At 34.6% G+C, this 121,896-nt stretch overlaps 1 protein-coding gene and 2 pseudogenes across 3 annotated transcripts; all 3 read left to right on the top strand.

Annotated features, from left to right (window-relative positions):
• Positions 1 to 1,503: 1,503 nt before the first annotated feature.
• Positions 1,504 to 86,589, top strand: LOC123684120 (soluble guanylate cyclase 88E). Of its 3 annotated transcripts, none has more exons than XR_006748108.1 (14): positions 1,504 to 1,746; positions 31,378 to 31,556; positions 34,899 to 35,180; positions 46,797 to 47,002; positions 54,346 to 54,469; positions 54,528 to 54,666; positions 54,736 to 54,862; positions 60,179 to 60,383; positions 63,513 to 63,659; positions 68,613 to 68,745; positions 71,330 to 71,557; positions 72,777 to 73,010; positions 83,846 to 85,215; positions 85,422 to 86,589. XR_006748108.1 is itself a non-coding variant. In XM_045623252.1 (14 exons), the coding sequence occupies exons 2-13, from the start codon at positions 31,389 to 31,391 to the stop codon at positions 84,604 to 84,606; spliced, it is 2,754 nt and encodes a 917-aa protein (XP_045479208.1). In that variant the 5' UTR covers positions 1,504 to 1,746; positions 31,378 to 31,388; the 3' UTR covers positions 84,607 to 84,632; positions 84,753 to 86,589. The 3 variants fall into 3 exon arrangements, 2 of the variants coding, with proteins under 2 accessions (XP_045479208.1, XP_045479207.1); XM_045623252.1 differs by having other exon boundaries at positions 83,846 to 84,632; positions 84,753 to 86,589; XM_045623251.1 differs by having other exon boundaries at positions 83,846 to 86,588.
• Positions 86,590 to 97,041: 10,452 nt separating this feature from the next.
• Positions 97,042 to 102,722, top strand: LOC123684427 (annotated as a pseudogene).
• LOC123684428 lies at positions 100,156 to 102,722 on the top strand (annotated as a pseudogene).
• Positions 102,723 to 121,896: the final 19,174 nt, after the last annotated feature.

Here is a 121,896-nt window from a genome sequence, read left to right as displayed (position 1 = left end):
ACCCCCCAAAAAATTTCCAAATATAAAATTCCAGGAATCTCGCAAAGTCGAAGGACGAAAATTTCTCCAATAATAATCATTTTACTTTCCTTGAAATCTACACTTCAGAAAAAAATCGGACCCCTTTAAGGTTTATGAGTTTATTATCGCTTTCAAGATGAGTACTTCTATTGCACTACGAGCTCGTCTTTGGTCTTTGTCCGAGGTTTATTATTTTCTTTTATCTATCCGCTTTCTCCACATCGCCCCTTATTTGCCATCTGTGATTTTTCATCATTCGTCATCGGTATACAATAACCCGTTGTTTTCGTATTTTTGTATCATTCTCGTCACAAAATTTCAATACTGTAGTTATCAAAGAACTGAACTGAGTAATTCGCATCGAAACATTATCTAGGCTGTGTTGTACAATTTATTGCGTTTCATTCAAATTGCAATTTATTTATGAAGACATCAGTTTTGAATTAACTATATCTACAGGGTGTTCCTAAATTGGAGGTACAAATGAAAATGACAGGACAGGAAAAAAAGTCCTATAACATGAGTCCGCAAACGAGCTTTGTTTTTGAGATACAGGTGTTAAAGTTCAAGTTTTTCTGTAATAGTACTTTCCCTTCACAAGATATTCAACTTGAATTGGCATAGATATATTCCAATTTGAAGTTTTCATCATGTGTTTTTACTAATTTTGAATGCAAATCTACAGGGTGAATTTTTTCTGGAAGGTTGCCCGCTTCTTTCCTCCAGAATTATTTTTTTGTGAACCACTGGTAGTTAAGAAAAATTTGAAAGGAAACTCCGCTTCAGCACTAAGCTCTTTTTTGTTTGTTGAAGTTTTGTCGTATCTGCAATCGATTTCGAGAAAAAAATTCAAACAGCTCTCTATAGTAATTATCAGAAAAATCCAAAATATTATAAGGATCCAGTTAGGTAGCTGTGATGAATAAATAAATTATAAGTTTTGGTACTTATTTACCAACTCCGTAAGCGAATAATAATAAAGATTCGATAAACTGGTGAAGCATCACAAAAAAGTAGGACTACAAGAAACACCCTGTATCTCGAAAATAAAACGTTTGTGGGCCATTTTATTCTTGAAATTATCCAGGAAATCTCTCATTTTCCTCTGGAACTCCAATTCGGGAACACCCAGAATAGATAAGAACAATCCAATTGTTAATAAAAAAAAATATTTCGAGTAATTTGGTTCAAACTTCGTTATCAAACTCTTTTTCTCACATTATAGATATGAGTAAACAATGTCGTCAATAATTTTTTTTCGATTAAACCCCCCCTGAGAAAAAAAAAGATCTATGCCCTTGTTTCCTCGAATGATTCCAAACGTTCGTCATCCTAAAAAAAAACGAGATCGTTTTGACCTCCCCATTTCATGCAATACACCGGAGTCGGTTACAAATTTCGTTTCCCGGAAAGAAAAACTAACACGCCTGCGTGATCCCGCCGTTTTCCACGCGTTTCTCTTCGCATCTGTCGTTGCTCTTCAGTTTCGAAAATCCGCCTGTCCCGAATCAACTGGTGGGACCGCTTGTCGCAGCTTTTATCGAAGCATGCTGTGGCTAAGCTTGTCGGCACGTTGGAAAATTTTCGGTGCTAGTTTTTGAGGCCCCGTTTTTTCATTCGAGAAAGAGGGCAGGTGCATCGCGAAAAATGACCCTGATGACTCTGCCAGGACTGTATTGTGCAGATTTTTTGTAGACATTTTCGGATTGAGGGGTTGTAAAAAAAGTGAGTTGAATTGTGGATGAATGAGAGATTTTGAGGTAGATTTTCCTTTTTATATGAGAGGAGAATTGATTGATTTGTCAAGGGTGGTATAATAAACAAACGAACCTATAAAATTTCAAGAAAGTTTGAACAAGTTTTCTTTCATGAATGAAGTTATTTTTAAGAATATGATTAAAATATTGACGAAGTCATTCTACTTACCATGTTGTCCAAATAATTCAAGCTATTCTGATTTCAAAAAAGGAAAATTTTACTTGCCTACTAAGACCAAATTCTTTCATTGGGCTTTAGAATAGTTATTTATAAATAAATTTTTGGAATCAGCTCAGCTAGAGTAATCAGAAAATTGAGACAAAATGGGGGTGTTCCATTTAAAAAAAATGACGGAGCCGTCATTACTCGAAAGTAATTCACCCTGTATATTAGATTATTATTTTAAAATACGGTAAATTAAAATAAAAATCGACGTGTTTCAGATTTATTTCTTAAAATGGTATGTTTAGCTGAAAATGAATTTGTTCCATAATTTACGGACACAGTGTATAACAATTTGGATTTGGATTACTAGAGAATTGTTTGCAATTTTTTCTCTGAATCGGTTTCAGATACTACATAACTACAAGAAAGCAAGAATTGTAGTACTGGACCAAAGTATCTTTTCACATTTTTCTAAACTATCAGTGGTCCAATAAAAAAAAGTCTGGAAGAAAGAAGCAGGTACTGTTCCAGAAAAAAAAATATCACCCTGTAGATTTGCTTTCAAATTTAGCAAATCACATGATGAAACCTTCAAATTGGAACATCTATGCCTGAGTTGAGTTGAATATCTAGTGAAGGGGAAGTGCTATGAGAAAAAAATTGAAAAAAAATCAAACTTTAACATTCTGTACCTCAAAAACAAAGCGTTTGTGGCCTCATGTTTATAAGGAATTTTTTTATGATCCAAGGAATCTGTCATTTTCGTTTGTACTTCCAATATAGTAACACCTTGTATTACATGATATGGTATGAAACTTTCCTGCTTTTATTGCCAGAGATATTACTTTTCGGAAACTGAGAAAAAATAAATGAATTTTGTCGACAATTTTTTAAACTATTATGTGAAATTCCTAAGATAGAGTTATTAAAACATGGAGTTATAAGATCTGCAAGCAACAGGTTTTTCTCTTGATACTTCGCGAGCTTTCGCAGTCTCGGTTCGTAAAATCCAATAGTAATAAGTTCTTGATATAGTTGCAGGTATTAAAAAACGATCTGAAGTTCATTCTCTGACTGATTTTGGTTTATTGTTTGCAATAATAAATCTTTTGTATCAGTTCGAAAAAAATATTATTTAGTATCAGTGTGTTGGATCCACAAATTCCCGAAAACAATTATGGAGTAAGGTTATTTCCTTTCTTAAACGAAGTTAAATCCAAGACATATATCACAAGCTTACTTTGCATGAACTGTACATTCGCTATACGAAATTCAGCCAGAGTGTAAATTAGCCACATGCAATTTAATGAAACTATTTTGATCTCAATTAAATGAACGAACCAATAATTCAACATAATGGCTTAAAGAACATCAACAGATGCAGAAGATTTCTTTTCAATAATCATTTTGTGACAATCACTTCAGTGAAGAATTCAGTGGTGAATGGAATTCCAAATTGACAACATTTATTTGATTCTCAAATTATATTCCTATACAGAGTGGAGTTTTGAGTATGGGATGCCTTAACAATTTTTATAGATTTCGGTGTTCCAGTGGAATGACCGGTATTATGGTGGTATTTACATTGTTGTCAGATTTTTCCTTTTCCCGGAATAATAATGGATTTTGCTTTTCAAAAAGAATGAAGGATCGCCCTGTATATTTTTTGCTTTTCGAAATCGCATTTGAATACTCCACCACATTTCCACATTTGACTACCTACCTTATAGAAATTAGGAAGCCATGCGATGTTTAAAGTTTTTACTTTTTATTGCAGCAATAATATGTATTATTTCAACTTCGGCGTTTGACACCGTTGATTACGGGATGCTTTTCAATAGATTGCATGATCATGGTGTACGTGGTCCAACTTCTCACACATAGAACACAGAGGGTCAGGATTAACAGATTAACAGCAATGGAGGGCAAATAGGGAATACTACAGGGAACGGTGTTGGGGCCATTTTTATTTTTTATTTATATCAATAATATTGCTTCATTAACGGGTTTGGGAGTCATCTTATCTCATTTGCAGACGATACAGCACTTGTTCTCACGGGTAACAGTGGAAGGGTGGCTTATGAAAAACCAGAAAAAAGACTGAGATGAATACAGATATGGCTTAATTATAACCTACTGAATGTAAAAAAGACTAAATTTATCACTTTCACCCTATTACAGAATAAACAACCGTGGCAAAACACTATCCACATCAACGAGAAAGACTGTGTTGACTCAATGAATTGCAACTGTCCTGCTATCGAGAAGACGGAAATGATCAGGTATCTTGGGGTAATTGTGGATCAGCATATGAGATGGCATGAACATGTGGCTTATGAGGTGAAGCTACTCAGGCTATTGATCAGGAAAATCTACGAATTGAGAAAGATCCTCGAGAACAAAAATCTGACCACCATATACCACTCTCTTGCGGAGAAGTGGGGTGGTACCTTCAATAATTCCCTTAACGTCCTCCAAGTGACTCAGAACACATTATTGAAAATTTTATTTAGAAAACTGAGATAGATAGATGTATAGAGAAACTCAGTTACTGAAGATAAGAGATCACTTTATAAACCACTGTTTAGTTTGGGTATTCAAGAACAAATCTGTTCTCCGAAAAGAAAAGGAAAAGTTCACAAGATTCGTGACAAATTCATGCTCAAAGGTCGATTCATATTCGATCCATATTATCCGATACGTATCGCTTCAGACACCAAGCGAATCGTTTACGACATATCCTTTGATGCGTTTCATATGAAGTAATTCACATTGTCCGTCTCCGATCATGTCATTCGCCATCCATTCCGTTCAGTATTTTTCGAGAGAATATTTTGTCTGATGTCGTATATGCGGAGTCTGTATGAACGTGTCGGTACGTGTCTGAACGGATAATGTGAATTAGCAGACAGTTGCGATTAGTTCTAAAATACGTAATTTTCGTTGGTAATGGATTCCGAAAAATTCTTTATAATCTAAATTCTAAATCACAGATTGTATCATGATACTAATGAAAAAAAAATTTGGAGGACAATTGCCGACAAATTGAAACAAGATGGTTCTGTTTTTGAATATTGGGTGTACACTAAATCTGACTTTTCTCTTGTTTCAAAATCTGACTTTTCTCTTGTTTCATCTTCATTCAGTGATAATGCAATAGCACATAGTTTTTGACGTGAAAGATTTAACATTTTTTCGCACCTAAATTTATCCACTGCCTGAATCAAATTGAAATGCTCCTTGAATGAGTATATGAACGCGCTCTCCGTTCCGACAATCGATTCGCTTGGTGTCTGAAACGATACGTGTCGGATAATATGAATCGACCTTAACTCTTCCATCCTTCAAAAAGAGTCCGACACAGAGAATTGCAGATTGTATGAATGAAATTATTTTATCGAAGGAATTATTTTATTCAAAGGAATAAAACTTGATTTGATCACCATTTAACCAGATCTTTGCATACCAAAATATATAAAAACCGTACAATCCGTTAATTGAGACGTTCTATACTTAAAAATAACCCTTTCATATTATTTTTTGATTTCCAATTTTATGTACATTCAGTTGAAATCACAAATTCATTGAATTCTGATACAAACGACTTGTCTAAATACTAAAATTTCATATTATGATTAAAATTTTCATCTTCTTTCGAATGAAGAATAGCCTCGAGAATAACAATTTTGTCCAATTCTTGTCCATATTCCATTAACTCTGAGAAATTACCTATCCTAACTTCAACTGTCAGATAATATTACGGTACCCAGGTCGGCAATTTTTGGAGATAAATTCTTCTTCCAATGAAGGCAAATCCAAAAAATGAAACGTTAAGATCTTTCATTTGTTGATAATGATGGAGATAAAAGGTGCAACTATCCCTACTTTGATATACAGTATTGACAAAATTATCTTAAATTCACATTTTTTTCTTCAAAATTGCCACTTTGACATTTACCACAATAAGTTGGACCAGCCTGTATTTCGCATTCCTACTACCCAGACTCAATTCATCTTAAATGCATCAATCTTTTATTTCGTAGAAGCCATATCTTATCGATCTATTTTGCTACCCCTAGCAACAGGTTGAAATGGGGGTTTGCAATTTTCAAATCTCTATTATACCGGAAATGCTTTGTTGAGATTTGTTGGGGAATAGCAGATCATGTTGAAACGAATTATACCGGACCGAACAGTGAATTTTCATTGGTTTTAATTGAAAGGTATCATTCGGACTGATGTTACATTTGTATTCGTTAATTATTGAGCTGTAATTTGGATTGGTTCGATTTTAACATTTTGTGTATGAAAAATTTGTGCACTACTGACTTCATCCGCTGAACTATTTTGTATTTTGTGTATGAGATGAGATTTATTATGATGTCATCGTTGTAAGTTAGCTCATCTAAATGGCAGTTTTAATACGGCCCTTCTGAAATTATTATTAAGAATTCATTGAATTCAGGCCTTTTTTCTTCATATCCCTAGCTTGAATCTTCTTCTTCTTCTTCCACATATCATAGGCCTTAGGCCTGTGTTTTCCAACTCTCAGCTCTCTTGAGATATTGATGACCACGAATCCATCCATCTCTTTGGGGGTCTTCCCAAGGGGCGTCGTGTCCGTGGTATACCATCCCTAGCGATTTTTGCCAGTCTTCCCGTAGTCATCCTGTCCACGTGATCATTCCAGGCTCTTCTTCGCTTACGTCCCCACCTGACAATGTCTTCTACTTGACATTCGTGCCTTATGTCAGTGTTTCTTTTCCTATCTCTTAGTGTGTATCCTGAGATGTTTCTTAGTATTTTCATTTCAGTTGTTCGAATGATATTTTTAGTTTTTTGGTTGTCAGCTCTTGTTTCTGTAGCGTATGTCAATACCGGTCTAACACAAGTTTTGTATATCCTAACTTTAGCCTTTTTATTCATAAATGTGTTACTCCAGATGATGTCCCGTAGTGCACCTGATATTCGGCTGGCTTTATTCGCTTGTCCATTCACTTCATTTGTTCTATTTTGGCTTGAAGTAATTTGTATGCCTAGGTAGTCGAATGACATAACTTGTTCGATGATTTTATTTTCCAGAGAAAGTTTGCATCTCACTGGCTCTTTGGAAACGACGAGGGTTTTTGTTTTTGTGATGGATATTTGCATGTTGAGACTTTTAGCTTTTACATAGAATGCGTTCAGGAGCCGTTGTAAATCGTCTTCGTTCTCTGCTATAATCAGGGCGTCATCGGCAAAACAGACAATCTTGATTATGCCCGTTGTAAGCGCATATCCTCCTTTTGTACTTTTGACTTGTTTTATTATTTCGTCCATTATTTGATTAAAAAGCTGGGGGCTTAAGGAATCTCCTTGTCGAATTCCTGTTGGTGTTTTTATTTCCTCTGTTAGGTTTTGATTAACTAATATGTGGGTAGATGTATTGTGATTAAGTTGTCTTATGATATCTATTATTGTTTTCGGCACCTGTTTCTTTCCAAGGATATCCACTACGTCACTTAGTCTTACCCTATCGAACGCTTTGGTGAGGTCTATAAAGCACATGTATGCGGGCTTTCCGTATTCTATAGCCTTTTCCACCACTTGCCTGACTACGAAAATAGCATCTATAGTCGACCGATTTTTCCTGAACCCTTGTTGTTCTTCTGATATGTTCACATGCTCGCTTATTATTGCTTCTATGATCTTTGTGAAAAGTTTCATTACTGAGCTAAGTAGGGTTATGCCTCTATAGTTTTCTGGTGATTTCTTGTCCCCTTTTTTGAATATAGGAATGGTTATGCTCTTTTTCCATTCTTTAGGGACTTTTTTGGATGTTAATATTTTGTTGAAGAGCTTTGTAAGTTCCACGATCAATTTTGGACCTCCGTATTTCAGCAGCTCATTCGGTATATTATCGAGCCCTGGCGATTTTCTGTTCTTAATCTTTTTTGCCATTTCTGTAGTCATTTCCTCGGATATTACGGGACATTCTTCGCTTTCTCCACTTCCTTCTTCACTGTGTTCCTTATCCTCCTCTTCGGGGTTATCTGTGTACAGTTGTTCAAAATAGGTTTTCCAGCGGGACTCATCAATTTGTTGTGTCTGTGCATATTCCACGATGTCCAGTTTCCTTCTCTTCAACATTCCCCACACCTTCCTTTGAGCTCCATACAAGTCATGCTCCATGTCGCAGGTAAACTTTTCCCAGTAGTTACGTTTTATGTTTCTGATTTCTGCGTTGACCCTGTTTCTTGTTTGAATGTAATGATATTTTTCTTCTGGTATTTGGTTATTTCTATATCTCAAGTATGCTTCGCGTTTTTCTCTAGCCAGAGCTTTTACTTCTGGTGTATACCATTGCTTGATTTTACAATTTTTATTAGCTCCAACCTTTCTCAGACCCAGAGCCTCAAAAGCTGCGTCGGTAATGTTTGTTTTTATCCTTTCCCAGCACCTTTCTGTGTCGTCCTGTTCCGTGATGGTGTTTGATTCTATTTTTTGGGATAGTCGGGCTTGGTATAGTGACTCAGTTGTTGGGTCTCTGATGGACTCTATGTTTATTTTCTCCTTTTTTGTTGAATCTGGTATCTTCTTCTTCTGAATGGTCATCCTCAGCTTACAAATGACCAAAAAGTGGTCGGATCCTATATTAGCTGATGTCAGGCTTTTTGTGTCCAATATTTGGGTTGGATGTATGGCCCTGTTCGATATTATATAGTCTATGGTTGAGTTTTGGCCTCTAGTGTTCTGCCATGTAATTTTGTGTTGGGGCTTGTGTTTAAAAAAGGTGTTGTTAATTCTCATGTTATAACGTGCACACAAATCTATTAACGCTTCCCCGTTCTCGTTGATGTAGTCCTCGTTAAATTTGTATTTTACTCCAGGTAGTACACTATTCCCGATTCTGGCATTTAGATCACCCATAATCAGTAGTTTTTCATTTGTCGGTATGTTTCTTAACTCGGTTTCCAGATTTTCGTAAAATGTCTCCGTTTCTTCTTTGCTCTTACCAATGTCTGGGGCATACACACTGATAAGGTTAAGATTTTCTGTTCCTATCATCAGTGATACTCTAAGGATTCTTTCATTTACGTAGTGTATGTCTTGTATTAGGTGTTCGTATTTTTCGGCTATAAGTAGCCCCACTCCGGCTGTGGCTCTTTTGTGTTTATCGACACCGCTGTATATTAACACGTAGTTTGGTGTTCTAATGGTTCCCTTACCTTTGCGCTTGGTTTCTGACAAAGCACATATATCTATTTTGTGCTGTTCCATCTCTAAAAGTATTTCGCTACCTTTGGTATTCCACGACATTATGTTCCAGCAAGCTGTTCGAACTATGTTTTTCCTCCATCTCCGCTTCTTGTTTAGTTTGTTTTCCGTACTCGTATTCCAGTTTCTAGCAGTATTCGTTATCGTTGCATCCGTCCTGTTCCGAGGCTCATTGTTGGATCTGTGAGCATGTATTAGTTTTTACGTCCGGCAGGTTGCTAGCCTCACCTGACAACCCTCCTCCTTTATCCGGGCTTGGGACCGGCAACAGTGTTCGCTGGACTACTCAATCCGCCCAGCTCTCACTGCAGGCGGAGTTCCTAGCTTGAATGTCCATCGCAATAGTTTGAAACCTCAAAAAGCTGCAAACTTTACCAGAAAGAAGATAATCTAGTTTCAAAATTCTTTCAACCAACGAGTTTTTGAAAATGGTCAACGGTTGGGATGAAGATAAGTCAGATGTTTTACAAAAAAAATATTTCCTTATTTATATTTCTGCTCTTTCGAATTTGTTTGACGTGGCAATCAGCCAGTTTAATACTCAATTCATTCCTCCGAAAAAAGTGAGTTTCTGGAGAACTTCACTGAGCGAGTAAAACATAACTGAATATTTTCCAAAATTTCTCAAGATGGTTCGAATAACTTATCGAATAATAAATGGTTAGGGAAAAAGAAAATGATGGTTTATATCTCGTTTGCTAGTAGCCTAAACTCATGGAAAAGATGGACGAATCCCAATATTTGTTTATTGTAATAAAGAATGTAAATCATCAACATAATTTGATACATATAATGTACCATCAATATAATTAAATTTCATTCTTTAATGTATGCCATACCTCAATTTATTGATATTATGAATCTCTATTCATCAATATCAGTATTCTGAAATTGTATAGAGTCGTACATAACTGCTTCGGACAGTTTCAATGAACAGTAATACATTATAGATACATAGTTCAACTGCTCGAATAATGAACCGAACATTTTACATAATAATGAACTTTTCATTGATTTAATGCGAGTTGTTTCTTGATACAATGAAAAAATTCATCATTATGATGAACGATGTTTCATTGTACACTAGTGGAATGAATTAAAGGATCAAAATAAAATTAGCAATTTTTCAAATGACTGTATTTTCGATAACAATGGTCGTATCTCATTTGAAAAAAAAATTTTGAAGTTTGAAGGTTATGTTAAGAGATCTCACGATGAAAAAATTTTTCGAGCAACGTGTACCTAATGAATGCAGTATCTAAAATTTCTGTGAAATTGTTTCAGTTTTCATTTTTGGGCATTCAGACTTGGAAATTTTTATCCAACTTAACCACTATATGGTTGAGATAACTTGTTCATTCAGCTTCAATATTCTCTTTTCAAAAATTCGATGCGAGCACTTCTCGCTGAAATATCGAACTTTGAATTGAAAAGGAACTTTTTGTCTTTAAACATTAATGTCTCACCAAGCTATGATTGCACAGAAAATTTAAGGGATGTTTTGAATTCATGAATGAATTTTCTACAAGAAGTAGCTATTGGATTTTCGGAAAGAAATTCCTTTCCTTCTCTACATTTATTTGAAATGTTGATAAAAAAAAAGTGCTTTTGGAGGCTTTTAGGATAATCAAGCACTGAATTGAAAATATCGAAAAAACCATCAACATTAAATATGCGTTTTACAGTTCAATATCACCACAAAATTCCCAGAGAATTTCAATTCAATCCAAGAAGCGGTTTTTTTTGTTTCATTAGATCGAATTTTCGAAAAATTAAAGGATTTTAAGATACTGTATTCATTAGGATTGAACGGTACACGTTGCTTGAAAAAAATTTTCATCATGAGATCTCTAAACTATAAACCTCAAGCTTCAAACATTTTTTTTTCAAATTGAGAAACGACCATTGTTATCGAAAATACAGCCATTTGAAAAACCGCTAAAAATTTCGAATTTTATTTTGATCCTTTGATTTATTCCACTAGTATATTAATGCTTATGTTTATCGGTTGAAAATGATGACTGAATTCCTCAATACAATGAAGTTTTTCATTGAATTAATGTACACTTTTGGTTCAGTGTGTGCCAATAAAATTCTTGGCACTCCTAATAAAATAAACGAGTGCCCAAAGTTGACGTCCCAATCAATCCATATTTAATCAGTGCTAACTCAATAAGTTCAGAGATATGATAATGAAATGATACAGTTTTACTATCATCAACATTATAGCGTAAGAGTAAAAGGTATCTTTTCGTTACCGCGATGAGATAATTTGAACCTATCAAGCATATTATGTTTGGGTCGATTTTTTGTAGAATAGATTGCCGAATTTGGCTGTTGATTCAGAATCCCAGGACTGAAGTTGCATCAATGAATGTATTGATTATTCATAATTTGTGATCCTGTATATCCAGGATTAATGCTCGATTTAACAGAATAACTGGATTCGGTTCTAATTTATTCTGTGCACGAAAGATATCATGAAATATATGGAACTCCAATGGGAAATTTGGTTACCGACTTTGAGTCCATTAAAAATATTTGTTCACAAGAGGAACGGAATTAATAGATGGCTATTCACGAGTAAACGGACAAATTAAAACTGTGGGTAGGGGAGCTGATTCCAAAATATCGGCATATAAGTATTTAGTCCGGGAGCCAGGTGCAAATTTGCTATTTATTTCTTCCCGAGAGATAATTGGTGAGATGCATCAGAGAATAGTGTAATTAAGTCTCGTGAATGTCAGCTGCGACTCGGCTGGAGGGGGGGAGAGCGGTTGCAGCCTCCCACACACGAAGAAAAAAACATTCAGTCATTTCCCCCAACTGAAAATTTGTCAAATTGTAGCTAATCCAATATCTCGACGAAAAAAACAATGCGCTGGCTATAGCATAGTGTATTATACGTCAGCTGGTGCTTCGAACATGAAAAAAAAATTATATTTTCAATGATTTCCTCTCAAACAGAAATTTAATGGATGATAGCTTATATGCAACTATGGATAAATATATATGTTAGCTGGCTGTATCTTGGTGTGTCAGGTGATACTTTTAAAGTTATTAGGTAAAAGTTAAGCGGATGCATCTTACTACTTACTTACTACTAGCTGATTTTTTTATTTATCACAGCAGTATATTAACAATCAGCTGAAAATTTTTCATGTGGGAGGAAATGACGTATCTTAAATTATTCGGCATTACACTCCAATATAAGTGTTCAGATCGAATAAATATTTCGTATCAAGATTTTTGAAACGAATAAGTATATGAAAATTTACCTGGAATTTCATTGATAAATCAAATTGCACTGCATAAGCGTTTTTTTTAATGACCTCTATTCTACAGAGGATTTTTGCGTATCTTTGCAGTTCCAATCAATTAAATCATTATTATTTAGATTTAAATAATATTCTAATACGAGACTATAGACGCATAATATGTTCAATACTGAATTTTTAGGGAGGAAATAATCACAAAATTATATCAAAAAAACATCAAAAATATTGATAATCATGAATCAAATTGATTAATTCCAAATCTAAAAATTAAAAAAATGTTTTCATAAGATACGTATTTTTTATTTAGTATTTCAGATCCAATTTTGAAAAGTCTCTTGTATCTTTTACCTCGAACACTCATGTTCAAAGAATTCTATATTTGCTTATTTTATCTTGCAAATCTTTTTCCGCGATACCTTGCCTTTAAGAATATTTAAAGATCTTATAGGAAAGAACTTTAACCCAGTGAAGCTAGCAGTATCACTTTGGAACTTTAAATTTATTTTTGGCCATAATTTTAGGCTAATTTATCATCCTATTGAAACATTTTTTCCTCTCTAATTGTCGGAGAAATCGCGGTTTCTGCAAGCTCAATATTAAGCTAGCAAAATCTAAAAGCATAATCATGTAATCGAACAGTGCTTGGAGGTTTTTCAATACAAATTAAGAAACTGTACTTTTAAAATTTATTTCGTTTTTATTTATCGTGATTTGATTTGGGTTCCCATTTTAAAATAGTTGATATTTTTAGTTTTTTCATACAATATAGTTTAATAAATGAATGTGCTTTTTGTAAGGTTCCTTTTTATTTCATAATTTTTTATTAATGGGACACTACACAATTATAAAAATCAAGTAGCTTGATAGAATTCAAGTACTTCATAAATTAATACTTGCAGGGCCGTCGCTAGGGGGTAGGCGTTCGCCTAGGGCGACAAACTTCAAGGGCGGCATTTCAAGCTTGATCAAAAATTACATGCGTAGAAATGCAAAGTACTAAATGAAATTTAATCCACTCAGCATCAACAGGAAGGAATACCGACAAATTTAATTAACATCAAAAACCATTAAAAGTACGCATTATGCATTATACTCATAAATATCCAGATGTGGCGTGATCCCCTCATAGTGCTGTTTACGAGTTATTGACGCTAAAAAATACATGCACTTATCAGGCTTGTCGGCGTTCGCTTTACTTTGCCGAATTTTATTGCCACTTTGGGTTCTGGATTATTTTCTTTTCAATTCTCTAATCAGAACGTTGATTCCTCAGAATGGAATGCAAAATATAAGAAAACAAACATTTCATTTCATCACTTTCCATTTTTCGGGAAATCTGGATTACTGGAAGAACGAATTAAATATTTTTTTTTATTTAAACGAATTTCACTAATGATTTTTCATCTAATTCACTACTCTTAAATATCTTTGCATCGTGAATATCTGTAACATCTATTCGAATTTAAAATAATTGTTCATTCGCATCATCCGGTTATTCAATTTAATCATATCAAAGAAAAAAACGAAATGTTCGAGCGTTATATGTAGTCAAAACTCAGCAGAAGGATCTGAAACCTGAATTCAATTCATATATTTTATCATTTATTCATTGGAATTTAGTTGAGCACGTTCATTGTGCATTGCATTCTATTTATCCTAAATTGGATTAAAATTTGAATCCATAAAAATAATTATACTTAATATACAATTTTTTCTTCCTAAAATACTTTTTATGAAAAAATGTGGAGTTTTTCACACTTCCAAACTGAATCTTTGAAAATAAATTCACCAAACCAACAAAATGGGTCTCTGCCTAGGGCGGCAGTTTGGCTAGCTACAGCTCTGCTCGGAGAATCTAGTGTATTCAGCTCAAAAGTTTTAAACGGGTCATCCTATATAAAAAAAGAGTTTCGTAACTTCAATCAAAGTTATTTATACTTTCTGAAATTTACGGGTCCAATACTTCCGCAATAGAGCTAGAAACTCAGGACCGAGCTTTGTCGCCAATTAAAGGCCGCTGTAACCGCAAATGAAGATGTCAACATCAGGCACAATTATTCCCGAAAAGGCGACAGGAAATCGGTCGCTTCGAGTACTTTTCGAAGCACGTACGTTGCGATTAAATAATTCAATGAAACATACAAGCCATTAGCGCCTTAATAAACGAAATGACGGTATTAAATTTCGTCGAGAGACCTGGGACATATTCCCTGAATTGGAAGTAGCTTCCTGCATTTCTCCAAGGACATCTCGGACCGTGACCTCGTAAAATATTGATAATTTTTCATCGGAGATGGATATTCCGGTCCTAATCTAAGATTTATCGGGATTGAGTCGTGAGGGAAATGTTCTCTAGTGTATTTTTCATTTGTAGATCCTTGTTATCTTCCAAAATTTTTGAATGAACTCCTAAGAGACCATAATTTGCCGAATAAATTCTGTAATTAATATATTACGATTATTTTATTCGATTATATGATAATAGGCTTCATTGAGATTTGCGGACGACATAGTACTGATAAGCACAGACATCCATGAATTGAAATCGATGCTACACGCCCTGAATGAAAAGTCAAAGGAAATAGGACTAAAGATGAATCTTGACAAAACGAAGATAATGAGCCATAGTCAGGAAGATATCACTATAGATAACCTATGCATCGAGAAGGTGGAACAATATGTATATTTGAGGCATATGATTAAAAATGGAAAAGAAAATTGGAAATTGGGAGAAGAATACGCTTAGCATGGGCAGCTTTTGGCAAACTGAGTTTCATCTTTAAGGACAAAAATATTCTTCTACACTTGAAACGCAAAACCTACGATAGCTGTATATCACCAGTGGCAACTTATGGTCTAGAAATTATGGTAATAACGAAAAAAGTGGCAGAAAAACTGAGAGGGCCATGGAAAGGATTATGCTGGGTATAAGCTTGAGGGACAGAATTCCGAACACCGAAATACGCAAAAATACCAGGGTAACTGACATCATGAGTAGAATAGCGAAACTTAAGTGGCAGTGGGTGGTTCATGTTACAAGGCGGAGTGTGGAGAGATGGTCACACAAAGTGACGTTTATGAGACCTCGAGAGACAAAAAGAAGCATAGGAAGATCGAGGAAGAGATGGATAGAGGACATAGTCGATGTAGCCGGTAAGCGATGAATGACAACAGCAAAAGACAGAGAAGCATGAAAAAAACTGGAAGAGGCCTACGTCCGACACTGGATGAAAGAGGGCTGAAAAAGAAGAAGAAAGCTCTATTGAAAATTACAAAATCTAATAGTCTTTGAGAATAATAGTTACCTTCATATTGGAAGGATTTCAACTCTGACTTTGTTGAAGTGTTTCATAGTCCAGTCAACAGTAGTATCTGAGATACCCAGCTAGAAACTTCTTTAAAATTATATTTTGACATCCTAAGAGTTGTCTCAATACCGACATATGTTAGGGTGTCTGCCGCTTTCAAAATCTGAGGTGAAAGGTCACAAAACATACAGTATATTTTGTCGACTTTCTTCGTCCAGTATAGACCTAAAATTCAGAATGTAAGAGGGTATGGAAAGGTTCACTTAAAAGTTAGTTCTATCAAGATCATATAAGCGTCTCAGTGCAATGAACATCGTTAATCGTTTGGACAAAGAGTCCTCCATATGTATGCCAATGAAGCAAAATCAGATAGAGGCACAGGTATTGGAGTATATGGGCCTAAAACGAGGATCCCTAGATTCCTGGGAAGTGAGCCCTATATCCTCCAAACCGAGACACTAGCTGCCTATACTTGCGACCTAGAATGTATAAAAATGAACCTCAAAGGAGCGCGTATTAACATCACTTCAGACAGGCAGGCAACGCTGAGGTCCCAAGCCACTCACGAGGCCTCCATGGTCGAGCGTTCGGATCATTTTACAGTCGGGCAGCTCGGGACAAGGTCGCACGACTGTATATCAGAGAATGAACTCGACTGCCCGACTGGAATCTCTTGGGTGCCTGGCTTTAAAAGTCTCGAGAAAACGCCTCGTGAGTGGCGGGCAATTTAGCCAGTGGTCTATGACATGGGAGTGCCGTAAAGCATCTGGCCGGAGGCAATAAAGCAATTCTGCTATGGGTACTGGGGCATTGTGGTATTGAAGGATATGAAATAGACGATGAACTTGCAAAAAGAGCATCAAGAATGACACCTGTTGATTCTGAGCCCTTCTGTGGGCTTGGAAAATACTAATTTGGGCAGCGGTCCAACAATGGGAGTGAGATAATAGAAAAACCCTCTAGAGGAACATTCCGAGTCTTGTTCAGGCAATGAAATTTGTGGTGCTTTCACCGACCTATACCAAGAATCTCTTGAAGCTACCAAGAGCTGAGCTATAGGTAATGGTGCTAATGCTGACTGAACACTGTCGCTGCAAATACCTTTTGACCCTCATGGTATTCTGCGATAACTCAAAATGCCCTTTTTTGAGTTATCTCGTTGCCAATTTGACTATATGTCATATCGTTGCCAACGAGATAACTCAAAAAAGGGCATTTTGAGTTATCGCAGAATACCACTCGAAAACTGATTACTGAGCATGCCAGGTGGTTCTTAAAATGCCCTTTTTTGAGTTATCTCGTTGGCAATTTGACTATATGTCATATCGTTGCCAGCGAGATAACTCAAAAAAGGGCATTTTGAGTTATCGCAGCCTACCACTTGAAAACTGATTACTCAGCATGTTAGGTGGTTCTTAAAATTTGAAACTCTGTGGTACTCAGAATAAGAGAGATAGACCAAACATATGTTATATATTCGAAATCAGGAGAAAAAGAGCTAGTCAAATATAGAAAAGTATACAGGGTGTTCCATTTGAAAAAATGAAGTTGCAATCAATATGTTGCCCACTCTGTATATATTTCGTTTTGTGAAATCATTTTAAAAACACTAGTCGATTTCCTGAAACTTTTGTAGAAAACATTTTTTTTGTACCTCTTTTAGTAACAAAGTTAAAGGGGGGGGTCAAATTATGGTGAAAAACCCGGTACATGGATTGTTGCCCGAACATAACTGATTTTCATTCCAAACTTCACAGTTCAAGAAAAAACTCGATTTATACTTATTTTATTCTACAAAAGTGTGAAGTGTTAATTGATTGGGCCAGTTCATAAAGCCTAATCGATTTAAATTTCCAGAAGTCCTTCTCCAGGAATTATAATTACCGTATTTCTATTTTAGGGTTGAAAAGTTTTACGTCAATCTCTGTCACCTAAAGAATGCGTGAAAATATTATGAAGTGACTACACAATAAATTCCATCGACTTTGAGGACAATTAACTAAAGCTTTTATTCTTGAATTCCATCTCGATCCTGAAAAATATGCTCATTTCATTATGTACGTGTTAAACTTTTCAGCTGACAAAGAAACTTTCTGAAATATGACCGAGTTCACAGTTCGCGACAATATTGGACCAACCCAACTTATTATTTTATAGTGGATAGAAGGGAGAATGAAGTTGCATTGAATATCATTAAAACTTGAGAAAGTGTTATATTCTTCCCCATTTTCAACTAAAAGACAAAATAACTAACTTCTGACCGAAGTGAAATTCAGAAATCCGTTGCAAAAAAGACGAGTATTCATTATTTTTACATCAACAATTTCACGTCCTTTGTTTATTATATTATTTCTATGTTCTACTCAAAAAAGTGTAAATGACATTGTGTTGTAGTGTTTCCATGTCGTATCAACAATCAATCAAATATGATTGATATCGAAAAAAATGAAACAATAGTAATTTTTCGGCAACCGTCCGGGAAGTGCTCACTTCCCGGACGCTTTTTCTCTGAGAAAGTAGCATTTCCCGGCCTAGTCCGGAAAGTACGTACTTCCCGGACTAGGCCGGAAAAGAATCATAGAATCCATAGCAACCGAGATAACGGCTGACAGTTCATATGAAATTAGTTGTCAAAAATTTGCATGTTTTTTGATCGCAATCGCAATAAAATATGGAAAGCAGCAGCGATAGTGTTTTTTTACATGGTTGCCGAAAAAATATTGTACGCAACACGCCCGAAAATGGTTTTTTTGGACTCACAGACTTCCAGGACGAGCGTAAGCGAATTTTGTCTATTCGTCCAAAAAAACCCTATTTTCCGGACTTGTTACGTAAATTACTATTACGTAACAAGTCCGGAAAATATGAGTGCATGGATGCATAAAAAACCTGGTGTGTCAACTTATACCGGAAAAACTTTCAACAAAACGGGATTTTTTCAGATTTATACCTACTTGATTTTGAGAGTTCGCGTCTGTTTCAGATAGCGCATACTCCGTTTATATTTGACATTTTTTGCGATTCTCGACTCTCATGACATTTGAGTATAGGATAATAATATTTTATATAGTATGCTGGTGACAATCTTTTATACTCTGAATAGGCCAATAACCGTCTGTCATATTCCATTCATTTCATTAAAAATTCGATATGAACTGAATTTCAATTTATTGTAAAAGTTTGTAGTGTCTCAATCCTGAAGAGGATATCTTGTAAGCAGAACACCAAAGGTAGAATATCTCAAAAAGTTGAAACAAAATCAAATCAGTACACACACCAGGGATTCTATGCATCTTAGCTATCACCTTTGAAGCTGTCATCTTTTGATATTTGACACGTAAAATTACTCCATTACTAAAAATAGAATTGAAATTGTTAAAATTCACTTAAAAATGGTGAAAATTTTGCAGTCGCAGTTCGCAAGACTAAAGCAATTTTGGATCTTCAGCACCCTCTCGGCCCAGTTAATGGGAAAATTTAGTGAACGAAATCTCTCAAAGTATCACTGTTTGCTGTGATTTGAGGGCTGGTGGTGTGATTGGACCTTATTCATTTGAAAATGAGGCTGGTGCAACTTTTACGATGAATGGATATCGATACCGAGCTATGAGATTTTTTTATGTCCGGCAATGGAATATATTTAAGATTGAAATTTAATTAAGGAGGTTCCGTTTACTGCGTGTTTTACCTCCCATCAGAGCTATTCTCTCCATAACGTGATCTACAGCTCGCCTTCCGGTTCCAGAATTCTAATGATCTCCAGTATCTGGGATGGCTTCAAGGAGGCTAATTCCTCACTTCTACCAAGTTTCTTGTCCAAAGCAGATTTTGCGTTGGCTAGTGATGGCAATGTACTCCGTCACTATAGGTGATCCTCCCCACAGTATCTGCACTCGGCATTTCCTGCTAGACCCATTCTCATGAGGTGTTTCCTAAGGCGACACTGTGAGTAACCCAGTGGATGGCGGTTATTTTCAACAAGAGAATACAACACAAATAGCAAATCAATCGCAATTATGCAAGAAAATTTTCTTAGTGTCATTTCTCGAAGAGGTGTTTACAATTGGTCACCGAGATCTTGTGATTTAACACCTTTAAGACTTTTTTATTTGGGGTTACGTGAAAGATATACGGTCTATGCCACTGCTCCATAATCGATTCAAGACCTTAAAGATGGAATTCGTGAAGTTATCGAAGACATACAGAAGCAATTGCTCGAATTGATAATGGAAAATTAAATTTATTGATATCGTTTTTCAATCGTCATAACATACCTTACTCTTTACAATGAAATAAAAATCCACTGATTTCTCTAAGGTTTCTTTCAATATCAAAATGAAACCCCTTGTTGGAAAATCATTTATAATTGATTTCGTAATAGTTATTAGGTCGCGTCGTTCGGTCAAGCTGTCAAGTGCGGAAATAGTTATTTATAATACAAGTGCAGAAGGCATTGATATTCTTCCACGAGTTCAAAATTCAAAAACGAGCCACGAAGTGGCGAGTTTTGGAATGAACGAGTGGTAGAATGAGCCTTCTGTACGAGTATTATACATTATTTTCTCTAATTCATTGCATTTTCATTGAAATTAATGAAATATTTCCATAAATATATTTTAGTGATTTTTGCATTGAAAAATGTTGGTTGGCAGAACTGATTTCTTTAAGGCAAATTGATGAATTGACAGATAAAGCCGTGGCGGAAAGTTCGGAGTACCAACATAGAATAATAAAATATAACCATGAAAACTGTGCGTTTCTGATATATTCTCGCACGATTTTGTTCTACAAGATGTGGAAGAAAAATAATAATAATAATAATAATGTAGTTTATTTTATCATAAACATTAATCGCAGAGGCGGAATAACCACAGAATTAGAGAAAGGCACTTTCCACAACAATATTTTTTCTACTAGCGTAAATGAAACACTTCCACGGATAGTTTTTGTTTTGATACCGACTGACGTTATATTTTTGTGCGCTCAGTCCCATAGAGAAACGTTTGAATTTTATGATTGGTGCATAGAGACATGCCAAAATTTTATGATTGATGCGCGTGTCCGTGAAGTTAGCACCCACTTTTTCGAAAATGAAGAATTTTTTTTTTGCGTTCGTTAGTAACTCGTTAGTAACTATTTGTAACACAAAAATTTTCGTTTGTACCTCAACGATACTGGTAGAAAACATCGCATTCCGCAAGGGTGCCAACTTCACGGGCACCCACTCTTTGATTTTTCTCGGAAAAAAATATTCAGTTAGGAAGTCCATCGTAAGTAACTATTTGTAACACAAAAATTTTCGTTTGTAACCTAACCTATAATGGAAAAATTACACCCCCAAAATGCGAAGTTGGCACCCACTTTTTCGAAAATGATGATTTTTACTTTTGCATTCGTTAGTAACTCGTTAGTAACTATTTGTAACACAAAAATTTTCGTTTGTACCTCAAGAAAACTGGTAGAAAAAAATTGTTATCCACAAGAGTTTCAACTTCACGGACACCCACTTTTAGATTTTTCTCGGAAAAAAATATTCAGTTAAGAAGTCCATCGTTAGTAACTATTTATAACATAAAAATTTTCGTTTGTAACCTAACCTATGATGGAAAAATGTCACCCCCAAAATGCGAAGTTAGCACCCACTTTTTCGAAAATGATGAATTTTTTTTTTGCATTCGTTAGTAACTCGTTAGTAACTATTTGTAACACAAAACTTTTCGTTTGTAACCTAACCTATGGTGAAAAAATGACACCCTCAAAATGCGAAGTTAGCACCCACTTTTTCGAAAATGATGAATTTTTTTTTTGCATTCGTTAGTAACTCGTTAGTAACTATTTGTAACACAAAAATTTTCGTTTGTAACCTAACCTATGGTGAAAAAATGACACCCTCAAAATGCGAAGTTAGCACCCACTTTTTCGAAAATGATGAATTTTTTTTTGCATTCGTTAGTAACTCGTTAGTAACTATTTGTAACACCAAAATTTCCGTTTGTACCTCAAGAAAACTGGTAGAAAAAAATTGTTATCCACAAGAGTTCCAACTTCACGGACACCCACTTTTAGATTTTTCTCGGAAAAAAATATTCAGTTAAGAAGTCCATCGTTAGTAACTATTTATAACACAAAAATTTTCGTTTGTAACCTAACCTATGATGGAAAAATGACACCCCCAAAATGCGAAGTTAGCACCCACTTTTTCGAAAATGATGAATTTTTTTTTGCATTCGTTAGTAACTCGTTAGTAACTATTTGTAACATAAAAATTTTCGTTTGTAACCTAACCTATGGTGAAAAAATGACACCCCCAAAATGCGAAGTTAGCACCCACTTTTTCGGAAATGATGAATTTTTTTTTTGCATTCGTTAGTAACTATTTGTAACACCAAAATTTTCGTTTGTACCTCAAGAAAACTGGTAGAAAAAAATTGTTATCCACAAGAGTTCCAACTTCACGGACACCCACTTTTAGATTTTTCTCGGAAAAAAATATTCAGTTAAGAAGTCAATCGTTAGTAACTATTTGTAACACAAAAATTTTCGTTTTTAACCTAACCTATAAAGGAAAAATGACACCCCCAAAATGCGAAGTTGGCACCCACTTTTTCGAAAATGATAATTTTTATTTTTGCATTCGTTAGTAACTCGTTATTAACTATTTGTAACACCAAAATTTTCGTTTGTAACCTAACCTATGATGGAAAAATGACACCCTCAAAATGCGAAGTTAGCACCCACATTTTCGAAAATGAAGAAATTTTTTTTCGCATTCGTTAGTAAATCGTTAGTACATGTTTGTAACACCAAAATTTTCGTTTGTAACCTAACCTATGATAGAATAATGACACCCCCAAAATGCGAAGTTAGCACCCACATTTTCGAAAATAAAGAAATATTTTTTTGGATTCGTTAGTAACTCATTATTAACTATTTGTGACACAAAAAAGAATCGTCTGTAACAGAATCCAGAATTCTTAATGTTTTTCATGAATCTCATTACATGTCTAGTATTAATTCCCCTTTATTTTCATCAGATTCAAAACTCATATAATACGTTCCATATTTCAAAGTTTCTCATTGAACTGAAGGCTTTTCCAATGCGCATGATAAATCGTTGTTAAATTAAGCTGTCCGAACTTTTACGAGACCGGCGTACTTAAAATTCAGAAGCCATTTTGTCATGCGCAGTTGATCTGTCTATATCACAATTGGTAAATGAACTCTTAACAAGCACTACGCAGGCCCTGCTTTATGGCATCGAGTATTAGAAGAAATGAGATGGGAACACATGAGAGATGAGAACACAAGAGGAACAGCTGATAGTTTTCTAACTGCGTAAACATAACCTGAAAATATACGTAACAAATAGTGCCGAAGCGAAAATAATATCTTTCACCGAGTTAATATTACTATTCGTTCATCAAAACCGAAGGTAAGTTAGTATTATTAGCTTTATTCGATCTTACTGGATTCGAATTCAATTTTAGATGCCACGAAGTGCTGCAATTGATCCTGAAGAATTACTCAAAATTTTGCAAGAACATAAGACAGAAATTCAACAGTCTCTAGGTAAAACGACAGCAAATATTTGGAAACGTTTGAGTAAATTGAGTGGCGATAAAATTTCCCCTAGAGCAATCTATACTGTTGTCAAATGTAATAGATACAATTGCCGAGATCTCATAGAAATTAAGGAACAAGTTGTTGAATCTGAAGATCGGAAATCTCTTGAACACGACAATGTTCTCGTAGAAGATGAGTACCTATCTGAAAATTATTTTTCAGTACCTGCCAATTTATGGCAACAATGTTTTGATGAGATCCGATTGTCTCTCAGACCTGTATGGACTGACATATTTTTTGAACTGATAACCAAAAACCTGGACACTGAATGTATATGGATGTTCAAAAAACACAAAATTGGTAGCGAGAATATTTTTTTTAAATTCGAAGCTTATTGCGCGGAGTGTAAAGGTTCATTTAAGGGTTGGTGTGTCGATCCCTCAAATAAAACCAATGAACAAGAACTGAAATTTTTTTATTTAATGAGTAATGTAAAACTCATCCAACATAACTATCAAATGAAAAGACCATTGAAGGGCACTAGAAGAAATGAAATCGGTAAAACTTTGAGCGAAGGAAAATTCGCGATAAATTGGAGAAGGGAACAAGCTATCAATGGAAATGCTAAGCGGAATAGAACATTATACTCCTTAAATGTCTTGCGGAAGACTAGAGAACAGTTCAAGAAAAAAAATGAGTTCTCTAATATTTTTCGAGAAGCTGTAAGTATTCCTGAATCTTTTCAATATTTGAAATATGAAAACACATTAAATTCAGCAATTCGTAAGATAGGTTTGGATGATTTTTTCGTCATGTATTGGACACCTTCTCAAACAATCACCTTCAATAATTATGTAAAAAAAAGAAGTACAGTTTATATAGACGCTACCGGTTCATTGGTGAAAAAGATTCCGAAGCCTCACGGACAAACATCGGGTAATTTATTTCTATATCAGTGTGTTATACACATGGGAACGGAAGGTGGACAAATTCCTGTTTGCCAGATGCTATCTGAGTGCCACAATACTAACCAAATTAGCTACTGGTTGACAGAATGGATGACGGAGTGTAAAACTCCATTCTGTGTGATATCTGATCATTCTTTGGCCTTATTAGGTGCAATCGTTAGAAGTATTGCCAAAGAGGCTAGTCTTTCTGACTATATCAACAAATCTTTCCAAATTATTACAATTTCACAACTGTCTCACCAAACCCAGAGCTAGGAACTTATATACGCGTCGATTATGCTCACTTGATGAAGTTCGTCAGTAGATGGGACTGTTTTAAGAATAAACCTCCTCAGTTCAAACGCTTCTATTTGAAACTTGTGGCTCGACTGGTTAAATGCCGCAATTTCAGTGATGCAAATAGGATTATTTCGAATATTTTCATTGTATCAAATAGTTTTTACGAGGGTTCCGACTCAAATAACTCTCCATTGAAGAGCGAAATTGCCAAAATTTATCTTAAAAATCTAATAGCAGATATAAATGTAGACCTTGCATATGAAGAAGAAAAAATAGAATCAAATGATTGTGAGACCAATAATACGGACTGTAAACTTGTCGAAACATGGATTCGGGACATCTTCAATGGAGCAAAAGAGTCTTTCATCGATAATGTTATTGAGCCTGAGTCTTCAAGTGTTCGGGAGAATTTCCATTACTCTTTAGAATTCTCTAATTCTTTCAGAAAGCTCCTAAAGACATATACCTTGTGGTCAGCCATATTAACCCATCATTTCGGCGTATGTGAAGCTACTGCTAGTTCAGCGCCAGTAGAAAGTTATTTTAATGACCTGAAAAATCGAACCTTTCACGGTTGTTTACCGTTGAATGCGGATAAATTTGTTCTCAGACATATAAAAGAAATTGAGTCTATGATAGTATTGGCAAATGAGAGATCTGAAAGACCATCTGCTGAACACTCCGATACCCAAACTGCTGAATTGTACAACAAAAACACTGATGCTGAGAAAAATGTATACGAGACTAATATTGTAAGTATTACTGCTGAAAGCCCTCCTAATGAGGATGATAGTTATGCATTATCTGCTGATTCATGCCAAGGTGCTGAGATAGATGAGGAAGACGTAGAAGAAGCTCTTATCGTAGAAAACTGGAAAGGACTAGGGAACCCAAAAAAGAAAAAAACAAGATCATCATTTTACGCTGCGCCTTGTCCAGAAATTTTAGTTCTCGAAGACCATAGAAGGATGGAGCTTCCACTTATAAAAAACGGGAATATTGTCAATAAGACGACAACAACAAAAGTATCTGATGGGGTCTCCATTCTTCTAGGAAATACTTGTCCATTTGATACAATTTTGCAATGTATTTTATCAGCTTATTGTGATAGTATTGGTTTTCAACAAAAAATCAATGAGAATAAGGAAGATGTGAAAATATTCAACCTACTCAGTACAGTAGCTACCAAAGGGGCAGGCAGTCAGTTTCGTAAAGAAAGAGCTGTTTTTCTTAATGAAATCTACAAACAACAAAAACTAGCGATCAATAGTAAAATTTTAAGAGTAGACTGTCAAGATAATGTAATATCTGCTCTTCAGAAAACTGGACAGGGATTGAATAGTCTTACAGAAATACATAAATGCATGAAGTGCTCTTACGAAAAGAGGATTTCAAGGATTTACAAAACCATTCAAATCACGGATTATAGCAATGAAAACTTTGAGTCTACGTTTCTGAGATCGCTGCAAGGACAGTTCAAATGCCAGATGTGTTCAAATAAGGTGATAGTGGAAACTATATTCAGCACTCATTTGTTTATAGACACTAGTGAAGCTGAAAATATTAATATTGAAAAACTCCCTGTGACTTTGAAATGCGGTGGACAACAGTTGATATTAAGAGGTTTGGTTGCTTACCAGAAGTCTCTTACCAGACAAAGTCTAGGACACTACATTTCCATCTGTCGAAGAAATGATGGAGCTCTAGAATTGTACGATGATATGGCCAAAAAAGTAGAGATTGTAGAAAAAACATAAAAACATTAGAGCTTAACATCCACTTACTACTGTATAGTATTTAAATGAAATTTTGAATTAACTATGTTGAAGTTCATTTCAATAAATAATTTTATAATACATTTGAGACTACTGCATTAATGAAATCTACCTCACAAAAAACAGTGACAGATTTATCACGTATAGGGAAATTCATCTATTTCATTATTCAGTAAACAATATCGGAAACTCAAAAGTGCACCTCTCTTGGAGCGATTCTCTCATAGGTTAGGTTACAAATGAAAATTTTGGTGTTACAAACATGTACTAACGATTTACTAACGAATGCAAAAAAAAATCATCATTTTCGAAAAAGTGAGTGCTAACTTCGCATTTTGGGGGTGTCATTTTTCCATCATAGGTTAGGTTACAAATGAAAATTTTTGTGTTATAAATAGTTACTAACTATGGACTTCTTAACTGAATATTTTTTTCCGAGAAAAATCTAAAAGTGGGTGTCCGTGAAGTTGGAACTCTTGTGGATAACAATTTTTTTCTACCAGTTTTCTTGAGGTACAAACGGAAATTTTGGTGTTACAAATAGTTACTAACGAGTTACTAACGAATGCAAAAAAAAATTCATCATTTTCGAAAAAGTGGGTGCTAACTTCGCATTTTGAGGGTGTCATTTTTTCACCATAGGTTAGGTTACAAACGAAAATTTTTGTGTTACAAATAGTTACTAACGAGTTACTAACGAATGCAAAAAAAAAATTCATCATTTTCGAAAAAGTGGGTGCTAACTTCGCATTTTGGGGGTGACATTTTTCCATCATAGGTTAGGTTACAAACGAAAATTTTTATGTTATAAATAGTTACTAACGATGGACTTCTTAACTGAATATTTTTTTCCGAGAAAAATCTAAAAGTGGGTGTCCGTGAAGTTGAAACTCTTGTGGATAACAATTTTTTTCTACCAGTTTTCTTGAGGTACAAACGAAAATTTTTGTGTTACAAATAGTTACTAACGAGTTACTAACGAATGCAAAAGTAAAAATCATCATTTTCGAAAAAGTGGGTGCCAACTTCGCATTTTGGGGGTGTAATTTTTCCATTATAGGTTTGGTTACAAACGAAAATTTTTGTGTTACAAATAGTTACTAACGATGGATTTCCTAACTGAATATTTTTTTCCGAGAAAAATCAAAGAGTGGGTGCCCGTGAAGTTGGCACCCTTGCGGAATGCGATGTTTTCTACCAGTATCGTTGAGGTACAAACGAAAATTTTTGTGTTACAAATAGTTACTAACGAGTTACTAACGAACGCAAAAAAAAAATTCTTCATTTTCGAAAAAGTGGGTGCTAACTTCACGGACACTTGATGCGCCTCTTTAATATTTGCGTGCGGAAAAAACCCACGAAGAGGCACGTTTTTGAATGAACGAGTGCTAGAATGAGCCTTCTGTGTACAAGTATTATACCGAATTTTCCAGAATTCACTGGATTTTTCTTGAAATTTGTGGAATATCAACATAAATGTCGTTAGTCTTTGCAGTGAAAAGTGTGGGTTGGCAGAACAGTTTTCTGCATCACAAATTTGACAGATAATTGATGAATCGGTAGCAGGAGAGTACCAACATATAGTAATGAAATATAACAATGAAAAATGAACGAATCTGAGAAATTCTTGCATGGTTTCGTTCTACAAGATGTGGCAGAATGAACCTATTAGCAACAATATCGCAGAAAAATGGATACAATTTTGAACAAGCTACCAAAATCTTTATGATCAAATTGAAATAATTCGTTGATAAATCAAAACTTGGCTCAGGAATCAATGAAAAACAATTATTGCAAAGTCACGTTACATTTTCGGCAAACTCTACACATGCCTACCCAATTAAAAAAGAAGTTATAGGCACTTGCACGAGTCTGCAATGTTGTTGAACATTATTATGGATCTCATATTATCAATTACAATTATTCGAACCGTTTAGGGCCCGTTGCTAATTTAAGGACTGCCAAATATGTCAAAATTATGCATTACGTGATTGCTATGACGTACTTGACAATTGTTTTGGTATTCCTATCATCCTTCCAATGGTAATCATAGAAGGAATCCTTGCAAAAAGAGATGAGTTTCTTCAAGATAACGATCTAACTAGGTGAATGTTGAAAGCTTTTGCGGATTTGGAGGTCAGTTTCATCAGAAAATTTTCATGGCGATGCCAAAGTGGCGATTGGGGAATATTTTCATTGAATGATTTCAGGTTCATCATCTCTAGATGTTGCTTAACAACTTAACACACAATAAATTACGGTCCTGGTACACAGATGGCAACGCCAGTACCATACCACTTTTTTCTCATTAGTATATCTACAGGGTGAGTGAAGGGTGCTCGATCGTCGATAAAACCTGAAAATTTCGGTTAAGGGGTTGTCCATTAATCACGTGATCTTTTTTTAGCATTTTTTAAACCCCCCTCCCCCATTGGTGATAGGTAGTGAGGTTTAAGACCACCCCCCCTCCCCCTTCTCAACATCACGTGTATTTTTAGTACCTACAACGAATCTTAAAATTTTCTGAATATTAACTCAATTTAAATACAGGTATAAACTATAATCTTTCTTCTGAAATTAAGGACCATAATAAAAATGTCTACACCAGGTTGCAAGTTTTTTTTGATTGCCATAACAATAATAATAAACGAAAAGTGTAATCATAGGAAAAACATGTATTGTACTAGTACATGAATATATTTAATGTAGTCAAGGTCACTACACGCCGCGCCGTGCCGCTTAATATTTGTTAAAAAATCGCGCGTTTGACGAAAAAATAAATACACGTGATATCTTACTACACCCCCCTTCCCCCTTGTGATATTTTCGTGATTTTTATCAAACCCCTCCCCCCCCTTTCAAGCCTCACGTGATTAATGGACAACCCCTAAGGAGAATGATTCAAATTTTGACAGAATCGACAGCACTAAGCTTGAATTATTTTTGACTCTAAAGCCTGGTCCGAAAGTGGTAAAAGACGATACCACCTCGTTTTTTTAAATGGAAAAGTCAAATTTGTATTTCCGACTTATAATATCCCACTTGTCATGATTCATCATTCATATGGTACTTTTTGACGTAGACCACTTTTTTCGAAAAGTTTCATGGTTAGGTATAATGGTTTAAACTGAAGACCATATCTTATGGACACCATATCGGTCTCCTTATGAGGTGATAAAGAAAAATATTACGAATTCAACGATGTATCACACTCTACAAAAATATTGTCTCCAGATACGCGAATTTGAACTTCCTTTTCAATTTTTTGTTTGAGTATAGGCTGGTGCTATAATTGTCAAATGATTTGTGATTTCGTTCAGTTGTTATGTGAAACCATCACTTAATTTTTGTAAAAACCTCAATCCTGTTTGATAATTAATGTCCTGTCAATTACTTAATTATGCTGATACCAACACTCTACATAGCGTACAACTGGCAATATCTGGAGACATTTTTCTACATAATTGATAAAAATCAAGTGATGGTTTCACATTACAACTGTCAACAAAGTTATTCGATTAGGATTAAGGTTTTCACAAAAATTAAGTGATGGTTTCACATAATAACTGACCGAAGTAAGTTATTTGGCAGCCTACTACTTAAACAAAAAAATAAAAAGGGAGTTCAAATTTGCGTAGCTAGATTCGATATTTTTGTAGGGTGTTATACATTGTCGAATTCGTAATTTTTTTATCACCTCCTAAGGAGAACCAATATGGTGTCCTTAAGAAGAAATAATTGACTATCGCGTCTCTGAAACAATGAAAAAAAAAAAAATTGGACCACATCATTAGAAACAAATGAGCAATACAGAAAAAAGTTTTTTTTGAGATATCCTTGGAACCATTGGAGATATTTTGGATCTGTTAGCACCAACATACTAATCTCTAAATAACGAAACTTTTTTATAATTTAAGCCACCCTATATTTCTAACGGTTTTCGATATCCCTCTGAATAGTTCTAACCCTGTATGTTTCATTGAGTATCTTGAAAAAGGTAAAGCCATTAAGACTGAATATAATATAACGTTATTGGATCGATTGAGTGCAAAAATTAATAGGAAACGTCCTTAAATACAAAAGAAAATATCCCACCAAAACATTGCTCCTTGACAGAAATCGATGAAAACCAAGCTCAAATTGAATGAATCGTGCTAAAGCAAAGATGTCGACAAAGATTTTTCACAGAAAAGTTATGAAGAGGTTAGAAGTTCTAGTACATATACCACTCTTGAAGGTGAATATGCTGAGGACTTAAGTTGAATTTTCAAGACAAGAATGTGTTTTTAAATTTCAAACAATAAGTTTCAATTCAATTCATTTGATATTTTTCAATTTATTGAAAAAAAAATTTCATATAACTCTGGAAACTCAGAACCAATTAATAAATTTAATGCAGACCCCAAACGCCGCCAAGTTTTCTCTTTCGAAAAATTTTCGGGTTTACAAATGAAATCACGCAACAGAATACCAGCATTGTGACGAAATAGGAAACGCACAAAATAATATAAATTAAATTCCTCATTAAGTTTCAACCGAACTTTCCCGAATTCGATTAGAGAAATAAACGTTCATCATCCATACAGCTATTTTTTTTTTGCGGTGTCGACTTTTGATTTTACCCGAAATATCCGATATCAAGAGTCGTAAACACTGAACGAAAGCAGCTTTATCAGGAACATTTTTCATTTTAAGTGACGTTTATCTCGTAATATATTACGTACAGCCACAATCAGCTGGAGCATGAAGACTGAAAATTGTTTTCATCGTCAGTCTTCTAGCCATTTTTCAGTTCGGAAAGGAATTTGTTATTAATTTCTATTTCACTTTGATCTGATTAAATGGAAGAACAAGAAAAGAACACTCTTAATCGAATCGAATTGAACTTCTCCTCAGTATAGGAGGGAGTTCCACAAGGTGGCAACCTTGGTTCCTTTCAATATTTTTCATACGTGCACTTATTCGTGTTTCTATTCATTTCATTACAATTCATTTAATTTTTCAGAATAAGTGATAATGTATGGCCTCATTCTGGAGAATATGGCTGAGTACATCAAGCAGACATATGGAGAGGAAAAATGGGAGGAGATTAGACGAGCAGCGGGGGTTGAAACCCCTTGTTTCAGTACTCATCAGGTTTACTCAGAAGCCTTTATACCACGTCTGTCTAAAAAAGCAGTACAAGTAAGTTGAGTTAAGTTAAAGTTTAAACTGAAGAAAACTTCCATAAGTGCTGAGTTTTAGGTAGCTGAAGAACTCAAAAATAATTAATAATTGGTAATTTTCAGAGAGTACCAATTTGAAAAAAATTAAGAAAAAAACACTGACATGAAGTTTGTAGCTTTTAAGAGTTCGTTCATTAATGCGCAATTGCACCCCTTGGGGGCCAGATAACCTGGTACATGAAAACTATAAACCTTTTTTTCGATATTATGCTTGAATTTACAATTTCTATATTTCTGATGACGAGGTCAACATGACATTTTGCATTAAACTCAGACTGCTGTCAAATTTTGACACGTATCGTTTGAAGGTTTGTACTAACTAAAAATCATATGGATTTAATACTAGCACCGCCATCTGTGCATCATACCGGGAACTTTTCAATTGGCGCGATAGCTCAGAATTGGACATAATATTATACCTGAGTTGTAGCAACTCACATTTTATTTTTGATATATTGAAATGCGTTCAAATCATAAAGATTTCGTGTATTCACGAAATATTTGTAAAAGTTGAATGCATGCGTCTTGACAATGATATTGTATTCTTCAGAAACAAAAGATTACTGTAAGCTGTAAACAGCAGTAGGCAACTTGAAAAATGAATGAGAATAAAGAATGAATATCTTCATTCTTTTTTTGATATTTCAGAGAGTCTTGATAATTGAAGAAATCAAAACTACACCAAAAATTAAAAAAAATTTAATTCACTTTGTTTTTTATGAAAAAGTCATTGTCGAAAAATTTATGTTGTCCAAATAATATGCAAAAATTCGCCAAAAATCTTAATTTTTTCCGTTTTTTCAATATTCCGACACGAAATTTTGGCGGCACCCCAAAAAACACATAATAATCGAAGAAATACAAACTATACTATACCTACCTAAACTTTCCACTGAGCTGCCCTTGTGTTATGGATTTCCACGAATTCAATAAGAAGAGAAATGTTTTGAATAACAATAAGATGTTGAATGCAATTCAAAGTTCAAGTCTCAACTTATTCTTGAGAACTGTATGCTCCCAATCCTAAACAACATTCAACACTTCTTATATGAATATCAATTTTCTCCCCTAGATATTTTCAGTATAAACATTTCATATGAGCGAATGTAGTGAAACAGGAAAACAAAGCTGTGTGATTTATTACAGAAGGGGACCTTGATAAAATATTTCATCAAGAAATAACACAAAAAGAGATGGTTCCGCAAATTTTCATGTCATGTTTGCAGATACAAATTCTTCACGAGAAACATCTTTGTAGATTTGATTCTCTACGAACAAACAAGCCATGAATACTAAATAAGTTTGGTTATAGCTATTGATATAAGCACATAATGAAATGGTCTCAAACGACTCTCTGATGACGAATCCGTGGTCAAATTTATAAATTGTGCCTAAAAATGGTAATACGATTGACTGAACCAAACTGACAATTCGTCAAAATTGAAATTATTATAATAATAATAATAATAAAGTTTATTTGCTTTCAACACAACCTAATATAATATTCTAATAAATATTGCAAATAAACACGATGAACAGAGGCTCACTAGAGGTTCGCCTGTTATTGAACCTGATAATTAATTTGTCTGAAGAATACTTACAATGAGTTAAAAAAAAGGGCCTTACATTTTGAATAAATCCCAAAAATTAGGTGAACAGAGAATGTGAAGAAAAAGCTGCCATATTTAGGCACAGAAATCAGCAGCATATCAAAAACGAGACAACTTGTATTGTCACTTTGTTTTATCAAGTAACTGTAATTCAGAGTATGGAAGATTGTCACGAGCATAGAATATAAAATAATATTATTCTATACTCAAAGGTCACGAGAGTCGAGAAATGTCAAATATAAACGATGTATGCGTATGTAACTCTAGTGATCAAGTAGAAGTAGTGAACAAAGTTTCACAGGTATAACAGGCCAATTGAAAAGTCAATTGACAAAATTCGATTTTATTATTCAACATAGTTGCCTTTGAGGGCGATACAGCGATTCTAGCGATTTTTCAACTTTTCGATACAATTTTTGTAATACGATTTGCCTTTCACTTCAAAATACGCCTCAGTTTCGGCGATTACTTCTTTCATTGGCGAGCATTCTTATTTCTTTGGAGGTCTGAGAACAGGAAAAATTCGCTGGGTGCCAGATCCGACGAATACGGTGGGTGCAGAAGCAAATGGGGCCGTTTTTAAACGATTTCATGCTTTAAACGACCCAATTACGCTATATGATAATCGCTGTTGATGGTCTGGCCCTTTTGGAGGTATTAAATAAATATCATACTTTGCGCATCCCAGAATACTGATGCCATAACCTTGCCAGCTGACAGTTGTATTTTTCTTCGCTTTGGATTCGGTTCGTCGTGTGCAGTCCACTCAGCTGACTGTCGATTGGACTCCGGAGTCAAATGATGGAGCCATGTTTCATCCCTTGTCACATCTCGAAGCAAAATTCAGGTTTATTGCCCTTAAAACACTGCTCAGAATCAATAACAGGTTGTTGCTTTTGATCGATTGTGAGTTCGCGTGGCACCCATTTCGCACACAGTTTTCTTCTCATGTACAAATATTCGTGAATGATATGATGATATCTTCACAATGTATGCTATCTCGATCAACTTCACTTTACGGTCATTCAAAATTATTTTGTGAACTTTTTTGATTTTTTGTCGGTGACAGCCATAGCATACCAATCAATGATGGTTGATTTTCCTGGTGCAGACCCCGAAAACTCTTCATCAATCCAAGATTTTGCTTCAACTGTATTTTTTCCCTTCAAAAAGCAATATTTTATCAGCACACGAAATTCTTTTTTTATTTTTCATCTTTTTTCAAATAAAAAAAGTAGCTACACTCACAACGCAGTATCTCACAAACTAATGGTCGAGCTGCTGTCAAATTTTGACATGTATTGTTTGAAGGTTGGTACCAACTAAAAATCATATGGATTTAACACTAGCATCGCCATCTGTGCATCAGACCAGGGACTTTTCAATTGGCCGAATAAGTAGACGCATCTTAGCGGTAACTAACAAAAGTCGTTCTATCGTGCAATGAATATTAAAATCCCTGACGTGAAGTCAGAGCGCCAAAAGCTACTTCTTCCTTAACATTTCTTTTCTCGTTTTTCGGAGAGTAGCATTCCGATCAACGACCCCAAATGAATTCTCCTAGTTTCCAACAAACTCGGATTCCCAATAATTATTCCTCTCACGTTTAGACGCGAAATGTTCCACTGCGGAACCGAATTGAGTTATAAATTATAAATCTTTTAAGTGGACATCTCATTTCACTTTTGCAGATCCTGAACGTTGGGGAGAAGGAGTTCTTCGATCAGATGGGGGTGTTCTTCATCAGTTTCGTGAGTCAATACGGCTACGACAGAGTTCTGTCGGTCTTGGGCCGACACATGAGAGATTTCCTGAACGGACTAGACAACCTACACGAGTATCTCAAGTTTTCGTATCCCAGGATGAGAGCGCCCAGTTTCATCTGCGAGAACGAGACGAAACAGGGGCTTACGCTGCATTACAGGAGCAAACGAAGGGGCTTTGTTTACTACACGATGGGGCAGATCAGAGAGGTAACGAGCTTTTTATTAAACTTTCTCAGAAATAACCTTCTGGACAGAAAAAAAGCCAGAAAATCTAATACTACGGTTTATTATTTCTTCTTTAAACGCAAGATATATCGACATGTGACAAAAAAAATATAAAATTACTAATGCAGAAAATTCTATAAAAAAGCCAGCAGCGGGATTTGATCCCGCGTTCATTACTTCCAACTTCCGAGGAGTTATGAGTGTTAGGACTTTGCGGTAAAAAGTACAGTATACAGCATCATCGAACCAATATAAGTTTCGAGAACGGTAGGAACCTTTTGTCTGAGATCAGTAGTCCTTAACATTCGAAATATTTAAAACGTTTTCAGCACAATAGACACATTTTTCATTTGAACTTGAGAATAATTATCTAAAAATTATTATAGTCATTCGTGGCTGAGGCGACAATGTCCTGTACGAAATACAGTGAGGAGGTGTAGCATATTCTTGCTGAGATTCAGATACTTAGATCTCGCACTCTCAAGGTTTCGGTGAAACTTGTTGGAATGATCCAACGGAGAGATCCGCCAGAGTGTTTCTCTTTCGGTTTTTTCGTTCTCCTAAAACTCTTTCTTGTTGGTACATTTGTCTATTCCACAGAAAAGTTTCGGCGAAATAAAAGGAGTTTGTGTTTTTTTTTTCTGGCGAAAGTGTTGGTCTTATCATTCCTTTAATTTCCGACTTTCGAGTGACCGAAAACCAAGACTGAAAAGACCTTGTTAGACTTAGACAACGGCCTAACAATAGTTAGCATTTGGTGCCAGTACTCGTGTATCAGGTATCCCAAATTAGTTGTCTAGTGAGGGGGTCTCAAAACCCCTTTGAGCTAGAAAAAAATGAATGGCACTATTTTCAGCCTCGATTTTTGGCAGAATTCATTTGGTGAAGAAAGAAACAGTTTTAAAGCTATAAGAGAAAATTGGTAAATGACGAGAAATGAAAAGTTCTCATAACTTTTCTATTTTCGGTTATATAAACATGAAATAAAAAAATCTTTTAGGCACATTCTTCCGTAGAATCACTTGATGTGATAATTAAAAGTTATAATACAGGTTTTTTTTAAATATGGACCATAACAATTTCTATAACAAATGAAATCGCTTAATGTTTCCGATTTCAAGAATATATAACACAAGTGCCCATCTGAAAAAAATCTGATAATTCATATATTCGATGTCCGGATATAACAATGTTAGATTTTTGTTAAATCCAGAGATCTTGGTGGCCACCGAATATTTTAATTATCTGAAGTTCACAGATTATTATACATAGATAGGCACTTGGTTGATTTACCGTATGAAACTGAAACTTTTGATGACTTTTATAGTTTGATGAGAAATTTATATACCATGTTATATATTTTTGAAAAGGGAAAAATCAAGCAATTTCTTTCATATTCTGTTTTCTAGACTGCAAGTACCAAACATGTTTGGAAACAGCTCATTTCTATTAATCTAAAAATGAAACAAACTACAGAGTGTTACATTCAAACCAATTGGCGCTAGACAATAGGTATTTTTGATAATATTGTCAATTTAAGTAATGAAGAATGTTACGCGTTACTTATTTATGAACACACACAAAACTATTGTATTTTTGTCCACCCTGTACAATTGGAATCAACATGTGATAAATTTTTGGAATCAGCTCAGCTGGAGTAATCGTAAAATTGCGACAAAATGGGGATGTTCCATTTAAAAAAATGACGGTTTATATTCAAAAAACACAAGTTTGTTTTATAACTTAAAAACTAATGACCATAAAAAATAAATTATTACACCAATGGATTTTACTAAGCAAAGTGCCTATAGGATTTTTTGTTTCATGTTGATAGCATCAATAATAAAGAAGTTATGAGAACTTCTCATTTCACGCCATTTTCCAATTTTCTCTAAAAGCTTCAAACAGTTGAATTTCTGAGGTTGCAGTTTTCACCAAATTAATTCTATCGAATATCGAGCCCGAAAATGTGCCATATTATTTTTCTAGCTCAAAGGGGTTCTGAGATCCCCTCCCTGGACAAAGAATTTGGGCCTCCCGATACACAAAGAAACTCACTTGTCTTCAGGAAAAATTACAATCCAACTCCGACAACAGATCATCAGCAAATCAAAGACCCACCGATTGAAATTGGAGCAATGAAAGGAGCCCAATCCGGCAAACTCGGAAAATGCCGGTTTTTCACGTCATCCGAAAGAACCCATTGTATATTCCAGCCTTCTTTTCATCCATAAAAAAATGACACTTTAACCCTGACTCAACCGAGCGGCAGGCCTGTTAAATGTACCATGGAATGGAATTTGCGGAAGGAGAGGGGGAAAATGGAGCATTCCGGCGTATTTTCATTGCTATCGCATCGTTCATTTTCCAAACGGTACATTTCTATTCCTCGTTCGCGGTTCTTTCAAGGTCGGCCAAGGCTTCAATCGCTGAATTTAACAGTGATTCATGCCCTCGATCCGTCTTAAGGCACCTTCAGTAAGAATTAGAAGGAATGGTTTTTCATTTTCATCCACTTCGTGAGCTGGGCTTGATTTGAGAGGTAATTGTTTTGTCGAGGAAGTAAGGAAAACGCTTCGTTAATCTGGCGGTGTCTTGATGAGTTTCCAGGAATTTTCTGATTGATATTTGAGGTAAGCTGGAGAATTTGAGTGAAATTTTTGCTTCTTCTAGGTATACATCCAACTTTAATTATGTTTTCTCTAATTCTGTGGTTATTCCGTTCATTCTTCCACATCTTGTAGAACAAAATCGTGCGAGAATATATCAGAAACGCACAGTTTTCATGGTTATATTTTATTATTCTATGTTGGTACTACGAACTTTCCGCCACGGCTTTATCTGTCAATTCATCAATTTGCCTTAAAGAAATTAGTTCTGCCAACCAACATTTTTCAATGCAAAAAATCACTAAAATATATTTATGGAAATATTTCATTAATTTCAATGAAAATGCAATGAATTAGAGAAAATAATGTATAATACTCGAACAGAAGGCTCATTCTACCACTCGTTCATTCCAAAACTCGCCACTTCGTGGCTCGTTTTTGAATTTTGAACTCGTGGAATTCGTGGATTTCATAGTCCTGTTTCCATGACAGAACTGTCATCTGAAGCGTCATATGTTTAGTTGAATGTCAACCATTCAATATGGATCTTTCATCTACTGCTGAACGTATGAAAAAAGTGAAAACTTAGGTACCAGAATAATGTTGCAGAAGACTTTAATTTATTTATTTCTCGGCGCGCACAATATTTGGGCTTTTCTTATGCCTTTCTATGACGGGTTTTGCATCTGGATTTGTATCTCCTTCCTCCTATCCTGATTGGGTAACGCATTTCGAAGTAGATGAAAATGAAAAAGAAAAACCATTCCTTCTTATTCTAACTGAAGATGCCTTAAGACAGTTTTAGTGACATTTTCTTCCATTTTCATAGAAGTACGAGCCAATCACTCCACCAGCCCAAAGTGCATACCATAGAGGGACTTTTTATGGATGTACTGGTCTCATAGTAGTAATATGTGGATTATCAATGTCCCATATCCGACAATTCTGCTTGTATAGGTAGCCACCGATTGAAAAATGTGATCCGTCCCTGAAAAAAATTCGTTTTCTTTATTTTTCAATCGGTGACTATCTATACGAGCAGAATTGTCGGATATGGGACATTGATAATCCTCATACCTAAGATTATAACCTATCGTAATTTCCGTAACTTCAATATCCAAGATTTTCAATGCGATCTTGAGAGGCTACCCTGGTTTCACTTGATATCTGAGGAAAATATTGATGAAAAGGTTAAGTTTTTGAATTCTTTTATCCTCGAAACTTTCGATAAACATGCACCCTATATCACCAGAAGGGTAACAAAACCAGCAGCACCCTGGTTAACAGACAACCTTAGGTCTATAATGAAGCAGAGAGACCTTGCTTTACAGAAATTCAAAAAAACTCGATCTCCTGAGAACTGGAACATTTATAAACAACTAAGAAATCTGACGGTCACAGCCATACGTACTGAAAAAAAAATCTATCTTAATTCTGTAGCTGACGGACGTAATTCTAAGAAAGCTTGGAAGGCCTTGAAAGATCTTAACATTTGTGCATCTGAATCTACATCTTTGCCCTATTTTCTTAGCGATCCGGAATCGCTAAAGAACTATCTTTCTTCGATTTCCAATGGTCATAATCGGAACTGTAGCTCAAAAATAGAATTATATTCAAAGAATTCACATCCTGGAGGCACTTCGTTTCATTTTCATTTGACGACTATTCGGGAGGTTGAGAGAATTATTGATGGGTTTCGTAGTAATGCCGCAGGTATTGATGGGATAACTCTTAAGATGATTTCATATTGTAGACCAATCATAGTAAAATATATTGTACATATATTAAATGTTTGCATAGAACACAATTATTTTCCGTATTCCTGGAAGGTAGCTCTGGGAAAACCAATACCCAAATCTAGAAATCCTCGTGATTATTCTGACTTAAGAGTAATTTGTATACTACCACTTCTATCAAAGATTTTCGAGAAAGTTCTGAGTAATCAAAAAGAGCAGTATTTCAATATTAATGAATTGCTTCCACAGACTCAGTGTGGATTCAGAAAGGGGTATAGTACTGCGACAGCTCTTGCGACGGTAATAGGTGATATTATCGAAGCGTATGACTCTGGTTTAGTGAGTATTCTTGTCCTGCTCGATTACACTAAGGCCTTCGATACCTTGAATCATCGGTTGTTATGCGCAAAATTACAATATTTTGGTTTCCAACCAGAGTCGGTGGAACTGATGTATTCATACTTGACCGGTAGAGTTCAATATATATCGATTGGCGATACTGTGTCGTCTGCTTTTGATGTTCTCGCTGGGATTCCTCAGGGGTCCGTACTGGGGCCTTTGCTTTTTATAATATATACATCTGATATAATAACAAGTTCCAAACATTGCAGTGCTCTGGCATATGCAGACGACACACAGTTATATTACCGATTTCCTGGGGGTACATGTGAAGAAGCTTCACGTAGAGTCAATGAGGATTTGAGTCACCTGGAAAAATTATCACGCGAACACAATTTAATACTCAATCCCAATAAATCAAAAATTATGTGTTTCGCCAGTAAAAGAATAAGAGAATTTTTGACCATGAATATGAATGTAGTCATCGACACCCAAAAGCTTTCTTTCGCAGATCAGGCCAGAAATCTGGGCTTGATATTAGATACAGATATCCGCTTCACGGAACATGTTAAAAATTTGCTTATCAAGGCTTACTCTAACCTAAAATTAATTTATCACAGCCGCCATCTCTTGGATACTAGAGCTAAAAGAACTTTGTGCGAGTCACTTGTCCTGTCACAATTCACATACTGTGATTTCATTTATGGTCCTTGCCTCATCAAACTGGACAAGGAGAGAATACAGAAGGTTCAAAAATCCTGTTTTCGTTTAATTCACGGTGTGAGAAAGTATGAACCTATTTCCCACAAGATTAAGGAGGACAAGTGTCTTATTATGGAATCTAGGCGGCTATATCACTTGGGTTCCTTTACTCATGGAATTGTCGCTAATCCCAGTAGTCCATATTTTTTGAGACGAAGGTTTGTTCGGCATAGTGCTGTACACTTCAGAGCCACGCGATATAATGATAAATTCATATTACCACATCACAAAACAGCTATGTTTACGAGAGGTTACATTTACCAGTCCATTTCACTATATAATGCATTACCTTCTGTCTTCAAAATACTTAATATAAATAAGTTCAAATATAAACTTAAGGACTTTTTACTGAATAAGCAATGATTCACTTTGACCTTGTATTTCTATGTGAATGTAATCATATATATGTCTTTTTTTTTCTTTCTTGATTGTTTTGTCCTTGCTGTGGTGGGGAGGGGGTGCTGGGTGCTGTCTGGTTCACATATCGCATATTACTTTTATTTCTGCCATCTCGTTATTTCAATTTTCATTAACCTTATGCATTATTAGTCTGGCTTCGTACATCATTGTGGGGTTGAGTTGAATAGCTTGCTAGACTTCGCCCTTGATGTCATGATTGCCAGGCATATTATAATCCTGCTTCTCTGAATAAAGACGTTATTTATTTATTTATTTATATAACTGCTGAGAGACCAGTACATCTACAAATAGGCAGTCTATGGTCTGCAATTTGGTCTGGTGGAGTGATTCGCACGTACTTCTTTGAAATTGAAGAAAATGTCACTCAAACCATCTTAAGGCACCTTCAGTTAGAATAAAAATGAATGGTTTTTCATTCTCATCTACTTCGTACGCTGGGTTTAATCTGAGAAGTAATTGTTTTGTTGCGGTATTGATATCTAGGGGGAGAAAGTAAAGGGAACGCTTCGTTAACCAGGAATAGGCTGTGTCTTGATGAGTTTTCAAGAATTTTCCGATTGATATTCGAGGTAAGCTAACGATCCTGAGTGCAATATTGGTTGCTTGTATACCTACCTCCAACTTTACTCATGTTTTATGTTCAACAAGTGGATCGAGCCAAAATAATACTTACAGGTATTTGAATTTCGTTCCAGAGGTAATATGAAGAGGATGTTATCATCACAAATTTTATTCCAGTGGACTCTCATAATTATACTGGATTATCCATGTCGTGATCCAGATTTCATAGTCCTGTTTCAATAACTTTTTTCGGCAACAGTCCGGGAAGTGCTCACTTCCCGGACGCTTTTTCTCTGAGAAAGTAGCATTTCCCGGCCTAGTCCGGAAAGTACGTACTTCCTGGACTAGGTCGGAAATGAATCACGTCGTTTGTGTCATTGTGAATATGAAAATCTTGGTAGGTATATTTTTAATAGATGCAGTTGATCATTACCATAGCAACCGAGAAAACGGCTGACATTTCATATGAAATTAGTTGTCAACAATTTCCATGTTTTTTGATCGCAATCGCAATAAAATATAGAAAGCAGCAGCGATAGTGTTATTCTACACGCCCGAAAATGTTTTTTTTGAACTCACACTCACTTCTAGGACTCGCTTACGCTCGTCCTGGAATTTTGTCTATTTGTCCAAAAAAACACTATTTTCCGGACTTGTTACGTAAATTACTATTGTCGAACATAACTTTCATTCGAAGCCACATATGTTTAGTCGAATGTTAGCCATTCAATATAGATCTTTCATCTACTTCTGAACCTAGAAAATTGTCCATCTGAGAATACATTTAGTAAGACAGCGAAAAAATTGGAAGAGACTGGATCTGTTACTGATGTCTTAAGAGCCATACATCATCGAATTGCATGCTTGATTGGGAATATTGTATTCATCTACTGCTGAATATATGAAAATTGTGGAAACTTTCCACAATAATTATGATTCTGTAGTAAATTCTTTTCGTTCATTATAAGCAGCTTATGGTCCACATAATCGTCCATCTGAGCATACAATCAGTAAGACAGTGAAAAAATTGAAAGAGACTGGATCTGTAACTGATATTTTAAAGCCCATACATCAACGAATTGCAGGCTTGACTGAAAATATTGCTGCTGTAAATGAAACTGTTGCAAAAGTTCTTTAAAGTATCTAATCCTCGGCGCGTTCAATATTGGGTCCTCTCTTAAGCCTCGCTAAGACGTGTTTTGCATCTGTATTTGCATCTCCTTCCTCATATGCTGATTGGGTGCTTAAACAACAACGCTATAGGATAACGATTTTTCGCATAGAATGGAGCACATTTTTCACTCTGTGGGTATCTATACAATCAGACTTGTCACATATGGGACATTGAAAATCCTCATATAACTGCTGGGAGACCAGTACATCCACAAAAAGTCACTATATGGTCTGCAATTTGGGCTGGTGGAGTGATTGGCCCGTACTTCTTTGAAAATGAAGAAAATGTCCATCGATCCGTCTTAAGGCACCTTCAGTGAGAATTAAAAGGAATGGTTTTTCATCTTCATCTACTTCGTGGGCTGGGCTTGATTTGAGAGGTAATTGTTTTGTTGCGGTTTTGGTGCCTAGGGGGAGGAAGTAAGGAAAACGCTTCGTTAATCTGTAATATATAGAGTATCTTAATGAGTTTACGGAAATACTCCAATTGGAATTTGAGGTGAGCTGTTGATTTTGAGTGAAATATTGGTTTCTTGTATACCACTAACTTTAATTATGTTTTATGTTTAACGATGGGCCCCTGCCAGAGTCGTCCTTAGGTACAGATATTCGTATTCCGTTTCAATGGCACAGGGTGTACCAAATTCGATCTACATTGAAAGCATCTCGAAATCTATAAGACTTAAAAAAATCTTCAAGTGACCACCCCGATCTCTCTTTTCGAAATAAAAATATATTTCGATATTTGTGGTTCATATCATACTCATAACAAATCATCGAAATCAATTACCATTTTAGAGATGTAGACGAGACTTGGAGTTTCTTAAATGGGACACCTCATATTCTTCAATGCATTTTTACAGCTGCAGACTTGTCAAAAAATAATCTCATAATCGGTTTTTTAAAAATGCCATCCTTTTGTGTCCATTGCAAAATAATAATTAAATAATTTAAATATTGGGTGTCCCATTTAATTATAAATTTATTCATATTTTAGAGGGGAGTTGGCGTTCTTTTTTTATGGGGCACCATATATTTGCTTACAATCATAAAATAGACACTAAATAAATTAAATCTCCAAATAAATGAAAAATATTTATGTATTAAGTGTCTCATTAGAAGAATGAAGTCGACAAACTCAATATTTTTGGAAACTGATGCTTTTCGACAAATCCCTTAGAACTTATCACCATGAGGAGACGCCTCTTGACTCTGATCTTGCAACCTTTGCGAACTTGCACAACTAACGCAAAACCTAAGTCCTCATAGCATAGCATCAGCCTCAGTTTGTGCGGGTAAGATTTGAGTTTAAGGGGAGTTCAGTAGTTTTGACTGTGAGCATAACTTTTTTGTTATCCTCGTTTCGATTCGGTGGTATTAAAGCCATAGTTACTCCTCGAATAGTGTACCGAGAATTAGACCCTAGGTCCTAAACTGGCACCCGTGGAAACATAAGTAGACCCCATTCTACCACGTACTCACGGCCAAATGTTTGCATCTTCTTGCTTCCTTCTCGGCCTTCTCACTAACCTTTATGGTCTCTGTCTGGTCGGTTCTGACGGCCAGCTGGCTGTTCTGCTCCTCTCCTCATGTCGCTAGTTCTGCTAGAACCTGTCGCTTGGAAGGGTAGATATAACAGGATGTTCTTAGGAGTGGGTGAGGTATTGGTAGAAATGTGGTGTTTGGGGGAACATAGAATTGTTGAGGTATGGAGAATGTAGCAGGCTGGGATTAGCTACGCCACATTTTCTGGCGAGTCTTAGTTTCACTGTCTACTTTACAGCAGGCAGGTACTACAAGCCCTCCCACCACAAGGATGTCTTGATTCAGTTGCAAGGTATAGAATGCAGAAGGTACAGAACTCGTGCTGCCGGTTCATCTTCGTCTTGAAAAAATATGACAGTGGAATAAGTGCTGGATTAAATAAACTGGCGTGGCTCAGGGTCGAAAATATTTTTCGGCTTCACATAACGATAACGGTACACAGAATTTTGAGTTCCTCTATTCCTCCCTGTTTGAGGGAAAAGTTGATTTTCAGGCGCGATGTTCAATAAGTTGCCATTAGGCATGTACAAAGGCTTATATTGCCTACATTAGGTTCAGCCATGTTTCAACGCTCCTCCACTTATAATGCAATGAAAGTACATCATGTTTACCGAATATCATGTGAGGTGGTCTCTGTGAGATCATTGAGGAAGATTCTGAGGGAAAAATTTTCAAGGGAACAGATAATTTGTTGATCTGAGTTCACTGTTGCTATTTCAGGGTGTTTATTTCTTGTTTAAATAAATAAAAAAAATTTTTTGAGTATTTTCCAGGATATTCGTTTTTTATTTAATTTTTTATATCATTTATTTTGGGGAAGAATAGAGTAGCTTAAGCTAGACTTCGCCCCTATATCATGAATTTTTTTTTGCAATAAAGGCATTATTATTTTTATTATTAAGGTGCTGATCTCGGAAAAGAACCTAACCTAACCTCTTGGAGTCTGTTTAAAGAGCGAATAATTAGAATATTATCTGAATTTTAGTATTTTTTTAATATATACCTAGGTACTGCATATTTTTTTAATTTTCCTATATTTTGTTGTATATTTGAATGAGGGGCGCTAAAATACGTTTCTCCTTCTCCTTCGGAAAATCTCCTAGCGACGGTCCTGATTTAATATGATATTAGCAATTCTGAAAGCATCCCGCGAATGTTAGATTGCGTGCAGTAAACATGGATTTCTGTTTCATTGTTTGGTTATCAACTTTCTGTGAAGAAAATCCAGACTCAGAAGATACGACTTGCCTGCAAGCATTCTTGAAACCACATTTTTTGATGATATACTGTTTCTATCCAGAGCGATTCACTGCGATGGCCTATTCCATGTTTATGAAAAACTAATAATAATTTTATGCTGAAACTTTGCATATTGGGGGTTGAGGAAATGATCTTTCTCCACAAAATATTTTCAGATCACTTCAATTTTCGGTTATACCAGAAACAGCGCACTACTTTCTCATTGCAAATAGCGCACCTAGTATATTATTGCATCATTAGGTAGCTCATTTGATGACAATTGCAGCAATAGGCCATAATCAACAGTTCATGAGTTAATTGGATTTTTATGAAGAAAATTACGACGATGAGGACTCACATTTTTTTTTAAATATTTCTGCAGAAAAAGTATCTTCGAAAAAATCTTTTTAATTTTCGATTCTGCCAATACGTAGTCTTATAAGACACTTCGTGGTAAGAAATATAAGGGTGTCAACACCATTTTTTCCGCAATAATTGCATTATTTCATGAACCATTGAATTTTTATCGAAGTTATATTGTTTGAATTTTCATCAAATGAGCTATCTTATGATGCAATAATATACTGGGTGTGCCATTTGCATTAAGAAAGTAGTATCTGTTTCCGGTATAACTGGAAATTGTAGAGATCAGAAAATATTTTAGGGAGAAAGATCATTTTCTCAAACCCCAACATGCAAATATTCAGAACACAATTATGATTAGTTTTCCATATACGTCTAATAGGCCATCGCATTGAATCACCCTGTATGAAGATCAAGAATTACCGATCTCAGACAAATCGATGATACACTACTCCTCCAAACAATTCGGTAAAACATGTTTACCGTCTTTGAAACTTTTCATTTAGAAATTATCAAGTTAAATTGCTTTCGACTCCTCAAACTGTATATGTTCAGCTGCGTTCAGCTTATTCAGAAGGAATAAATTATATTCCACAATAGCCTTGTTGTTAATTTAAAGTTATAATAATATAGATTCCTCCTAAACGGTTCCAACATAATTGCCTTTCTCATCAATCATCCTCCTTGAATCCTTGATTAACCACCTTCAAAGCCTTCGCTGATCCCATATTGGCTTGAAAGGAATCCCAAACTTTCCCTAATGGAAAATCACTCGAATTCTACCTTTATTACCAATAACGCTTCTCCATACTAATCATACCCAAGTCTCAAATATCGACGGTCTTTTTCAGGTGGCCAGGCACTTTTATCACAAGGAGATGAAGATCGAACTCATCAGGGAGGAGATTCTCTTCGACATGGTCCACGTCACTTTCCAACTGACGTTCGATAACAGGGCCTTCACACTGGCCTCACTGGCGATGACCAGAGAAGAAAAGCATCTTCCAATAAGTGCATCTGTTCTGTTCGAGATATTTCCATTTTGTATTGTTTTCGGGTGAGTGGAGAGAACTGAAAGCTCAATTCCATGTGTCATACCTTGCAGGGTCATTTCTCGGAACTAGACAGACTGGAAATGACGTCTGCATGATGACAGTTTTTTTTCTGTTTACCGTGGAATTTATTCTAGAGAATAGAAGACCCGAGTTGTATTCCAGGATTTGCTGAATTACCTATCATGTTTATCCCTCACGAAGCTGATTTACTTCAGAATCGTGTAGCGTATTGCCGAGGTTTTCGTAATTTGTTTTCGACGTTTTCGTTTTTCAGGGAAAATACGTTTTTAGATTTACCGGTGGATGTTGTTGAATGTTATCCAGCATTATGCGTTTTACTGCAATTTCATGTTATGGTGCATGAATCTGAGTTTATGAGCAATCTAAACCCAATTTTGGTGTATGATGTTTGAACCTGTTCTGAAGCAATGAACAACTTATATCCTCGAAATAATACGTGAATATGTATTCTTTATATTGTAGATTTGATTTAATTAATTATTTAAATTCAGGTTATTAGGAGACATTACACCTATAAAGAAAAATATCGAAGATTAAGAGCACGTTCACATGACAAGCGGTCTACGCGCGTTTGAATGAGCGGTGGATAATTCTATACCGTTCACATGGAACGCGCTTGCCAAGCAGTGAACGATCGTTGCCGTAACGGCACGTATTCAGTTCGAATTCTACATTTTGGTTTGAATCTGGATTCAGTATCAGATTTAGGTGAAAATTAAACTTTTTTAAGTTTTGATAGGTAATTACAGATCGAATAGTTTCTATTATTCATCAATTGATCAATCAAACTGATCCTACTTAAATCATCTTTGTTTTGCCGATGACATCGTCCTAATAAGTAGCAACATGCAGGAATTGAGCGAGATGTTAAAACAACTTATTGATGCTCTGAAAAAAGTCGGTTTGAAAATTAATGTTTCGAAGACCAAAATTATCAACAACACTACAGAACACATAAACATTGACGGCACACAACTTGAAAATGTAGAAGAATATATATATTTAGGACACTCAATAAGAATCGGCAAAGAAAATCAAACAGCAGAGATAAAAAGAAGAATCAGGCTAACTTGGATGGCTTTTGGAAAGATGAAATATATATTCAGGAATAACGACATCCCAATAAACCTTAAAAGGAAAGTTTTCGATGCCTGCATATTACCGGTAGCGACATATGGCCTGGAAACTATGGCAATAACTAAGAAGACCGCAAACCAGCTGAGGGTGATGCAGAGAGCGATGGAAAGAACTATGCTCAATGTCAGTCCCAGAGACAGAAAAGGGAATGAAGAAATCCGACAAAGAACTAGAGTCGTAGATATTATAGCGCGTGTTGCAGAATTGAAGTGGCAGTAGGCAGGACACGTGGCTCGACAGGAAAAAAAAATGTAAATTAAATTCAACACAAACAGCAGCTAGAATACAGTTGTTTAAAGTTTTTCAATAGACTGCCTAATGAAATCAAAGAAATAAATAATTATAAACCATTCAAGAATAAGATATTTAATTCATTGTTGAATAATTGTAATTAGAACCATATACTTAGTATAAAAGATTTCTGCTGTTAAGTGGTAGGTGAATGTTATTTTGATACTATTTCTCTTCATTTGTATTTGTTCTACGTGTATCTCATGATTTCTAAATGAAGAGCTATTATCATTTTTATGTGGTCACATAATACATTTTTTTTCTTCATCAGCATCTCCTTCACAGGATATGATGACGAGTTCTTCCCAAGCCCATCTCCTTGAGTTTTTATCTGAATATACACTACTTGTCATGTCGCATATTACAGCGCTCTACGCGCGGTCCATAAAACCGCGCGTAGGCATGTGTACGCTTCGAAGAAAATTCATGTACTTGTAAACGCACGTTATCAAAACGCGCGTAAACCGCTTGTCATGTGAACGGGCTCTAAATCTGTAATGTAATATTGTTGCCTAACTTTTTGTTAAACGCATATAAAAATCTAACCCTAGAATCTTACATAGGAAGGAGGGTTGTGTGACACCTTATGTTGAAAAGAAGAGATTCTCTTCGACATGCTCCATGTCACTTTCCAACTGACGTTCGATAACAGGGCCTTCACACTGGCATCACTGGCGATGACCAGAGAAGAAAAGCATCTTCCGATAAGTGCATCTGTTCTGTTCGAGATATTTTCATTTTTTATTGTTTTCGGATGAGTTGAGAGAACTGAAAGCTCAATTCCATGTGTCATACCTTGCAGGGTCATTTCTTGGAAGTAGACAGACTGGAAATGACGTCTGCATGATGACAGTTTTTTTCCTGTTTACCGTGGAATTTATTCTAGAGAATAGAAGACCCGAGTTGTATTCCAGGATTTGCTGAATTACCTATCATGTTTATCCATCACGAAGCTGATTTACTTCAGAATCGTGTAGCGCAGGGGTGCTCAAACAGTCGATCGCGAATGCTTTTTGAGTCGATCTCGTGAAAAAAATCCGATATAGAACTATTCACAGATTTTGTTTTAATAGGTAGGTAACTAAACAAAATTTTATGAATAAACTACTAAAATTTATTCGATCCACATAATTAGAATGACCCCCTCATCACTTTGTTTTATCGTGTGTAAAAGTCCGCTGCTAGCGGCAAAAGGACGCTTTATCAAAGGAACGCGGTATTTGTCAAAGAAAAGTTGCGTCTTTGATTCCCGCCGCATTTTCTAGGAACTTCGGGCGGCGAGTTTGACGGGAACATTCAAGACATCGTTCGCGGCGATATTAATGTTGCGATTGCAGGGATTTGAATTTTGAGTCAGTCTGAGTAGCAACTTGAAAGCAACACGTCGATATTGTTGAACAGCGCAAAATGAGTGCGGTGAAAAAAAGTAAAACGTATCATTTTAATAACGATTGGGAGGAAGAATTTTTTTTTTGTATGGTGAAGGATAAGTGCATCTGTCTCATTTGCCGTGCGTCAGTAGCAATGCCTAAGCGTGGGAACTTAGAGAGGCATCATAAAACAGTTCATAAAAACTATGAAAAGGATTTTCCGTCGCAGAGCGAATTAAGAAAACGAAAAGTACGTGATTTGTTAGCTTGTTTGAAAAAAGAACAAGCCATGTTCACAAGACCAGTGAAACAATCAAAAGCTGCAACGATCGCGTCATTTAAAATATCTCATATATTGGCGAAACACAAGAAACCATTTGAAGATGGATCGGTTGTGAAGGAAGCATTTATTGAAGCGGGAGAAACTTTATTTGCAGAATTCAAAAATAAAACTGAAATTATATCTGCTATTAAAGAACTTCAGTTATCTCGTGCAACTGTCACGAGGCGTGTTGAAGTCATGAGTCAGGACATGGCAGATCAACTAAAACATGATATCATGAAATCTACATACTTTTCTTTACAGTTCGATGAATCCACCGATATTACAGACACTGCCCAGCTATGTATTTTTATTCGAATGGTTTTCAGTGACATGTCAGCCAAGGAAGAGTTTTTGACAATGATTCCTCTGAAAGGAAAGACCCGTGGCGAGGATATATATGACGTTTTTTTCAATTTTGTAAAATATTATAAGCTACCAATATATAAATTAGTATGCATTACAACTGATGGAGCACCAGCAATGATTGGAAACAAAAACGGTTTTGTGGCATTGTGTCGAGCTAATGACGATTTCCCTTCATTTTTCTCCTTCCATTGCATTATACATCAACAAGTTTTGTGTTCAAAAGTTCTAAATATGGAGGAGATTATGGGCATTGCAATAAAAATTGTGAATTCCATCCGTGCACGTAGTTTGCAGCGGCGGCTTTTTACATTGCAGTTAGAAAATAGTGAGTTGGCTGAACACACTGATTTAGTTCTTCACACAGACGTCAGGTGGTTGAGTCGCGGAAAATTTCTAGAAAGGTTTCAAGAATTATTGCCCGAAATAACCGCTTTTATGGAAGAAAGAGGTGACGATACTAAGATGCTGAAAAACGAAAAATGGTTGACTGATTTGGCAGATTTTGACAGACATCACAATGCATTTAAACACCATCAATTTTCAGCTTCAAGGTAAAGGAAAAACTATTATTGATATGATTAGCGCAATAAACGCATTCAAAATTAAATTGCAACTTATGATAGATCAACTGAAAAGAAAGGATCTGAAACATTTTCCATCTTTGAAAGCAAGGATTCCTCTGTTAAATTATGATATTTATGAGGCAGAATTATCAAATATTTTGGGACAATTCGAAATACGTTTTTATGATTTCAACAAATTGGCAAATATCGCATCATTTATGAGTTATCCTTTTTCGTGTTCAAACATTGAGGAATTAGCAACTGAAATAGCAAGTCAGTTTAACATGGACTCATGTTCTGTTGAAAATGAGTTAGTGCAGATTATATCAGATATACATCTCAAAGCCACAGCATCTGACACAAAATTCTGGTGTTTTATAGCAGAAGATAAATATCCGAATCTGAGGCAAATTGCCCTTCAACTGACGACAATGTTCGGATCAACTTACTTGTGCGAGTCTGCATTTTCTGAAATGAAGATAATTAAGTCAAAGTATCGCAATCGACTAACTGACGAACATATGTCATCATGCTTGAGATTAGCACTCGGTAATTATGTACCATCTTATGAAAAGTATGCTGAGGACATGCAGTGCCACGCTTCAACATCCAAAGTTACTCTTTAGTTAAGTTTAACACTCTTTTGTTTTGTAATAACCAATAAACTCATAATTTTAAATAACAATGAGTTTTTCATTTCAGAGCAGATCTTTATTTTATTTTCCTACTCCAATGGTGCAGCGGTAGTGACGCAGCTTAGTTTATACTTAGCTTAAGACTAGATAGGATTGTGTAATTGTCTTCCAATATTTATTTATTTCATTTTGCATTTTTAGACTTATCTTGACTAAACAAATGCATATTGTGCGGAAAACTAATATCTATGCCATGATACACCATATCTAGACGACAATCCTTCATTACACATACTTGCAGCCTCTCAGAGTCGATCGATCGTAGTCTAACAATATTGAGGTAGATCGCCAGCAGTTCAAGTTTGAGCACCCCTGGTGTAGCGTATTGCCGAGGTTTTCGTAATTTGTTTTCGACGTTTTCGTTCTTTAGGGAAAATACCTTTTTAGATTTACCGGTGGATGTTGTTGAATGTTATCCAGCATTATGCGTTTTACTGCAATTTCATGTTATGGTGCATGAATCTGAGTTTATGAGCAATCTAAAACCAATTTTGGTGTATGATGTTTGAACCTGTTCTGAAGGAATGATCAACTTATATCCTCGAAATAATACCTGAATATGCATTCTTTATTCAGGTCATTAGGAGACGTTACACCTACAAAGAAAAATATCGAAGATTAAATCTCTATTGTAATATTGTTGCCTAAACTTTTGTTAAACGCATATAAAAACCTACCTCTAGAATCTTAAATAGGAAGGAGAGTTGAGTGACACCTTGAGTTGAAGGTAATTTGATGGCCTTTTTGAGAATGCTTGCTCCCTTAATGCCAATGTAGTATCTGTGTATAAAACGGTGTAGCAGTTAACATTCTTAGGAAGGTCATTCATAAAGATGATGAATGAGAGAGGGCTGAATATCGATCCTTGTGGAATATTATAAGCTATAGTTTTATTAGGCTAATATTCTGTTTGTGTGATGTCATCTACTTATGATTCTGCAAGTACGATTTAAATGTAGATCAATCCTCCGTCAACGTAAAAGTCAAGCTTTTCCAAGAATATTTCATGATCCACGCAGTCGAATGGCTTGGTCAAATCACAAAATTGGGTTATAGTTCTCTTTCGCATTTCAAATCATTTTTGCTGTGTAGATCTATTTTTTTTTCACCCAAATCGTGAATTCAGGAGATAGTTGTGTTTATCCAGGAATGAGATATTTTCACTAATTACCATTTCCAGAATTTGAAAAAACTGGTAAAAAGATATTTCACGGTAGTTGGTAACCTGCGATGGATCTCCTTTTTTCAATATTGGAAAGACTAATTTCATCTTATTAGGGACTACTCCGCTCTGTAGGTATTCATCAATTATACTTACTGACAAAGGAACTGCAGATTCCAGAAGGAGCTGTTTGAATTTTAATTTTTTTTCTGGTAATACTTAGATAGTATAGCATGGAAGAAATGGTTGAAATTTGGAGAAAAAAACGAAGGGTTTACAATTTTCTCAATAAATTTGTTAATAATGTGTTTGTCCACGGCGATTATCTATACACTCCCCAACACGACTCAGCATTGATGAAATAAGATGCTCAATTTCTTCTTGAGGAATACTCTCCCTATACTTCATGTCTCAGAACCGTTAAAGTCCGTGGAGACTGGGATAAATTTTCAAGCCTTCTACCCCTGATGTCCCAAACATTCTCTATGTGTGAAATATCGAGGGATCCGAACTTCATTTTTGCCCCTTCGACGTCCGGTGCCTACTCTTCTTCGATTTTGGGAATTATCAAACCACGCTTGATAACATCTCATAACAGTAGTTGGATTTCTGTTAGTACGGCTCGAAATGCCAACCCCACCTCCCGTAGACCAATAATTCGGCCTCTTTCAAATTCACTTAGCTGCCGATAAATTCCGCGTACACAAGCTCTAGGCATTTTAACAACAACTAAACATCGACTTTAGATCTCCTCGAACAGCTGGATTGTTGTAAAATTTGAAAAACTTGCAAAGAACGACTACAATATTTAAATAAAAAATTGTTTACATGAGAGCACCTTCACGATTTTTTTCTCCAAATTCAATGATTTACTACTTGCTATACTATCAATGTTTTAGCAGAAAAAATTTTAAATTTAAACCGCTCCTTCTGGGTGTTGCAGTTTCTTTGTCAGTTAGTAGTAGCAGTAGCAGTAGTAGCATAGTATAAGGAATCCATTTCTTATACTACGATATGAGTTAGTTGAGCTAGTATTTTGTCAGCCAACCTAGTATATGTTGCCTTTGACGAGAAACAATTAGGACTAATTTCAATTCCTGAAAAGGAGTATTCCAATATTACAATTTTATGGATCGGCGAATCATTAGAAGTAACAAAAATTCTATTTGAAGAATCTTTCTTAGTTATTGAAAACTTCACACTAAATTTCATTACATTTTGAATAATTTAAAAAACCAAATTCTTTTTAACAGTGTGTATCTTTTCACCTGATCTTAGTCTGGAAAAATGACAAATGAAAATGGAAAAAGTGTTTCATTTTATGAAAGCAATCTATAGTTGAGTTTAATCTACACCTTTAAAACTTACTGATCGCGTATGCATCGAAAAAGATAGTTTAAATTAACATTTCGTAGGTCCGACATGGTTGTGAGAAGTATAGGAAACTCTCTGATGGTAATAATGCCAGATCTCATAGGAAAAAGAATAACGAACTGGTTCGATCTAGTCAGACCCTTAACAGCGTTCAAATTCCAAACGGTGAGTATTTCGAACCTTCCAAGAACGTTTTCCGAAACGCCTCGAAACCGTTTTACAGATTCTGAACAGGACCAACAACATTTTCGAACTGGTGTCCGTCGAACCCATAATCAACGAAAAACCTAATGATCGTCCCACAGACATCCTATTCAGTGACGACATGGAATCAACAGAAGACAAGAGTTTGAGGCTCAAAGGTAAGGGTGGGATAATCCCTGAAAAATTCCACTTTATAAAAAGATTAATATGAAGGATCGATTTTCAAGGTCAGATGATCTACATGGACAACTGGAAGATGATGATGTATCTGGGTACGCCGGTGATGCCGGACTTGAATTCTCTCATTAATTCAGGGTTGTATATCAACGATTTGTCGATGCACGACTTCAGCAGGTGAGTACGAAGGTAGATGAGAAGTAAGGGGAACTCGTGAATTTTTCGTAGATGTGGCATCGTTGCAATTGAAACGAATTCTATTTCTTGGAATTTTGGTATTGATTTGTCTTTATTTTAGGGTAAAGAAAGTTACAATTTACAAAATGTGAAGGATTTTCCAATTTAGGGTTTCATTTTGAATAACTCGCTATTTTGGCAGCTGTTATATGAAGACCTTCCTTTTTTTTGCCAGATGACAACTGAAAACTATGCTATAAAAAGGTAACGATATACACAGTAAGACTATCGAAACGTGATTCAATATACAATGACGAAAACACCTAAACCAATATACAGGTTAAGGCTAAAGTATGGAACCAAGTAAATATCTTCTGAATGAAAGGGACAATATTTTTTTCAGGTCCTTGTATTTTTTGATTCGTGGCTTTATTGTATCTTTTATAGATTCAATTCCCAGATCATTTTGTAAACTTTGATTTGTGACATAACATGGTGCTCTTGCTATCATACGCAGTGTTTTCGACTGGAATGACTCGAGTATTCTTGTGTTGGACGGCTTAGAACATTCCCGCAATTCTATTCCGTAAGAGGGACAATATTTATGAAATTTTGCAGGTAAGCTGCAATGGCGCAAAATGCATCTGATACAATACAATTTTTTGTTGATGATATACTTCCGGTTGAACCTGAAATACCCTCAACTTTTTTATTTATATGGAACCTCCTGTATATCTTTGCAGATGTTGAAAGAGCTTGTGCTTAAACTGATTTTATTGTTAAAAATCTAATAAAACGAAAAATTACTTAGTGTTACACTCTAGAACAGCTAAATTTATTTACTGCATACTAATGAGAATAATGTTTCAAACAAAATTGAATCAAATGTTCAAAATGCCTGCCGTTCACCTCTTGACAATGTGCTATCCTAAAGGGTGTTTTTTTTAGAGCTATAGAACTTTAAATTGCAATAAAACAACGATGGATTATTCGATTGACATGAATTTTATTTATCCGCAAGATAATCTTGTGGCATTACATTTTAAATATGATATTATTTGGCATATGACCGCCATGGCTGGCTTGAATGTAGTCCAATCTAGACGTCCAATTTTCGATAACTTTTTCCAACATTTGTGGCCGTATATTGGCAATAACACGGCGAATGTTGTCTTCCAAATGGTCAAGGGTTTGTGGCTTATCCGCATAGACCAATGACTCTACATAGCCCCACAAAAAGTAGTCTAGCGGTGTTAAATCACAAGATCTTGGGGGCTAATTCACAGGTCCAAAACGTGAAATTAGGCGGTCACCAAACTTGTCTTTCAATAAATCGATTGTGGCACGAGCTGTGTGACATGTTGCGCCGTCTTGTTGGAATCACAGCTCCTGGACATCATGGTTGTTCAATTCAGGAATGAAAAAAATTGACTGTATTGACTGTAACGTTCTGACCATCATCGTTTTTGAAGAAGTACGGACCAATGATTCCACCCGCCCATAAAGCGCACCAAACAGTCAGTTTTTCTGGATGTAACGGTGTTTCGACATACACTTGAGGATTAGCTTCACTCCAAATGCGGCAGTTTTGTTTGTTGACGTAGCCATTCAACCAGAAGTGCGCTTCATCGCTAATGGACGTAGTTCGCGATACGTATTCCGCACAGAACCATTATTTTCGAAATGAAATTGCACTATTTGCAAGCGTTGTTCAGGCGTGAGTCTATTCATGATGAATTGCCAAACCAAACTGAGAATAAATCACTTGACAGCTGTTGAATCGGTCGCCATCTTGAACAGTAATGCCAACTTAAAGTTATATACCTCGAAAAAAAACACCCTATATAAACAAATTCTTGAGTCACTCTCTTCAAGACCTTTCCAGGACGTATTGGTTCAAATTCATCAATAAGATCCCTTATAAATCAAAGTTGATGGTATTTCCGGTTCAATCGGAAGTATATTATCAATAAAAAATTGAACATCAGATGCATTTTGTGACATTGCAAAATTTCATAAATATTATCCTTTTCATTCAAAAGATATTTACTTAGTTCCATACTTCAGCCTAACCCTGTATGTATTGGTGTAGGTATTTTCGTCATTGAACTTCATAGTGGTCTCTCGCTTATAGGTAATTCGTGGTCTCTAATGGCTCAATTTCCACATGATTGAATGAGCGCTCAAAAGTTCCTCATTTCATATCAGTGTATTCTAAATTTTGCCATGACAAAGCATTAAATCATACATTCAAAATTTGGGCTCGAAATAGACCAATATAAGGCAGCGGTCCAAAAAAAGGTAGTGGGACACTATAAAATAAATACCCTCTGAAAGAATACTGCGGGTCTTGCTCCGGCGAAGGAAATTATGGTGCTTTCAGCGACCTATACCAGGAAGCTACTGAAGCTAATGGTGGGACTGGTGAAAGGACACTGTCGATGCAAATACCTTTTGTACCGAATGGGGCAACAGATGAGATCTGCAGGCTATGTGGAAAAGAGGTAGAAACGGCCGAATACATAGTGTGCAAATGTCCGGAACTGACTGGCCTAGAAGCCACTCATATGGGAAGTCAGTTCTGGATACTCACGAAGTCTGTGTCGTTAACAGTATCGACGGCCTCCCTGGGTTTGAATAATAGCGTTAAGAACAAAAGATCAATGTGGTCGCAGTTCCAGGAATGCCAACAAAGCATCAACGATCCCTATCTCATTTAAATTAATTTTCTCTATTTCAGTAACGTAATGAGTTCATAACAGTTCTAAAAACAGTGCTGTAATGAACTCATTTCAGCATCGTTTTCAGTTATATTTTGCGTTTTGTGGTTGTCTATACTGACTTCCAATTCTATCAAATTTCAATAAACGTCAATAGTTGACAATACAATATAATTTGGATATAGTGAAATGAAATGATCTGCAACATTATTCGCAATATATCTTAATTCTGGTGGTGTTAAATCGATTTCGTCAGACAAAATTCGCGAATTTAATGCGTGAATGTAAATTATTTCAAAATCGAAACTTACGATTCATATTCAAATTCCGTAATCTGTCAATTTTCGTAACAGTCACACCAACTGCCAAGATATAAATAATACAAAAGTCACTAGGAATTATAATCTGAATTTTTCATTGAATTCCTTCAATATTCCACAAAACTTGACTGAAATATCGTCTAATACTCGTTGCAGAAGGCAATTCCAACACTCATTTCGCATTCGTGTTGTAATAGGATCCCATTCTGCAACTTGTGTTAGAATATACTATTTTTCTATGATTCTGATGAACACTATCCAAACGAAATTTTGTACGAAATTGAAACAATAGGTGAGTATTTCTTTGTGTGTGATCAGATCGAAATTTTGCCCGAAGCTTAGAAATGCTATTTTATAATCACGGAAATATTGGGTAATTTTTTTCAGATATTCTTTTTGAATTCTCCATTTTTCTGTTTAAGAGTAAACATCACGTGATTTTTCAGTATTTGTCCAGAGGAGGAGGGACAATAATAATGTGCGGTGTTGCCAAAACGATTGAATCAGTAGAATTTAGGAATAATTCCAACGTTTCTATCCGTTTCCAAGCAAAAAATAAAACATCTTTACGCGACAAATTGAACGATCAATTCAATAATTATTTGTTATTTGAAATATCCCAGTGGCGTACCATTCTTTTCAAAAAATTGGACCGATATAGTCAGTTTCAAGAAAAATATATTCACATCGTATCTACAGGGTGGCCACTTTTTCAATGGGATTGTATTGGTAACTTTTAAACCATAAGAGTTAGAAGGTCGGTCAAATGGAGAAAAAGTTGCATGCATAGAAGCATTATCAAGCAGTTCAAACAAATCGAAATTATCAGGGCCGGTTATTGAGATATCATAAGAAAAGTAAATTCTGTCATTTTGATTTTTCTTTTTTTCCCCACTTTATTTCAAATATTATCAAAAAATGTTACAGGAATTTTTTATTCGACAGTAAATTTTTCTCAATTTGACGTAATCAGATTTCGTATCCAACGTTTCGTGCTCTCTGGGCCACCCTCAACCTCATTTTTTTCAATACGGACCTATATATTTTATGACACTTTTCGAAATAACTTTTAACGCTGAATTCAACGATATATCATACAATGTTATTCAAAGTTGATTTTCAGGTGATTTTGACCCTTATCCAAATTTCTTTGGATCGGATCTGTATTACATTCAGGTACCTTTAGTTTAATTAACAACATGCAATACATTTCGATGAGAAAATCAACTTACTCATCTTGAACTAAATGGAACATATCAAAATCAAATCAAGAAACAAATAATAATTATTTACATATCTCAATTCATAATAATAAAACGAATTATCATTTAATGAAAGAAAAATCGAATGATTATTCGAAAGTAAATGAAAATGAATGAAGTAAGTGTTCGAAATGTCCACCATTTTGTAAAATGCACTTAACGGTTTTGGAACCCATACTTCTATTACATTTGCTTATTTCGTCTTCTTGTATACCTTCCAATACATTCTCAATCTTCTCGCGAGAAATCACTATTGTTAGTTTTGTCATTTATTCCGTTGAAACAAATTACAGAATCCAACTTTATTTTGATATCATTAGGATATAAGTTTTGCAAGGCTTGGTATTCAAATTTAAAATCATTGTATTCGCGTCTCTTGACTATTTTATCAACAGCAGTTTTCGATAAATTGCATTCACTACAGATCCGACCCAAAGAAAATTGGATAAGGGTCAAAATCACCTGGAAATCAACTTTGAATGACATTGTATGATATATCGTTGAATTCAGCGTTAAAAGTTATTTCGAAAAGTGTCATAAAATATACAGGTCCGTATTGAAAAAAATGAGGTTGGGGTGTCCCAGAGAGCATGAAGCGTTGGATACGAAATCTGATTACGTCAAATTGAGAACAATTTACTGTTGAATAAAAAATTCCTGTAACATTTTTTGATAATATTTGAAATAAAGTGGGAAAAAAAGAAAACTCAAAATGACAAAATTTACTTTTCTTATGATATCTCAATAACCGGCCCTGATAATCTCGATTTGTTTGAACTGCTTGATGATGCTTCTATGCATGCAACTTTTTCTCCATTTGACCGACCTTCTAACTCTTATGGTTTAAAAGTTACCAATACAATACCATTGAAAAAGTGGCCACCCTGTATATCGGAATACGGAGTATTTGCGAAAAAAATGTTACAAATATAGCAAACTGTCATTGTTTATTCATGCAGAATCACTTTTTAATATTTATGTCACTGATTCTCTAAATCGAGCCTTTTTCCTCAGGGATCTGATGCTGGCCGGAACGCAGCAGTCGGTGGAGCTGAAACTGGCGCTGGACCAGGAGCAGCAAAAGAGCAAGAAGTTGGAAGAGAGCATGCGGAAGCTGGACGAAGAGATGAGAAGAACTGACGAGCTGCTCTATCAGATGATACCGAAACAAGTTGCTGACAGGCTTAGAAAAGGGGAGAATCCCATCGATACGTGTGAGGTATCTTTATCCTGACTTCCGGTGGAATAACTTCCGCTTTGATGTTCCACCTAATATTCGATCATCTCCTTTCATAAGCTTACGCCATTAGCGTGCTTTTCAGCTTTGATTTCTATTCCCTCGAAATTCATTGAGGAAAGCTGAATTTTTATCGAACTCATTTACGCAAAATGTGCTCATTCTGAACATTTTTTTTCCTATTTACGTTGGTCCGATTTTTTTTCGTTTCGCAGTTACAAGAATTTAAAATAATTTATTTCAATCTTTGAATTAAAAGTAAGCGGACTAACGAAAATACCAGTTGATATGACATCTAGAAATTTTTACTTCTAAGATGCATAAAAATCTTAGTGTGTGCACCGATTTGATTTTGTTTCAGACTTTTTGAGATAGTGCACATGTTGCTTTAGTGAAAACTTACCAGTTCTGTATAAAGTGGCGCTCTTCAGAATTATTCGAATTCCCGCTGTCTGGTGGCGTTAAAAAAATGAAATAATGATTTTAGAAACTGCAAACTTAAACAAAAAATTAAAATTCAGTTCATATCGAATTTTCAAATAAATTAATGGAATATAATGACAGACCGCTATTGGTCTATTCAGAGAATAGAAGATTGTCGCGTGCACAGAGTACAAAATCTTATTATTCTATACTCAAAGGTGACGAGAGTCGAGAATCGCGAGAAATGTCAAATTTAAACGCTGTATGCGCCATCGGAAACTGTCATGATCTCTCAAAATCAAGCAGGCATAAATCTGAAAATCTCCTGTTTTGTCCATATAATATATATGGAAACGCAAAAAATGAACATAAACTGTCAACGAGGGCCGTTTTGAATTGAATTAGGTACATTACTTGAATTATTTAAATTTGTACAGTTGTAGGAAATATACTACATGCATTGAACGCTGTATCTTCTACATCTGATGGCAGGTTTTCTTTTTCTTATATTAATTCTTTTCCATACATATCCTATTATTGTTTTACATTTTTTGACAGAGTAATTCATATCCTTAATAACGGAGCAACACAGTTTTTTTGTGCGATTTTTGTGCCAAAAACTGCAATTTTCTTTGAAAGTTTTTGCTTACTATAGAAAAAAATGTTGTATTGTACACGACGATGAAATCGCATTATCTTCTCGAGCGTATTTAGCTTCTAGACTGGAGTCCCGACGCTAAAATATACAAATTTATCGTGCAATAAATAACTATATTTTGCATTTCTTGTGGTCTGACGAGAACGCTGACTTCAGCAACGTTTGAGGTGGGTTCTCTCCACAAAGATTTGGTATTTATTATAAATAAATCAAAATGATCGTTTGAATGCGGATGTGTATGACTATTTTTTGGAGCAAAATCTTTTTGACTTCATTGATGATACGGAGCTCAACATTGTAGGAAATATGTGGTATCAGTACGAAGGAGCAAAACCATATTGGGGGAGACAATAGCTTTTTGGTGAGATTGAAATTTCCTGAATAAATGAGTCAAAGGGGACTAAATCCATGGCCACATCGTTCGCCAGATTTCAATCCGTTAAATTTTATTTTTGTGGAATATGAAGTAGATTGTCTATCATGTTGAAATCACATCAACAATTACTGATAGAATTCAAGATGCAGCAAAACAAATAAGACCCGAGAAAAATCTGATCCGTCGAGTAACAAAATCTTCAATTTGTCGTTGTGAGGCTTGCATTCAAGCCGAAGGTGGACATTTCGAACAATTTTCATTTTTGAGTAGGATTGATACAAAGTATAAACTTTAAACATATATCAATCAGACTTAAACAAGAAAATATATTTTTTTTAATTCTTGTAACTTCTGAACGAAAACGAATCGGATATTGTAGCATGCTATATTGCAAATTGAATAATATTCAACTAAACAGAAAAGGTGATGAAAAACTGGGCGTACGCCAATTCCTATCTTCGTGCATGTGTACCTGATACAGTGAAACTGTCTAATCATTTCTTTTTCTGGTTTCTTTGAATGTATATCGATAATTATCGCAGCGAAATTATTATAATTGTTTTCCTCTGTTATATTCGTAAAAGCCTCAAAAAATGGGTAAGTTGTATATTTTTCTTCTGGTCACTTGTATATTATTTAATTGTGTATATGTATATGAAAAATTTTGATATTTAGATTTAATCTGACAAAGGAATGCATCCGCCATTTTAACATTCCATCATATTATGTGGAATGAAGATTTTCCATTAATTATTTTGGACATAATTTATTACAATCAAATATTTTTAATACTTATTATTGATGTTTAAATGTAACTTCGTTTTTTAATATCGTGAATTTCTATCCTCGATAAAGCTCAATAACTTATAACTATCTATGAGTATTTTCACAAAACTTTTATGTGGAGAATGTTTTCGTACCTATTATTTTTTTTATATCTGATTCGATTTATAGGAAGAAAAAATGTTCAAAATGAGGGCAGCTGTCGTCTATCAATGATTGTCATAGAGCTTGTGAAACACGCTATACAGGGTGTTTCCTAAACATGCGGCAAAAATTCAGGGGGTTGTTCCTTGGACTATTCTAAGAATATTTTGTCCTTTGATGATTTTTGAAAAACCTATTTGTTTCGAAGATATAGGGGAAACAAAATTTCAGATAATAACATTTTATTATGAAAAATTACATCAAAATTCAACTCAACCTACAAAAACTGTTGAAAATGACCACCTCTAGCCAGCATACAAGCATCCAATCTGCTCCTCATTGACTGCCGAACCCTTCATAATAGTCAAAGATAAAATGTTAATTGCTAATACATCACAAAACGAATTCAAATGAAAACCGTGTTTAATCTGTATTCCTTTACCACCTGCACTTATCAATTTTTAGTCAAAAAACTAGCCGTTTTTAGTAATTGGAATGTTGTTAAACAAATTTAAAAATAAATTGTACCTACTTAGTAAACACAGTGCGGTACGCATTTTTATTTAAACTATTATTAATTTTAAAAATATGAAAAATGTTGTTCGCCCTGTATCTTCGAAACAAAGAGGTTTTTCAAAAATCATCCAAGGACAAAACATGCTTAAAATAGATAAATTTGATAGAATCTGTATTTTTCAAATTATTACTATCTTACCATTATTTTCAGATGTTCGATTCAGTGTCAATACTCTTCTCTGATGTGGTCACCTTCACCGAAATATGCAGTAGAATAACACCTATGGAAGTTGTGTCTATGCTCAACGGGATGTACTCGATATTCGACAAATTGACTGAGAGAAATCACGTCTATAAGGTGAGAAACTATAGGCATTTTTTCACATCATACCTGTATCATAATTTCGAGATCTACCTTTTAATGTTTGTCTCTTCTTCCACGTTCACAGCGAAAGCTTTGTACATTATTTTCAATATGAATTCAAACGGTATCAATTTTGATTCAATTTTCGCCTGACTTTCATATTTTAAATATGAGTTCTCCTAAGCAAGCTGAAAGCAAGCAATTGAAAGAAACATTATCCTGGAGACCTATTCCACCAAACTGCCTTGCAACTTTTCCTTGGCTTCGTGCAACAAAATTTACTTGATAAGTGAAAAGTAACAAAATGGTTTGATGCAACAGGCCCCAAGCCTAAAATGCGAACATATTTTCTCTATTTCAGTATTGTAATGAGTTCATTACAGTACTACAAGCAGTGCTGTGATGAACTCATTACAGCATTGTTTTCACTTAATTTTTCGTTTTATGGTTGTCTACACTGACTTCCGATCCTATCAATTTTCAACACACTTTAATTGTCAATATAATATAATTTGGATACAGTGAAATGACTTGCAACTTTTTTCGCAATTTCTCTTGATTCTGGTGGTGTTAATCGAATTCGTCAGATATAATTCGTGAATTCAATGCATAATTATAAATTATTCAAAATTAGAAATGAACGATTCAAATTCAAATCACGTAATCTGTTAATTTTTGTGACAGCCATACCAACTGCCAAGATACAATACAAAAGTTACTAGGGAGTATAAGCTGAGTTTTTCATTGAATTTCGATAATATTTCACAAAACTTTAGGAATGAAAGAGAAAATAACGTCTAACACTCGTTGCAGAAGGCAATTCAAACACTCATGCGTTCGAAAACTCGCTCCTTCGCGAACATAACCTTTGAATATTAAAGTTTAAATCATGTTGATTTCTCTTTTTATTTAATTTTTTGTTCGATCCCATGGAAGAATTGATAACATTCATAACATCTCAGAAAGCTCACGAAGCAAAAAATAAATTTATGTATTTTGTACGACAAGTTCACTGAAAAGTGAAAAAACAAAATTGTGACCTCTTAAAACCAAAAATTCCTAAGATTGTATAACTTTTCTATTTTCTGGAGTGAACCCTCATCTTTAATTTTTCAAGAAACCATCAATTGAATTTTCAAAGTCTAATAATGTTTACACAATTTTTCCGTTACAACTCAAAGATTTCCTGAAAAGTCCGAAAACCGCTATAGCTCAGTAACTTTAAAACCCTAGTTTACTGGACTTGTTGCAAATGACCTATTCACGTCGAGTTACCAAACATACTGTATATTATTATCCCCGACCGTAGGAGAGAAAACTCTCCTAGAAGTCGGCTTTCTCACTCCATGCTAAAGGAAATATTCAGTCAATCCCGGATATTTAAACTATCAGACGGATAGAACTCGGTCGTATCCGGTTTTCATATAAACCCTTTGATCTTCATCTACGCGATCCTGCCGATCTTTGGGCCCATTCGTCGAGATATTAGAAGCAATACACCTAGGAGGAGCGATTTTCTCAACTTGATTTTTATCAATAGATATAACATTTGTGAAATTTACATCAAGTACCGGGTTTTTCACCATAATTTGACCCCCCCTTCAACTTTGTTACTGAAAGAGGTACAAAAAAATGTTTCCTACAGAAGTTTCTCGAAATCGGCTTTTGTTTTTTAAAATGATTTCGCAAAATGAAATATATACAGAGTGGGTAACTTTTTTATTGCAACTTCATTTTTTCAAATGATAAACATCTCAAAAAATAATTTATGAACAAATAACTGTCTTTTTTCAAAAATGTGCTGAATAAAGATTTGTATGGTTTATAATAATACACAAAAAATAACTTTATTGGCAATGTTTGTTATCTACTGGAAGCATTCTTTCAATTTTTCAGGAAGAAAAATTCCTTTTTCAGTAATGATTCCGGCAATTAAGGAAGCTGGTGTAATATCAAAAGCAGGATTCCAGCAAGAAATACCTTGTGCTGCAATTCTATGCTCTCCAACATGGGTGATTTCCCTGTCAGGTCTTTCTTCAATTATAATTTGATCTCCATTTGAAATTTTCCTATCAATGGATGTAAATGGAACACCCTGTATATTTTTCTATATTTGACTAGCTCTTATTCCCCTGATTTCGAATATATAACATATGTTTGGTCTACCTCTTTTATTCTGAGTACCACAGAGTTTCGAATTTTAAGAACCACCTTGCAATCTCAGTATTCAAAACTCTGAAATTAAATGCGCATATATAACTCTTATCAATTAATCTTTGAATTAATTTAATTGAGATATGATTACTTCAAACATATTCGAGATCAGGAGATATACAGGGTGTTCAATTTGAAAATATGTAGTTTCATCAAATATGTTGTTCACCCTGTATTAATTCCAATTCACGTAATCATTCTCAAAAAATTTATTTCATTTCGTGAATTTTTGTATGATATATTTTTATGTATCTGTTTTTGTAACAGAGTTCGAGGGGGGGGGTCAATTTATAGTGAAAAACGTATGTCATATATCGTTGCCAACGAGATAACTCAAAAAAGGGCATTTTTGAGTTATCACAGCCTACCACTTGAAAAGTGATTAGTGAGCACGCCAGGTGGTTCTTAAAATTTGAAACTCTGTGGTACTCAGATTAAGAGAGATACACCAAACATATGTTATATATTCGAACTCAGGGGACAAAGAACTAGTCAAATATAGAAGAATATACACGGTGTTCCATTTGAAAAAATGAATTTTATATATTTCATTTTGTGAAATCATTTGAAAAAACAATAGTCGATTTCGTGATACTTTTGTAGATAACATTTTTTTGTTCCTCCTTCAGTAACAAATTTAAAGGGGGGTCAAATTATGGTGAAAAATCCCGGTACAAGGTTGATCAATAAGTTTTGCGGTTCGATAAGAAAAACACAATTTTTCAGTATATTATAGCCTCCCCGAACATCAATACTCCTGATCCAACGAGATTACAATTTATGAATTTCATCCCTGAAGTGAGAATCTGGAAGGGTTGCAAAATACACTTCTACAGCTGTAGAAAAATACGGTGGATGCTAGAAAAGTTCGAACTTTAATTAATGGAGTTTTTCTTCTACAAACCGGGTCGTTTTTTACCAGTTTTTCTTTCAGCTGTGCAAAAGGTTGAAATAAAAATCAGAATTTATTGTTTTACGAGTTTTCAAGTAATCCATAAACAAATTTTGCATCCCAAAAATCTGATGCTAACACATTCTTGGTGGACTTCGGTTCTCTTTAGCCTCTTGTTTTGATTCAGGATCATGGTGATAGACCCAAGTGTCATCCATAGTGATAAATCGACGAACAAAATCCAATTTATCCTTTCGAAAACGCTATAAATGTTGCTGAGAAAATCGAATTCAGATGTGTTTTTGTTTCATTGTTAGCGAATGCGACACTCATTCTGCATACAGCTTTCTGAAACCAAATACTTCCGTCAGAATATTGCTTACACTGCTCAATGAGATGCCTAGGACTTCTACTAAATCCCTCTAAATCGTCTTGTACAACCACGTTTAAATTCAGCAACCCTTTTTTTCCTCTATTTATTAAAGACGAATATTCGTTATTCACTTCCAACATTATTTTATAAACTTCCTTTGCTTTTAAACTTTCCAACTTCCAAAAATAAAAATTCAATTACTTCCCAAGCACAATACATACAAATGAATTGTCGCACGCGTCCATATGAAGAAAGAATTTGCCAACATACCAACAAAAATTAGGCTAGAAGCAACACTCTCTCTTATCGAATCGGAAATGTTATTGAAAAACCTGAAATAATAATAATGAATCGACTTTATTCAAAAAATGTACATACATTTGCCCTGGAAAAGCGAAGATTAGCTAAAGCTACTCTCAAACTCTTAACCTTCTCAGTTTACAAAATAGATATAAAATAAAAATAATAAAAAAATGTTTTCTACTATTTCAACAAAATTGATTTGATCATCAGTAGAATAGAGAAAAACATAGAAAATAGTAAGTACTATATCAAAAAACACAAAAATGCAGCAATGTGACAACAATATTGCTAGTTCTCCTGATTCACCAGTTCATTTTTAATGACTTTTTTAAGTTTGGTCAGTGGTATTGATAGATCCGGTCTGAAAGAATTAAAAAATTTTAGTGCACTGTAAGCGAAACTGCGTTCAAACAGAGCTGTCGAGTAGCGAGGCATATAAAGTATTTGTGAATGTCTGTTGTTGAGATTGTTCAAACTATTTCTGAAAACTAGTTTGTCATAAGGATAGGGCGGGTTTTGAGTATTGAATAATCTATGCAAAAAAACAAGGAAATGGTATTTAAATATACTAGACACTCTAAGCCACTTCAACTACAAAATGTATTGAGGAATTTGATCATATTTCCTCAAATTAAATATGAATCTAAAACAAGTTTATTGATCTCGTTGAAGTCGATATTGAGTGAATTCATCAAGACATGGATAATAGACAATGTTACAATAATCAAGAAGGGATAAAACCAAAGATTCTGACAGCTTTTTTCTTGTTTTGAAATTTAATATATGTTTATTAACAAAGAGTAAGCGAGTGCGTAATTGGAAAAAATTATATCAATAATACCCGTTTAGATATCGAAAAAATAAGGTAATCACAAATATATTCAAACTCAGCAGAAGATGCAATCAAATTCGGTAAAATTGATAGTTTCGAGCTGAAGCTAATGTAAAAAATCCGACTCCGACAATGCTACGTCACTGGGGCAAAAACGGATATCGCGATTCTTTTCATTAGCCAAAATTCCCGGTTATCTCAACGAAAACGGCACCCGATCCTTCGGAATCCTATTATTTCTTACGCTCTGTCTGTTTTCCACATCGCACCCCCGCTATTTTCATTGATTTTCTCTGATTCTTCGAGTTTATTTCACCAATCCCTTGGTCCTAGGTAGAAACCATCGGAGATGCCTACATGGTGGTGTCCGGGGCCCCTGAAAAGGAGGGTAACCACGCGGAGAGGGTTTGCGACATGGCTCTGGACATGGTGGAGGCCATAACAGACCTCAAGGATCCATCTACAGGTAAAAAAATGATTAATTTTAATCAGAGATGGAAGTTTATTATCTCCGATAATTAACTTCCTTTGAAGTGTTTTTGTGGCTTGCTACTTGTTTTCGTTCCTTTGATATAGCGGAACATCTTCGTTTCGTCATTATTCGTTTTTTAATTAGTTTCATCTCATATTTCGATAATCTCAGGCTTACTTTCTCCGTGAAATATGACTAAGAATTGCTCAGATCTTCATATTTTATCTTGTTATTAATTTTAGTACTAATGGTATTGAAGTTACTGTATCTACTTTTATTTTTTGGCAAAATATGACTAGTTCCTAAAATATTTTCTAAACTGAAAATGTATATTCTAGCCGAAAGAAGCTAAGATATCAAAAAGTATCTTGAAAACCTTACTCTCCGTTACAAAATTCAATTCATAAACGAACTGAAGAAGTATTTTATATGTTTTAAAGAGTACTTTAAGATGAGTATTTTTGATATCTCTGATTATAAGTATTTGTATTATTTTATCGTGTATAGCGATCTCATAATGTATTTTGGTATATCATAATTCTATATTACTGTGTGTTTTGATTTCATTATCTACTTGGTTTAAATTACCTCCCAAATGAACATTTATAGGATTCATAGCAAGGTATTTTGCAGGCCGACATTTCTATGAACTGTCTGTTATATTAACTCTAGTTGTTTTTTTTAATTATGTGTTTGTTTTTCTCTTTATTTACAGTAGGGTCCAACGAAAACTTAACACCTCGATTTTCCGGCTTCAAAATGAAAATGTGAAAGATCGCTCAGACCCGTCAATCTCTGATTCGCATCCTCGTAATTGCAACCCCTTAACAGGGTGAATGCAACCCTTTGATTTCGAATAGGGATAAGGGGAGTTGCGATACCTCATTTTGAAGATCTTATCGAGTACTATCTGATCTTGAAATTTCACTTCAAAATTTTCATCGATAACGAAATGACAGGTAAAATAGTGGAAGAATACTTACTACTAAGTACCTTTGAAATGTATCGGATACGAATAATATTTTCTTAGAAATAGCTTATTATTTTGTACTTCATTATATATGACTTGTTCCATACTTTCTTTGTAATGTCGAAGGGATCAATAAAGGAACATATCGAGATAAGTTACACATTGCCTCTTTCACTATTTCCTGTCATTTCACTATCAATGGATAACTTGGAGCAAATTTTAGGGTCAGATAGTACTAAATACGATCTTCAAAATATGTTATCGAAACAACCTTCATCCCTATTCGAAATCAAGAGGTTGTGCTCACCCCCGTTGGGGGGTTGAAAAAAGCGGAAAAGTTGTTTTCCCCCGAATCAGATATTGAAGGGTTGAAGAGTGATTGTCCACATTTTCATTTTAAAATCTGAAAATCTAGTTTTCGTTTTACCACTCTATGTGTCTTATATATCAAACTTCATACAAGAAGTCCCAGGCCGAACCAATAAAAACACATTTTTTTCTTGAAAATTCGACTTTATTCGTCAACATAATCACTTCTACTTCTTCTTCTGCTTTGCTTGTATACTATTTTTCCCATAAAAACAGTGTTTCATCAATATACGAATTTCGTTTTTATCCATTTTTCAAACAAGAACAAATTCAGCATCACTCAACCTTTAATACCTCAATCCAGACTTAATTACCGAAATTTGGACCAGCACATTTGAAGCTTGGTACTAATAAAAAAAGAGAAGTATGGCACCTGGCAGTGCCATCTGTGCGCCGGGACCAAGACTTATTCAGTGAAATGTTATATTGCCAATCGCTTCTATTTATTATTAGCTAATTTAGAACAAAAAATTTTCCATTCAAATTCGTTCAACTCATGGTTTGAAATTGAACGAATATTTCAATATTTTTTCATTTGTTATTTTCAATGTCAGTTTTAGATTTTTATTTATCGTTTTTTCTTTGTTGTTTCTTGTATCACATGATTATACGAAATAGTTTCAATATCCAAAACTGTAAAGCTTCTAAGGATAATGATATTTTAAATTCCATAGCTTCGAAACTATTCAATGTATGAAGTTCCAATGAGAAGAATCATAATATCGTATCCCGTCCAAAACTCCAAATTACATTTCATAGTTGTGGTTTTTTGAAATAACATTTAACAATTCGAAATTGACCAATTGAATACACAAGATGTATAGATTACAAGGATCAAAATTTCACAATATATGTTTTCGATTCTTCAGATTCTACACTACCGAATACTAAAAAGGTCGAGGGAAGTTGAAATAATTAACGTGGAAAACTTCCAAATCTTCATTATCGGGAATAACAAATCCAAAAGAGCTCCAGGATATTCCAAAGCGTATGCAATAACAGAATAACCGCTCTTTGTATATACACTCAAGCCAAATCATTTCGAAATTTCTCTGCAAACATAACCTAGAAAAGTTCCACGGTTGTCTACCAACGTTACCGCAAGAAAATTGCGGAAATTTCCTATAGAATCCCGAAGTTTTCTAATAAGATAATAACCAGACCACAAACCGGATCTAGAAACCTCGAGAAACTCAAAAAAATGAGCGGATTTAAGAGAAGTTTCTCCGCTTATTGCAGGCCTTCATCTGAAGATACGAGTTGGCGTCCATTCTGGTGCAGTTGTGGCAGGGATAGTTGGCCTGAAGATGCCCCGTTACTGCCTATTCGGAGATAGCGTGAACACAGCATCCCGTATGGAGTCGACATCCGAAGAGATGAAGGTCCATATTTCGGAATATACGAGGGTGTTCCTGCCTTCTTCCTACAGGGTAGCAGAGAGAGGGGAGATACAGATAAAGGGTAAAGGTTGGTAGTGAAAAATAATTGTTTTCAGTTTTTCTGTATTTCCTTATTTCTTAATTTTATCATATACTAGTGGGTCTAAGAGGACAAGAACCCACGATGGCCAGACAGTCATTTTATAAAAGCTGAAAGGTTTTATGTGCATGTTTCCTACCAGCCACGGCTGTCACTAGCCAAATAGCCACTCTGCTGGGTCAGATTTAATAAAGGGTGTTTTTTTCAGAGCTATAGAACTTTAAATTGCAATAAAACAACGATTGATTATTCGATTGACATGAATTTTATTTATCCGCAAGATAATCTTGTGGCATTACATTTTGAATATGATTTCTGGCATATGACCGCCATGTCTGGCTCGGATGTAGTGCAATCTGGACGTCAAATTTTCGATGACTTTTTCCAACATTTGTGGCCGTATATCGGCAATAACACGGCGAATGTTGTCTTCCAAATGGTCAAGGGTTTGTGGCTTATCCGCATAGACCAATGACTTTACATAACCCTACAGAAAGTTATATACAACGGTGTTAAATCACAATATCTTGGAGGCCAATTCACAGGTCGAAAACGTGAAATTAGGCGGTCACCAAAAGTGTCTTTCAATAAATCGATTGTGGCACGAGCTGCGTGACATGTTGAGCCGTCTTGTTGGAACCACAGCTCCTGGACATCATGGTTGTTCAATTCAGGAATGAAAAAGTTAGTAATCATGGCTCTATACCGATCACCATTGATTGTAACGTTCTGGCCATCATCGTTTTTGAAGAAGTACGGACCAATGATTCCACCAGCCCATAAAGCGCACCAAGCAGTCAGTTTTTCTGGATGTAACGGTGTTTCGACATACACTTGTGGATTAGCTTCACTCCAAATGCGGCAGTTTTGTTTGTTGACGTAGCCATTCAACCAGAAGTGCGCTTCATCGCTAAACAAAATTCGCTTATGAAAATCGGGAACAACGGCAATCTCATTTTGCACTATTTGCACCCGTTGTTTAGGCGTGAGTCTATTCTTGATGAATTGCCAAACCAAACTGAGAATAAATCACTTGACAGCTGTTAAATCGGTCGCCATCTTGAACAGTAATGCCAACTTAATGTTATATACCTCGAAAAAAAAACACCCTATAGCTTTGAAGAGACAAGGGGGTTGAACTCCTCAACGGTCGGCGAATGATATTGGGATTTCAGAAAAACATCTTTTATATCTTCTCGATTTTTAGGTAGCATGAGGACTTTTTGGCTTGAAGGCAAAGAAAACCGGATACCCCTGGACAGAAACTTAGAACCGCCAGTGATAAGTAGCAAAGTGATAATGGTGAATCAAGAAAGAATACTCTTTTCCCCCATACGTAAAAGTGAAGACCGAAGGACCGGAAGCTATACTCCAATAACATTTAAAGACGTGGCACGAAGAAGCATTGCCAATTCTCCCATGAAATACTCTTCAGTTAAAGGTGAGGAGGATATATTATCTCATTCATTCATCTAACATATAATTTTGTTCAAATATAATCAATTCTGAAGAAGTGATGTTTTTTCAAGAATTTCACGTACGACCATTTCCACATAATGAATTTTAATCAGATAATAAAGGAGTTTCCAATATGAGGTTTAATTTTGTTATTTAAAAAAAAAACAAGTATATTTTAATAAATTCAATGGATGTTCATTTCATTGTGAAGGGGAAGATATGCCATTAACGATATGTCGTCGAGTAGGAAAGTTGGAAGTAGCGAGTCTCTGCAGATATCGATTCCTGAATGCGGTATCTGTAAGCGAACTATTATGAAAAATGTTGTCAAGTGTAAAATTTGTAACAAGGTTTATCATCCTGGTTGTGCCAACCGAATTAAAAAATGTTGTGATGAAGTCATCGCATCAGGCCAAAGTGAACCTAATACTTGTGAAGTATCCCCAATTTCGGATACTGTTGGAAGGAGTATTACTAATGAGTCATCTCACCAAGAACTTCTACTCAAAATTATTATGGAGTTAGAAGCAAAGAACTCATTATTGATTGAGAATAATTCCTTATTAAAATATAAAATCTCTTCACTGGAATCAATAGTAATAAGTAAGAACGATGAAATTGAAAAACTGAAGAAAGAAATTATAATGACCCCATCTGTAAACAATGGAGATAAGGAATCAACACCACATATTCCACCGGTGAGTACGGGAGTTGAAATGGTTATCGGTGAATTAAACACTGATTTGTCCACCTCTGAAATTAAAAACTCGAAAACTAGGAATTCAAATTTACAAACTGATTCATCCAATAAAAAATTAGGAAAAGTTGTTAAAGGAAATACTTATTCTGATGTTGTTAAAATCAATATCCCACCTTCTGACTCAAAGATATCACATGGTAAGGGAGATGACTGGAACATTGTTTCCCGTAAAAAGTTTACCAAACAAAAGCGTTCACTTGTTGTGGGTAGCGGTTCCGGAGATTCCCTTGTTGAGGGTTTGGAAAAATATAGAGCTTTCCATGTTTCAAATTTGAAACCGGAAACCAAAGCTGAAGATCTTCAACACTTTCTTAAAGATAAATTTTCGGACGTAAAATGTGAGAAACTCAAATCTAAATTTCCGGAAAGCTATTCTTCATTCAAAGTTCTCATTCCCAGTTCAGATTATGAAAAAGCACTCAATGGTATGAATTGGCCAAACAAGGCGAGTATAAATCGTTTTTTTCAACCAAGGAAATCAAATCGTCCTCCGGACCAGTTGATGAAGGGAAACTTGCTATCCCCAAACCCAACACAGAAGAATTGACTATATTTCAAATAAACGTTCAATGTCTATCTAATAAGTTGAATATACTCGAGGTCCTCTTCAAAGAAAAAAAGCCAGACATTGTCAGTATTGCGGAGCACTGGTGTAGTCCTGAAAATGTTGAAGCAATGACTATTCCTGGATATGTCCAAGCTGGTTCATACTGCCGTTCCAACAGGTTGCATGGAGGATCCTTGATCTATGTTAAAGAGGACATGCCCACAAAGAAATTATCCCTGTCGAGATATTCCGAGGAAATGGTGTTTGAAGTTTGTGGAACCATAGTAGAAGCTAAAGTTTGTAAATATGTTGTTCTTAGTATATATCGACCTTGTTCAGGTGACTTTGCATCTTTTGTCAAACATTTTTCATTCACATTGAATCATGTTTCTAAATTAGGTGAAATAATGTTAGTTTGCGGAGATCTGAATGTAGATATCTTGAAAGATGGTTGTCCTAATCGGACATTATTTTTAGACTTACTTGAATGCTACAATTTACATTTTTCATCAGTTAATCCTACAAGAGTTTTTAGGAATGTTAATGGCCACACATTCAAGTCGAAGATTGACTACATCTTGACCAATATAAATTTTCCCACATCTAGTGTTGAGGTTTATGAGGCTCATATTAGTGACCATAGAGTTCTTTCACTCAAGTTTCCAGTGGGTTTTATTCCGAAACAAACTCTTTCACATAAATTGGTCAGGGATTTGAGCCCTCAAAATCTTGACTATTTTAGTAATTTTATAAATAATTGTGATTTTTCTTTTCTTTATGGTTCCCATGACGTTGATGAATGCTTTGGAGCATTCATGTATCTTATTGAAGATAGTTTCCAAAAAATGTTTCCATTAATTCGATCTAATAATCATACTAAATATGACAAGCGTTGGATCTCTCCCGCTATTCACCTAGCAAAGCGAAATCTTGATAATTGTTATTGGCTGTATACTAACATGAAATGCCAATCTACCTATGACAATTATAGGAGAGTCAAATCCTCATATAACTCGTTAATCAAGGAAACAAAATCTAGATATTTCAGTAATTTGATTGAAACCTCTGACAACAAAAATAAAACAGTGTGGAGTATCGTGAATTCCCAAACAAACCGAACGTTAAAAAAATACAGGCCCATTGAGTTGATTATTGATGGAAAATCATATGTTGACCCTGAAAATCTAGCGGTTATATTTGCTAAATATTTTTCCTCAGTAACTGAAAAAGCTCTGCACGATTATTATAATTCTAACTTGTCCAATACGTGCACGACCTCTTCAATTTTGAATTTCAACTTCTTTTTTCAACCAGTTCTGGCCAATGAGGTGATCAATGTAATAAATAATTTGAAAAACAACAAGTGTTCGGGCATTGATCATATTTCAGCACGTATACTGAAAAATATTGGACCTGCAATCGCACCTCATTTTGCCCATATAATTAATTTGTCAATAAGCTCAGGTGTATTCCCTAATCTTTTGAAAAAAGCCATAGTCTTGCCTATTCATAAAAAAAATGATGTACATGATGTTGCTAATTACAGACCTATCTCTATTCTCAGTGTCTTCTCCAAAGTTTTTGAAAGAATCGTTTATAATCGAATGATGAACTATATAGATAAGTATAATATATTAGACACTGCACAACATGGCTTCAGGTCAGGTCGCTCAACTCACACGGCAGCTTTATTTTTCGTTGAGTTCGTGCATGAATGCCTTGATAACGATTTGTTCGTCGCGGGGTTGTTTTTTGATTTGTCACGGGCTTTTGATAGTCTTTCCTATGAGTTCCTTGTTGATAAATGTTACAACATGGGATTCAGGGGTATATTTCTAACATGGATTCGAAGTTATCTGGAGAGTAGAACTATACTTGTAAAGGTTGATAGCACTTACTCGCAGGAAGAGAATATTAATTTGGGCGTACCTCAGGGTTCTGTATTAGGGCCACTTCTTTTCCTTTTGTTTGTAAATGACTTACCTATGAATTTGAAGAACATGCTTTTTTTGTCATCCGGTTACACTGATTTTAATCTTCTCATGAACATGTTGAGATTGGTTTTGTTTGCTGATGATACCTCAGTGGTGATTAGCGCCAAGACGTTCGAGGAATTGCAGAGTTCATGTCAACTCTTGCTACAGTATTTTGTAGACTGGTGTCGTCAAAATAGTATAATGATTAATATCAGCAAGACAGAATGTATTTACTTCAAAAATAGGAGTTGTGGTTTGGGTGGGCTAACCTTGCGGTATTTGGACTTTGTTATAGAAGCTAAAGAAAGTGCAAGATTTCTGGGAATATATCTTGACCAGAACTTGAAGTGGGGATCGCATGTCCATTCTGTATGCAAAAAACTTAATAGCTCCTTCTATGCTATAAGTAGAGTAAGAAATACTATTCCCTTACATTCACTCATAAATGTTTACTATAGTCTTGTATATAGTCACATTTCTTATAATATTATGTTATGGGGAAACTCATCCGATGTTGATAGAGTATTCATAGCACAAAAACGGATTCTGCGAATGATGTTCAATCTTACACCTAGAACCTCATGCAGACCCTTTTTCAAGTACTATCATATTTTGACTGTTGCATCAATTTTTATCTTCAGATGCCTTTTATATGCTAAAGAGAATGAAAACAATATAACGAAGCTCTCAGTATTTCATAGCTATTACACTAGAAATGATAGAATTATGTCCATCCCTAAACACAGGACTACTAAGTTTGAAAAGTCCCCCTTATATCAATGTATGAAGTTTTTTAATCATCTTCCAAGAAGTGTACAATGTCTTAGTTTTAAGGAATTTAGGAAAGTAGTTAAGGTTTTAATGTTAGAAAAATGTTATTACTCAGTTAGCGAATATTTTTCAGTTAAATTGTGATTGTTCACTGATTTTATGACTTGTCCTATACATGTAAAATGTCTTACAGGATGAATAAATTATTATTATTATTATTATTATTATTATTATCAGCCAAATGGCTGCCATGGCTACGGTTGCAGCACCGTATTCTTTTCATAATATATTCCATCGTCAATTTGTACATTTGCGGCTGTATGTCCTCGATAACTTCACGAATTCTATATTTGAGCTTAAGGTATTGATCAGATTGTGGAGCATTGGCATAGATCGCTATCTTCACGTGGGCCCAAAGAAAAGAGTGTAAAGGTGTTGAATAACTAATTGTGATCACCTTTTCGAGAAATAACACGTCTAGAAAAGTTTTCTTGCAATTCTGCAATCTTCCATAAAGTTATTAATCATAGCTCGGTAGCACAATCCATTTATTGTGACAGTTGCACAAGCCTCATTTTCGTATTATTAAGGTCCAATCACACCAACACCCAAAAACCGCACCAAACAGTGACACTTTGCGGCCGAAGAGGCTTTACAACAATCATTCTTGGTTTTTCCGAACGCCAATTGCGACAATTCTACTCATTAACGTAGCCTCCAAGGTGAAGGGCCTAATCACTGAAGATAATTTTTCGATGAAAATACAAAATCATTTGATGCATTTCAAGGACCCAATCAGCGAAATTACGACGTTGCTAGTGATCGACCGGATTTAACAGTACAGACTACAGCAGCAATATTTGCACTTGTTCTAGAGTGACGCACACGGTTTCGATTCTTCACATCACTAACTTGTCTTAACAGCTCAAATTTTTTCTCAGTTTTACTATTGTCGGCCGAGAATGTGCTTTGCCATGACCCAAAAGTGCTTCGGTTTTACGAACTATATCTAACTGCAACATTTTCACTATTTTTGTAGCGAATTTTAACAATTTCATTGCATTGTTGAAGCGCATATCGTTCAATTTTTTAGTAAGAGATAGTTTATACTTGTGAAATATCAAAAGATGACACCTGCCCACATAGCGGGTTATTCGAAATGAAACCTCTCATTGAAAAACCTTCCAATTTTTTTCTTAAATGTAATCAATTTTGAAGGACTATTTCCATACAATGAATTTGAATCAGAAAATAGTTGGACTCACTGATGCAAATTTCTCAGTCAAAATCAATTATGTGCATCCAGTTATAAATAGGGGAAATGCGGACAAAACGACATATGCGGACAAAATGAACTTTTAGATATTTTCAAAAGTGGCTCCGTATAGCTCGGGGTTTCACAGTGATTCAGTTCCTGCTAGTGATGATGGCAATCCTGCGAAGAAATTGACATCCTACTGTCTGTTTCACTGGTGCAATAGCTACAAATGTGTTTAGGTCGGTTGAATTTTTTTTGTTCACTTGGTTTCTGAATTGCTTCTGCAGAGTGTCATTACAATATTCGTTGTTTTTTTAATGTATTTCTGTTGGTACTGTTATGAAGTAATAATGTGTATAGGTTTCAAGATGGATATTAGTTTTGTTTTGAAATTATTCTTCAATATCATAAAAAGTATATATCGGACAAAATGACATACTATCCTGATGAACAAAACGACATAGTATGTCATTTTGTCCTATACACGTCAAGAAAATATATTTTTCGGCAACCGTCCGGGAAGTGCTCACTTCCCGGACGCTTCTTCTCTGAGAAAGTAGCATTTCCCGGACTAGGCCGGAAAAGAATCATAGAATCCATAGTAACCGAGATAACGGCTGACAGTTCATATGAAATTAGTTGTCAAAAATTTGCATGTTTTTTGATCGCAATCGCAATAAAATATGGAAAGCAGCAGCGATAGTGTTATTTTACATGGTTGCCGAAAAAATATTGTACGCAACACGTCCGAAAATGGTTTTTTTGGACTCACAGACTTGCAGGAATTTCGTCTATTCGTCCAAAAAAACCATATTTTCCGGACTTGTTACGTAAATTACTATTTTGGAAATAATATGGATTTTGTTGATTGATTTTCACGTGAAACTAATGAGCTCATTTTCATGTTATTTTGTACTCATTTTGCACGTACCATACGCGATATTACGTGAAATTCTGGTATATATCTTGTAAAACATACGATATCCTTTCCTATTGAAATTCTTTCTCCATTTCCTCAGGGACCAGGCATAAAAAAGCAAATGCAATTGTCACTTAAAGTTAACGCCTTATTTTGACAAAACCAATGCTAAATCTGCTGCGACCAATCTACCCAAGAAGAAGAAACAAGAAATCACTGGAACATTATTCAATGATAAAAAACCCTGTGGTAAAAAAAAAACAATGCCGTTGAGAAATAAAAAATTCGTTGACGATGAAGAATTGGACACTGACTGTTTCAAATTAATAATAAAAATGAAGATGTCGATGACTGCCCCTGCATTTATTGCAATGACATTTTTTTTCGTTTTATACCTGGTGAGCAGTGGTTGCGTTGCATGCGGTGTTTTCACTGAGCTTATACATCGTATTCAACTGTCTCGAAAACCTAAACACTCATATTTTCGAACTTTGCATTTAAATATTTCGTATTTCTTTATGTCTATTACCAGTATGCCATTTTGTCCTTAGTATCAAAATGGATTTTTCCTACAACTGCTATGAAAAGTAGCGTATTCTCCACAGCTTACTCAATTCCAAAACTATGTATTGCTCATACTGTGGGAAATATTATTCCCCACGGAACTTTGCCAACACCTCGCTTGGTAGACCAATAAAATTGGGCATTTGAGTCGTTTCTATAGAAACGCAATAAATTACTCGCCTTTCAGGCTCGTGCCACAAACTTCCACACTCGCGAGAAAAGTTGGACTTTTCCCACTTGTTGCACAATATACTATTGTTAGAAGTCAATATAATTTCTTATATCTTTGATTTTTGTAGTTCAGTTGAAGTTTCAGCTTATATAACTTGAAAACAATTAACCAAAGTTAGTATTTAGCACCAAAATGGGAGTAGGTATTAATGCAATAACTAAAAATATATAATTGAGAAACAAAACAGTATGACATTTTGTCCGCATTTCCCCTATGATAACTTTGGAAAGTGAAGACCTAGTCATTTGAAATGTTAAACGAACGTTTGTGGTAAAATTCATTGATTGGCTGAATCCGCCTGATGGTTTCGAAGTTATCAGTGTAAGATTTTTTTTTCCATTTTCTCGAAAAATATCTATTAGATCGAATTGGAACTTGCTAGTTAGCTGGAAAACATCAATACGATGGCTTATGGAATGAGTGTTCTTTTAAGGTTCGCACAAAATACTTGTTATATTATGTCGGCAGTTCATGTCAACATATTATCTAAAAAATCACTTATACGGAAGTTCATTTTCAAAGCTCGTTTAACAGGTAAGAAACAGAAATTTTTCTGAAAATTTCATCCATCTTCAGTGTCCAGTGTATCTGGAAATATTGAGAAAGTCTACAACAAAATGAAAGTTGAAGCTGCTTTTTTACAGGCGAAAACTAAATTCTTTATAATTCACTCATGCGAGTTCAAAACACCCAAATTCCATTCCTCTTTTACACCTACTCTTGTTCCAAATAGTTTCAAACAACATCAAAAGTGAATTACCAACTTCAGAAGCGTACATACAGTAAACATCATTAGTCTGGGATGATACAATGCAGAAAAAATTGCTTCTCTGAGTTTTGTCCTTCTTTAAACTATAGTTTATTCTGGTCATGAAGTGAGACATCTGTGTGCCAGGAAAACTAATAGAAAACGATTCAACTGAGCTTATATTGAAAGCGCTCCAAGAAGTTTCTGTATTCCTTTTTTGAATTTCTTTCTGTGGAGATAAATTGTATTTTTGTGGATTGAAATATTCAATTCGTAGTTGTGATCGAATATACCAGGTGAATTTTTTAAATTGAATCAGTTAAAAGTCTCATGAAATAATGTTTCGAATAAAAAGTTGATGGTTTTGAAGGGAAGTCCACTTATGTTACAACCTCTTCCATATCCTCCATCCTTGTGGGAAGAATGGGGGTCAATTTTGGAATTTCAAATGAAAATTCCGGTTTTTTATTGCATATTCTACGACAATAAAACAAAATTTTGTGCGATTAATTTTTCACGATTCGTCACAGATGGCTCAGTATTCGAATTTGAATTTTCCGTCCGAACGAACTTAACGTATCTGTGGTAGGATTTATTTAATTTTGTGTCCATTGTATAATTTTAATCGAGTATAATGTAGGGTGTCCCATTTAAAAACACTGAAATATTTAAACAGGGTTAGAATTATTTAGAGAAACAGGGTGGCTTAAATTACAAATAAGTTGCGTTATTTAGGGATAAGTGTACTGGTGTTGATAGAAATTCGGTTTGTAGCCATTATCCAATATACTAGAGATTATAATGCTGTCGTCCAATATTTTTTGTTTTCCATTGTTTTAGCGATGCGATAGTCAATTTTTTTTCCTAAGGACGCCAATTTGCATCTCCTCATGACGTGATGAAGAAAAAAAAATACGAATTCAACAATGTGTCACTCTACAAAAATATCGAGTCGAGCTACGCAAATTTGAACTTTTTTGTTCAAGTAGTAGGCTGCGCACAAAAAACTGCGTTGAAAAATATAAGATGTCCCATTTAAGAAACACCAACTTTGCTCAATATCTCGAAAAGGGTAATTGATTTCAATGATCTGTTATAAGTATCATATGAATCATAAAAATGACTGAAGAAAACATTTTAGAATTTGTTGAATGTCTATAACAGAAACCAATATATAGTGAAATATTTGAAACAGTAATTTTTCAGAACTAAGAAATCTATGATCTGCTTTCTGTTGTCTTATTGTTTCGAAAAAAAACTCGGGGATCTTTGAAGATTTTATAGTCTTATAGTTCTCGAGATGCTTTCAGTGAGAATCGAATTTGGGACACCCTGTACTGTAATGGAAAATTAAGAACATTTATATTCGTTCTGGTTATTGCGAATACTTTTCATTGAAATTTTCAATGTATATATCAAATCATAACCAATAACAACAAGAACAAATCATTTCCGAATAACAGTGCATGTTGCATGTACTGAAAACAAACAGTTCACCAAGAAACGTTAGAATTTCATATGAATGATTAATGGAACGGATACATGAAAGTAGTTCAAGCGACAACTTTAAATTCAATTGTAACAAATCGTGAAAAATTGTTCGTACAAAACTTATGTATTTTCTGCCGTGTAACATAAATCTTCATTAAAAAAAAACAGGGATTCCCATTTGGTATTTCAAAGTTGACACCCGTTCCTCTTCAGGGCAGTCGTTAGCTAAACTGCCTCCCTAGACAGAGATCCATTCTGCCGCCCTAACAGAAGCCAACTCTGCAGAATGCTAAAAAATAATATTGGATAATCGAGGTCCAGCGTCTGCTCAAGCGTTTCTACCGTTCTATTTTACATGGATTCAAATTTTAATGATTTAGGATAAGTGGAATGTAATAAACAATAAACGTACTCAACTGAATTCTAATGTATAAATGATAAAATATATGACTTGAGTTCAGGTTTCAGATCCTTCGTTTTTTTCTCGGTTTTTTTCCTTTGATATGATGAATATTTTTTCACGATGCAAAGATTTTTAAGATTAGTAAATTTGATGGAAAAATCATCAGTGAAATTCGTTTGAATAGAAAGAAATAATTCAATTCGTTCTTCCAATGAATGTAGATAATGTCGCCCATTATTTACCGCCCCTCTAGAGTGGGCCCTGCAGTTTCAGGTTCCTAGCTCAGTTTCGATGTTAGAAAAAGCTCGAAAATTTGTTTTTTTTTGTTTGAGATTATCGAGTAAAACAATCGGATGATGCGGATGAACCATTATCTGATTTGAATGCGCCCACGTCCAACACTAATTAATTTGATATGAAAAATGAAGAATATTATAAAATAATGGAATGTCAGATGAAATAATAAAACTTCTTATATTTCTTGAAATGGAATCGTTTTCTTATATTTTGCATGCCATTCTGAGGAATCAATATTCTGATTAGGATATTAAAAAGAAAATAATCCAGAACCCCAAGTGGCCATGAAATTCGGCAACGTAAAAAGAACGCCGACAAGCCTGATGAGTGCATGTGTTTTTTTTTAACGTCAATAACTCTTAAACAGCACTATGAAGGGATCATGCCACATCTGGATATTTATGAGTATAATGTATAATGCGGACCTTTTATGGTTTTTGATTGTTATTTAAATTTGTCGGTATTCTTTTCTGTTGTTGCTGACTGAATTAATACTCATTTGGTACTTCGAATTTCTACACATGTGATTTTTGTTGATTAAGCTTAAAATGCCGCCCTTGAATTTTGCCGCCCTAGGCGACCGCCTACCCTGCCTACCCCCTAGCGATGGTCCTGTTCCTCTCACAAGAGTGAAGTATATGAAAAGGGATGTTAAATATCGGGGCCAGCCAGTTCTAAATTCTCACGGAGTGATGGCTAAGACAACAGACGTTGTCAGATTTGCCAAAATAATAGTGAAATGATCTTCTTAGGAATTGTAAAGAAGCTGAAATACTTCTAAGTCAATCATCCCCTACATTTTTCCACTTTCTTTTCTACAGATCTTATCTAAACCTATCTTATACCTTTCAGAATCCCGATCAAACTCAATAGGGGCATTCTATGCATCGAGCGGCAACGCGTCTGAACTCTTCGGATCGACAATTTCCGATCTCAGCCCTGAAACCAGCTTCGACCTGTCTTCTGCCAACATCTCAGTCCCCCCCACCTGTCACTTCAGGAGCAGGTGTACGACGGCGCCTCCTAGGACCGAACACAAGACGGAAATTAGCCTAACAGCCCAAGGAAAACCCTCCGACCTTCCCCCAGGACAACTGGTATGCGCTATTAACAGGGAGACGTGCAAGAACGAGGAGGAAACCTGCCAGAAGAATCCATCTTGCAACACCCTCGAGCTGCCTCAGATCCAGAGCGCATGCTGCGAGAAGCAATTTGTGGAGCCTGCCATCTGTGGTCTCCAGACCATGACGAAGAGCCAGGTGCTCTACACCACAAGGGAAAACTTTGAGAACTGCCAAGAGGAAGCCTCAAACGCTTGCAAGAACCAGCAGTGCAAAGAATCGAAATACGAATTTGGGAAGAGCATGCACGAATACGCAAAAAAGCTAGGAAAATCGAAGTCAGATAAAAAGGTTCACGTAAAAGAGACGGATACTCAGGTTTGCACTTCTACAACTCCTAGTTCCGGTAGCCACAATCTTAAAAAGACCACAGGACACCATCATCACTACCAAAATTCTCACATGCGTCACCATAACCATCAGCAGTGCTGTTCTGGTTTTGGAGCTGGCAACAGACATAGGTTCCAAAGTAATGCTTGTGTGATATTTTAGTCTGATTTTTTTATAGCTGTTCAATGGTCCGATTTGAAGATGGGAATGTAGAGAATTGTGGTCCCTCTAGTAATTATCTTGAACGTCAAGCCACAAGTAATGCTTGTGTGATATTTTAGTCTCATTTTTTTTATAGCTGTTCAATGGTCCGATTTGAAGATGGGAATGTAGAGAATTGTGGTCCCTCTAGTAATTATCTTGAACGTCAAGCCTTGTGTGATATTTTATTCTGATTTTTTTTATAGCTGTTCAATGGTCCGATTTGAAGATGGGAATGTAGAGAATTGTAGTCCCTCTAGTAATTATCTTGAACGTCAAGCCACATTCATTTCATTTTAATCGATTACTAGTCAATATTCTTCACTAGAAAAACATATTATCCCTAATCAAATTTTTCTTCTACCCTTTGTTATCTGGCAGTAATATAATTCCACGGATCTTGAACAGCAAAGTTATAACTAAAAACGTCCATTACGAAAAAAGAGTTCAAAATTTTACATTCTTTCTAGAATCTAGAGGGACTAGGTATTGAGCCAAACGACCAATTTAAAGAATTCATTCTAGTTTACGTTAGCGACTGTGAATATCTGTCAAACGTCAATTGGTTAGGTTAGGTTATCTGGCAGTATTATAATTCCACGGATCTTGAACAGCAAAGATATAACTAAAAACGTCTATTACGAAAAAAGAGTTCAAAATTTTACATTCTTTCTAGAATCTAGAGGGACTAGGTATTGAGCCAAACGACCAATTTAAAGAATTCATTCTAGTTTACGTTAGCTACTGTGAATATCTGCCAGACGTCAATTGGTTAGATTTGTCAGTTTTTCAAGGGCGTAGATCACTTTTTTTCTTGAGGGGGTAATCGAAAAAAAAATTCGACGACATTATTTACTCATATCTATAATGTGAGAAAAAGAGGTTTGATAACAAAGTTTGAACCAAATTACTCGAAATAAATATATTTTTTTATTAAAAATTGGATTGTTTTTATCTTATACGGAGTGTTCCTGATTCGGAGTTACGAAGGAAAATGAGAGAGTCCTTGGATAATTTTGAAAATAAAATGGCCCATAAACATGAGCCCGCAAACACTTCGTTTTCGAGATACAAAAAAAATCACAGATGGCAAATAAGGCACGATGCCGAGAAAGCAGACAGATAAAGGAAAATAATAAACCTCGGACAAAGACAAGCTGGTAGTGCAATAAGAGTGCTCATCTTGAAAGCGATAATAAACTCATAAATCGGTCCGATTTTTTACTTACGTGTCGATTTCAAAGGAAAGTAAAATGATTATTATTTGTTCATTATATGGAGAAATTTTTGTCCTTTTCCTTCGCGAGTTTTGTAAATTTTTATATTTTGAAAATATTGGGGGGGGGTAATTACCCCCAGTACCCCCTCCCATTTCTACGCCCTTGCAGTTTTTCTTCTATTAAAGATGGATTACTGAAATTCATTATTGTTATAAATCATGATAATTTAGAAGAAAATCACTTGCTAATTGGGATACTGAGTGAAAGATCGACAACTGACACTAATGACAGATATTCATTGATAGCAACTGTGTATGGACCTGGAATTTTAAAAGAATAAGAGTTTCTTGTTAACTTTAAGGCAAACCTGAATCAAAATAGTGTATTTCGTTTGTACCTAGATACATATCACTTCTCCCAAAGTCGAATCGAAATAATCATTCAGTATGTATTTCTGAGGTATCTGTTGTATATATTTTTTTAATTTTCAGTTATATTCTCAAGTCAATAACAAAAATAATGTGTATTAAATTTTTTGAACATAGTTATGTGACAGCCGTTTGTACAAATCATTGAATTTCAAGTGGAGAAAATAATTCTCATTTGCTAATATTTTTTGATGTAAAATAATTATTTATTGTAATGTGAGTTGTTTAGTTTTATGATAATGTCGAAATATATGTTATATTAAAAATGAAAGTACATTAAAATTTTTCATTAGTCTCGAAGGGGGTATTACAATATAAAAAAAATAATTTTCTCGCAGTTATTTGACTTCTTAAATGCACCATATCGCTCAAATAATACTCTTAATTTACTGTTACACCTTAATTCAACGATAGGTATTCTTTCAATAGTGGATAGGTTCCCAGTCAAAATATTGCTGATATTAATTTCTTAATGTCGTGTAGTGGATTTTGAAATTTCTCAGCTGTGATTTGAATTCTAGATTTTTTGTTTGAATTCCGAAAAAAATTATTTATTTTGTGGTTCAACATTTTTGTTCAGCGTTATGTTTCGATCTGCAACATAAAAATGCAAAAAACCTATCAACCGATTTTCTATCCAACGTTCGGCGACACTGGTAACCTAACCTAACCTAACCTAATTGTTGATGTAAATTTTTGGGCCTAAATAATGAGAAAACCTAGTTCCTTTCAATTTTTCATTTTGAAATAATCTTTTCATTTCTTTGAATCAGAAAATCAACGAAATGAATTATTCGAATGATGACAAAAAAAAACAATTTTAATATATTGCCATATCAGTTAAGGGGTAACAATATTATAAGTTTTTGCACTCTCATTCAGTACCTTATATTTCAAAGTTCCAAAAACTACCTACCTTTGGTTTCTTCAATTGCTTTTGGTTAAATTCCTTCAGATGCTTTGGTTTCTTCAATCGCTTTTGGCAAAATTCCTTTAGATGCTTAGGTGATTGTCTTCTTGAATGAATGAAGAGGTTCACGACTTGACTTGATATTCAAGCTACTTGACTTTGTTCTACTTGAAATCAGAACAAGTAGTAGTTTTTCAATGTCAAGTCAAGGATTTATTTATCAAGACTTGAATAATGTCGAGCTACATGATTTTTCAGCATTGTGTAGTGTCACATAAATGAAAACATAATTAAATTAGAAGGAACCAAAAAATATCAACTATTTTAAAATGCAAACCCAAATTAAATCACCAAATAATAACAAAATAAAATATAAATATACAGTTTCTTGATATTGAGAAACCTCCAAGTAATGATTATATGATAAGTCTTGTAGGTTTTGCTAGCTTGACGTTGAGCTAGCAGAAGTCGCGATTTCTCCGACAATTACAAAGTTTTCCATATGATAATAAATTCGCCTGAAATTATGGCCAAAAATAAATCTTAAGTTCCAAAATGGTTCTGCTAGCTTCACTGGGGTAAAGTTATTTCCCCTAATATCTCTGAATATTCCCAAAAGCATTGTATCGCTGGAAAAGATGTACAAGATAAAATAATTAAATACAGAAATCCTTGAACATGAGTGTTTGAGGTACTAGATGCAAGTTTCAATTCGAAATTGGATCTGAAATAATAAATAAAAAAACAGTATCTTATGAATATGTTTTTTTTTTCATTTTCAGATTCAGAATTAATCAATTCGTTTCATGATAATCAATGTTTTTTTAATTTTGTGATTATTTCTTCCCTAATAATCCAGTAGTTGAACATATGCGCCTATAGTTTCATATTACAATATTATATGAATCTAAATAATAGATATTCATTTGAGGTTCAAATGAATTCAAATAATGATTGAATTGATTGAAAATGCAAAGACACGTAAAAATTCTCTGTAAAATAGAGGCCATCATACAAAAAAAAACCATTCCGTTAAGTGATTGAATATCTATAAATCTGAAATATTCGGCCACTGTCAATGAAATTTTAGGTAAATTTTTTTACGTAATAGAATACCCGATGATGGAATATTTTCAACTGAAATTTATACCATCTATTTTCAATTTGAATCTACGATGAGTATTTCATTAGACACCCTTCGTAGATTCACCGTTTGTAGTAGTTGTTTTTAGCCGACAGCCATCGAAGAAGTTTTATGATTTTACTATGTTTGCGTAGATTCTTCTAGAATCACGCAGATCCTCAATGAACAATGAGTTGATTCGTAGGAACAGTCTAGGCAGTGTGACCAGATTTAGTAGAAATCTACATTTTTAGTTGATTTTTCGCATTTTCATGAAGTTTTTAGTAGGAAGAAATCCTTCGGTAGATTTTAGTAGATTTTGGTAGTTTCAAAAAATATAACCGAGACGGTTGGGAATATGGAAATTCGGATGTCTAGACTGTTCCTATGAATTATGAATCAATTTATTATTCATTCTCATTGAGGTTCTATGTTCTACGTGTTTCTAGAAGAATGTACCCAATGAGCATGGTCATGACACCAGAAATAGAGGACAGCTCATATTATTGCCGACCTCATGTGGGACGAAGGGTCAGAGATCACACCTGTTCCTTGCGCCTCGAGTTTATAATGGTATCCCTCAAGTTTTGAAGATTCCTAGTATAATGACTGCATTTAAGAAGAAAATAAAAAGTTGGATCCTGAGTCAGTCAAGACACTTCATAGCCAGTATAATCGACATAAAGAACACCTATAACATACCGAATCAGTAGTCCTGGAGTCGTCAGTCTACTCGTGTTGCACCTTTAATCTGCCGTCTGTTGAGAATTCGTGGAAATTACGTCAAGACTTTTAAACTTGTACTTTTTTTTTTTTTTTTGGTTCTCACACAAGGTTTAATCCTCCGGGAGCTCACCTTCGAGAAAATTTGATTTCTGTTTGTTTCATGTCACGATTTTCTTTTTTTTTCTTTCAATATTTTCTTACATTGTAAAATGACTGTATTTTGTTTTGAATGTAGACTAATCATGAAATAAACATTATTACTATTACTATTACTATTACTTAAACATAATAAAATCATAAAAGTTCTTTGGTGGCTGTCGGCTGAGAATAAATACGAAGAATGATGGAATATCCGAAGAGTGCCTCATTAAAAACAGATGATTTGTAAACTTCCGTTGAAAATATAACATTATCTCACATTTGGTATTCTATTTAGTGGAAAAAAATATGTCTAACTGGAATTTCATCGACAAATTTGGGTGGCTGCATATTTCAGATTTCGAATGCCAAATGCAAGAGAATATTTTCGGCTATTAACCGCATCAAAACAAAAAATAGAAACATATTTCTAAATGAAAATATAGCATTATTATAACATGCTAAAGAAGGAAGAAGGAGAGATAGGTGATTGTTGTCGTTTTCAACCTACAAAAAATATGCTCGATTCGATGGATAGTGAAAATTTATATATGGATGTTAAAGACGATGATTTGACTACAGATTGATACTGATTTTTCAATTAATTTGTTATGTTCAACTGTAGTATTTCATTTCTTTATTTAATGTTATTTTTATCTGAGAGATTTTAGTTTTTATTTCTATTTATATCCTTTTGTTTATTCAAATATATAAATTTGTTTGTTTATATTTGCTATTTTGATCCTATTTGTTTTGTTCGGTTTTTTTTCCTTTTTTTTGTCGTTTAAATTTTGAAATAAAATCTTGTTTTATTTTCAAATCTGTACACATCTGTACTGTTTATCCTATTCATGAAGTAAAATTTAACCATAAGAAACATTAGATTAAAGTGTATTCTGAATAATGTTAAAATCTAATGCAGCGCCATCTGTGAAATTTTGTCAAAAAATATATTAGTAGATTTTTAGTAGAATTCTGAACGGTGTTGGTAGATTTTTAGTAGATTTCTGCGGCAAGTTTAGTAGATACACCATATTTCAATCTGGTCACGCTGAGTCTAGGCCTCCCAATTCCCAACCGTCTTTGTACCTTCGTTTCGTTTCCCCGTCGCTAGAGCTGATACACAAAATGTTAGAATCTACCAGCAGATTTCTGCCTAATAAAAATATCATAGAAATATGGGAAAACTACTAAAGGAGTCACACTAGCGATTATAGTAGTAACGAAGGGAGTTATTCGGGACATAAACCCTCATTGATAAGAAGAAATGAGTGAGTAACAATTAAAAAAAAGTATAAAAATTCAAAGATTCTGCTTTTTCAAAGTAGAGGTAAACGCGCTCCCATGAGTCAACTCTAATTACGCCACTGCTGGCGATCACTCGGGAAACCTCCTTGGTTTATCTAAGCGCGAACGAGCTTACAGAAATATCAAGTATCTAGTTTGATATCAAGTGAAGCAATAAATATGTCAAATCAAGACAAGTCAAGTTCAAGGTTCAAGGATGTGATTATTCATGAGCTTGATTTTCAAGTCGAGTAGTTGGTTAAAATATCAAGTTACTTGGCTTGGTGAATCACTAACAGTCACCCTTCAAAGCTTTGTAATCAATTTCGTATTTTTCAGTGGAACCGAAACTAACGAATTTTGAATTTTTTTATTTCTTGATTTTTGTTATCGCAACAAATTGCGTTTTCTTTGTCCACATGATTTTCTCACATCAATTTATAATGTCACAGATATCCTTTGTTACAAAAAATGTATGAAATGACTCTCCTTTATATTTAGAACAGCACTGACCATCTAGTGGGAAATGGGTAGAGTTTCAGGTTGGTATCGAAACTCAAATTAAATAATGCAGAAATGTCTATTGTACTAATTAATACAAAATTCACGAATATGATAGGTAACAAAATTGAAATGGAAGGAAAGGATGGAATTAAATATAATAATAATATAAATCAGTTATAATGCTCAAATTTGGACTGACAATCATGAACTATATTATGGTGTACAATAGCTTGCAAATAAATTATAAAGTTGTGAAAGTTCATTGCTGACAACGAAGAAAACACTAAATACAATCCAATAAAATTGAATTCTTGAAATTAATACAATTGTTAGATATTTATCACCAGCTTGATGTCGTAGATGCATCCAAAAAAATAAAAATCAATATCGGCAATCTCTTCAGGGCTGACAGTAGTTTAGTTGTAACTCTCCAATATTAAATTTCAGTCATTCAGCATAATAGATAAAAAAGCAAATATCGTAAACTCGGGTAGATAGAATCAACGAAATAAAAAAGAAAGAGAGAGCCTAGAATAAACATCTTTATAAAAAATATATTATTTTACCTTAAATCTTGGGTGGCTCTAAATGATTCAAAGTAATTTGAATATCTTTTTTCAGGTATGCACAGTACCCAATGAAAACAAATCGAACTCCAAAAAAAAAATCGATGTTTCCCAAAATATTGCAATCATTTTATAACCCTGAATATAACTCAATAATTCTGTTTTCAAGTTGAATACTTTTATAATATTGAAAACCTGTCGAAATATCTCGAGCGAAGTCTTATCTTATTTCGTGAAATGTAAGTATGCGTGTCATTGATAATAAACACACAGACAGGGCCGGCGTTAGGGGTGAAACAGTAAAGCGACCGTTTCAGGCGCCTTTAATGATAATAATATTTAATATTTGCACACGACGAAATATATTAACATGTACAAATAATCACCATCAAAAATTTACATGGTTTGTCAAATATAGAAAGAAAGGCTAAGCTAGTCAAATATATAAAAAAATGAATATGAGAACATTTAAATGTATAAGAATATACACTGAAAAAAGCACATAATCGAACAAACTCACAGTTCAAAATTTGATATAAATCAAAATCAAAAGTGACTTTTTCACTATTTTGTGAAAAACTCAATTTCTTGAAAAATTCTGGAAGTTCATGAAGTTTGATACATGTGTGGTTTGGGCAAATGCACTTTTCCGATGCGTGTTATAATCATGAAAATCTGAGTTTTTCTATTTGAGGGGCGACAATTCGGCCCAGTTTGATGGCCACCTTTTCATATTTCATTCTTGATTCTCAAATATAACATAAGGTGGTTGCGCACCGCGGCGTTTCTCAACATTCCCTGCAATAACAAATCCCAAACCACCTGTTTAATTAATAACATAAGGTAGCCCAACTAATATGAACAAAATTCCCTATTATCCTCATTGAAAGAGGGATAAAATCATTATATATTTCATTATATATTTGTGGTTACACATGGAACCACAAAATTGTTAAAATAGGAGAGATACATGTGATTCATGTGATACATGTGATTCAACTTATTGTCAGGGTGGAGGATATGTCAATTCAAGTGTTATCCTTATATAGAAGTCCATCCCTGAATGTAGCAGATTTTAACAGCAATTTGAGACAATACATCAATCACACTAATAATGCGGCTGGTGGTCTGGTTCTAGCGCAGATTCAAAATAACTATGTCTACAATATTAATGTTTATAACATTCTCATCTGTGAATTTTTTTTTTAAAACCATGAAAAATATTCCATGTCGGTAATTGTTGGTGATATAAATATTAACATCCAAGACTCAGGGGACGATGGGGTGAATGATTATCTCGATTTACTGGCTGAGGAGAGTTACATTCCTGCGATCTACGGCTGTGCAAGACCAAATCAGTTCGGAATAGGTTCTTGTATCGATCACATTTTTGTGAAAACAAAACTCCCGTTGAAATATTTCAATTCAATGATCTGGAAGGTGAATATTACTGACCATTATCCAGTTCTTTTGACTGTGGAGAACCCCCAAGGGAAAAGCGATGCAACATCTAACATCTGTAAAAAGTATAGAAAGATCGTTAACTATAAGAAATTAAGAACTAGTTTGCAGGATGAGAACAATTTCTGCAATAGAGATCTTAACGTGGATGAGCTGTCTAAAGAATTTGTTTCTAAAATTTGTGGGTACATACACCAGTGTACTTCGGAAATAAAGCTAAGAAATCATAAAATAAAGCGCCAACCAAGGGTAACCAACGGTCTTTTGAATTCTATAAAAACGAAGAACGAATTATACAAAAGATATAGAAACGATATGACCGATGACGACCTCAGGGAAACGTATAGAAGGTACAGAAACAGGTTGAATAGTATGATAAATATAACAAAGAACAACTATTTAAGAGAGAAGCTAATGGATGACAATAATACCAAGGCTCTGTGGAGTACCGTGAGGGAGATTAGTGGAGAAAATAATAATACCGGGTGATAAATGAAACGCCAGTTCATTCGGTTTCATCGAAACTAATAAGTTTGAGGTTGAAAGTGCGATTCGGAACATGAAAAACGGAAAGTATCCGGGAGTGGAGGGAGTGAGGTCGGAGACACTGAAACAAGTTGTGGACTTAATATTTGAACCCTTAACAGTTCTCTTTAATGAATGTATCAGGGAGGGTCAATTTCCTAAAGTGTTCAAGACTGCAATAGTCAGACCAATTTTTGAGTCGGGTGATAGAAATGTATGTTCTAATTATAGGCCCATATCGATCATATCAGTTTTTGGTAAAGTTTTTGAAATTCTTCTTAAGGATAGAATTGACAAGTTTTTGGAAAAGTTTAAGTTAATATCCGATAGGCAATTCGGTTTCAGAAAGGGTCTTTCAACTGAGGATGCAATATTAAAACTATTCAACAATGTTTATGATGCGATTGACCAGAGTTTACCATCACTCTGTATTTTTGTTGATTTGCAAAAAGCTTTCGACACTGTCTCTCACTGCATGATGATGATACAATTGTTTTTTACAAGGACCTTGACTGATATCCTGATCCTCTTTGAAAGAAAAGGTGGAGAATGATTTCGCTGTCATTGTAGATTTTTTAAATATCAAACTCCTCACATTCAATCCAAACAAGACCCACTTCATGCCTTTTTGTAGTTATGTTAACAAGTTGCGAAAATACACACAACTTGACTTTCATTTTGAGGAGGATATTGTCAGTATTAATAGAGTATTGAAGACAAAATATTTAGAAGTAATACTGAACTCCCATGTAAGATGGCAACATCATGTGGATATAACTGTGAAAAAACTCAGACGTCTCTTGCCTGTCTTCCGTTCATTGAGGGGATTCCGTACATTTGTGCAGCTCAGGCGTATATATTTTTCTCTAGTTCAGTCAGTTATAATTTATGGAATATCTGTTTGGGGTGGAGTGCAGAATGTTCACTTGAAAAAATTGGAAACTTTACAGAAGAGAATTTTAAAATTTATATTATCTAAAAGCCGTACTTATCCCTCCGACTTTCGTTACGCAGAAGCTAACATCTTTGACCCGAGGCTGGAGAATACTTCTGAACTACTTCAAGAATAGGAACAACAAAATTTTAATTTCTCACGGTCACAATACTAGGCAAACCATACAAAGTTATACAGTACCATTCGTACACAAAACAGCGGGACAGAGATACGTAACATTTTTGGCTTCCAGAACATTTAATGCGCTCCCTCCTTCTATTAAGAGTTTGAATTCCCTCAATATGTTCAGTAAAAGTGTGAAAAATGGATATCTCTCCTTCCCCGGTCCCATGTGGCGGAATTAATAGATCTCAAAAATGTCCTTTAAAAATCTATGTGTAAGAAAGGAAAAGAAGTACCGAGTTTGTATAAAAAAAAAACTTAATATACTTAATTAGTTGCCTTCACTTAAGCCCAAATGGTTTCTATCATCGATCATTGTATGTACTACAGTGCTCTGCACGTCTTTTGTTTTTAGTTTATTTTTATTCCCATATACAAGGAATTTCTTTTCCATGGAATTTGAGTGCTTGTGTGCAATAGGTTATTGATGTTTACAGGATCGTTAGGTTCAATTCATATTATAGTGTTATATGTTTGGATGATATGTATCATGAAGTGTGCACCTGTTAGATGTATATGAATAATTAGAAATTGCTCGAATATTATTTATCGCTTCAGTAAAATGATTGCATATATGTTTTTGGATAAAATCGGATCTTTATGTTTTTTTTTTCAGTATATGCTTGGCACAAGATTATAGGCTGTTAAGTTCTCAAGACTACTGGCATCAGCAGCCTATGAAGGACCAGATAATTCGAGTTGAACAGAACGAGAGTTCGGAAATTAATTGGGGGTGCAAACTCGAGCATAAAATCCAATCGGCAACTTACGCTCATCTAACGATTTTTCCCGAATGACAGATGGCACACGATACTCTGTACGATTTTCCATCAGTTATACGCAGAATACTTGCCGAGTTTCACATCTTCACAATCGTAGGGATTCGTTTGATCATCGTTTTGATTTCTATGAAAAACTTTTTTAAGAATTATCAACATACCACCTTCGATTTCAAATGTAACTTAATGTCAAAATGGACAAACTATCCACCCCTGAAGGCAATGGTTTGGGTACTGACACTATCTCGCAGAAATCCTACAATGGTTTCCTAAGTTCTATGAACGATAATAAATGTATAGTAGCAAGTACTATTAATATTAAAGCATCAGTGGTTACAGTTTCTGGTGAAAAAACTAAAACAAGTGTAGCTGATAAAAAAGAACCATTCAAGAAAACTTATATTCTTATAGTTACCTGCGTAGTTCCTGCATTACTTACTATTTGTGGAGTTGTGACTCTTGCCTTAGTATTCAATACCGGAAATTGTAGGAATATACTCAAGAAAGCCAATATGCTTGACAGAAGAATGTGTAAGAACAGCCACATATAGATCCATGCCAAAATTTTTTTCTATATGCCTGTGGAACGTGGAACAAGAAGTATATGATATATGATACCAGATGATAGGAGTTCGGTAAGTACTTTTGAAGTAATGGCTGATCAATTACAACTCATTTTGAAAGAGGTTTTAGAAAAGCCAATGAATTTGGAGGACAATGATGCAACTAGGAAAGCGAAATTATTTTACAATAGCTGCATGGATATATATCAGATTCGCAAGACTGGCGATACACCCCTAAGGATAATTCTTGAATCCCTCGGTGGTTAGCCTGTAACATCATCCAATTGGACGAATTCAAAAAATGGAATTGAAGAGCTGCTGGGTAAAATACGTGGCGTTTATAATGAAGGCATATTGATTGAACAGTGGGTGGGACCAGATGATGAGAATAGTTCAGCTAACATAATACAGATTGATCAGATGCAGTTAGCTCTCCCTAGTCGTGCAGACAAGCTGCAGGATGTTCTAGACTTGGAAATTGCTTTAGCAAACGCATCTATCCCTGAAGCTGATCGACATGAAACCAGCGAAATTCATGGAAAGCTGCTCAAATAACTATTGATGAGAGAGAACCCATCGTTGTATATGGATATGGAATTGGAATCAATTTTCTGTGTATGTTCAGAGAGGGGAATATAACAGAAACCATTCAGATCATTCAGAATAGCATTCAAAATTAGCATTGTAACAAATTTTTTGAGGCCATCTGCAAGTGCCAATGCAGATATGTTAGCCAGATGACGATGAAAATATTTTAGTGGCGAATAACAACGAACCTCTTTCCGTATTGAATCTCGATGAAAACTCGTCTTCCTGAATTCTTCAACAAAGTTAATTAATATTCCATTTTTCAAAAATTACGGCTTGAATTATGAAAGCGGATTAAAAATTCTAGGAGTTTCAGGCGGACTGATTAAACAAGGAGGGAAGAAGACGGCTGGCCAAACATATTATGAAGAGTCAACAGAACAAACGACATATTACCCAACAAGAACAATATCCAATCCACATCTACGCAATCTTAGAATTATAATGTGAATAAGAAGCATATGACACCAGAAGATAGGAGTTCGATGAGTACTTTTGAAGTAATGGCTGATCAATTACAACTCATTTTGAAAGAGGTTTTAGAAAAGCCAATGAATTTGGAGGACAATGATGCAACTTGGAGAGCGAAATTATTTTACAATAGCTGCATGGATATATATCAGATTCGCAAGACTGGCGATACACCCCTAAAGATAATTCTTGAATCTCTCGGTGGTTAGCCTGTAACATCATCCAATTGGACGAATTCAAAAAATGGAATTGAAGAGCTTCTGGGTAAAATACGTGGCGTTTATAATGAAGGCATATTGATTGAACAGTGGGTGAGACCAGATGATAAGAATAGTTCAGCTAACATTATACAGATTGATCAGATGCAGTTAGCTCTCCCTAGTCGTGATTATTATTTAAAACCCATCAGTAGGGGTGATTTGAATGCTTATCATACGTATATGACAAATATAGCTGTTGTACTTGAAGCTAATCTGAGCTCTGCTGCAGACGAGCTGCAGGATGTTCTAGACTTGGAAATTGCTTTAGCAAACGCATCTATCCCTGAAGCTGATCTACATGACACCAGCGAAATATATAGAAAGCTGCTCGAATAAATATTGATGAGAGAGAACCCATCGTTGTATATGGATTATCCTATTTTATTGAAGTGGGCAGAATTCTTGAAGATACGGATTCAAGAGTTATCCATAATTATATTTTGTGGCGATTTGTCATGAGCATTTCGTCTCATATGATTGGTGACTATCAAAAAGAACGAGTCGAATTCAGAAAAATTTTACAGGGTATATTAAGCGAGAGGCACCGATGGTCTCAATGTGTCGAATGGACAAACAAAAAACTTGGACTAGCAGTCGGTGCTCTATTCGTTAAGAATAACTTCAATCATGAGAGCAAGGAGACAGCTTTAGTGATGATTCACACTATAAGAGAAGCCTTTAATGAGCTTTTGTCAGATAATGACTGGATGGATGATGAAACAAGAGCTGTTGCTAAAGAGAAAGCAAATGCAATGAATGATCGTATAGTATATCCTACCATAATAACAGATTAAGTCAAACTGATAGAGGAATACAAAACCCTGAATATTTCAAAAAATAATTTCATGCAGAATATTTTCAACGTTTTTGAATTCGATGCGGATCAGAATCAACTCAAATTGAGGCAACCAGTTGACAAGGACAAGTGGTCTACTGAACCAGCTGTAGTGAATGCTTTTCATAATCCAAATAGAAACGATATAGGCATTCTACAACCTTTGTTTTATTTTATAGTCAACACTTCCCGAAATCTCTCAATTATGGAGGTAAAAGAGTTGTTATAGGACATGAAATAACACATGGATTCGATGATAAAGGACGACAATTCGATAAGTATGGTAATTGATGCAATGGTGAAATAACGCAACAATAAGAGCTTTCAGAGAAAGAAAACAATGCATTATAGATCAATACTCCAGATATAAAATTGATGAAGTAGGAATGTACATAGATGGTAGAATGACCCAGAGAGAGAATATTGCAGATAATGGAGGTCTGAAACAATCATTCAGAGTTTATCAAAAATGGGTTGATCAACATGATGAGGAACCAGATTTGCCTGCAATGAACCTGTCTCATAATCAACTATTTTTCCTAAACTACGCACAAATTTGGTGTGGCTCCATGCGGCCTGAAGATGCTCTGACTAAAATAAGAAGTAGCGTTCACTCTCCTGGACCAATCCGAGTTTTGGGTCTTCTTTCAAATTCTAAAGACTTTGCTGAGGCGTATAGTTGTCCTGCAGGTTCTCCAAAGAATCCAATCAGGTATTTGTCGTATATATTTCTTTTTTTTCAGTTATATTCTCAATTCAAACAAGTCAATAACAAAATTAATGTGGATTAAGAAAATGAATTCTAGGATTTTTTTGAACATAGTTATGAGATTGCACGCTTTGTAGAAACCATCAACAACTTATTTGATACTTTGAATAGCACACGGTTTCATTCAACATTAATATATATATGAATATAAATAATCTCTTATATGTGATTAAAATATGAACAACAGCTGTATTATAAGTGAACTAATTGTTGATAATTGTTATGTATATTCTACATAGATGTTTGTAAGTACATGTACTGTAGAATGTTGAAAACAAGTAGTTCTTCTGGATATGAAAAAATTATGATTCCGTCTAACTGTCTTGAGATTGTGGAATTCGAATAGGACATTTTATTGGTGATATATTATGTATGTTTGTATATGTATATGGCTATACACATATTAAATTTTAATAATAAAACTTTGTAATCGTGTACTCATTGATATAAATCCGGAAGTTATAACAGCCATTAATAATGGTTATGAATTAATTGAAAATTTGTATTAAGATGTCAAAAATAACAAATTAACGAGGCCTGATTTTTTTCTATTTACTATGAATGCTGTGAAGCAATTTTAATTTGATCAAAGAAATGAGGGATTTAACTATTTATTTATTAACGGGAAGGCTTCTTCAAGATCCTCTCGAGAAACAATTTTCTGTGTATCTTCAGAGAGGGGTATATAACTGAAATCCTACAGTAAGGTCATTCAGAATAGCATTCAAAATTAGCATTGTAACAAATTTTTTGAGGCCATCTGCAAGTGCCAATGCAGATATGTTAGCCAGATGACGATGAAAATATTTTAGTGGCAAATAACAACGAACCTCTTTCCGTATTGAATCTCGATGAAAACTCGTCATCATCAGAATCAGACAATTCGGATTCTTTAAGTTGTCCTAGTAGTACTCCTGCTGCCGAATTTAGAGATGAAGTGGCATTGGTAAATGTTCTGTTGTTAATTTTGCAGGTTTTTGGTCAAAAAATGTTAGGATCGTTCCGGATGTGAAGATTGTAAAATCAGTTTGGAGGCGCCTACAAATATTGAAAATCAAGAAGAGCTTTTGGTATTTTTCAAAAATTACGGCTTGAATTATGAAAGCGGATTAAAAATTCTAGGAGTTTCAGGCGGACGGATCAAACAAGGAGTGAAGAAGATGGCTGGCCAAACATATTATGAAGAGTCAACAGAACAAACGACATATTACCCAACACGAACAATATCCAATCCACATCCATGCAATCTAAGAATTATAATGTGAATAAAAAGCATATGACACCAGAAGATAGGAGTTCGATGAGTACTTTTGAAGTAATGGCTGATGAATTACAACTTATTTTGAAAGAGGTTGTAGAAAAGCCAATGAATTTGGAGGACAATGATGCAACTAGGAAAGCGAAATTATTTTACAATTGCTGCATGGATATATATCAGATTCGCAAGACTGGCGATACACCCCTAAAGATAATTCTTGAATCTCTCGGTGGTTAGCCTGTAACATCATCCAATTGGACGAATTCAAAAAATGGAATTGAAGAGCTTCTGGGTAAAATACGTGGCGTTTATAATGAAGGCATATTGATTGAACAGTGGGTGAGACCAGATGATAAGAATAGTTCAGCTAACATTATACAGATTGATCAGATGCAGTTAGCTCTCCCTAGTCGTGATTATTATTTAAAACCCATCAGTATAGGGGTGATTTGAATGCTTATCACACGTATATGACAAATATAGCTGTTGTACTTGAAGCTAATCTGAGCTCTGCTGCAGACGAGCTGCAGGATGTTCTAGACTTGGAAATTGCTTTCGCAAACGCATCTATCCCTGAAGCTGATCGACATGACACCAGCGAAATATATAGAAAGCTGCTCGAATAAATATTGATGAGAGAGAACCCATCGTTGTATATGGATTATCCTATTTTATTGAAGTGGGCAGAATTCTCGAAGATACGGATTCAAGAGTTATCCATAATTATATTTTGTGGCGATTTGTCATGAGCATTTCGTCTCATATGATTGGTGACTATCAAAAAGAACGAGTCGAATTCAGAAAAATTTTACAGGGTATATTAAGCGAGAGGCACCGATGGTCTCAATGTGTCGAATGGACAAACAAAAAACTTGGACTAGCAGTCGGTGCTCTATTCGTTAAGAATAACTTCAATCATGAGAGCAAGGAGACAGCTTTAGTGATGATTCACACTATAAGAGAGGCCTTTAATGAGCTTTTGTCAGATAATGACTGGATGGATGATGAAACAAGAGCTGTTGCTAAAGAGAAAGCAAATGCAATGAATGATCGTATAGTATACCCTACCATAATAACAGATAAACTCAACCTGATAGGGGAATACAAAACCCTGAATATTTCAAAAAATAATTTCATGCAGAATATTTTCAACGTTTTTGAATTCGATGCGGATCAGAATCTACTCAAATTGAGGCAACCAGTTGACAAGGACAAGTGGTCTACTGAACCAGCTGTAGTGAATGCTTTTCATAATCCAAATAGAAACGATATAGGCATTCTACAACCTTTGTTTTATTTTATAGTCAACACTTCCCGAAATCTCTCAATTATGGAGGTAAAAGAGTTGTTATAGGACATGAAATAACACATGGATTCGATGATAAAGGACGACAATTCGATAAGTATGGTAATTGATGCAATGGTGAAATAACGCAACAATAAGAGCTTTCAGAGAAAGAAAACAATGCATTATAGATCAATACTCCAGATATAAAATTGATGAAGTAGGAATGTACATAGATGGTAGAATGACCCAGGGAGAGAATATTGCAGATAATGGAGGTCTGAAACAATCATTCAGAGTTTATCAAAAATGGGTTGATCAACATGATGAGGAACCAGATTTGTCTGCAATGAACCTGTCTCATAATCAACTATTTTTCCTAAACTACACACAAATTTGGTGTGGCTCCATGCGTCCTGAAGATGCTCTGACTAAAATAAGAAGTAGCATTCACTCTCCTGGACCAATCCGAGTTTTGGGTCTTCTTTCAAATTCTAAAGACTTTGCTGAGGCGTATAGTTGTCCTGCAGGTTCTCCAAAGAATCCAATCAGGTATTTGTCGTATATATTTCTTTTTTTTCAGTAATATTCTCAATTCAAACAAGTCAATAACAAAAATAATGTGGATTAAGAAAATAAATTCTAGGATTTTTTTGAACATAGTTATGAGATTGCACGCTTTGTGGAAACCATCAACAACTTATTTGATGCTCTGAATAGCACACGGTTTCCTTCAACAAAACTTTGTAATCGTGTACTTAGTGATATAAATCGGAAGTTATAACAGCCATTAACAGTGGTTATGAATTAATTGAAAATTTGTATTAAGTTGTCAAAAATAACAAATTAACGAGGCCTGATTTTTTTCTATTTACTATGAATGCTGTGAAGCAATTTTAATTTGATCAAAGAAATGAGGGATTTAGCTATTTATTTATCAACGGGGAAGCTTATTCAAGATCCTCTCGAGAATCAATTTTCTGTGTATCTTTAGAGAGGGGAATATAACAGAAAAATCACACTCCGTATTGAATCTCGATGAAAACTCGTCATCATCAGAATCAGACAATTCGGATTCTTTAAGTAGTCCTAGTAGAACTCCTGCTGCCGAATTTAGAGATGCTGCGAGAAGCAATTCGTGGAGCCTGCCTTCTGTGGTCTCCAGACCATGACGAAGAGCCAGGTGCTCTACACCGTAAGGGAAAACTTTGAGAACTGTCAAGAGGAAGCCTCAAACGCTTGCAAGAACAAGCAGTGCAAGGAGTCGAAGTACGAATTTGAGAAGAGCATGCACGAATATGCAAAAAAGCTGGAGAAATCAAAGTCAGATAAAAAGGTTCAAGTTAAAGTGACGGGTAGTCAGGTTTGCACTTCTGCAACGCCTAGTTTCGGTAGCCACAACCTTAAGAAGACCACGGGACACCATCATCACTATCAAAGTTCTCACATGCGTCACCATAACCATCAGCAGTGCTGTTCTGGTTTTGGAACTGGCAACAGACATAGGTTCCAAAGTAATGCTTGTGTGATATTTTAGTCTGTTTTTTTATAGCTGAGCAATGATCCGTTTTTGAAGATGAGAATTTAGAGGAGATACATAATCTCTGATATGTGATAAAATATGAACAACAGCTGTATTATAAGTGAACTAATTGTTGATAATTGTTATGTATATTCTACATAGATGTTTGTGAGTACATGTACTATAGAATGTTGAAAACAAGTAGTTCTTCTGGATATGAAAAAATTATGATTCCGTCTAACTGTCTTGAGATTGAGGAATTCGAATAGGACATTTTATTGGTGATATATTATGTATGTTTGTCTATGTATATGGCTATACACATATTAAAGATTAATAACAAAATTTTGTAATCGTTTACTCATTGATATAAACCCGGAAGTTATAACAGGCATTAATAATAGTTATGAATTAATTGAAAATTTGTATTAAGTTGTCAAAAATAACAAATTAACGAGGCCTGATTTTTTCTATTAACTATGAATGCTGTGAAGCAATTTTAATTTGATCAAAGAAATGAGGGATTTAACTATTTATTTATCAACGGGGAAGCTTATTCAAGATCGTCTCGAGAATCAATTTTCTGTGTATCTTCAGAGAGGGGTATATAACTGAAATCCCACAGTAAGGTCATTCAGAATAGCATTCAAAATTAGCATTGTAACAAATTTTTTGAGGCCATCTGCAAGTGCCAATGCAGATATGTTAGCCAGATGACGATGAAAATATTTTAGTGGCAAATAACAACGAACATCTTTCCGTATTGAATCTCGATGAAAACTCATCAGAATCAGACAATTCGGATCCTTTATGTAGTTCTATTAGTACTCCTGCTGCCTATTTTAGAGATGGAGTGGCATTGGTAAATGTTCTGTTGTATATTTTGTATCTTCAGAGAGGGGAATATAACAGAAATTCCACACTCCGAATTGAATCTCGATGAAAACTTGTCATCATCAGAATCAGACAATTCGAATTCTTTAAGTAGTCCTAGTAGTACTCCTGCTGCCGAATTTAGAGATGCTGCGAGAGGCAATTCGTGGAGCCTGCCTTCTGTGGTCTCCAGACCATGACGAAGAGCCAGGTGCTCTACACCGCAAGGGAAAACTTTGAGAACTGTCAAGAGGAAGCCTCAAACGCTTGCAAGAACAAGCAGTGCAAGGAGTCGAAGTACGAATTTGAGAAGAGCATGCACGAATATGCAAAAAAGCTGGAGAAATCAAAGTCAGATAAAAAGGTTCAAGTTAAAGAGACGGATACTCAGGTTTGCACTTCTGCAACGCCTAGTTTCGGTAGCCACAACCTTAAGAAGACCACGGGACACCATCATCACTATCAAAGTTCTCACATGCGTCACCATAACCATCAGCAGTGCTGTTCTGGTTTTGGAAATGGCAACAGACATAGGTTCCAAAGTAATGCTTGTGTGATATTTTAGTCTGATTTTTTATAGCTGAGCAATGATCCGTTTTTGAAGATGAGAATTTAGAGGAGATACATAATCTCTGATATGTGATAAAATATGAACAACAGCTGTATTATAAGTGAACTAATTGTTGATAATTGTTATGTATATTCTACATAGATGTTTGTGAGTACATGTACTATAGAATGTTGAAAACAAGTAGTTCTTCTGGATATGAAAAAATTATGATTCCGTCTAACTGTCTTGAGATTGTGGAATTCGAATAGGACATTTTATTGGTGATATATTATGTATGTTTGTATATGTATATGGCTATACACATATTTAAGATTAATAATAAAACTTTGTAATCGTGTACTCATTGATATAAATCCGGAAGTTATAACAGCCATTAATAACGGTTATGAATTAATTGAAAATTTGTATTAAGTTGTCAAAAATAACAAATTAACGAGGCCTGATTTTTTTCTATTTACTATGAATGCTGTGAAGCAATTTTAATTTGATCAAAGAAATGAGGGATTTAACTATTTATTTTTTAACGGGAAGGCTTATTCAAGATCCTCTCGAGAATCAATTTTCTGTGTATCTTCAGAGAGGGGAATATAACAGAAATTCCACACTCCGTATTGAATCTCGATGAAAACTCGTCATCATCAGAATCAGACAATTCGGATTCTTTAAGTAGTCCTAAACGAATACTCAAAAAATCTGGAGAAATCAAAGTCAGATAAAAAGATTCAAGTTAAAGAGACGGGTAGTCAGGTTTGCACTTCTGCAACGCCTAGTTTCGGCAGCCACAACCTTAAGAAGATCACGGGACACCATCATCACTATCAAAATTCTCACATGCGTCACCATAACCATCAGCAGTGCTGTTCTGGTTTTGGAACTGGCAACAGACATAGGTTCCAAAGTAATGCTTGTGGATTGGATATTGTTCGTGTTGGGTAATATGTCGACTAATAATGCCAATCTAGTTAGCATAATAGCTGAAACGTTTTTTCCATATACATATCGGAATAGGATGAAATAGTTAAAGGAAATTCATACTAACTATTGGCTTTCAATTAGTGTCATACAGAAATATCTAGAAATAAGTGTTTCTTACAACGAATTCAAAAATAACATGTTCAATTCTATTTTCGTTATGAAATAATTTTAATAATTTATATATGGGAGTTGGTAAATATAAATTACGTGTATCATCAACATTTTTACGTTCATATAAAATGCGTTTTATTTATTTATCTTGTATTAATGTATCATGAAATATTTGGTTGTGAATAAATAATCACTCTTTTAATGAATTTTATCTTTTTGTATCGATCTTTTCTGAAGGAATTGCATATTCAGATCATGGATCAATTTATCCAGTATATTATTTCAATCTTAACATTCACTACCTTACATCAAAGGACCCCGCACGTTTAGTACGGGAAATGGCTTTCCGTGAATTTGGCTGAATTTTTGATATGTTGTAGTTCTTGATGAACTGATCAGAAAAGTCCGTAGCCACAAAGCTCAAAAATGGACAGTTTTCGAGATATGGAGCTTTGAAAATGGATTTTTTGCAATTTTTGGGGTTTTTGCTCATCAATCGGGGAGCTCTCATTTATGGTTTTGATGGAATTTGGATGTTCGGCGGCCAGAACCCGACTGAGAAATGATCTACCTTGGTTATATTAGGCACCGCCATCGATAATTTTTTATACACTGCTCCACATTGGCTATGAAATGAGATACAAAATCCAAGATCTTCCATACATCTTTTAATGCCACACAGAATAATTCACATGACCGAGAAACGACATATTGTGAGATTTTTTTAAGAGAGACCATAATAACTGAATCCTCAAATATCTGATGTCCAATAATATCAAATAATAATAATAATAATAATAATACTCTTTATTTCATAGTATGTCTGTACAGTGTACTATACATAAAAGAAATAGTGTCAAATTGCCAAAATCCACAAAAATACTAAAATTAACTTAAATAATCATAAAGAGAATATGGTTCCAAACAAATCAAATAATCTCTGACATTTTTCTTAAAATTCTTAAAATCATTCAACAGTTTAATCCTATCAGGTAGTTTATTGTACAATCTAATACACATGTAAGATGGGTGCTTTTCTGATAGAGATAACCTATGTATAGGATAATGTAAGTTCTGCGATCTTAAAGGGTAATTACTTTTAATTGTGTGAACTGAAAAAATATCTTTGTTCTTGAAAAAGAAAAGCAAACATTCTAATACATAAATACCAAAAATTGTTAAAAGTTTATTTCTCTTAAATAATCCCCTACATGATTGAATTGAAGTCATTTTAAAAATATACCTCATCACCCTTTTTTGCAACACAAACAATTTATTGACCTCTGAGCTTGATCCCCAAAAAATAATTCCATATCTTAAGAGGCATTCAAAATTTGCAAAATAAACTGTTTTTAAATTATTTAGACTCAAATACTTTGATAAGGTTCTGATTCCAAATCCTACACTACATAGCTTCCCTGACAGGTAATCTATGTGATATGACCATTTAAGAAAACCATCCAAATATACCCCCAAAAATTTAATTGACTCTTCAATCTTGACATTACAACCATTTAAATCCAAAACATTTTCCCTCATTTTCTGCGATCTGCTTGTGCTAAATAGCACAGCTGATGTTTTACTTTCATTCATAAATAATTTATTCTTTGTAAACCACGATTTTAATTTATTATATATTGAGAGTGTTTTTGCCTTGATATCATCAAAATCATTTCCACCAATCATCAAATTTGTGTCATCAACAAAAGAAGTTAACAGTTTTAGGATGTCTTCAATAACATCACATATATCTATTATAAAAATTATGAATAGGATGGGTCCTATAACACTGCCTTGAGGTACCCCATAATTTGATTCAATTATATCTGATTTTACATCTTTGCCATTTTTAACAATAGACACTCTCTGCGAACGCTCGGAAAGATATGAAGCTATCCAGTCTTTTGCACTACCTCTAATACCCAGTTTTTCAAGTTTTATTAAAAGAAAAGGTCTGAACAAACAGTCATAAGCACTCGCCAGATCAACAAACAAACCCAACCCAAGTTTATCCTCCTCCAGAAGTCTTATAACCCTTTCTGTAAACTGATATAATGCAGTCTGAACAGATCGACCCTCCAAGTAGCCATGCTGAGAGTCATTAAACAGATTGCACTCCTTCATAAATATCAACAGTCTTTCACACATTACATGTTCAAATATTTTGGAAAAACTGGACAGTATACTGATAGGTCTGTAACTTTCAAAACAAGTATCATCTCCTTTTTTATAAATGGGTTTTATCAACGCTAATTTCAAGTTCTTGGGAAAAATTCCAAACTTAAGAGAATTGTTGACTATATATGAAATGACACCCTTTATCTCATCTGCACAATATTTCATAATATTGACAGGTATTCCATCATCGCCACTACAGTATTTATTCTTTATTTTCTTAATTATTTCGACTATTTCATTAGGATTAGTTGGATGTAAATCAATTGATCTGGGGTTATCTGGTAAATTACAAGAAAATACTTCATCACCCAAATCACTTAGCATAATGGGAATTTTATCAACTAAGAACTTATTATATTTTTCAGCTATACTATCAGGACCTTCATTGAAAAAATTATTTTTATTTTTACTTTCTGTACCTCTAATATCATTACAAATCGACCACATTGTTTTATTTTTATTGTCTGATGACTGAATTTTCACATTATAGAAATTGGTCCTAGCTGCTGTGAGGAGTTTATCATAATTTTGTTTTTCACTATTGTATAAAGCTTTATAAGAACTATCATGTGATTTTAAAGTGAGCAAAATGTCTAATTTACACTTACTCTCCCTCACCTCCTTTGTGTCATAATAATTTTTCAAATTCTTTTTACCCAATTTAACCAATTTCAATGGAAAATGCTCCTCAAATATTAAAAAAAAGGATTTCATAAAAGACTCCCACTGTAAATCAATATTAGATTCTTCAATCGAAAATACTGCTTGCCAGCCCTCCTGTTTCAGACCATCACGGAAATTCATTTTATCCTCTTCATTATAAAATCTACGATAGACTAACCTATTGTTATTATTTTCTTTACTCATGACAGTAAAACTTATTTTTTGTCCGAAATGATCTGAAACAGTAGTACTGAGCACTTCTGAATCAGCATCAAAATTAACAAAAATATTATCTAAGCAAGTACTTGTACAACTTGTAACCCTAGTAGGAACATTTATTGTGGGAAAAAGTTGGTATAAACCCAATAATGTAAGGAAATCCGACCTTTTACTAGTATTCTCCAAAATGTCAATATTGAAATCTCCAGCCACAATGATGAACTTGTTTTCCTCAATAATCACAGCAAGAACTTTTTCTAGTTGTGATAGAAACACCTCTATGTCACTTGCCGCACTGCATGGTCTGTACACTGATAGCACAATAAAACTTTGACTGCCCAGTGATAACTCAGCAGATGCGCACTCAAACTGACCAATTATGGAAAACTCTTCTAATTTCTTTCTCCGCTTGCATTTGACTTCTTCATGGATGTATATTGCCGATCCACCGTGTTTGCCTCTGTCTCTGCACACATATGATATCAAGTTGAAGTTATTCAACTTGTGCACTAATTCATCTTCACTTTTCCAGTGCTCTGTTACACAAACAACCTTGCAGGTAGGCTGTGTCAAGAGAAAATGTTGAAAAGCGTTGATACTATTGCCCATAGACTGCAGATTTTGATGTATAATACTACACTCTTTATTGGCTGTTTCATTTCTGGTTTTGACTTTCTGCGACTTGTTTCTTATAAAAAATCAACCGCAGTATTATTTTTTCTATACACATGCATGTTGAATCTTTTTATAACTACATTCTCAGGCCAAAATTCGGGTTTGTATAATTCATCCTTTTTAGTAAAAGGAACTTTCACTAGGAAACTCTTTTGAGCACTTTTTTTATTTTCAAAATTTAATTGATTAATTTCCACAACCTCTTTAGCGAATCCTGGTTTCTTTCTTATATATTCCTCAATTATAGCTTCAGTGACATGAGCTTTTACTCGGCTAATGAAGAACCATGCTCTTTTTTCTTGCCCAACGAAGCTGTTTTCTGCAATACCTTCTGTCATCTTACAGGTCCCAAATCTAGTTGGTCTGAATTTTCTCTTCTTTCTGCTATGCATTGTTTTCCATTCTTCTTGATTTTCAGGCGTTAAATGTGTTCTGTTATTAATTGAGTCTGTGTGTTGACCCAGATTTATTACTTCTTCCATTTTTTTTCTCTGTGCTGTTTCCAACTGATTGTAGTTGTCCATGTCTCCAGAATTATTTATATTTTTATTGACAGAGTTTACATTGGAGTTGCTAATACTAAGGTTATGTTTTTTAGGGTTAGGTCTCATGTCACTTCTCTCAGATGTTTGAACTACAATCTGTGGAACGTTTGGAACTATTTTGTTGACAATGTTGACATCATTATTATTTACGCGCTTGACAACGTTTGCATATTGAGATTCACTTTTTGTCTCACTTTTTTTATGAATGGAGTTTAATTGTAATGTTAATAACCTATTATTTTCTTTCAATAGGGAATTATTTTCTTTTAAAACATCATTTTTATCTTGACATTCAGCTAGCAACTTACTCAGATATTCAATTTTCAGTTCTAGTATTTCTTCTTTATTCAACTTTTTGTTTTCATCGGGAATCTTATCACAGCATTCAATATGACGTTTGCTTAAAACTTTGATATTTTTCTTTTTCACGCAGGAACCGTGAAAAATTCCTTCGCAATTTATACACACTTGTATAGTACATGCCTTCTTGGAACAACATTTATAATAATTGTCTATTACACTGCTACTTTTATCACTTTTTATGCTCTCGTCTTCACTACGATCATCATCGCCCGACGCCATCTTAACCAAATATGTTAGCCAAAATGTTCATAACCAGGCACCGCTAGCTGTAATGGGGGAAAATGGGAAAATCATAATCATATATCCTCAGGGATAACAATTGTGATCACTATTGATGTCATTTACATATGATATGTGATTTGTTTCTCACAAATCTCGATAATCTGACAATGGGGTGCCAAGACATTTTCCTCAGAATGTCTCGAAATTGATGATAGCATCTCACAGACAAACGAATCCGTGAAAATGTCTGCAGTTTTGATACAATACAGTACTATCTGGGTAGAATATAGAAGTCCAAGTGTTGGAAGCTAACTATGAATGGAACTTCCGATATTAACCCACGAATTCTTGAAAATAATTTTTTTTTCTATGAACTTTTTGAACTTCACACATACGAATGAATACTATCTAATAATATGATCGTTGGCTAAATGAATGAGTAGATCAATCAAAAACAATATAATAATGAGAGTGACATTCATAATAATAATAACAATAATGATAATAAACAAAAAACAATTTGAAATTATATTAGCAATCGCAAGAAATCATTTAGAATATTATGAATCGAATCGAGGGCAAAATTATCATTATTGTTATTATTATTATGAATGTTATTCTCATTATTATATTGTTTTTGATTGATATACTCATTCATTTTGCCAACGATCATATTATTAGATAGTATTCATTCGTATGTGTGAAGTTCAAAAAGTTCATAGAAAAAAAAATTATTTTCAAGAATTCGTGGGTTAATATCGGAAGTTCCATTCATAGTTAGCTTCCAACACTTGGACTTCTATATTCTACCCAGATAGTACTGTATTGTATCAAAACTGCAGACATTTTCACGGATTCGTTTGTCTGTGAGATGCTATCATCAATTTCGAGACATTCTGAGGAAAATGTCTTGGCACCCCATTGTCAGATTATCGAGATTTGTGAGAAACAAATCACATATCATATGTAAATGACATCAATAGTGATCACAATTGTTATCCCTGAGGATATATGATTATGATTTTCCCATTTTCCCCCATTACAGCTAGCGGTGCCTGGTTATGAACATTTTGGCTAACATATTTGATATTATTGGACATCAGATATTTGAGGATTCAGTTATTATGGTCTCTCTTAAAAAAATCTCACAATATGTCGTTTCTCGGTCATGTGAATTATTCTGGCGTCATCTTGTGGCTTGAAAAGATGTATGGAAGATCTTGGATTTTGTATCTCATTTCATAGCCAATGTGGAGCAGTGTACAAAAAATTATCGATGGCGGTGCCTAATATAACCAAGGTAGATCATTTCTCAGTCGGGTTCTGGCCGCCGAACATCCAAATTCCATCGAAACCATAAATGAGAGCTCCCCGATTGATGAGCAAAAACCCCAAAAATTGCAAAAAATCCATTTTCAAAGCTCCATATCTCGAAAACTGTCCATTTTTGAGCCCTGTGCCAAGACATTTTCCTTGGAATGTCTCGAAATTGATGATAGCATCTCACAGACAAACGAATCCGTGAAAATGTCTGCAGTTTTGATGCAATATAGTACTATACGGGTAGAATATAGAAGTCCAAGTGTTGGAAGCTAACTATGAATGGAACATCCGATATTAACCCACGAATTCTTGAAAATAATTTTTTTTTCTATGAACTTTAAGAACTTCACACATACGAATGAAAATTATCTAATAATATGATCGTTGGCAAAATGAATGAGTATATCAATCAAAAACAATATAATAATGAGAATAACATTCATAATAATAATAACAATAATGATAATTTTGCCCTCGATTCGATTCATAATATTCTAAATGATTTCTTGCGATTGCTAATATAATTTCAAATTGTTTTTTGTTTATTATCATTATTGTTATTATTATTATGAATGTCACTCTCATTATTATATTGTTTTTGATTGATCTACTCATTCATTTAGCCAACGATCATATTATTAGATAGTATTCATTCGTATGTGTGAAGTTCAAAAAGTTCATAGAAAAAAAAATTATTTTCAAGAATTCGTGGGTTAATATCGGATGTTCCATTCATAGTTAGCTTCCAACACTTCGACTTCTATATTCTACCCAGATAGTACTGTATTGTATCAAAACTGCAGACATTTTCACGGATTCGTTTGTCTGTGAGATGCTATCATCAATTTCGAGACATTCCAAGGAAAATGTCTTGGCACCCCATTGTCAGATTATCAAGATTTGTGAGAAACAAATCACATATCATATGTAAATGAGATCAATAGTGATCACAATTGTTATCCCCGAGGAAATATGATTATGATATTCCCATTTTCCCCCATTACAGCTCGCGATGCCTGGTTATGAACATTTCGGCTAACATATTTGATATTATTGGACATCAGATATATGAGGATTCAGATATTATGGCCTGTCTTAAAAAAATCTCAGAATATGTCGTTTCTCGGTCATGTGAATTATTCTGGCGTCATCTTGTGGCTTGAAAAGATATATGGAAGATCTTGGATTTTATATCTCATTTCATAGCCAATGTGGAGCAGTGTATAAAAAATTATCGATGGCGGTGCCTAATATAACCAAGGTAGATCATTTCTCAGTCGGGTTCTGGCCGCCGAACATCCAAATTCCATCAGAACCAGAAATGAGAGCTCCCCGATTGATGAGCAAAAACCCCAAAAATTGCAAAAAATCCATTTTCAAAGCTCCATATCTCGAAAACTGTCCATTTTTGAGCTTTGTGGCTAAGGACTTTTCTGATCAGTTCATCAAGAACTACAACATATCAAAAATTCAGCCAAATTCACGGAAAGCCATTTTCCGTACTAAACGTGCGGGGTCCAAATTTGAAGACAAATATTTCATCGAACATTGACGTATTCGGTGATAAATAAATAGTTTTTATTTTTTCAAGGCTCTAAACCAAAAATTCTTGTATAATCAGCAAAAAAAATGATGAAGCGGACTAGGATGAAATTATATGATCCATCATCAATCGAAGAAAATTTGTGCAAATTGAGGAATTGTCTTGAACTATACGCTGCTCGATCTAAAAATAACATAAGAAAGAATAATGAAATAAGAAGAAGATGTAAGTATAGATTTTTATTATAAAACGTGTTCAATACATCTTTCATAAAAACCAATTGTTTGTAATATATTCAACTCACTTTGAAACGGTCAGGATGAAAATGTGTTAGAGGAATTATTATCAATTACATATTATCAGATTCATGATTGCATGTATGTACGATATGTTTTATGTACTGTCGCAATTTTTTAAGTACGAATTCGTTGAGTTGAAGTTTCCAAGAAGATAAACAAAAACCTAAAAAAAAGTTTTCTAATGATGAAATTATACAGATCGCTGAAAGAGGGTGTCACTATACAAGGAAAAATGATAACTCCCTCAAATTTGTTTTGTTACCGAATTGGAAATCGGTTTGGAGGCGCCTACAAATATTGAAAATCAAGAAGAGCTCTTGGTATTTTTCAAAAATTACGGCTTGAATTATGAAAGCGGATGAAAAACACCTACATCTTTGTTGCAGAAATTCACTGCAAAAATTTTGGATTGTTACAGCAAACACATAAGGAAAATAAGAAAACAATAACAATCGTATATTCTTCAAATACATTCGAGCTAAAAGTACGAAAAGGAAGAATAATGAAATAAGAAGAAGATGTAAGTATAGATTTTTATTGTAAAAGTGTTCAATACATCAATTGTTTGTAATATATTCAACTTCCTTTGATACGGTCAGGATGAAAATGTGTTAGAGGAATTATTATCAATTATTATCAGATTCATGATTGCATGTATGTACGATCTATTTTATGTACTGTCGCAATTTTTTTCAGTACGAATTCGATGAGTTCAAACTTCCAAGAAGATAAACAAAAACCTGTACAAAAGTTTTCTAATGATGGAATTATACAGATCGCTGAAAGAGGGTGTCACTATACGAAGAAAAAGGAGAACTTGAGAATTTGTTTTGTTATCGAATTGTTTGAAAAATCAACATTTGGTAGAAAATCAAGATGAAGATTCAGAAGAGGAAGACTGGGAAGAATATAAAAAATGGAGAAATGAAGGATTGAATTTATCTGATTCAATGTTATGAGGATTAGACTGATTGAAATTAATTTCATTATTGTCCCATGAGTGTTCAAAAAACTTAAATCATCGACTGCCACACGGATGCCAGTGTGGATGATACATAATTTTAATTTTTGTCTTTGAATTAGGTCACGTTGTTCATTTGTTTTATTGTGAATGAGAATGATATTCGGTTCTAGATATTCCGAAAGATTGCTGCACTGAAAAAAGAAAAATAGATAGATAAAGTGAGCATTCTATCTATCTCTAAGAAGGACAATGTAAAAAAGAATGAAACTACCGACCTGTAATTTTGAGGGGACCGAATTGAAAAAAACTAAAAAATAAAAAAAAAATTATTTTATAAACTAGCAGAAAAGATTCCCAATGGACTCATGAGAGATCCAGAATATAATAAAAAATGCCCCACGTTTGGAAAATATGTATAGTGGCTAGATACCAAAATTTGATTTCTAATGACCTACTAATTTATGATTTCGAAACTTTATCCGGTAAAGGGTGGTGACAGATGCTATTATAAATAACTCTATAAATTCGTTCATTCAAGGTAGCGATAAAAATATATTTGTTATGATAGCAGTGGAAAATCAGTCGCCATTTTTAATATGAATCTAGGGGATTCAGTTTTTGAGAATCTACCACTTTTTACGACAGAGAAAAATATTATTGTTCCACTGCACATTGATAGAAACCATTGGTGCTTAATTATCATTGAAATAAAGGAAAAGAAGTTTATATACGAATATATATTGATATCGATTTCCGTCAATAAATATAACGAGCAATTTCAATCTCTTTTGGGGAAGTATGACCACAATAAAAAAACTCATTTGGCCAATATCAATTGGAAAAAACCTACTCTTGATCATATAAAACAGACAGATACCTTCAACTTTGGGGTTTATGTGATTTATTCTGTTGGACAGTACGTCAATGGTTCACCACTTTCAATTGCTATTTAGAAGAGTATCTATAGCAAAAAAAAAATGAAAAAAACATTATTGGAACATTCTGTAGTATCTTTGAATTTTTGTAGTATGTATATGTGGAGAAGATGTAGATTTTTCAAATAGTTATTACACAGTTTGTGGACCAAAATTTTATGACAAATGTCATCATTTAAAAGATATTCCTTGTGCTTTATGTCAAACAATGAGCTTCAAATGAAAATCTATACTCTTCATCTGAAATATTCATAAATATTGACCAGAATAATTCTATTTATTTTCAACAGGCGTGCGTGTCGTTAACGTATCCACGAAATATTTGGTTAAAATATCGCGTTCAAACTCGTATAGCACTTCAGATTTCGAGGAACTTTGCAAATCCAGAGGGACGATCGTTGCTGAAAAACAAGGAAGAATCCACCGAGTAAATCATTCAAAAATTAATCAAATAGAAAGCGTAAGATAAAAGTACTGAAGAAAGAAGGCAAAAAAAAAGGAAAAGATAACAAAACTCTCAAAGCCGGAATCAACCACCTGAAAGGTGAGAATTTACCAGGCGTATGTAACATTTCCTATGACATACCAGGAGGAAACAAAAAGGATGGCACGCACAAATGAAATGATACAAAAAGGAAATCGAGAATGAGAACGAAAGCCCTAAGCATAGGGAACTACTGGATCAAAGAGGTGTCCACAAATTATGATAACTCAAAAAATACGAAAATCCGATAAAACGTGAATAGAATAAAAATCTAATCTTGAAGAAGAAAACCAAATCTCCCAGTGTTACCGATACCAAAACCTGGGACACGGATCTTCAATGCGTCAAGTGTAAATATAAGCTGATACCATAGTATGAGGAAGGTATTCCTTATACTATGCTGATACATTACATGATAGACTGTCCCTTCTGTTGTCTAAGCTGAATCTCCGATTTCCACGCTTAAATAGCAAACCTGCCAAAACCAAATATAAATGTACTCATGGATGCCAGGGTGGATAAAACATTGGCGGTAGGTATTCAAAAGGAAGCCAATAGCTTTTTTACATCTATCTACGTCAGAATAATAACCAGCACAAATATTTTGTCTGCAAATTAGGTCACGTTGTTTATTTCTTTTATTGTGAATGAGAATGATATTTGGTTCATATGTATGCTATGTAAATTAACTTTGTACCATTTGCTGTCTTGTATTTGAGAATCTATTATTTTAAGACAATAAAATATTTTTTGTAGTACGGTAAAACCATTTAATTCACGAGTGGCCTATTAAAGAGTGAAATAGTGATCGAATTGTGACGGACCGCACAAAGCAAACTATTCGAAGTGTCTTGAAATTTTAAGGTATGTCGAATCATACGACAATAAGTCTCAAAATTCTTCAATTCATTTTAATAATGATCAAAATAATATATCTGAACAAAAACTCCAAAATGAAGCTCCTAAGATTTCAATCTTCTTTTCCATTCAGACAAGCCATTATTCCATCGAATGAAACCGCAAACAAAAAGCCTTTTGACAAATCTTTGTGCCAATTTCATGAAAATTTCAATAAGAAATGCAAAAATAGAAATATTCAAACTGAATCATAAAAACCTAGATCTTTTTAACCCCTAGAAGATATTTATTTGGGAATATCCGCTAAAAAAAGTATTCAGAAATTAAAAAATGATGCAAATATACCTCAAAAGGATTTTGATAATTTTTTTGATCAATTCTATCATTTTCTGTTGAGTTAGTTTCGAATATTGAAGAAAGATTCAGGTTTGATGACCCTATATTCGATATCATCAGCATTTTAGATCCAAAAGAGGCCCAATCATTCAAATACTACACTTATACCCCCAGGAACGAGAATACCCATGCATTCACATTGAGGGGTCTGGATTCAGATCCAGAAATCGAAGGAATTGAAAAAGAACTCCAAAACTTGGGGATTCCCGTAATAGAAAAACACAAGCTTAAAGGAACGAAATCGCCAGCTTATATGATAGTTACAGATAATTCCGTAACGCTCAGAAAAATACAAAAAGAAGTGAGAGTAATTAACTATACCGCTGTGAGGTGGAATAAATATTACACAAAGAGGGAAGTCATACAGTGCCACAATTGCCAGATGTGGGGACATGCCACTGCAAACTGTCACAGGAACCCCAACTGCCTAAAGTGCGAGGAAAGTCATTTGACTCGCGAGGGCACAAAAGAAATAACTACGCCGGCAAAGTGCGTGAACTGTTTCGGGAGTCACCCCGCAAACAGTACCGAGTGCGGGATCTACACAAATATTGTGAATTGCAGAGCCAGAAATGCCAAAGCCGCCGGAAATGAAAAATCTGATGGATCTACTTCAAAACACAGATGATTACCGAACGGCACAACACGAACATCATAGAATACTGATTAAATGAATGGGTCTTCGATTGCCAGAAAACCTGTGAAGGATCTAACTGTTGCAGTGAGAAGAGGTCGTGAAGAGACGACCTCTTCTCTCTCTCTATCTCTCTCTCATAATGCACAAAGGATGTGTTATTCTTCTGGTTGTCGAAGAAATGTGTCAGGTCGGTGGTAAAACTTAAGAGATTTATTGGGGGGTTCATAAGGTTCGAAGACAATACGATTATGCCACATGTGTTTCATCTTTTTTCTCAGGCCCTAGTTCTTCTAGAATATTCGATTCTAGAATATTCGCGAAGATCTTTGGGGCGGTACGGCAAAAGATTTCATTGGTACTTTCCCCTAAGGGTGTGGTCAAACCGTGAGAGGTCTATATTCGAAGGAGGGTAGTTCCAATGGACAGAGGGAACAGTTCAAGTTGAGCCGAAGACGGGAACAGTTAAGATTAAACCAAAGACGTGTACAGACGGTACAGTTTAACTCAAATCAAAGACGAGACAAGTTCGGTCGGTCAACTTAAGACGTAAGACGAAAAGACGGTTCGCGGACTAGATTAAGACGAGTCGCGAACAAGTTAAAGACGAGACGACCGAAATCTTGAAGTACGACGAAGACGTTTCGAGTTATCAATTAAACGAGTTAAAGACGAAATTCAGTACCGTAGTGAGAAACTTGTAATTAAGACGTAATTAAGATCTTCTCAATACTGAGTTTGTACTGTATAATTGTGGCTTTGTAAATAGATGTAAATAATTCAAAAGAGTTTAATTATTACAAATCCAACAAAGTCACGGAGAAAAAGACGAAAGGCCAGGTAATCGAATCATACCTCTAGACGATCGATTAACCAAGCCTACATATATATGTTAATAAAATTTGTTAAATTATATGTTAATAAAATTTGTTAAACGATTTATTTGTTCATTACACTTTGTTTTTCTTTTTGTTTTTATAAAAATACATATACCCAAGTAATGTTTATAGTCACTTTTTCGAATAAATTCGATATATTTTGTTTGTTATTTCTCAAATTACTTTCAACACATTGAATACAGAAATTAATTCAATTCAATGGTTTTTTAACCTATATTTTCAGTGTGGCTTTTGTGGGTATCCGAAAAGGAAACAAATTCCTCTAGCCGAATCAATTCGAATAGCGTCATCCAAAGAGGCAGCGCGTGGAAAAAAGCGACGCCATTTTCCTTGAAAGAAGAGCCATTGTTCCATTTCAGAAAAGGCAGCAAGTGCGCAGCCTCAGCGAAGACGTCACCTTCTACGTCACAGGAGAGGATGTCAGCGCAAATAAAATGTCAAGTTTGTGGCAGAAGCAATCATCTGTCATCAAATTGTCAATACCGTGAGTGTTCTTACCATTTCTGTAATACTAAAGGTCATTTATCTCCTGTTTGTCCGAAATGACAACAATCAGAGACAAAAAGAATTGTTCATAATCAAAATAAAACGAATCGCAATTTCAAATTTGCCAAACAAGATTCTTTCCAAAATTATCTGGATGATAAGCAAAATTCATTATTTATGATCAAAAGTATAGAAAATAAACCATTTTATGTTGATATTTCTATTAATAATAATAATTATGCATTTCAAATCGACATAGGATCAAGTATATCTTGTATAAACGAATTCTCCTATGAAAAATTTTTCTCATCTGAAACTTTAAGAAAATCTGATAAGGAGTTATTTGTATACACTGGTCAAAAGATATCACCTATTGGTAGTTTTGTAACGAATATTGTGTATAATGACATAGAGAAAAATATTACAATTTTTGTAATAGATGAGGGAGGACCACCTATATTAGGTAGGGATTTTCTCTCGAAATTTTCGATTGGATTATCAGATTTATTTCAATTGACTAGCTTGGATGATAATTTTTTGGTGAATGAATTGAAAGAGAAATATTCAGCTGTTTTTTCCCCAGGCTTAGGGACTTTTACTAAAGGTGTAGCAATATTAAAGTTAAAGAACGATACTGTTGTGCCAAAATTTTTCAGGGCCAGACCATTACCATTCGCTATGAAATCTAAAGTGGAGGACGAACTGAACCGACTTTTAGAGATGGGAGTGATTTCTCCAGTGGAGTACTCAGAGTGGGGGACCTCAGTAGTACCTGTTCTAAAACCTGATGGTAGCATAAGGATCTGTGGTGATTTTAAGGTGACGGTAAATCCGCACCTAGAAGTAGATAAGTATCCTTTACCACGCACTGATGATTTATTTGCTAGCTTAGCAGGTGGTGAGGAATATACTAAATTAGATTTATCAAATGCTTTCAACCAAGTTTTGTTAGATGAAAATTCTAAAAAATTTTGTACTATTTCAAATCATATAGGGTTATTTGTATATAATCGATTACCATTTGGAATAGCCTTTTGTCCTAGAAAATTTCAGAAAATTATGACATCCTTACTTAGCGGAATAGAGGGAGTAGTTTTTTTCATTGATGATATTTTAATTACTGCACGAAATAGAAAAGAACATCTCGAAAAATTTAAACGAGTATTAGACATTTTAAAAGATGCAGGACTTAAAGTTTCCTTAGATAAATGCTGTTTTTTCCAGAAATCAGTGAAATATTCGGGTCACATAATTGACAAAGAAGGAATACATCCTGATCCTGTTAAAATCGAGGCAATCAAAAATGCGCCCATTCCTCCTAATATTACTCAATTAAAGTCTATAATTTCACTAATTAGTTATTATGGAAAATTTATAAGAAATCAAGCTACTATATTGCATCCACTTTATAATCTGCTGAAAAAAGATGTAAAGTGGAATTGGTCGAAAGAATGTCAAAAGTCTTTTAATAAAATAAAAAATGAACTGACGTCTAATAAGTTACTGGTACATTTTCAAGATGACAAGCCGATAAAACTTACTGTAGATGCCTCAAATTATGGTATTGCGGCTATTATAAGTCATGTTTTCGAAAATAAAACTGAACGACCTATTGCATACGCCTCTAGAACATTGAATAAAAGTGAAATTAACTATTCACCAATATAAAAGGAAGGTCTTGCTATTATTTTTGGTCTCGATAAATTCAATCAATATCTTTATAACCGACCGTTTATTCTTGTTACTGATCACAAGCCATTATTAGCAATATTTTTAATCCGTCAAAAGCAATTCCACAATTTTCGGCAAATCGACTCAGAAGATGGGCAGTGATTTTGTCAAATTACACCTACAAAATAGAGTATATAAGATCCGAGAATAATGTCGCAGATTGTTTGAGCAGATTACCTCTTCCGGATAATTTTGAATATACAGAAGAAATTTCTTATATTGATATTAATTATTGTAAATATTTCGAAAAATGTGAAATGCAAATAAATTTCGAAGATGTGAACAGAGCTACAGAAAATGATAAAAATCTCAGAAAAATATTATTATTTGGGAAAAAAGGTCGTTGGCCTTCGTCTTGTAACGATATCGAAGGTTACCAAGCTTTTCTGAAGAAACGCTTTGAACTAAGTGTTGAGTCTGAATGTATTTTATGGAATAATCGCTTAGTGATCCCTAGTATTTTACATAAATCAATATTAAATATGTTACATGAGACACATTTGGGAATAGTGAAGATGAAGAGTATCGCTAGGTCTTATTTTTGGTGGCCAAACATAGATCTGGATATTATAAATTTTCTAAATAATTGTGAAGCGTGTAAAATTAACAGTGATAGGCCCAACAAACATAAATTAGATACTTGGAAATGGCCGGATAAAGCTTGGGAACGCATTCATATCGATAACAGCATCAGAAACTATTAGAACCTTACGCTATACTTTCGCTCGTTTTGGATTACCAAAAATATTAGTGTGTGACAATGGTCCACAATTCGATTGTCATGAGTTTAAACAATTTTTATACAGAAATCGTATAAATTTAATATTTACACCTCCATACCACCCGCAATCCAACGGAGGAGCAGAGTCATCAGTTAAAATTATAAAGAAAGCTTTATTGAAAAATTTGCATGAAAATGTTGGTAAAGATATGGATTTAGTTCTCTGTAATTTCTTATTTGACTATAGA

The sequence above is a fragment of the Harmonia axyridis genome, chromosome 7, assembly GCF_914767665.1.
Source record: "Harmonia axyridis chromosome 7, icHarAxyr1.1, whole genome shotgun sequence".
NCBI lineage: Eukaryota > Metazoa > Arthropoda > Insecta > Coleoptera > Coccinellidae > Harmonia > Harmonia axyridis.
The sequence above is the reverse complement of the archived record's forward strand: the minus strand, read 5'-3'. Positions and strand labels throughout refer to the sequence as shown.

What these genes read in the sequence shown, in the direction of transcription:
- LOC123684120 (XM_045623252.1), top strand. Translation starts at nt 31,389, where the DNA reads ATGTATGGCCTCATTCTGGAGAATATGGCTGAGTACATCAAGCAGACA. An exon ending in CAGCGTTCAAATTCCAAACG is followed by an intron (nt 54,470 to 54,527) that starts GTGAGTATTTCG and finishes ACCGTTTTACAG; the next exon opens with ATTCTGAACAGGACCAACAA. An exon ending in TCGATGCACGACTTCAGCAG is followed by an intron (nt 54,863 to 60,178) that starts GTGAGTACGAAG and finishes CTTTTTCCTCAG; the next exon opens with GGATCTGATGCTGGCCGGAA.